Below are 144,179 nucleotides of genomic sequence, written 5' to 3' on the forward strand. Positions count from 1 at the left end.
TCTTTCAGATGGCTTGTCAAGATCTATTGATTGCACACACGCACAAATCGATTTGACAAATCGAGAATTGAAGGTTCTTCTTGTGAAAGGAGAGCGGATTTATTGAGAGATGTTTTATTTTGTAATTCAAAAATGTTGAAATTAATGTAAACGTATTTGTTCCTAAACAAAGATATGCATTTTTATTTATATTAAGCTTATATATCTTAAAAAATACAAATTTATACAATAACAGAAATAGATTTTAGCAAGATAAATACACCTCGTATATAAAATTTTATCGTATTATTAATATCGTATTATTTACTATGAATTTAAATGAAGATTGATATTAATGTTTTGAATAAAAATGTATAGGTATTTTTGTTCAGGAACTAGTAAGTTTATACATTCGATATATGCCACCTTAGTGCTGGTATATATAGAATTATTTTTATAAAAATTATTAAGTATTTAATTTTAATTTTAATTTATATTATATTAATATGAAATAATATTAATAATTTAATTAATAAAATTAAAGTGTATGTCTAGTTGTTTTGGTCTAGTTTACAATAAATTATTCATGACAGAGAAAAAGTTTGCTTCTCTGACATTCATTTTGATGTAGCTATAGATTTATTTGAAAAAACTGCTTCATTTTCTGTGCATTTAGATAATTTACAACTAAATCAACAGATAACTATAAAACTTATTTAACTCATGGTATTAACTACATTTTATTATATTTTTGCATCTAGAACAGATAATTATTCTTCCTGAACGATGAAAGAAAATAGAAATAAATTTACAAATTAATGCAGTATTATTACAGAACTGAGAAAATACATACCTTATTGATTTAGTCACTCTTTATTACGATTTTTTTTGGAGAGAATCCTTGATAGAATCTTAATTATCTTATTGAAATTTCTTTTTTACCAAATATATTTCCATCGTTGCAAAAAAAAAATTCGTAACTTTGAAGGCGATTGACATCGATAAATTTTTTAATTATATCGTAATCTATACTCAAGATTAAATTATCCAGATTAAGCGAAATAAGCGATATCAATCGGGAATAATAATTAAGAGAAGACGTGTGAACAGAATGAAAAATGTTTAGCGAAGAAATGGAACACATTTTAGTCAATATAGTTGGCTATCACGATAAAGTCGTATTTCAGATGTCTCATGAAAATCTGTTGATTGCACACACGCATAAATTGATTTGACAAATCGACAATTTTGATGGTTCTTCTCGTGAAAGAAAAGCGTCAGATTTATTGGGTTGTAAATTTCTTTTTATTTTAATTATAAAAATTTTTGAAATTAAAAATACATATAAACATATGGATTCCTGAAGAAAAATACGCATTTTTTATTAAACTTTTATCTTAAAAATACAAATTTATACAATGTCTTAAGTATGTCAAACTGATTATTATAACAGCACAATGTAACTGTAAAATTAATAATAATCGTACATATTTGCAAAATGTAATTTAAAAAAAATTCTATTTATTTTGCGTTGCAATTTTTTGAGAAGCTTGCACAAACGCACATACACAAATATACACATGTACACACATATATTTACGTATGCACAATGGGGAGTACATAATAAAATTTATATTATTAATTTTTAGATATTGTTGGCGGTTACAGCAGCATCATGAGGGTAAACCCTTGCCAGTGTTTTATTTGGTTCGTAATGCGTGCCATCAAAGTTAGAAAAATAGCGACCTATTTCGCTATTATTGATCCATTTGGGCGTTGTTAAAGATATAGTGTCTGAAATAAAAATGCAAATAAAAAATTAATTTATTTATAATAACTAAAATAAACGAAATATAAAATAAAATAAGATAATAAAATAAAAATAAAATAAATGAAAAAAACTATATTAAAAAGAAAAACAAAATAAAATGCAAATATATAACTAATATATAACAAAGTAAGAAATATATAGAACAAAGTAAAATATTAATTTATATTGTGTACGGAAAGATGAGCTCGCAGAATAAACAAATATAATTTTAAATAAAGACTTAATGATATTCATACCTTCTGGCACATAACACATTGCATTATTTTCAACAAGAATTATGTAATTTGTTTGTCGCTTTGTAAAACTTTCATTACAACAGTGAATTAACGGCATTGCACATGTGTCTATATGTGTAAGATGTAATTTATCATAGCTCAAGCTCTCTGTGAAGAAGCGACATTTAATATATTTATCTCCTGGTCGACACCATCCAACAATCACACCGGTACAACTATTTTTACGTTCATCGCTATGTTCTACGATCATTCCTACCGCAAATTTTACATTCTTCGGTCTTATATTTAACTGTTCTGTTTTTTTGAAGCAAAGATGGACCTGGAAAGTGTAAGATTAGATTTTAAATAATTTTTCTTGTCAATTAATTTCTCAATAGATTCTTATAGCACATTAAATTACAGTATTATAATTTTTATGTAATTGTACATGTTATCATAGAAATTACTATTATTACTATTAAACTTAAGAGAAATTACTATTATTATTATATATTAATATGCAGCATATATACTGCTAACTATATATATAGTACATACTCTTCTTATTGGCCATCTATAGCCAATGTTATGCGGATTAAGTCTAGAAAGCTTATTATAGTATATCACACTACAAAATATGTCTATCAATGTTGTCCATATCTGAAAAAAAGGATTAAACATGAGCAAATATTAAACGTGAACAAAGCTTTAACTACAAACAAAAACGATAGATTGTATAATTCTTTAAGCCTATATACATATAGAGCATGTTTCGTTGACTCATATCGTTCCCTTTATCCTTACAAGCATATTAATTAGTGCGTTAAAATTAATAGAAATCATATATGAGTAATTGCCTACCTGATTGGCAGTTACTATATCGTTAGAGTAAATTGACCCTTTGTTATTTAATTTTATTAGAGTTAATTTAGGTATTTTAATCAATATATCCAATCTTTTAAAAGTTTCGTCAAAACATCTCATATTTTGTGAACGAAAGTCACTGTGAACAATAAGAAATTATGTATTTAAGCGTGTATATGATAAGAATAATACCGAAAGGTTTATATATATATATATATATATATATATATATATATATAAATAAGACCAAATGTAATATTACACTTACTAATTCGATTTCCAACATATATTAAATTTATTTATGTTGCCCCGACATTGCAATATAACGCAACGTAAACCAAGTCTCCTGGCCACGCTGTGAAATATTATTACTAAAATTATTCCATAACCATATTTATTTTTCAAGACCTATATCAGAAATTACAATATAGAAATTAATTATAGAAAATATTTTTAAGATCTAATAAACATATAGGCATGCTCACAGTTTATAATTTGCCATAATTATAATATATTTATATAATAACTCACATAATCTATACACATGTATTCCAAATTATTGTCCAAATTATTTGATTCGCATGATTTAAAGTTTAAGTTTAATATATATTTCTGAAGTATATCCATAATCTGTGTTCCTTCTGTTTCGTCCCAATAATTTTCATCGAAATTGTTGTTTTCCCAATAGGAAAAAGTTTCAGCAGATGTCGAGAATATCGAATGATCGGGATGTTTTTTTTTAAGACAATTTAATACCCCTTGTGCGATATTATTTAATGACGCTTGTACGGACGAGTAAAAAACATTCTTTTCGGGTTGAATCCATTGCGCCATAATAGTAGCAATCCTTTCAAAAAGCTGTTCTTCACAAGGCAGTTTTTCATAGCTTATCCATTTCCTTCTCACCAAAGATTTCCTTATAAAGTAAAGTAATTTTGTAATGCAATGTCTCTCGTATAGATCGAACTGATTTATTCTGAAAAATTACATATTAACTGTGTAATAAGTACATAATTCTATGAAGTTTTTATCACTATAATTTATATTAGTTGCGAGAATCTTACCGTGGAATTTGTGCAAGCAAGTTTCTAAGCTCGTCAATAAGAAATAAATTTATTATAATATTTTCAGATTTATTTATTTGATGAAAGAATAAATTATCATTTATATCATATATGGATGGCAATTGTATATAATTATCAATTAAATTACTGTAATATTGATCATCAGGATGATTAATATTATGACTCGGCTCATAAGGTCTATCAATTAATTGAGACACTAATTTTGGTAATTGTACCGCATATAGTTTGCCTGTTTTTATAAAATTTAAGTCTTTTTTATCTTTCTGTTCGTTTTCTTCAGATACTTTTTGTTTATTTTCTTTAAACTGCTTGTCGTAAAATTTTTTCGCAGATGACCATCTAAAATTGGATCAAAAAATTTTTTATTAAACTTTTGAAAATTGTATTAAACAGTGCTGTTGCAACAATGAATTACCAATAAATTTTTCGAAATGCTTAATATTTTCAAAATATTCGTCATAATATCAATTTTTATATTTTTAGATAGAAAATATAAAATATATTATCTCTTAAATTTTTAATTCTACACTAAGAATATACAATAGTAAATACAATGGACAAAGCAGTATTTACGTTACCTTATTATATAACTATAACATTATTTTATTATTAGATTTTATTTATAAAAGAGTATGTTTGTGGTTTACCAAATTAATTAAAAGTAAAAGTAAAGTAAAATAAATAAGTAAAATGAGTAAGTAAAATAAAATAATAAAATAAAAATAATAAAATAGTCAAATAAAGTAATTAAATTAATGCAATAAAAATGCAAATTTGCTCATTTTTAAAACATTAGAACAACACAACAACAATCACAAAGAACAAATGCGCGCTATCCTTCGGTTTTATATTAAAAAGAATGATGTTATTAAAAAAATAACATTTTTTGACAGAATCAGTTGATAACTGTCAAAAAATGTTAATCGAGTTTAAAGTACCATAACATATTATTTATAACATATTATTATTTTAATTTTTAAAATATATTATTATTTAAAAATTTAATTAGCAAATTAACGCTTTAATTAGCTGATATATGTCAAAAAATATTATTAAATCATTAATTTGCTAATTAAATTTCAAAGTAATAACATATTATAAAAATTAAAATAGTAATATGTTGTAAATAATATCTTATAATACTTTATTCTTGAATAATATTTTTTGACAGAAATCACCTGATAACTGGTCAAAAATACTAACGGAGTTTAAAGTAGCTAATTTCTATCAAAAAATATTAATATATGATTTCGTCAATAAAATCGAATTAGTTTCGATGTTGTGATTATCTCGATTATCAAAAGATTCTTGTAGAAAATACTATTTTTTTGTTTGCACTTTCTGTTTTAGATTTCAATATTAAATTTTTATGCATTGCATAATTAATTAATATATTTTTTTATGCATTGATTGCCATGCAAGCATAAAAATATGTGAATTAATTATGCAATGCATAAAAATTCCATATTTAAATCTTTAACAGAGAACGAAAAAATAGAATTTTCTACAAGAATCTTTCGATCAAAATATTTGCGCTTTTAATAGATTCGTGCGTCTGTACAAAACTGACCGCAAGACTCTGACTCTGAGCAGCGGTACTGCCAAACGCAGCCCACACGTCCGCCATGCTGCGCGCCCCGCGCGAGACTGACGGTAAATCTCGCAATCGCAATGTCTCGCGAGAATCGAGAATCAGTCTCGCGCGATACGCGCAGCATGGCGGACGTGTGGGATGCGTTTGGCGATACCGCTACTCAGAGTCTTGCGGTCAATCTCGAGCGAGATGTGTAGAAACGCGCGATTCTAATAGAAGCGCAGATATTTTGATACAAAGATTTTTGTAGAAAATTCTATTTTTGTGTTCTCTGTTAAAGATTTAAATAATAAATTTTTATGCATTGTGCATAATTATTTCACATATTTTTATGCATGCATTGCAATCAGTGCATAAAAAAATATATATTAATTAATTATGCAATGCATAAAAATTCAGTATTTAAATCTAAGACAAAAAGTGCGAACAAAAAAATAGAATTTTCTATAAGAATCTTTTGAATATCGAGATAATTGTGATTATCTAACAACATCGAGATTAATTATGACTTTTTGACGAAAAGATTTTTATTAATATTTTTTGATAGAATTTAGTTACTTTAATCTCGGTTAATATCTTTGACAGTTATCAGGTGATTTCTATCAAAAAATATTAATCAAGGATAAAGTATTATAACATATTATTTACATGTTACTATTGTAATTTTTATAACATATTATTACTTTGAAATTTAATTAGCAAATTATCGCTTTAGTAACATTTTTTGACAGAAATTAGCTAATTAAAGAATTTATTTGCTAATTTATTTTTAAAATAAAAATATATGTTGTAAAAATTAAATTAATAATATGTTTTAAATAAAATATGTTATAATTCCTTAAACCACTCGATTAATATTTTTGACAGTTATTAGCTGATTTCTGATATTCTTATAAAATATTAATCGCAGATAAGATATTATTTACAATATATTGCTACTTTAATTTTTATAACCTATTATTATTTTAAAATTTAATTAGCAAATTAACATTTTATTAATACTTTTGACAAAAATAGTTTAGACATACTTTATATAAGAATATCGTATTTTTTTATATAAAATCGAAGAATCGCGCACGTTTGTTTTGTTCTTAGTATTTAATAAAAATAAATAATTTATATAGAAATTATGTATATATACAAGATATATGGTAATAATCGCTCACTCATTGTACAGAGGTGGAATGAGATAAACCGAGTGAGAAAGAGCTCTATATTGTTTTGCGATCTTCGCAATAAATAATGAAAAATTAATTAAACTTATCAGCGCGCGGATTAATATTATTATATGTCAAATTATAACGCTATTTCATTGTTGAAAATTCAAAAAGGACTTAAATGATGAATACACATTTATTTTTCTTATTTTCTTTTAAATTCACACACTCGTAGAAAATGTTCGGAATTACACATTATAATCGCGTGCGTAACTAAAGAATGAAATAAATGTGTGTGTGTATGTAAAGCCGAACAATGCTCATTCAAGCGTGCCTTTCAAAAAACAGTAGAGATAAAGCGAGGACGCGAAGAAAAAAAAAAAAAAAAAAGATATGAGTAGAAAGCCTTTTCTATATATTCTTCTCTTTATTTCTCCTCTTTGCATCTCTTTCTCGCTTTATTTTCAAAAAGCATGCTCGAGCGAACACCGCTCGACCGATTGTGGTAACATATTACATGTCCGAGTCGCCGACTTTCTTATCGCGATATATGTATGTAACTCCATTTTCTTATACAAATGTATTTCATTCAAATTTACTCACATACGCGATTATAACATGTAGTTTCGAGCATTGTCTTTCTTCTCGTATCTTTTTTTAAATTTTCTTCGCGCTCTCCTCACTTTATTGATAGTTTGTTTAAAAGGTTTCTAAAAAAAGGCATGTTAAGTTGATTTTCGAAAGTCTCGAAGTATTGTTGTCTCTTTTCCGCAATAGTGATTGGCTGTCTTAATTCGCCTTGTGCGTTATATTCGTAGCATCGAGATTATCAGCTAATAACTGCGTCAAATAAAATATTAACCGAGTTTTAAATATTGTGTAACATATTATTTAAAATATATTATTATTTTATTTTATTTTATTTTGGACTAACTGTCAAACTGCTAACTCTCGCGATGACAACCTCTCGATGCTATGAATATAACGTATGTACAACGCAAATCAAGGCAGCTAATCAACATCACGAAAACAATTTTATAATATATATATATATATAATTTATATATATATATATATATATATATTTATATGTCATATTAAATTTATATATTTTATATTATATTTTGTTATATTTTATTTTTGTATATATTATAAAAATAGATAAAAAATAAACTAATGAGATCCAGAGCGTAAAAACGTTACGTTGGAGTTACTTAAAAAATAATCTTTAATTATTAAAAAGAATTAATTTGACTAAATTTAATTCTATTAGTTAAAGTGAATTTGAAATTGAACAATTAAAGAAAGTGTTTATAACTGCTCGCTCTTTCTTTTTTATGCGTTTTGTCTTTTTTATTTCTTTTAGTCCGTTTTTCTACTCGTTTTTATATTGATCATTAGAATTTTTGTATCTATTTGTTTTATATTATATTTTATTTTTAATATTTTTTATTTATTTTAATTTTATAATATGTTATAGTACTTTAAACTCAATTAATATTTTTTGACAGTTATCAGCTAATTTCTATCAAAAAACATTAATCGAGGATAAAGTATGATAACATATTATTTACAACATATTATCCATTTTTGCAGAAGTGATATATTGCGCGTGATGGATTAATGAAAAAAAAATTGCAAAATATTTACAAGCAAAGAGAGAGTTACCTCTGAGCGAACTTTATTTCTTCATGCTTATGATATTTGGCTGCCTCTCGGAATTGCTTGCACACGCATCTGAAATTAATGATGTCCTCAATGGTGATATCACTGTAGCTAAGAATAATGTTTATCATTTCGTTAGGCAAGTCCATTATCGTAGTCATTTTTAAAAATGGAAAAAAAGTCAAATGTAAAAAAAAATTAAATTAAGTCGATCACATCAAACTATTCGCGTATAATTAATTTTCTGTTTCTAGAAACACAATCTACTGCAATACTATTATTATGTGCTCTGTTCTTATATGCCGATTGCAGAGAGCACAAAAATAACATGTGCTTTATGCACAAACGTTTTCCAAACTCTGTCCAGCCAGAAATTCTTAAAACCTGTAGACCAAAAAGATCTTTCCTCCACTATACAGTTGTTGTCACATGACGAGTATGGGAACAAAAGAAAAGAAACTCAGAAAACTAGGATATTTCTATTGTATTGTTATACATCCAGATCTGTGGAGGGGGAGATCGTAAAAATGTCGTAAAGGACCTTGCTCAAAATAACAGGCCATAGAAACAGGAAATAACAAATATCCATCAATCACACAGAGAGAATTTTCTCTTAAAGAATAAGAATTTTTTTTGATTAATATTTATCACAATAAAAATAATAATATCTATTACAATGAAATATAAAATATGTTTGATTAATTTTACTATGCAGTTTAAAAGTAAAATTAATCAAACGTGTTTTATATTTTATTGTGATAGATATTATTATTTTCATTGTAATAAATATTATATGATCAGAGAAATTCTCATAAAATTCTTTCCACACCATATTTTCCCACGATTACCATGATTTTCAGGATAAATTCTAAGAGAAAATTTTCTCAGTATAAAAAAAGGGAATAAATATTTTTTCTTGGGAATAGATGTTTTTTATTTTATTTATTTATTATATTTTATTTTGTAGTTTATATTATATTTATTCATTATATTTTTATTTTTTATTTCCTGATGGAATTTGAGTCGAACTCTCAGGCCTGAAAACAGGACAACAATCAGAAGGGTCGCTTTTGTCTGGTTTGTTTCCGACGTTCGCTCGGTGGTCCTTTTTAAGGAAACTTAATCCCTTTTACGTGGAAACCGAATTTTGTGAAATCTCAAGAGAAAGGAAGTGAGAGGAGTTAATAAGTGATTATAATTGATAATTGACTTTTTTCTCTTATACAAGTTTTCTATTTACTTCCTAATTAAATCCTATAATAATTGTTTCTGTTTACTTTCTAATATTTGGCATAAATCCAACAAGAAATTTTGAATTTTGAACTGATTGATATCGACAGAATTAGCGGATTATTCGTTAGCTGTTTATTTAAAGCTTAAAGTAGAAATTTAATTTCTATTTTATTATATCTATAATAATTATATTTTGGGTTTTATAAATAAAATTTAATAGGTAGAAAGGAGAGAGACCAAAAATCTGCAGGAGATCAGCGTGAAGAAAGAAGAGGGAAGAAAGGAGAAGGAGTGGAAAGAGGGGGACCGTGAGTAGTGGAGAGTCGGAGGATAGTGAAGAAGAATGATGGAAGGTGAGAGAAGAAGAGAGAAGGGACAGTAGAGAAGGAGAAGACTATGGGGAGAAAGGAAGAGAAAAAGAAAGTGAAGAGAAGACAGGGTGGAGGGAAACGGAGAAGAGGTAGGAAGGTTAGGAAAGGAAGGCGAAGAGAGGGAAGAGGAAGGAGGAAAGAAGAAAAGAGAAGAAAAGAAAGAAGAGTTAGCAAAGGTGGGAACAGAAGAACAAAGAAGGATAGAGGACAAGGAAGGAGAGAAGGAAAGAAAAGAAGTGTGGAGGAGGTTAGAAAAGAGAGAAGAGAAAGTGAGAAAAGAGAAGGAGAGAAGGGAACGAGAGAGGAGGGAGAGAGAGAAGAAGGAAGAACAGGAGAGAAGAAGGAGAAGAAGGAAGAATGTAATATGGAGGGGAATAGAGGGAGATGGGAGGTTAGAAAGGAAAAGGTTTATGGAGGGAATAGTGGATAGAGTGTTAGGGAGGGAGTTTGAGATAAAAGGGGTGAAGGAAAGAGAAGGGGAAGCAGGTTCTTGGGTGTTGATAGTGGTGATGGGGGAAGAGGAGGATAAAAAAGAGCTGATAGAGAAAGGGTGGGAAATTAGAAGAAAATGGGGAGTAGGGATAGATGAAGATTTAACGATGGAGGAGAGGAGGGAAAGGTGGAGGATAGTGGAGAAGGCAAGAAAGGAGAGGGCAAAAGAGAGAAGCGTGGTAGCGACGAACAGAAGGGTTTGGATAGAGGGGAGGGAATGGTTATGGGATAATGGAAGGGGTGGCTGGTACAAAAGGGAGGAAAGAGGAAAATGTGAGAAGGAAGGGAAGGAGACGGGACACGGAGAGGACAAAACGGAGGTAGAGGCGTAAGAGCGGAATCGGAGGAAGCAGAAGGTTAAAAGGGAGAAGAGGTGAAAGGGGGGAGGTTTTAAGGGTAAGAGGGCATGGGAAAATGAAGGGGGGAAAGGGAAGGAAGACGGGAAAGGGGGGTAGGGAAAAGTGGAGTAGAATGATTGTAAGGTCGCCTAAGGCCAGGATACAGGGGAATGATGTATTTATGTGTGTGTTTGTCCGAAGAAGTTTCTGTTTAGATGAGAGATGCAATGGAAGGAGGGAGAGGAAGGGACGCAGGAGAGGAGACAAGACAGGCCGAGGGTGAAAGGACAAAAAGAGATGGGAAGTTGAAAAGGAGGAATAGGAGACAAGGGAGAAGGAAGAGAACGAAGAAGGGAGGAACGAGTGTGAGATAGTTAAAATATGGATGGTATTTTGTAATGAAGGAAATTGTTTAGGAGGAAGGAAGAAAGGAGATTGTAATGGGTTGGAGCTACCCTAAAGCTCCTAGGCAGACCCTTAGGGGACGCCGAATAAAGATACATACATACATACATACATACATAAAATTTAATAATTTCTAGAATTTATTTTAAAACTTTTTATTTAATTAAGTTGAACCAATCACGTGTGTTATGTAGACTGTAAGATATATATATCTATGATGTAATATATGTTATATAAAATTACCATTGTCACAAGTCAATCCTATGAGCCATTTTTGTTCCAGACTCAAATTTCGATAATACACGTATCATAGGCAATAGAATTTTGTACAAATTTAAATGGTGCGCACTTTGAGAACTTTATCATTAGTTTATATGATTATTAGCACTTTTTTCATTACTTTTCATCAATATAATAAACTGGTATCTCTCTTAAATACACCATGTAATGTAACATATATTACATCATAGTTATATAACATATAACTATGATGTAATATATGTTACATTACATGGTGTATTTAAGAGAGGAAAGTAACATATACAGGGTGTCCCATAGAAAATTGCTGAAACTAATCAGCTGTCATTTTTTAACACATACACAAATACACAAATATACACACATGCACACACATATACACTCGATATATAGTTATCCGACCGTTGGACCGCTATAATTTAATTATGTTAACTTATAATTAATAGTATTTAATATTATATAGTTTTGCGTTGTTTGAATTACTGAAGAAGACTGAGTATAGTCAAAACGTATTATTTGCACATGATTAAAATTAATAATAAATTCAAATACATAAAACAACCTATAATTGTTTACTCGTATAGTTGGCTTATTAGTTTCTTCATTAATATTGTTATATTATTAATTTTTAGATATTGTTGGCAGTTACAGCAGCATCATAAGGGTAAACCCTTGTCAGTATATTATTTGGTACGTAATGCGTGCCTTCAAATTTACAAAAATACCGACCTATTTCGCTATTATTGATCCATTTGGGCGTTGTTAAAGATATAGTGTCTGAAATAATAATAATAAAATAAAAATAAAATAAATGAAAAAAACTAAATTAAAAAGGAAAACAAAATAAAATGCAAATATATAACTAATATATAACAAAGTAAGAAATACATAGAACAAAGTAAAATATTAATTTATATTGTGTACGGAAAGATTAGCTCGTAGAATAAACAAATATAATTTTAAATAAAGACTTAATGATATTCATACCTTCTGGCACATAACACATTTCATTATTTTCGGTAAGAATTACGTAATTTGTTTGTCGCTTTGTAAAACTTTCATTACAACAGTGAATTAACGGCATTGCAGGTGTGTCTATATTTGTAAGATGTAATTTATCATAGCTCAAGCTCTCTGTGAAGAAGCGACATTTAATATATTTATCTCCTGGTCGACACCATCCAACAATCACACCGGTACAACTATTTTTACGTTCATTGCTATGTTCTACGATCATTCCTGCCGCAAATTTTACATTCATCGGTCTTATATTTAACTGTTCTGTTTTTTTGAAGCAAAGATGGAACTGAAAAGTGTAAGATTAGATTTTAAAGAATTTTTCTTGTCAATTAATTTCTCAATAGATTCTTATAGCACATTAAATTACAGTATTATAATTTATATGTAATGGTACGTGTTATCATAAAAATTACTATTATTACTATTAAACCTAAGAAAAATTACTATTATTAGTATACATTAATATATGTGCAGCATATATACTGCTAACTATATATATATAGGACATACTCTTCTTATTGGCCATCTATAGCCAATGTTATGCGGATTAAGTCTAGAAAACTTATTATGGTATATCACACTACTAAATATGTCTATCAATGTTGTCCATACCTGAAGGATTAAACATGAGCAAATATTAAACGTGAACAGAGCTTTAACTACAAACAAAAAACGATAGATTGTATAATTCTTTAAGCCTATATATAAAGCATGTTTCGTTGACTCATATCTTTGCTTTTATCTTTACAAACATATTAATTAGTGCGTTAAAATTAATAGAAATCATATATGAGTAATTGTCTACCTCACGAGCAGTTACGTTATATGACAGTTTTTTAATCAAATTATCGGATTTTTTTAAAGTTTCGTCAAAATATCTCACATTTTTTGGATAAAATAAGGCACACTGTGAATAAGGCTTACTGTGAACAATAAGAAATTATGTATGTAAGCGTGTATATGATAAGAATAATACCGAAAGGTTTATATATATATATAATATAAATAAGACGAAATGTAATATTACACTTACTAATTCGATTTCCAACATATATTAAATTTATTTATGTCGCCCCGACATGGCAGTTGCAATATAAAGCAACGTAAACCAAGTCTCCTGGCCACGCTGTGAAATATTATTACTAAAATTATTCCATAACCATGTTTATTTTTCAAGACCTATATCAGAAATTACAATATAGAAATTAATTATAGAAAATATTTTTAAGATCTAATAAACATATAGGCATGCTCACAGTTTATAATTTGCCATAATTATAATATATTTATATAATAACTCACATAATCTATACACATGTATTCCAAATTATTGTCCAAATTATTTGATTCGCATGATTTAAAGTTTAAGTTTAATATATATTTCTGAAGTGTATCCATAATCTGTGTTCCTTCTGTTTCGTCCCAATAATTTTCGTCGAAATTGTTGTTTTCCCAATAGGAAAAAGTTTCAGCAGATGTCCAGAATATCGAATGATCGGGATGTTTTTCTTTAAGACAATTTAATACCCCTTGTGCGATACTATTTAATGATGCTTGTACGGACGAATAAAAAACATGCTTTTCGGGTTGAATCCATTGCGCCATAATAGTAGCAATCCTTTCAAAAAGCTGTTCTTTCCAAGGCAGTTTTTCATAGCTTATCCATTCCTTTTTCACCAAAGATTGCCTCATAAAGTGAAGTAATTTTGTATCGCAATGTCTTTTGGTTAGATCGAACCCAGTTCTTCTGAAAAATTACATATTAACTGTGTAATACATAATTCTATAAAGTTTTCATCACTATAATTTATATTAGTTGCGAGAATCTTACCGTGGAGATTGTGCAAGCAAATTTTTAAGCTCGTCAATAACAAGAGAATTTATTATAAAATTTTCAGGGTTATATATTTCACGAAAGAAATAATATTCATTTATATCATATATGTATGGCAATTGTATATAATTATCAATCAAATTACTGTAATATTGATCATCAGGATGATTAATATTATGACTCGGCTCATAAGGTCTATCAATTAATTGAGACACTAATTTTGGTAATTGTATAGCTATCTCTTTGCCTGCTTTTATAAAATTTAAGTCTTTTTTATCTTTCTGTTCATTTTCTTTAGATTCTTTTTGTTTATTTTCTCCAAACAGCTTATCGAACATTTTTTTCGCGTATGACCATCTAAAATTGGATCAAAAAAATTTTTTATTAAACTTTTGAAAATTGTATTAAACAGTGCTGTTGCAACAATGAATTATCAATAAATTTTTCGAAATGCTTAATATTTTCAAAATATTCGTCATAATATCAATTTTTGTATTTTTAGATAGAAAATATAAAATATATTATCTCTTGAATTTCAAATTCTACACTAAGAATATACAATAATAAATACAATGGACAAAGCAGTATTTACGTTACCTTATTATATAACTATAACATTATTTTATTATTAAATTTTATTTATAAAAGAGTATGTTTGTAGTTTACCAAATTAATTAAAAAGTAAAAATAAAGTAAAATAAATAAGTAAAATGAGTAAGTAAAATAAAATAATAAAATAAAAATAATAAAATAGTCAAATAAAGTAATTAAATTAATGCAATAAAAATGCAAATTTGCTCATTTTTAAAACATTAGAACAACACAACAACAATCACAAAGAACAAATGCGCGCTATCCTTCGGTTTTATATTAAAAAGAATGATGTTATTAAAAAAATAACATTTTTTGACAGAATCAGTTGATAACTGTCAAAAAATATAAATCGAGTTTAAAGTACCATAACATATTATTTATAACATATTATTATTTTAATTTTTAAAATATATTATTATTTAAAAATTTAATTAGCAAATTGACGCTTTAATTAATTGATATATGTCAAAAAATATTATTAAAGCGTTAATTTGCTAATTAAATTTCAAAGTAATAACATATTATAAAAATTAAAATAGTAATATGTTGTAAATAATATCTTATAATACTTTATTCTTGAATAATATTTTTTGACAGAAATCACCTGATAACTGTCAAAAATATTAACCGAGTTTAAAATATCTAATTTCTATCAAAAAATATTAATAATTGTTTTCGTCAATAAAATTGTAATTAGTCTCGATGTTGTGATTATCTCGATTATCAAAAGATTCTTGTAGAAAATACTATTTTTTTTGTTTTTACTTTCTGTTTTAGATTTCAATATTAAATTTTTATGCATTGCATAATTAATAAATATATTTTTTTATGCGTTGATTGCAATGCATGCATAAAATAATGTGAATTAATTATGCAATGCATAAAAATTCATTATTTAAATCTTTAACAGAGAACGAAAAAATAGAATTTTCTACAAGAATCTTTCGATCAAAATATTTGCGCTTCTATTATATGTCGTAGCATCGAGATTATCAGCTAATAACTGTCAAATAAAATATTAACCGAGTTTTAAAAATTGTGTAACATATTATTTAAAATATATTATTATTTTATTTTATTTTATTTTGGACTAACTGTCAAACTGTTAACTCTCGCGATGACAACCTCTCGATGCTATAAATATAACGTGTTTACAACGCAAATCAAGGCAGCTATAATCAACATCACGAGAACAATTTTATAATATATATATATAATATATATATATATATTGATATGTTATATTAAATTTATATATTTTATATTATATTTTGTTATATTTTATTTTTGTATATATTATAAAAATAGATAAAAAATAGGCTAATGAGATCCAAAGCGTAGAAAATATTCTTTAATTATTAAAAAAAATTAATTTGACTAAATTTAATTGTATTAGTAAAGTGAATTTGAAATTGAACAATTAAAGGAAATGTTTATAACTGCTCGCTCTTTCTTTTTTATGCGTTTTGTCTTTTGTTATTTCCAATAGTCCGTTTTCCTACTCGTTTTTATATTGATCATTAGAATTTTTGTATCTATTTGTTTTATATTATATTTTATTTTTACTATTTTTTATTCATTTTAATTTTATAATATGTTATAGTAATTTAAACTTGATTAATATTTTTTAACAGTTGTTAGCTAATTTCTATCAAAAAATATTAATCGAGGATAAAGTATAACATATTATTTACAACATATTCTCCATTTTTGCAGAAGTGATATATTGCGCGTGATAGATTAATGAAAAAAAAATTGCAAAATATTTACAAGCAAAGAGAGAGTTACCTCTGAACGAACTTTATTTCTTCATGCTTATGATATTTGGCTGCCTCTCGGAATTGCTTGCACACGCATCTGAAATTAATGATATCCTCAATGGTGATATCACTGTAGCTAAGAATAATGTTTGTCACTTTATTAGGCAAGTCCATTATCGTAGCCATTTTGAAAAATGGAAAAAAATAGTAAAATATAAACAAAAAAAAATTAAGTTGATCACATCAAACTATTCGCGTATAATTAATTTTCTGCTTCTAGAAGCACAGTCTACTGCAATACTATTATTATGTGCTCTGTTCTTATATGCCGATTGTAGAGAGCACATGTGCATCACGACAAAGGTTTTCCATAGACTGTACTGAAATCCTTAGAAGATCCTCTAAAGATCTTTTGCTTACTATATACACAGGGCCGTTTCAAGGGCTTATTGCGCCTGGGCGCAGAGTGTTTCACCGCCGCCCTTTTTTAATTGACAGAAGTGTTTCTCAAATATAAAATGTGCGTAGAATAAAATTTCAATTGTTTTTTATTTATTACAGGGAACATTGAACGTTAATATACTAATACAATAGTTTAAAAACATATTAATTTAGAAATATATTATTTAATATATTACATTAATGAAATAGTTATAAAATTTGAATATTTTAATTCTTAATCTCTAGATTTTTTTTAAGTTTGTTGTTTTGGTCGTTTAAATTAAAAAAAATTTTTTTAATTTTATTTTAGTTGATTATTTGTAAATGCACGTCGACGATCATCGGTCGCCCCAAAGGGGATGGGGTGCATTGCACCCCGGTTTGAAACGGCCCTATACAGTTGTCACGTGACGAGTATGGATACAAAAGAAAAGAAACCCAGAAGACGAGAATATTTCTATTGTATTGTTACATTCCAATTAAGTAGGGATATACCGTAGGAAGGTCGTAAAGGACCTTGCTACAAAGTAACAGGCAATAGAAACAAGAAATAAAAAATATCGACCAATCACACAGAGAGAATTTTCTGTTACAATTTACTCTGAAAATCATGATAATCGTGGGACAATATAGTAAGGAATAAAGAATTTTATGAGAATTTCTTTGATTAATATTTATCACAATATAAATAATAATATCTATTACAATGAAATATAAAATATGTTTGATTAATTTTACTATGCAGTTTAAAAGTAAAATTAATCAAACGTGTTTTATATTTTATTGTGATAGATATTATTATTTTCATTGTAATAAATATTATATGATCAGAGAAATTCTCATAAAATTCTTTTCACACCATATTTTCCCACGATTACCATGATTTTCAGGATAAATTCTAAGAGAAAATTTTCTTAGTGTAGGAAACGGGAATAAATATTTTTTCCTGGGAATAGATGTATTTTATTTTATTTTGCAGTTTATTATATTTATTCATTATATTTTTATTTTTTATATATTTCCTGATGGAATTTGGGTCGAACTTTCAGGCCTGAAAACAGGTCAACAATCAGAAGGGTCGCTTTTGTCCGGTTTGTTTCCGACGTTTGCTCGATGGTCCTTTTTAAGGAAACTTAATCCGTTTTATGCGGGAACAGGATTTTGTGAAATCTCAAGAGAAAGGAAGTGAGAGAAGTTAATAAGTGATTATAATTGTCCGACTTTTTTCTCTTATACAGGTTTTCTATTTACTTCCTAATTAAATCGTATAATAATTGTTTCTGTTTACTTTCTAATATTTTGTATAAATCCAACAAGAAATTTAGAATATTGAACTGATTGATATCGGCAGAATTAACGGATTATTCGTTTGCTGTTTATTTAAAGCCTAAAGTAGAAATTTAATTTCTATATTATATATCTATAATAATTATATTTTGGGTTTTATAAATAAAATTTAATAATTTCTAGAATTTATTTAAAAACTTTTTATTTAATTAAATTGAAACAATCGCGTGTATTATGTAGAATGTAGACTATAACTATGATGTAATATATGTTACATTACATGGTGTATTTAAGAGAGGAAAGTAACATATACAGGGTGTCCCATAGAAAATTGCTGAAACTAATCAGCTGTCATTTTTTAATGCATGCAGTTATTGAGAAAACAAAAATTGTGTTGAAAAGAGGAAAGTCTGCAGTTTTTAATGGATATAAATAAAATGTTTGTATACCAGTTTATTTTATTGATGAAAAGTAATGAAAAAAGTGCTAATATAATCATATAAACAAATGATAAATATTTTCGAAGTGCGCACCATCTAAATTTGTACAAAATTCTATTCTAAAAAGATCGTCAATAACATTAAAAATGACATGTTATAAAAAGTTTTTACGAATTTTCGTAAAAGCATAGAATTTTGTACAAATTTAGATGTGCGCACTTCGAAAATATTTATCATTATCAGTTTATGTGATTATTAGCACTTTTTTCATTACTTTTCGTCATTATAATAAACTGATATACAAACCTTTTATTTATATCCGTCAAAACTGCAGACTTTCCTATTTTCAACACAATTTTTGTTTTCTCAATAACAACATGCATTAAAAAATGACAGCTGATTAGTTTCAGTAATTTCCTATGGGATACCCTGTACATATAGAATAAATACATATAAATATATACAATTAATTATTCATCTTTGCTTATGCACAAGTAATATTTAATTTTTAGTTTTTATTGCACTTAAATAATATTAATATAACAATGTTTACTAAAATCAAATCAGATATTAAGAATTTTCTAATTAAAAAAAATATTAATTACTATTCTATTTAAATAACTAGGAGATTTTGCTCGATTTTTGTTGCCAATCTATTGACATATTGCGCGTATTTGCTTACTGAGTCCACATTTTTTTCATTGTTAATCTATTATACATTCAAATTTTTTAATATGTATATAAATCTTTTTTTGTCTATAACGTTTATTAAATAATTAGTGATGGTTAAATATCGTTTTGAAGATTATTCAGCGTGATTTTGACAATACACAAGATATCCTGTAATAATCGCAGGATCTCTCGTGCGTGCAGATTAAGTGGGTTAAATCGAATAGAAAATCCCGTATTGTTTTGCGATCTTCGGAATAATTAATTAAAAAAGATTAGTCAATCCAGCAATTATTATCGAACACTCGATACCAAGATTAAGGTCATTGGAGATGGGTAAAACAACAACAGGCTTTTTAGAGAATTATCCCTCTGATATTCTAAATAAATTATAAGTTAAATTAAAAAAAAATAGATTTAATATAATAATAATAAGAAATAATAATAATAAAAAATAATAATAATAGTAAAGAATATAAAGATTGCCAAAAGTCGCGAATAGCATCGAATTAGCATCAAATTAGCTGCAAATTTATATTCTTTAAATTATTTCCTAATTGAGCATCATATATTAATAAATGTCTTTATCTAGATATCTGTCATTTTTTATGTATTTTATATAACATATCTTGTATAACCTATAATTATATAATAATTCTACAGATATCCATCATTTGTTTATGTATTTTATATTTTGTATAATCTATAATTATATATATTTAAATATATATATACAAATATAATATGTATATATAGCGTGAAATGATTTTATAACTGTATCAAATTATCTGCAAACATATATTTTGTTAACTATTTTTTAATTAAGCATCACTACACATTAAAAAATGCCTCTTATCTAGATATTCATTATTTTTTATATATTTTATGTAAGATATTTTATATAACATATTTTATGTATTTTATTATGTAACATATATTTATATTTTATATAACATAACATATTTTGTATAACATATTTATAACATACTTTATATAAATATTTATGTTCATTATATAACATATCTTATATAATTTATAATTATATATTCTACAGAGAAATAATTTTAACAAAATGTACTAATATTGTAATATATATATATATCAATGTAAAAATATCAATCAAATGTGTCAGAATAAAACATAAAATATCTTGTAAATCATTCATTTTTATACTATTTTACTCTAACAATTTTTTACGCCAAATATTACGAGAAATTGATTTATGTAAAAAAATTATGATGGTTTCATTTAAAAATTAATAATGACCACGAATTTTATTCTCAGAAATGTATTCACCAACAGAAAAATTATTATTACTTATATAAATTAATAATTATGTATATGTATACTTGATTCGTCCTTAACGAATTTATAGACGCAGATTATATATATTTTTTTGTCACCTCCAAAATGTTATATTTTGAACGTATGATGATAAATAATAAGGAAATTCGAGACATTAAACATATTTAAACTGTGTATATTTGTCATTTCTAACCGAAACATACATCTATTCGCGATCTTCTCCATTTATTTAGTTAGAATCACTTCTCGCGCGATTGGAAACATCTTCTCTTCGTAAAACACGATCGGTGGTAGTAAAGAAGATATATCGACGATGGCACAAAAAGCCTGGATAATGAAACATTTTACAATGGATTATGTACGTGCAAATTGCTGCTATTGTCCTATGAAAATAAAATTATTTGGATGGTTAGAACATTTGTTTGAACACATGATTAAGTGTCATCAACATTACTGGAAACAACAAGATGACTGGAAGAAGTTGCTGTGGCACTTCTTCTACATAACAGAAGAAGATACAAAGTGCCGTTTATGTACTCGCGCATATAAAGTATATAAAACTGAGTTGATAAAAATGAAATATCATCTTATTAAGCATGTGGAATACAGCCCGAGTAATTCTCTTGTCATGAAGTGGCTAAAGGAAAACTTTGTACCATTTTCATTTGACAGCCATAATAGGCCAAGGCAGAAAAAATGCAAACATGGCGAAGAAGAATATTATGCAACCACCCAGCGTTCAATATTATTTGAGCATTTGATCCTTAAGCATAATGACATTGTTCGGCCTCCAGCAAAATTGAGATTTTTAAGAACAGACGATATTATAGTGTGATGGTAAATTTATGCAGTAAATTTTATGATTGATAAAATATTTTTTTTTTTATATCTCTTCTCAATTACTTGCATGCACTTTTATAAACAATGAGCACCTTAAATTTATAGCAATTTTATCAGAAATATTATAAATATTTGAATCAGCTATATATAGCATGCATTTGAGTTTTAAAAGCATTATATGTATAAATGTTTAAATACCAACCTTGTTTAGCTAATATTATATTTAAATATTATATTTAAATGATAAATGTCGATATAAAATTTAAATATAATCACTAATTTGAAAATGTATATATATTTATATAAGTAAGGATCTTTTTGCATCTGGAAAATACAATTCAAACTTGTATTTTCGAAATCTTTCGAATAATGAATTATAAGATAAAGTTTAATAGTAACAATTTAAACCTTTGTTAATTAAATAACGCACATAATTAAAGAAGAGCTTTGTAGTATTGATTATTCCAAATGTTTTTACTAATTTAATTATTCTGTATATAAATGTAGGTTAACAAGTCGTCAAGTTAAAGGAGTTCGACAACATGGACGCAGGTTTCGAAGAGGAAATACTGAGGATAATGAATTACCATGGACATTAACAATTATAACAGCATTTTTGTTTTAATGACTTAAATCGTCTTTCAAACGGAAGAAGATTGATAAAATAAGACAAAAACTGGCATACTTGACAAATTTATCGCTCTATATCTTTATAATATATAGCATAAATAATGTTATAAAATTATATCAAATTAACTGCAAACTTATATATATTTTTAAATTATTTCTTAATTAAGCATCGTCACACTAAAAAATGTCTTTATCTAGATATCAATTATTTTTTTATGTACATATTTTGTATAATATATTTGTATAACAATCTATAATTATATATTCTACAGATATTCATAATTATTCGATGTATTGTATATCTTGTATAATCTATAATTTTATATTCAAATATATATACAAATATAATATATGTATATAATGTGAAATTATCTTATAATTATATCAAATTATCTGTAAACATATATTTTGTTAACTATTTTTTAATTAACTATTGCCACTTTAAAAAATGTCTTTTATCTAGATATTCATCATTTTTTATGTAATTTATATAGCATATTTATATTTTATATAACATATACCATAATTTATATAACATATTTATAACATATATTATATAAATATTTATGTATATTATACAACATATCTTATATAATCTATAATTATATATTCTACACAGAAATAATTTTAACAAAATGTACTAAGATTTTAAAAAATATCAATGTAAAAATATCAACCAAATGTGTTAGAATAAAACATAAAATATCTTGTAAATTATTCCTTTTTTACTATTCTACTCTAATGCTACGAATACACGGAGACACCTAGAGCGGACACTTGTGTCTAGAACAGTGTCTTTATTGTCCACATGTATTGCAATTTTTGAGATAGAGTAATGAAACACTGCAACTCGATCTGACGACACAGCTCTCAGCGCTGTACACATGTCGACACTTAGTGTATACGTTCGATCTAGACATAATAGTGTCGCCGTGTATTCGTAGGATAATCATTTTTTACAAGTATTACGAGAAATTGATTTAAAAAAAAAATGATGATGGTTCCATTTAAAAAATTAATGATACCTACGAATTTTCTCAGAAATGTCTCCACCCACAGAAATATTAGTCATATAGCTAAATAAAAAAAAGATTGCGAGTAGATGTATGTTTTTGTTGAAAATGACAAATATATATATATATATATATACAGTTTTAATTTGTTCAATGTCTTGAATTTCTTTATTGATTTTCATATTTTTATACACACATACATGTACATATTAGACATATAGTTATATATGTACTTATTGATTTGTCCTTAACGAATTTGTAGACGCAGATTATATACATATTTTTGTCACCTCCAAAATTATTGTGAACATATGATGAAAAATAATAAGGAAATTCGAGACATTAAACAGATTTAGACTGTGTATATTCATTTTCAACAAAAACATACATCTATTCGCGATCTTATCCCTTTATTTAGTTAGAATCACTTCTCGCGCGCGCGAGATTGAAACACATCTTCTCTTCGTAAAACACGATCAGTGATAGTAAGGTGACATCATATCGACGATGGCAAAAGAGGCCTGGATAATGAAACATTTTACAATGGAATCTGTACATGCAAATTGCTGCTATTGTCCTATGAAAATAAAATTATTTGGATGGTTAGGACATTTGATTGGACACATAATTAAGCGTCATATACATTACTGGCAACAACAAAATGACTGGAAAAAGTTGCTGTGGCAATTCTTCTACATAACAGAAGAAGATACAAGGTGCCGTTTATGTACTCACGCATATAAAGTATATAAAACTGAGTTGATAAAAATGAAATATCATCTTATTAAGCATGTGGAATACAACACGAACAATCGTGGTGTCATCAAGTGGCTAAAGGAAAACTATGTACCAATTTCATTTGACAGCCGTAATAGGTCAAGGATGAAAAAATGCAAACATTGCGAAGAAAAATATTGTGGAAGCACTTTGCGTTCAAAATTATTTGAGCATTTGATCTTTAAGCATAATGACATTGTTCCTCCAGCACAATTAAGATTTTTTAGAAATAGAGATATAGTAGTGTGATGGTAAATTTAAGCAGTAAGTTTTATGATTGATAAAATATTATTGCTTTTTTATATCTTTTTAATTACTTGCATGCATTTTTATGAACGATAAGCACATTGAATTTATAACACTTTTATCATAAATATTATAAATATTTGAATTAGCTATATATAGCATACATTTGAATTTTAAAAGCATTATGTATAAATATCAACCTTGTTTAGCTAATATTATATTTAAATATGATAATTGTCGATGTATAATTCAAATATAATCACCAATTTGAAAATGTATATATTTATAAAAGTAAGGATTTTTTTGGAACCGGAAAATACAATTTAAACTTGTATTTTCGAAATCTTTTGAATAATGAATTATAAGATAAAGTTTAATAATAACAATTTGAACCTCTGTTAATTAAACAACGCACATAATTAAAAAAGAGTTTTGTATTATTGATTATTTCAAATTCTTTTACTAATTTAATTATTTTGTATGTAAATGTAGATTAACAAGTCGTAAAGTTAAAGGAGTTCGACAACATGGACGCAGGTTTCGAAGAGGAAATACTGAGAATAATGAATTACCATGGACATTAACAATTATAACAGCATTTTTGTTTTAATGACCTAAATCGTTTTCCAAACGGAAGATTGATAAAATAAGACAAAATCTGGCATCCTCGACACATTTATCGCTTTATCTTTATAAAATATAACTTAAATAATGTCATAAAATTATATCAAATTAACTGCAAACTTATATATATTCTAATTATTTCTTAATTAAGCATTGTCACACGAAAAAATGTCTTTACCTAGATATCAATCATTTTTTAATGTATTTTGTATAACATATTTGTATAACGATCTATAATTATATATTCTCCAGATATCAATAATTTTTCAATGTATTTTATATCTTGTATAATTATATATTCTATAATTATATATTCACAAATATATATACAAATATAATATATATATATATATATATATATATATATATATATAATGTGAAATGATCCTATAATTATATTAAATTATTTATATACATATATTGTGTTAACTATTTTCTAATTATCTATCGCCACATTAAAAAATGTATTTTATCTAGATATTCATCATTTTTTATGTATTTTATATAGCATATTTATAGTTTATATAATATACATTTTATATAACACATACCATAATTTATATAATATATTTATAACATATTTTATATAAATATTTATGTACATTATATAACATATCTTATATAATCTATAATTATATATATTTTACAGATAAATAATTTTAACAAAATGTACTAATATTGTAAAAAATATCAATGTAAAAATATCAACCAAATGTGTCAGAATAAAACATTACATATCTTGTAAATCATTCCTTTTTTACTATTCTACTCTAATAATTTTTTACGCCAAATATTACGAGAAATTGATTTATGTAAAAAATTATGATGGTTCCATTTAAAAAATTAATGATGACTACGAATTTTATTCTCAGAAATGTCTCCACCCACAGAAAAATTATTATTACTTATATAAATTAATAATTATATATATACATGATTCGTCCTTAACGAATGTATAGACGCAGATTATATACATATTTTTGTCACCTCCAAAATGTTATATTTTAAACATATGATGAAAAATAATAAGGAAATTCGAGACATTAAACAGATTTAGACTGTGTATATTCATTTTCAACAGAAACATACATCTATTCGCGATCTTCTCCCTTCATTTAGTTAGAATCACTTATCGCGCGATTGGAAAAGCATCTTCTCTTTGTAAAACACGATCAGTGATAGTAAGAAGACATCATATCGACGATGGCACAAGAGGCCTGGATAATGAAACATTTTACAATGGAATTTAAACAAGCAAATTGCTGCTATTGTCCTATGAAAATAAAATTATTTGGATGGTTAGGACATTTGTTTGAACACATGATTAAGTGTCATCAACATTACTGGAAACAACAAGATGACTGGAAAAAGTTGCTGTGGCAATTCTTCTACATAACAGAAGAAGATACAAGGTGCCGTTTATGTACTCGCGCATTTAAAGTATATAAAACTGAGTTGGTAAAAATGAAATATCATCTTGTTAGGCATGTAGAACGCAGCCCGAAAAATCTTCTTGTCATCGAGTGGATAAAGGAAAACTATATACCAATTTTATTTGACAGCCCTAATATTAGGCCGAAGAGAAAATGCAAACATTGCGAAGAACAATATAGTGCAACCATCCGGCGTTCAATGTTATTTGAGCATTTGATCCTTAAGCATAATGACATTGTTCGGCCTCCACCCACATTAAAATTTTCGAGAAGTGAAGATGTCATAGTGTGATGGGGTGAATTTAAGCAGTAAATTTTATGATTGATAAATTGTTATTTTTATTTATCTCTTCTCAGTTACTTGCATTCACTTTTATAAACAATGAGCACATTAATTTATAGCAATTTTATCAGAAATATTATAAATATTTGAATCAGCTATATATAGCATGCATTTGAGTTTTAAAAGCATTATATGTATAAATGGTTAAATATTAACCTTGTTTAGCTAATATTATATTTAAATATTATATTTAAATGATAAATGTCGATATATAATTCAAATATAATCACCAATTTGAAAATGTATATATTTATATAAGTGAGGATCTTTTTGGATCCAGAGAGAGAAAATACAATTGAAACTTGTATTTTCGAAATCTTTTGAATAATGAATTATAAGATAAAGTTTAATAGTAACAATTTGAACCTTTGTTAATTAAACAACGCACAAAATTAAAGAAGAGCTTTGTAATATTGATTATTCCAAATGTTTTTACTAATTTAGTTATTCTGTATGTAATTATAGGTTAACAAGTCGTCAAGTTACATAAGGAGTTCGACAACATGGACGCAGGTTTCGAATACTGAGGATAATAAATTACCATGGATATTAACAATTATAACAGCATTTTTGTTTTAATGACTTATTAAATCGTTTTCCAAACGGAAAAAGATTGATAAAATAAGACAAAAACTGGCATCTTTGACAAATTAATCGCTGTGTCTTTATAATATTTAGCTTAAATAATGTTATAAAATTATATCAAATTAACTGCAAACTTATATATATTTTTAAATTATTTCTTAATTAAGCATCGTCACACTAAAAAATGTCTTTATCTAGATATCAATTATTTTTTTATGTACATATTTTGTATAATATATTTGTATAACAAACTATAATTATATATTCTACAGATATTCATAATTTTTCGATGTATTGTATACCTTGTATAATCTATAATTTTATATTCAAATATATATACAAATATAATATATGTATATAATGTGAAATTATCTTATAATTATATCAAATTATCTGTAAACATATATTTTGTTAACTATTTTTTAATTAACTATATCTTCACTTTACAAAATCTCTTTTATCTAGATATTCATCATTTTTTATGTATTTTATATAGCATATTTATATTTTATATAATATATATTTTATATAACATATGCCATAATTTATATAACATATTTATAATTTTATATAAATATTTATATATATTATATATAACATATCTATTATATAATTTATAATTATATATTCTACAGAAATAATTTTAACAAAATGTATTAAAAACAATGTATATATAAGTTTTTTTCAAATAAAATCTTAATTTTTTTAAATAAAATATATATTCTTATAAGATGCTATAAATGTAAGAAGAAAAATATAAAGTTGGTAAATTATAATTAATAAAATGATATTTTACATAAGCATATAGTAATGTTTTTTAAACAAACTTATTTTAATTTTTTCAAAACAAAAATCTAATATAATGTAAGATTTTATTATTCTACCTTTAATATTCGATCCACAATTCGTTCTCTTTATATTTTATAATTCACTTTGATCCAACCGCCTGAAAAGATTTTTCCTATTTTAAGGATACTGTTAACTATTGCAGCCGCTAATATTTCCTATCATATCGTAATATTAACAATTATATTTAAAAATTTATAACTTAAACTCTCTCTTTCAAATCTGTAAATTATATTTTTGTAAAGCCACTTGAAATAACGATACATTCTCACATAAACAAAAACGAACAAACAAATTTCTAATTGCAACTATTTTAATTCTCATCTATAAAAAACATCAAACATACGTCTTCCTCACAAAAATTAGTTTTCATTAAAAATTAATTTTTGCCAACCAAGGAAATGAGTGGGATACTTTAGTATGGCAGTTCTTTTACATATAGCCATAAAAGATAAAGCAAAATGTTTATATTGTTATATCATATATGTTGTGCCAACATCTGCTTTGAATGAAATAAATCATTTGATGCATGAGCATGTAAATGTACAGAATCGAGGTGTCATCGAGTGGTTGCAGCAACATTGTCAACAATATTATATTAACAACATATAGAAAATGCAAATATTGCAATAGAGTATATCATCGCAGACGTGATGCAATTTTACTTGCGCATTTGACTTTTGATCACAACTTAGTTCTTCCGATAATAGTAGAATATCATATTTAAAAATAAAAGGAGTATATGCCATTAGAACAGAATCTTTCATTTCTCTGTCACTGCATCAGAAGAAAAATTCGATGAAAAATAGGAAAAATGTGAAATGGTTTATTAATTTTACACGTAATCTAATAAGACGAGGAAAAATATAATTTTTCATAAAAATCAGACAAAAATAAAAAATATGCAGAGTATTTCTACACTGGCGATAAAGATTTCAATGTTACAAATTTTTTGTAACATTTTTTCAAGACGAAAATTTTAATACGAAATAATTGTCGAGGCTACAATATTTTTCAAATATTCAATTTTTGTTGAAATTTCAAGTTAGAGATAGTAATAAAATATGCGAAATATAAAATCAATAATATATAATAACTGTTTCTAAGTGCTTACTTTCTAATATCTTGTATAATCCAACAAGAAATTTAGAATATTGAACTGATTGATATCGGTAGGATGAAGGGATTATTCGTTTGCGTTATTTAAAGCATACAGTAGGAATTCAATTATATCTACAATAATTATATTACGAGTTTTATAAATTAAATTTAATAATTTCTAGAATATTTTAATACTTTTTAGACTATAACTATGATGTACCTATATAACATATGTTAAATTACATGTCATATTTATGAAAGGAAAGTAACATACGCATATATAAACACATATATAATAAATAAATAGTACAATCGGTTTTATTCATCGATAACGCTTATGCACAAGTAATATTTCATTTTTATTTTTTATTGCACTTATATAACATAACATTAACGTAACAATATTTACTGAAATCAAATCAAATATTAAGAATTTTCTAATTAAAAAAAAATATTAATTACTATTCTATTTAAATAGTTAGGAGCTAGGAGATTTTGCTCGTTTTTTGTTGCCAATCTGTTGATATATTGCGCGTATTTGCTTACTGGGTTCACATTTTTTCATTATTGATCTACATTTGAACCTCTTGATTTGTATATAAATCTTCTTTTTTATCAAGAACGTTTATTAAACAGTTAGTGACAGTCGAATCTTTTTGAAGATTACTCAGGATCGTGATTTTGATGATATACAGGATATCCGGTAATAATCGCAGGATCTCTTTGTGTAGATAAAATGGGTTAAGTCGAATAGGAAAGTCCTATATAGTTTTGCGATCTTCACAATAATTAATTAAAAATTCATTAATTAATTAATAATTAATTAAAAAAGATTGGCCAATCCGGCAATTATTATAGGCTCTGTATCAAAATTAAAGTCATTGGAGGTGAATAAACTAATAATTGACTAGAAAATTACCCTTCTGATATTCTGAATAAATTATAAGTTGAATTAAAAAAAAAATTTAATAATAATAATAATAAGGAATAATAATAATAGTAAAGAATAAAGATAGCCAAGAGTCGCGAATAGCATCGATTTTATTCCAAAGCAAATGCTATAAATTGTATACTAACTAGTTCTTTTACATGTATAGATACTGAATACAATACTCATCTCTTGTATTGCACGTGAAATTAAACGAAATCGCAGAAGAGTTTTTAACACTTTCTCTTTTTCTCTTTCTCTCTTTCTCTCTCTCTCTCTCTCTATCTTAACACGAAGGTATTTACAAAGAAAAGAAGAATTGTCGTACGATTTTTTACGAAAAGATCTTGCTGAATATTCAATTCATATTATCAGTTGTCAGCGCAAGGGTCGTCAGCACCGATCGTCGATTTGGATTCACTCCCAAATTTTCCCAATTTATCCAAGACAAGCGTGCTGTCAGATCTGCAACAATTATCGCAATAATTAACATCTTGAGAAATCATAATATAATATTATGCGATTTATAAGTTAACACGTTACGAGATTAATATATTATTATGTCCTATTTAAATTAATGTATTATATATTAATATATTTTATATATTAAATATATTTTATAATTATAGGTATTAAGATTAAAGTTATAAAGAATATAAAAAAGTATATAATAGATTTATATTATAAAATATTATATTTAATATATTAATATATTTTATATATTAAATATATTAATGTAATTAAAATATATTAATAAATAATAATATATTCAGATTGATTTTATAAACAAATGCACGTTGTAATTCTTTTTCGATAAATTTGTACAAAAACTTACATAGAGGGTTCAATCCTGAGTAACAAATGCTCGAAATTAGGCTGCGCTCTCTTATAATTCTTGAGATATTTTAAATTAAAGATGTTATAGCTAAAACTAATATCGAGAATTGTAGATAATGTCTTAGAATATACAAGTTATGTTATGTTATACAAGTTTCAGAAATAGGTGACCAAAGTTTAAGAACATATTTTATTCATCGTAAAAATGATAAAAAATCATATAAACAGTGGATGCAGATAAACGCTTTTTCTCCAAATTATAAATAACTCTTTGTTTATAATAGACGCATCGGTGCGAGACATAAATTAATGCGAAAAAAAATCATTTCCAACAATTTTCTTCTAAAGTGTTCCTATCAAAGTTTGTTGTAAATAAAAAATAATTATAATTTGTATTATAATTATATATTTTTGTAATATAATATTTGTTAATTTATAAGCACTAAATTATTGTTTATATATTTATTATAAAATATATGCATGATCGGAAGAGGGATTTTTATCCCTCTTTCTGCATCGCCACCTCGAAAAAATTTTAACATAACTCAAATTTACTTTTGATTTGAAATTAAAATTAGATTTGGATTAAATTAAATTTTTTTTAGATTGAAAAAGCAGGAAGATTCTTCCCTGCCTACGTATTAATTTAAATATGCAAATGTGCGACTTATATAGAGTTTATGTTCGATCAATCAAAATTAACTTTGAACACTCCTCTTTTATATCATCGACTTTATTCATTAATAAATTAATTTTTGTTACTAAATAATTTTTTAATAAATAATAAGCAACGGCTAAAAATTGTTTTGTTAAAAGTTATTCAGAATTATCTTACTCAAGAATGAACCCTTTATTATATATGTCAAGGTCAAGATAATTTTTGCTCCGCAAGTTTTTTGTAAAATTTATCATTTTTCGATTCAGCGATTTCACTCTGATATTTTTCTCGTCTACGCTTCTTTAGAGGGTCAGGAAAATTTAGTAAAATAAAAATCTCGAATTAAAATTTATTTTAATTACAAAGCAAAAGTGCACACACAATTAATGAGTTTGAATTGATTAATTAATTTTCCTTGAAACGTACTACTTTCTGGCTCTTCTAACTTGTTGAAATTCCAATTTGTTTGTTGAAATTCAAATTTTTAAAAGAATTACAAATCTAAACAAAATTTTTAAAATAATATTGTTCTTTTTGAAATAATTTTCTAAAAAATAATTAGCAGTAAAATATGTAGTTTTCAAGATAGCTTCTTTTACAGATGAAAACACACATTTAGTTTCCTCGTTTCATTCAATATTAAATAAAGAATCTTTTATAAATATTTATTTGTTGTGACAATGATTAATTTGCAACAAGAATTTTTATATTAATGTGAGAAATAGGATGCATTAATATTGTTAATTTAACATTAAACTTTATAAATGCAGAACAATAGTGGAATATTTTATCTTTAATTGAAAAAGATTATAGTAACTTTTTGGCATAATTTACATGTGTAATTATTCATTTGATACTATTTTGATAGTTTCTTGAAGAATTTACACAGCGCGATATTATGTGTGTGATTTTATATGTTATATGTATGCAATAGAAAAAAGTATGCTAAATCGTACTCTCTAAATATTAAAATTACAATAAAATTATTAAAGAAATGACAAAATTTTTTTTATTCATTTAAAACTATAGTTCTTTGTAAACGATATACGCTAAACATTAGCACAAATTTATCATTGCTTCATATTGTAAATTAAAAATTTTTTTAAGTGGCATTTGGTACGATTTACAATACCGGTTTGCTAAAAATTGTATCCATGAGTTTTTAAATTGTATCTCTTAAATCGTAATCTCTAACAATAAAATTAAAAAAATTGTAACAAAAATAAAATTTTATTTTCTACAAAAGTTCTTAGTCTGCAATAAAACATATCTATAAGAATGTCTCATATTTATAATTATAAATTCTCTTCAAAAATTTAACAAAAATACTTTTTGTATCAAAAATATAAATAAATATTACAAAAATATAAATAAATATTACAAAAATATAAATAAGTATTATCTCAATATAATTATAAAATTTGATAATATTTTCTTCGATTGTTCATCTAAATATAAACTAACTATGTTTAAGTAAAAAAATTAATTTAGTAAATCATACCAATATGATATAGAAAAAAGTTACGTTTTACCGAACTTTTATTGCTTTGTCAAATTTGTGAATAAAAAAATAATCTCAAAACATTTTGCAATTTTTTTCAATGCTTCCATATACAGGATTAAATAAGATGAAAAAATACTTTAATAATAAGTTTAATTTTATATCTTTCTCAATGTGATAGCTTAGGCCCGGAGTGCCGAAAATTACACGAAAATCACACAAAATAAATTTATCAATGTCACTCATCAACAGATCGCTCGAGAAGGAAAACAAATATTGTGATATTCGAGTGAGACTAACTGTGATATAACAGCGTCAAACCTTAAAATATTTTGACTCTGTTTAAGAAATACAATAGAGGCACGATTTAACGAACGGTACGATTTAGCATACTTTTTTCTACTGTTTTTTTTTTTTTTTTCAATACTTATGCAATTAAAACTGAGCATATACCGCTTGTGTTCCATTCGGCGCGCTCGCCGTTTATCTCACCCCTAAGGCACCTCTCGACGTACGTCAAAGGATCGAGTCTGGCCGCTAAGACCTCGCGCAGGAGTGCGATATACGCGATAGCCAGGCGTAAGGTATCGATTTTCGACAATCTCTTTTCGTAGGGAAACGTCGGCACATGGACCCGGAGCTCGTCGAAAGCCGAGTTGATGCTGCTAAAAATTGCAATCACACTGACAATCCGCTCGTAAAGAAACATAAAGAAAAATATAAAACCGTAAGTGTAATATATGTCGCACATTGTGAATCAATTTATTATTAATGCAAAATATTAATGTTATAAGAGAGGTAATACAAATTATATATAAAATATGACAATGTATTCACTTTATTTGAAAAATAGACAATTATATGCATGATCCAAAAATAATATAACACGAATCTAAAAATTTCTTGGAACTAGTAATAAGATAAAATTAATAAGCTATAATTACAAATTTTTATATAATAAAGCCTGCGATACATTGCCATATTTTATAATTTGTATATATACTACAAATCATAGAATTTTTAATTTTATCTTAAAATAAATAACGTTTTGCGCATATATTATTATAAATTGATTATGCACATATTCATAAATTATATATTTTAGTTAAATTGAAAGAAGATTAATTTTTTTTATTTTATAGAAAATTTCTTACCTGAGCATACGTTTTCTTTCACGAATATTAGCGGCATGTCGTTGAATTCTGTAAGGGCTACCATTTGGATAATAACCTTCTTCTACACCATTCATTTCCGTGTCATTATGATCTGAAAAAAATTTATATAATATAGTACTTAAATAATGAATTTTTATTATAATTATTTAATGTTTAATACCTGGCGTTGAAACTGGCATATGGTAGTGTAAGGGAGAATGTGTATGTGGTGATGTGTGGGTGACATGCTGCGTGGATCTTCCTGCATAAACACATGAAGGTAATTCGGCCAAATCTTCCTCAGTAATATCATTACTGGGTCCCACGAAATATTGAGTACTGCAAAATTACAATAACGTACAATTAATTTTATTAAAATAGAATATATATTTATCTTAAATTTTTATTGCAATAAAAAAAGAGTTGAGTATGTGTGTAAAATATCATATACTTTAATTTGTTAATTTGTATACTATTCAAAAATTTAAATGCGTAAAAAATTGATTAAAAAAATTGCATAGAATTTAGAGAAATTTATGTAATCATTAAAACCGACACACATGTTGTATTTATAAAATATACATATATTGTTACATTCTATTATATTTTCTGATTTAAATAATTTGTTAAAAATAAATATTATTTTATCAGAATTTATTATAATTTGGAATATTTATAAAGATATAATATATTAAAAAATGTATTAATTGAATAAGTTTTATGCACACAACAGTTAGTGAAACCGAATATTCTTTTTTATAAGATATATGGATGGATTTGTTTAGATTAATATTAACTAAAATATTATATAGCTTCAAAATTATATGACATATTTTACTCGTATCATATACACTTCAAATTCTATTATTTCTATTATTTATTTTGCTGCACTAATTCGCTTTGAAAAGTAAATTTTTTAAATATATACGACCTTTACTTTTGTTTATTATTAATATAAATGATCCATTATAATATTCTATTATTTAATTTTAAATTTATTTTTAATAATTTAGTAATTATATTTTATATTTAATAATTTAATATCTCATGTTTTTAATAATTTGTTAAATAATTTTAATAACTAGTCCAAATTATTTTCTTCATATTGTTTACTCAGCAATTGTAGCATAGTACATTTGTTTATTATCATTGCGACAAATAATGGTGCAACAAAAATTTTCTTTTTACTTCAAATAAAACTAACAATGTCTGAATGTGTGTAATTAACATTAAGTAAAGTATATAAATATATAAAGCAGTAATATATATTATATATATATATATATATATATATATATATATGGTATATATATATATATAATATTTTTAACATATTTTCCAAAAAAAATAAAAATCTTGTATTATTAAACTCTCATTAATTTTTAATTACTAAAGTGTTAGCAGAGACAGGGATGATGCACTAATGATGTTATTATTGTAAATATTCTACTTTAACTACAAATTCAACGCTTTACATTCTATATTTATTCGTGTATTATTTTTAAGTCTATATCATTAAAATTTAATTTGACCTTTATAAATTCTTTTGATTATTACAATAAAAATTATAAATTGAGAGAATATCAGAATATATCAGAATAAATTATCAGGGATATAAAATATCAAAATATAAAATATAAAATATCAAAGTTTATACTCACACTTACGCATATACAGACATATCCACACAAACACGCGCACATTCATCACATTTATGTGTACACACTTTGTTGAGATTAATTATATGAAAATCAATGTTCTTTTAATGTAATTTTATATTGCAAGATTAATTTTATATATTATATATATTATATATTATATAATTTTATATTAAATAAATATAAATAAAGATTAAAAATAAGCTTCTTTTTTAAATTTAACACTTGTCAACACGCGTCTATATAATTATCCGAAGAAAGGGGTGAAGATTTAGTACCTGGTGCATGGCACAGTGGAATCTGCGATTCTCGACGTGGTGCCGACCCGATGGCGGATCCTTTGGCTCTTATCCTCGAAATCGTACGCGGGATGATGGTTCGCCATATTACACGTCTTCACAATCTCATTCGTCGTCGGTATTCCCGCAAATTGGGAATATCACGAATCAACGAAGCAGTTTCACTGAATTATAAAATTCTATTTTTGTCAATTTTTTTCTTTCTTAGAAAATTGCAATTTTTTCACAAACGCTGCGATTCGCGCCAAATTCTTTCTTCAGGATCTTGATTTCCTCCGTCGATCGATAGTTCGAATCGGGGATATCAATACGGAGAAATACACGGATTTGGACTGCCGGTGGTGTCCCTGGGGAGGCCGCTTTATATATGAAAAGCACCCGGGCTAGCACGAGGGATGATCGATACCAACCCCTGGGCGGGTTTTCGGCCAATGGGGAGCCGGAACGTATGTTAAACGCAATTATCAAACGCGCACCGGATTGGTGGTTGGATCCTCCAGCGAGGATTTTATCGGCCGAGATGATGGAGCGCAACCCCCGTAGAAAATTTTATTCGTTCCCACCCACCATTGCTCGTCGTCACCTCGACGGTGGACGCGGGGGTGAATTTATTCGCGGGGGGAGGGAGGGGGGGGGCAATTTTTCAATTTCGCCAAACACGGATAAAATATTGCGCGAACGTTTCTTTGATTTAAAAACGATTTTCTTTGATTGTTTTTTGATCCAGAGACTCTTTTCTTTCTTATTTTTTTATCTAATATAAAAATCTACGTTATAATAGTCTTTTTCAATCTATCGAGGATCGTGAGTATCTAACAAATTGTTTAACTTGGTTTACTTAAAAACAAAACTTCCTATTAACAAATTTATTCTATGTTCTCGAATTATTTTTGCATGTAAAAGAAACTTTCTTTTTCCTTGTTCCAATTTTTTTTATTGTAGAAGGTAACTATATAAAACCACCATGGATTTTTTAAATCGATATATCCCTGTTACATGCTGCATTTTAGTTGATGTAAACTTGATTCGCTTAATTAAAACTTATCAGTTTTTTTGTGTACTTTTGTTGCTTGTTGTTTATATGCTAAAATAATTTATATCAAGATTTTTTTAAATACAAAAAATTCTCTTCTGTATTTTTCTTTGTCAAATTATATAATATAAATAATGATTAGAACGAATATATATAAATATTTTCTTTGATAAATAATATTATATTAAATTGTTCTATATACATATTTATAGACTTCTAAATCTGTATTATTTTCATTTTTTCTTCTTATTTTAGTTATTCTTTTTATCATAATATTTACAATATTTTTAATAGTATTTAGTACGTTGAGACTTTTAATCTGTCAATTTTGGAGACCACTTGTTCAGGTTTCAACTTTCATTGTTTTTATAAAGAGTCATTTGCTCAAGAAAATCTGAAATAATATATAAAAAGTATTGTATTTAATAGAAAACTATTGTAATCTAATAGAAAGAATTAGAGTATGATATTATTTAATAGAAGGAAGATCAATTAATTTTATGTAATAATTAATTCTTTTTCGCAAAATTATTATATACAGTTTATATCTTTAAATAAAATAAAGATATAATTATAAAAATAAAAATGTTATCTAAATGAAAAGTAATATTAAATAATTTTTAATAACATTTCAGGTTAATCTGTCTTGATTTATTCTTATTGAAATGTATATAATACTTGAATGTATTTTCTTTTATCTCATACAAAATCATTGCTGCATGTATGTATATTGTTTGTATATGTGCATGCGCACGCGTGAAAAGTTTATTGATTTTTTAACTTCTACTTTATTATAAAGGATTAGAGATATTTGTGATATATTTTTGATGTATGGAATATTATATACACTCATATTTTTGTATATACACACACAATATTATGTGTAAAATCTATTTTCTCTTTCTCTTTCTCTCTCTCTTTCTCTCTCAATAAATGAGGATGTTAAATAAATTATATAGTGAATATATAATAAAAAATGTGAAGCTAATAATTAATATATATTAAGATATATAATATGGTGCATATGTTAATTTATATCTTATGTTCTATCTTATATTCTATCTTGATGCATTTAAGGGGATATTATCTCAGAGCGCTTTATATAATATCTCAAATATTATTCTTATTATAAATGTAAATTTATTTTTCTTTCACACAATGAAAACTTTATTATTGTTATATCTTTTTTAATTAAAACAAACCTAAGATAATTCAACTATTTTTTCTTAAAATATTGACAATTACAATAAATTTTTATTAATTTTAATTAGAAAAACTGCGTTTAGCTATCGAAAAAAAATGTTATAGAAAATGTTAGAAAGATTTAGCACTATCTTTTTATCGAGGTCGGATTCTATACCACAAATAAACTGTACATGCATAGAGAATCAACCCTATACAAATGTTTTGTGTTAACTAAATGCGTCTGAAATCGAGCTAATATCGGCAATCTCGTGATTTACACTAGCAAAACTGTTTATTTTTACATATTATTATTATAATAATATATAAAATTATATTAGTATATTATTATCTTTTATCATGATAAATATTAATCAGAGAAATTCTCATAAAATTCTTTCCATACCATATTGTCCCACGATTTTCAGGATAAATTCTAAGAGAAAATTCTCTCATATAGGGGGTCCACACATAAGATGACATCCCGAGAATAGCTAGCCAAAATTGATCAGCGACGGCGGTGTCTCTTTTAAGGGTGCGATTATTAGCCTTCCCAATGATATGAATGGGCCAATATTCAAATGAGCCGTGTTTAGTGCACGCGCGACGAGAGAAACGCGGCGGTGCAATTATGCGAGGTGTTAATACGATCACAATGGTGGTTGTACGCCGGGGTTGTACCTATCTATACTACACGTAGAAACCGGACAAAGTTTTGTCCCCGTTGAAACGAGTTTGGAGCGAAGGAGGAAGAGAGAGAGAACGAGCTATTCGCGGTTGATCCTCGCCGAAGGCATCGAATTATTATTGGCTGACCTATACAGAGCGATATGCATATATAATTAGGCCTTCGAACCTGTGAGAACACAGTCCGGATCCTCTGAGTTTGCAACCCTTCACCGCGAGAAAGATTGATCCTTCGATAGTCAATCTGTAATTTCGATACTATCTCACGGTGGAAAAATCCATTCGGAATTAATAGGAGAATTACTTGAGAAGAGAGAGGGGAAATCGAGAGATATAGATATTACTAAAGTCATTTTAGGCGCAAACAGGAAATAGATTATCCTTTTATCATTTCTAAAAGTAAAATAAAAATATGATAAAATAAAATGTTTGGCAACATAGATCAACTATTTTCAATTCTCTTCTTTAATTTTAATGTATATAAACTTGTTGACAAATATGATCTGTAATTTCGATCTCACAGTAAAAAATTCCATTCGGAATTAATATAAGAAGGAGAGAAGAAGAGCGAGGAGAAAAATAGAGACAATAATATAGATATTAATAAAATTATTTTAGATGCAAAAAAGAAGATCATCCTTTTCTATCACTTCTAAATAAAATATTTGACGATAGAAGTGACAAATAAATTAACTATTTTCAATTCTTTTCTTTAATTTTAACGTAACATAAACTTGTTAACAACGAGATTGCTTTCAAACACCTTTTATATTGTTTATAAATTTTGAAAAAATTTAAATTAGGTCTACAAACATTGAAGATGTATTGAATTCTAATGAAATATTTTTTCCTCGTATATTTCGCCAAATTATTTGCCTCATATATGTAACAAACCAGATGTAATTCGAGTGTGTATCGTTTCATTCGCGCAATTGATCCACAATTACTTGGGAGCGTGCCGTTTCGAGTATAGCACCATGACAAATTTCAAGTGAGCTTTGTATCCTCACACAAACCATTATTTATCTCAATTTGTCGCGTCTGTTTAAGGGAGAGCTTCGAGATTCGCTGCGAATATCTCTTTCTCTTTTTTTTTCTCTCTTTCTCTGCGCTATTTTTCTCCCTTCATAACATTCGCACGCAATATATTGTACGCAATATCGATTTGATGCAAATCGCAATGTAATTTTTTGATATAAATTTTTGTCAAATCAAACTTATATAAAATACTAATAAGTGCATATGTTTTCATATTTATATATATATATTAAACTTTACTTTATTGTTTTTATATATATATTTTTTTAATGTAATCTATTATTTACATTTTACTGAATATATGTTTTATATTTACAAAATACTTGTATAAATTATAATAAATGTTTTTATATTTATATCAAATGTGCTGAATGAGCTTTTAAAAGATTATAACGAAAGAAAGCTGTAAATATCTGAGCATTTTCATTTTTCAAAAGATTTTATCTTTAAATTGATAAAATGTTTCACAAATGAAAGAAGTAACGCGATAGTCTTCGTATTTCTTATTTTTACCGTAAACTCGTCAAACAACAGCATTAATCGAATGATTTTTATTTAATAATTTCTCTAATGATTCAGGACTTTTCCACATTTTTCATTTAGAAATAGCGCTAATATGTAATTCGTGAAGGCAAATTATGATACATCCTGTATATAATAAAACCTATACTTTTTTTAATTATATAAAATAATATAGTTATATTTTTTCTTCAATAATATACATAATACTATATCATAGTAGCATAAATCGCGAAAAAATAAATATATATATAATTTATTTAGCTTTATAATATATTGCAAAGATATTAATATGAAAAAATTATATTTTTTAATAAATTTTATTAAATTTACAGACTATTTAATCATGTATTTTTATATAAATTTATTTATTCGATGATAGCAGAGAGTCGAAAATACACAATAGCGCGAAATCAAGTAAATTAGTAAATTAATAAAAATAAATTATAATTAATGATAAAACATTACGATTTACTTATTTATTATTTGACAATAAGTGCATATCACGAGGAACAGAAATCTCTAAGTCGTCGAAGCATAAATCACGAAAAAATAATTATAATATATTATAATTTATTTAGCTTTACAATAAAGATATTAATTTAAAAAAAATTTCTTTTAATAATTTTTTATTAAATTTATAAACTATTTAATCGTGTATTTTTATATAAATTTATTTATTCGATGATAGCAGAGAGTCGAAAATACACGATAGAGCGAAATCAAGTAAATTAATAAATTAATAAAAATAAATTATAATCAATGATAAAACATTCCGATTTACCTATTAATTATTCGACAATAATCGCGAGGAACAGAAATCCCTAAGTCGTCGAAAATCGTATAGATGTTGGAGTCAAATCCACTTCCGATTGGATTTCCTTAAACGGAGAAGTCCCGCTGGAGAGATCGTCGATATCCGAGCAAACATTTAATTCGCGATTACATTATTTTCGAGGGGCGAGGACCGGCCGATTACCCCTTGTCAGCACCAGTGCATCCCCCTTGGCGCACACATACACATATATGCATGCATGTCCACCGAACAGTTCTGAACGCGCTCGAATCACTCCGACCCCCCCGGAATAATAGAGATTTCACGCCGCGGGGCCCACTTTGGTTCTCACAGTAGGGGTCTCCAACTGTCGAACGGCTTCCTGTTGTCCGACAGTTCAATCTACACTCTCGCTTGTGGCGAGACATTTAATTCGCCGGCTCGCGAGAGCGCGTGCCTCTAAGTATCTGTTTATAGTCTCTGGGGATCAATTTGTTTGCGAAATTATTTATTGGTCAAACGGGTAGACAAGAGAGAGAGCGGCGCCTCATGCCGCGAATCTGTTTGATCTGCGATTCGAAACGCGGTTTGGGAAAAATAAACACTACGTTTTATACATCGAGATTCTATGTTTTTAGCCCTTATTGAATCGCCATGTCGATTTCTCGAGAGAGAATCGCGGTCTTCGAAAAATCAGGGTATTCTGAATCTAGATACTACGTAAGTACAAGAAAAAGGTTGATTAATTACAAAAAAAGTATTGGCAAGAATTAATTTTACGAATAAAATCTTAGAAATCGAAAATTGGCTTTATTCCTTCTTATTGAAACTTTTTTTCTATTTTGTTTAGTAAAAATAAATAAATAAATTATAATAAAATGTAAGGAATTAATGTTGCACAATATTGTGCAAATTTTTAATTTTTTTATTTCTTTGAATTAATTTTGAAATTATTAAAATCTCTCTCTTTCTCTCTCACTCTGAATGTCTCCTTTATTTCTTTTATTTTTTACAAAAAAAGAGAGCTCAAATAAATGCTATTGCATATTTAGCATTTAGTTAGATTGTTAAATAATGGCATACTATATTATATAGTCTTTTCAAAAAATATCTATAATTTGATTCTTAGAAATTAAATATTTAATTTCATCGAAATATATTCCTTTTAAGTTTATTGAAATTCCATTGAAATAAAACTTATTTGATTGAACTAACAAAATAATGATTAAAAAAGAAGAATTCTATTTTTTTAGTCTTTCCAATCTTTCTGTTAATTTAAGACTCGAAAGCTGAAAAAAAATATTTGATATCAGATTAATTAATATTATTTTTCATGCGTAAAAGATGATAAAAATTTATTCACAACATAATTTTTAATCTAATATTATCTAATGTTCTATGACGTCATCTATTATTTTACAACATCTATCGATTCATTCGCAAACAATCAATTAAAATCGTATAGTGTGTTAATATGAAATTTAATTGCACATTAAACTTTAGGATTAGTATTAATGCAAAACAGTAGTGCATTTCTAAAATAAGCTAAAATCTTATAGAATTGCTATTAGTGTATATATCAAAGTATAAAATTTTGAAAAAAATTTTTTCTTCCATATTATATATATACTTTTAATTGGACTTATGAATTTGACTAATATAATATAATGTAAAATCTGACTCTAATATTTTGTTACGTGTTATTTATAATATAAATGATATAACTCATTAAATAAATAATTTAATAGAAACAGTTTTGAGATAATTTTATTACGTATAATATAGGATATCTCTCATTAAATGTATTTTCTTTAAAATGTGTGTGTGTGTGAATTTCTTTATTAATTTTTCTTCAGTGAAAAACTGAAGTGATGAAGAAAGTCATTATTTAACACAATTTTCCAATTTTAACTAAAGTTTTTCAAGCTCACGTGAAGGTCAATACAATTTCTTTTTAAATGGAACCACTCCATTTTTTTTATACAAATCGATTTCTCGCAATATCGGCGTAAAAAGTCATAAAAGTAGGATGGCCAAAAATTGAATAGTTTGCGAGATATTTGTTTCATTTAATCTTCAAGAAATTTTCTTATTTTTCAATCTTTCTATTAATTCTACTAATAACGAAAAGACTCTAAAATTAAAAATACTTAAATATTTTTGTAAAAAAATATAATCAGGTTAAAATTAAATGGAGCAAAAAGAATTCAGTTTGAAAGAAAAAGGATTTAGAGTAAGCGTGAGAAAGACATTATAATATTAAAACAAATATATAATATTATTTTTGCTATCGGAGACTAAAATATCGTAATTATTCGTAATGAATATACCAGATACCCATCCAAATTTATGTTCTTGAGTCTTTTTCTCGCCTAACATCCTTAAAAATTCACCTTTTGAAGAAAAAATCTGCACTCTTCCATTTCCAGCATCACCGACGATGATATTTTCTTTCTTGTCGATTCTCAATACCTCGGGTGATCTACGAGAATTAAGAGTAATTTAGTATTTCTAGCAGAAATCTCTTTAAGTTAGTAAAGTAACAATCTTATATTAACCTAAACAAACCCTTTGCTGTACCAACGCCGCCGATTGTTTGAAGAATTTGTCCCTCATGATTAAATATCTATATAATATCCAAAAAATAATATTTTATTTACTATAAAATATTTATTTATTTTATAATAACATTCGTAATTATGATAATAATCAAAGGATATTTATAATGTGTTGACTTTTACAGGCATTAATCACTTATCATATATCTTTTTAAATATTTATTTTTAAATTGCATGCTTTATGAATACTATCAAAGATTTATTATGTTTAGAAAAAGCGTAAAATAATATAAAATAAAAGATATTTCTTTTTATGCGCAAAACTATTATTTTAATTTCAAGATTAAATTTTTTACCAGATTAGAATATTTTATTTTCTTTAATATATTTTCTATATCACATACACAGCATAGACAATATTAATTAAATTTTCAATCTCTAAAATTTAAGGAAGAACATAATTTATTTAGGAAAAATACAGAAAAAAACTCGGAAATGTTCGAATTAAATAATTAGGTGCGTATTCTACTCAAATCTATCAAAATGAGCAAACAGATTCATAAATAAATATATTTCCAAAAATGATTTTTTAATTAGCCCCTTCGTCTTGTCAGGACACTTGACAGCTGCTACTTACAGACAATTTTTGATAAACAGTTTGCTTAAGACTGAATTATTTTGAGATATGAGAACGATTTTCTACTGTTTTATAATTGGAAAAAAATAATACGATATAATAATATCTTATATATAAATATATAAGATTTTTTATATATAATATCTCACATTTTAATATCTTAATACAGATATAATATCTTCTAAACAAATTTATCTCAAGTTTCAACCCAAACACGACTGTAAAGTGAAAATGACGCACTTTTGCACCTCTGTTTTATGACACATCCTAAATAAACAACACAATCACACAAACGAGGGCGCATTTTACCTTGACAGTATGACTGCCAGAATCGGCGACGACGATACGCGATTTCGTGACAGCTACGTCTGTCGGTTGATTAAGTTGGCTCGCCGTCGGGCCGGTCCTGCGGAATCTGACGGTGCCCTTCGCGTGTTTACCTTTAGGTCCGATGCTGTCCAAATACGCGCCGTTCCTCTCGAGGACCTGGACACGATTGTTTCCGGTATCGGCGACGAAAAGTACGTCTCGTTCCGGATAAAACGTGATTCCCTCCGGCGAAAGCAGCTCCGACTCTCCGTAGCCCTTGTTGCACATCCGACGAACGAGCTCGCCCTTGTGATCGAACACGAATATGCAGTGCTTCCACTTGTCTGCGAAAGATTAAATTAATAATATATAGTATATTAATTAAATTAATAATATATACAAAGTTTGATAAATAGATATAAATAAGATTTCTTATTCAATTTATTATTATTTCATTTCATTAGCTTCTTACAATTGTTAATATTAACTTTATTAACAAGATAAGGTAAATTAAAAATGGGTAAATTAAATGATAATTTAAATGAATTCCCTCAAAGATTATTTGCTTAAAGATTTCTATATTAAGTATAAATATATAATTTTAATATAATAAATATATAATATAAAATATATAATTAAAATAAGAAGAAACATGATAGATATAAAATGAATTCCCTCAAAGATTATTTGCTTAAAGATTTCTATATTAAGTATAAATATATAATTTTAATATAATAAATATATAATATAAAATATATAACTAAAATAAGAAGAAACATGACAGATTCTTGAGATCATTTGGAGATGATTTTTCCTCAGCAAAAATGTCGAGGAAGATAATTTTTTGCAAGTTTTCAATTTTTGCCGTCATATATCTTTGTAAGCCTTAAATAAAAATTTTATTCAAGTAAACTCTATTTGAAATAAATTGAATGTAGGAGTTTTAGTAATCTTTTAACTTCATAAGGTTTGATTTGTAAAAAGCCTTCTTTTTGAATCGCTTATAGATCGAAAATTATCGATGCTTAGATATTTTCGCAAAGGAAAAATTGTCTTTAAATGATCTCAAGAATTAGCAGGTGATGATGGGTTGGAAAGAAAGAAGGTATATAGTAATCATTAAATTGAATAAACAATGTTTTGAGTAATCAAAACAGTTAAAAATTGATCTTTAAACTGAATTATAAACTGATATCTTTCTCTAAGTTCGAGAAATTCATATTTTTTGTTACATTAAAATAAATAATATTTATTTATAAACGTCATTTTTTTTAAGATAATGCAAAAGTAACTTACATCACTGCGACTTTATATTAAATATTATAATAAATTATAAAGAATTATATTAATTTTATGAAACTTGTCACGAAATTTACTATATAAATAAAATTATTAAATAAAATCAGTTTGTATTAAACTCCTGAATTTTTATTGAAATTTTAATAAAACTAACACAAGCTAACAAAAAGTTTTAATTATGAGAGATTTCAGTATGTGTGATTCTCAGTACTCTATTTCAGTATAATTTCATTCTAATTTCCGTAAAATATTTCCGTCAGGAGAAGAATTTAAAAATGACTTTATGGAGTTTCAAGATATACTCTGAATAAAATCAGAATACATCTACTAATGAAAACAGTTTATATTACAATTTTGATATTCATAATTTACGCTAAATGTCTCTTCTTATTTAAAAATTAAATGTCAAAACCTGTCACGTATATCTCATCGTGTTCTTGCAGGAAAGCGAGTCCTTGAGGCGCCATCATCTCTTGGTGACGAATCCTCCGCACAACTTTGTACCTGCTGTTTAGAATGACAACCTGTCCTGATCCCGGACAGGTCGTGATAATGTTATCCCTCCAGGAATCAACAGCGAGCGCCGACGGCCGCTGCACCACGTCACGAGTCGCGATAATTTTCGATGCGAATGTTCTCCGTCTGAGTGACGTTTTAATTTTTATTTTACAACCTCACACCGTGCAATGTAATTTAATAGAGAAATTATTTGCACAAATATTAGCATAATTTTTAAATAATGCATTTTTCGCGAGACTTGACAAAATAATATTCATTTAAATTATAAAAAATTAAAAATTTTGATAAACAAGAGACTTCTTGCAAAAGCAATTGTATATAATATATTAAGAATCTTTCGACATTTTTCGATATTTTTATATTTTGATAGATTGACACTTTAATCATACATGTAATGTATAGTTCCTAGAATCAATTTTTTTAATTAAGCTTTTTTGTAATTATATTATAGTTATATTATATAATCATAATATATAATAAATTATATTATATTATGATTATATTATAACAAAAAAATCTATACTAGAGAAATAATATATATATATATATATTATTTCTCTAGTATAGATTTTTTTGTTATAATATAATCATAATATAATATAATTTATTATATATTATGATTATATAATATATATATATATTATTTCTCTAGTATAGATTTTTTTGTTATAATATAATCATAATATAATATAATTTATTATATATTATGATTATATAATATAACTATAATATAATTACAAAAAAGCTTAATTAAAAAAATTGATTCTAGGAACTATACATTACATGTATGATTAAAGTGTCAATCTATCAAAATATAAAAATATCGAAAAATGTCGAAAGATTCTTAATATATTATATACAATTGCTTTTGCAAGAAGTCTCTTGTTTATCAATATATATATATTTAAAAATTGATATTAAATCAAAAATTTTTGTTTACTTGTACAGAGGACCCACATTTTTCTTGACAAACAATTTTTCCTTTTCATTAACTTTCTTAAATCTTATTTCTATATCATTCAATTCTGATTCCCAAATGGTAATTGCTGCCGTAACTTCTGCGGCTTTTTGTTGTAAATCTAGAAATGTGTTCACCTGAAACAAATACAATTTAACGCAAAGTATATTAAAAATGGATAAAATTAACATAAAGCATTATCATAGATTAGTGTTGAATAATATTTTTGTTTTATTTGCATTTAAAGTGAGAGAGAGAGAATATTTGATATAATTGGAACATAACTAATGAGTAAAGAATTTGATCAAGACTGAAAAAGAAAAAAATAAGCAATGAAATTCATTACAGTACATCGCTGATTTTCAATAAAATAATTTCGCCGATTAATTAAGATTAATAAAAATAAAATCATTCTAGTTTAATATGAGTGTTGAATCAAACATTATTATTATTTTTTTTTTTTATTTGAAAGTGGAAAAATGCAATGAAATATATATACCAAATTAAAATAATAAAAAATTATATAAAAAGATGTATGTATATATGTGTGACATCCTTTCTTATTTTATATAGTTCATATATATAATTAAAATTAATTAAATCATGATGTAATGATAAATTATAATTCAAATAAATATATAATTTGCATTCTTTCTCAATTTGCTTATAATAATGCTATATCATTATATTATATGTATAATAATTATATAGAAAAATAATTAGAAAACTATTAATATAACTCAATTTTATTACAAATCCTTTATTATAAATTTTATTATATATTTTAATTGTAAAACATTGCCTACATCTTAGACACACACACACACACACATGTATTTGCAATGTTGTGCTTAGATGATTTTAAAATTAGCTAGATAAAGATGAGATGAAAATATATAAATTCATCTTAGATAAGATAAAGATGATTTTGTTTTAAATGTATCTAGATAAAAGATAAAATTATATGGCGATTCATCTAGATAACTTCCAGATAATATTATTTTTAAGACCGCTTGTGTAAACACAGTTATAAAAAAAAACTGTAAATTATAAAAGGGATATAAAAATATATTCATACTTTTATTTATAAGTTTCTATCGCTTACTGCTTAAGTTCTACTACTTATAAGTATTTTTATGTGCTATGACTCTAAACCAAATTATCTGAACACATTATTCAAGATAATTTAGTAAAGATAACACTTTTTTTCATCTAAGATGCAGATATAGATAATACATATTTTTATTATCTATATAAATAAGATAAGATGACGCCAAAATTTTATCTAGAGATGATCATCTATATAATTTTATTTAGATAACAGCAAACACTGTTTATTTGGGATACATTCTTTGTGTACATTGCGAAATGACCTGGGTTGTTCGAGTTTGAAGGCTACGAAAATGACGAACATTTCTTCTATATGCACTTCCTTGCTGATAAATTGGCCACCGAAGAAAAATGAAATATGCAGAGCGATGCAGTTGACGTTCTCTGCCGCAAATCCCGCACAGTGTGCAACGACGCGTCGCTAAATTGCGGCCAATCGTCGGCATAAAGAGGGATGAAAGGAGAGAGACAGAGAGAGGGAGGGATGAGAGAGAGAGAGAGAGAGAGAGAGAGCTACAGAGAGGAAGATAGAGAGAAAGTTGAAGCTTTGTGCTTTCTGGCACTTACGGTACCCCAAAGTCGTACCACTGGCAGTCACGTGGCGAAGCGTGCGGGCCCTTTGTATTTATCTCGGCCCCCCTTTTCTCTCTCTCGCTCGCCCAGACTGTTTGATCGTCATGAGGATCGCCGCGATTCAACGTGCGAGGACACGTGTACCAAATAGGCTTGGTGGCCTAAAGCCTGTTTGCGTTGGCGATGGACCTCCGAGGCCGCGATGGTTCGCCAACGCCAATATTATATGTGACGAGGAATTTTTACGGAATCGATTCTTAGGATCTTGATAAAATTAAGAGATACGTAAGTAAATGAAAAATAGTTTTCGGCATGCTTTCTGTGCTGTTGGCATTCTTAGGCAGTGTTTGCTGTTATCCAAATAAAATTATATAGATGATCATCTAGATGAAATTTTGGCGTCATCTTATCTTTATATAGATAATAAAAATATGTACTATCTATATCTGCATCTTAGATGGAAAAAAGTGTTATCTTTATTAAATTATATCTAGAATAATGTTCAGATAATTTGGTTTAGAGTTTCATAGCATAAAAGTACTTAAGTAGTAGAACTTAAGCAGTAAGCGATAAAAATCTTATAAATAAAAGTATAATATATATTTTTATATCTCTTTTATAATTTACATTTTTTTATAACTGCGTTTACATAAGCAGTTTTAAAAATATTATTATCTGGAAGTTATCTAGATGAATCGCTATATAATTTTATCTTTATCTAGATATGTTTAAAACAATCATTTTTATCTTATCTAAGATAAATTTACATATTTTTATCTCATCTTTATCTAACTAATTTTAAAATTATCTAAGCACAACACTAGTCTTAGGACACATAATCCTTTTTCAAGATTGCACTTGAGGATGTTTATCCCAAATCATCAAAAAGATAAAATAATCTTTTTTTATATATACTTTATAAGTTTTATATAATTGTTCATTATATATAATCATTGCGTATCTAAGGTTTAGCCATTATCATGAAAATATCTATGCGATAAGTTTCGAAAAAAATTATACAATAATATGTATCACTTCAGTTAACATTTCTAAAAACAGTACGATCCGACAAAATATTTATCAACAACGCCAATTTAAACATTTAATGATCAATGAGTTTAAAATACAATGGATCTTTGCTAAGAAGGATTTTTTAATATGACAAATAATGATTTGTTGCATGTAATTATTTCACTTGTATTTTTAAACTAAAATAAAATATAGGAGAAAAATTTATCGCCACTTGTATCAATTTTTTTTAATTTTTGCGTATAATTCTAAATAGTAATGTTTTTTTTTTTAAATATTTAAGTAAAGGCGATATTCTCAGAATTATTTTGATTAGAATTTATTCATGAATTTGTTAGCTATTTAAAACATCATCTGAAAGAATTAAAGACGTTTCTTTACTTACATCTGAATTATTTTTATGTTGCAGAAATCTTTAACGGATTTTATGAATTAATGTTTTTATAATATTGTACAATAAATATTTTCTATTTGGATATAATTTTATTGCTGCAACATAATCACGATTAATGTCTAAAGCATTTATTTATCAGCCAACGCGATATAGAATATTTAAACTCAAAAATAAAATCAAGTCATATAATATGGTTAAAATCCTTTTTTTATTTTACTCATTAACAAATTTATAAAATTCATTAATAAATTTATAATATTACAAGTCACTGAATTTCACTAACCCTTATAGTAGTGGATATATAATTGAATATAAGGTATTTAAAAAAATGTAAAAGAGACTTTCAGGATGAATAGTGACAACTGGTTTAAATAAAAAATATTTAATTGAAAAAACAGATTGAAATTAATTAGATTGAAAAATTAATAGTTGTCAAAATTAGAAGCATTTTTTGATTGTAATAATGCAAGTGATAATTGCTTGCTTCTGTTTATAGGATGTCCTGTATAAGCAGAGAGAGAATTAGATTTATCATATTGTATTGAACAAACTATTAAAAACATTACTTGTCATCATTTTGACGAACATTGCCTTAATTTCTCGTTCAAATCTCTTAATAAAAAAATTACAAATGTAATTCCTGCACGATGGATTAGTTCATTTTACAGTAAGAGAAAAATTAAATAGAATTTTCGGTGAAAAATTAATATAAAGTAGACCAATTACATTTTCTCAATTATTTGATTTAAATTCGCTGAATTTATTTTATGATGATGTTTTAAAAACTTGGCATATTTTTCGATAATGATATGCCACAGAATTATATCAACGAATCCAAAGCTTTAAAGAAGAGATACGAAGAAAAATAAATATAAACAATAGCAAGCAAACTTGCATTATTATAAAAGCGAAATTTTTAACTCTGACAATGTTAATTTTTCGATTCATGCTCACTAACTATTTTTTACTCAATTTAGCGAATTATTATTTACTCTGTAAATCTTGAATCCTCTTTTTACATTCTAAAAAAAAATTTATAATTTGAAAAAATCGCGCTAATCTTGAAATCTTTGAGTCTATTAATTGAATTGTTTATATAATATTGTAAATTATTTATATAATATTGTAAATTGGAACGTGTCCCTCTTTGATTTTGACCTGAATATATTCAATTTTTTTAATTTAAATTTTTTTTCAGTTATTTAAAACAACTGTAAATATAAAATAACTGAAAAAATATAAGTTAAAAAAATTTAACGCACTGGTTAAATGAGAGATCGTGAGGAATATTGAAAAAATATTGTAAAACAAAATCTGACAAGTAGTGTCGCCTCAGAGATGGCTATACAACTGTACGCGTTTTTATAACAGAAAATATTTAAAAATATATAAAAGAAAATTTATATATATATATATATATATATATATAATTAAAGAGAAATTTTAAAACAATTTTGTTGCGCCTAATATCTGCGCCTGGCTTTTATTGGCCCTCTTTATATCTGATTTTGCATCAAAGCTTTTTCAATTTATTATTTTAAAGAATTTTTATTTGCTGAAATACACATGTTTCAGTTTTTATTCCGATTGATACAGATTTTTGTGGCATTTATTTTCGTGCTACGTGCATTTGTCTCGAGGAGAAAAAAATCGTTAAAAATATTTCTACGTTAACTTCAAAGTGCGGGTGAAAAGCCTTTGTTATCGTTTTTTCGCGACACTTTAGATACGCCAATCAGATAGACAGGGACATAACGCATGCCGATAAAATGGTTACCCAAGAATCGACATCTCTGTCCGACAATGCGGTATTTTCTCTGCAAGAGCGAACAACAATGTAAATCGTAAATTGCACGAACCATCTCTAGTGAGATGAGGAAGAAGGGAAAGGCAATGATGAAAAACGATGCATTTAAGAGATTTTTGATGAGTCACATATTCGAAAATAATGGCATTGATCGAGCAATCTTGCATAAAGTGATTTTGTTAATGTAGAGATTGGTAACATTATAAATAAATATAATAACGCGTTAATAGTTCTCTCTTATTATAATATATAATTACATGCAAATAATGTCTAAATATGTCTAAATATACGTATATATTAGGTTGATGCATATTAAATGTGTGTGTGTCGAATTTTTTCAATGAAAATAAAAGAATAATAATTTTTGAAAAGAAATATTTAATAAAAATCGCCATTATACTTTTGCCAATTTTTTTTTATTGATATAAGTAAGGAATATTCTTTTTTTTTTAATTTACAATTCTTGAATTGATAAATTCGATAATTGCATTTTTTACCGATATTTTATTTTGCAATATTTATTTATTAATTATTTAAATGTTTGGGAAAATAAATATCAATTGAAGATAAGTCTTGCGAATATAAAGAATGCTGTAAGATCTCATATTTCAATTTGTTTAATTTTCCGATAATTGTTCTTGAAGTGTGGTATTAAGACTGATTGACCCGCGTCTATTAATCAATGCTGGTTATTGGATCTTTAATTTTCCATACATTTCTTAGTTATTCGTTGACAATATGTTTCCGCTGTGATTGGAATTTCCCGATAAAGAAAAATAATGTATCACATCCTTCCAACAAATTGTTACAAATTAATTTAAAAATAAATAAATTATTTAATCATAAATTTAAAGATAAATTTCATATACTTTTTTATCACATATATAATTTTAAAGATATTAATTATTAATGATTAACCAAAGTTTCTAATATTTTAAAAGATAAGATTCTATTAAAATTTATTCCTGACTTAATAAAAATAAATAATACAACTAAATTACGATAAAATTAATAGTCTTTATGTTGTTTAAACTGATAACAATTCAATTCAAATTATATTCAATTATTATGTAAAATAGCAAACAAAGATTCAGAAAAAGTGAAAACAACCTGTTAATAAATAATTACGCGTTATTATTAAACTGAACGCATATTTGTGGAAAAGTGTGCCTATATTGAACTTGTTTGCGATACCATATATATGATTTCTGTTTATATAATGAATAATTTGCGCAGCGACACCGCTTTCTAGCGATTCCCAATTGCATAAATGAGCCAGTTCAAAAATCTGGGGCCCCCTCCCCCTGAATGCCCCCCTCCCCCGCTTGCTTTTTAACCAGTGCGATATAAACATACACGTTTGGAATTAATGATACACCGTTTAGTTACGCGTCAGTTGATTTTCCCAGGACGGCGGCTTTGTGCGTTTTAAGGGCGGAGTGGGGGGCAGAGAGAGAAAAGAGGACCGTGTCTTAGGGGGTTCGACACGCGCTCTTCAATATGTCACTGTGGCTAATTTTAGGGGCCAACTACCGGCCACTAGCAATTCGGGGCGCCCTGATCTCCAAAAGTGAAAGGGACATATCGTATGCTCTGTAACTAACCATGACTGATCCCGCTGATTTTCCATTGCATTAGGAACGTTATCAGTTCACAAAAACATTGGTGTCATACTGTTTTCTTGTATCAGTTATAATAAGATGTATAATAAGAAAACTAAGAAGAGAAAGAGAGAGAGAGAGAACTCATTTTTTAAATTATTGTTTTAGATTATGTAAAAAGGGATTAAAATTCTGAACTAAATTGTCAGATATAGTCCTATTAGAAAAAAAAAGTATTAAAAATATTTTATAGTGAGAGCTAAAATTAAAAATAAAAAGAGAGAGAGAGAAATTATTTTTTAAATTATTATTTTGGATTATATAGAGAGGGATTAAAATTCTAAGCAAAATTTTCAGATATAGTCAAATCAGATAAAAATGCAAAATATAATATTTTATCAACAGGGTAGTTAAATTAATCGACCAAAACTAGCCAATAAATTTGTCTAAGTTACGACTTTTTCGACCATATGGTTGTGGTCCTTTTAAAGTATAACTGAAATATTAATTAAATTTATATAAATAATATTTTATAGTAAGTCTATAATTAAAAAAATATAATAAATTGTTTTTTGACATATCTATAATAATTGACTCTATTAAATTGCTTTTTTACATATTTAATGACTCTATTATGCATATCAGATTATGGATATTTATAATATACATATGCTTACTATGTATAATCATGTTCATAAATGTAGAAAATCTTTGTTATAACTTTGTTCTGTTTTTAACAATTGTCCGTAAAAAAGAAACAGAAATAAGAACTGATAACAATATTAATGGCTATTATATATTCAACAATTTTTCGAAGTTTAATTGCACAAATATATATTTTTGATTTCTTATATTAATTCAGAATATATAGAGATAGAATGAGAATTAGATAAATATTAAATAATTTATTTTGATGTATTTTAGAATCGATCGATTATTCATAATTTCTTTATTCAAAAGTTTTGACAATTAAAAATAAAATAAGAAAATATTACTTTTATGTCAATTCAAAAAACAGTAACATCTCAGTTCCAAAATAGTTTTTTGCGGATTAATTACTTTGCTAATAAAATGTAATTCTTATTAATTAATCATATATTAGTTATGCAGAATAAAATGCCAAAAAATTTTAGAATTTAGATATTGAAAAATCTTGCCAAATATCAGACAATCATTACATATGTCAGAGAAACAATTATTATATTTTTAATTATATATTCTCTATCATTAGCGGATCCTGAAGTCGACAATAGGGAGGGGGTTCTACAAAATTATTTGGTTTAATAGTAAAAATATTTTCGCAAATCGAATTGCAATTATTTCTTTTAATTTAGAAGGAGGGAATTTAACTCTAAAACCACCCCCTAAAATCCACCAGTGCTCTCTATCATAAGATTTTATTTCTAACGTTCCAAAATAACTGTATTCAAAGATTTATTTTCGAATTCTAATTCCTTTCCCATATAATTATATTCCATTAATGGAATACTGAAAATCACTGCATCATTGCTGTTTATCGTGTTGCAGCGGGCGAGTCATCGCGAATGATTCGGATGGCGCGTTACATAATTGTCAGGGCTAGTCAGTCATCGGGCGAATTTTCCAGGCACGGCTAAATTTCGTGCTAACAGGCGCGGCAATAAATTATAAAAGATGATCGGTAATTAACAGTAACTGCAACTGGATAGCGTTTATGCCGCTGTTATGGAATATACCGCCCGATGCCTGTAGCTGACTCTTTATGGTAGGGTGTGCTTATGACGTGAATTATTAGCCCTTGGGTCCTGCAGTGCCTTTGGGCTATGTGTATACACGTATATATGCTCGTGTATGTTGTGTTTCACCCTTGTGTATGTGAATGCGGGCGTGGCCTGACGAGGGTGTCGGGCGTGGCTACGAACCAACTCCGAAAAAGCCATCGTAGAGAGAGAGAGAGGGTGAGGAAGAGGGTGAGGAAAGGGACAGGGAGGGTAAGAGAGAGAGAGAGGAAGAGAAAAGATTGAATATACATTGTGAATTGATTCAGGATGGATCCCATTTTGTCCATGTGAGTGTACAATCTGCAAAATCTTTTCTTCCTAAGCAAGACGCTCTTTGAACAACCCCTTTCTTTTACAGACTATCTTTACATGATCCAGATTGATTTATGTTAGAAAATAAATTAATTTTTAGGAACGTCTAAACATACCTGAATAAGTGTAATAAAAACAGTGAAATTAACATGTAATAAATTTTATTATATATAATATACAAGGTGTCTCAAAAGTCCTGCAACAGTCAAATATCTCGAAAACAAAGGCTTTTTGAAAAAATGATTCAAATAAAAATTGTAGGGCTTTAAGTAGCGCATTAAATAATAATGTTAATGTGATATAAATAGTATTGTAAGGCCATGTAAAATTTACTTTGAAATTTTTTTAATGGAAACCCTTATTTTTGATTATACATTCTTGTAGCTTATCTCGAGAGCTTCTCAAAACACTATAATGAAGTATTTTTTCATTCAGTGCTTTTCGAATTATAATGCTTGAAGTTTATAGTATTTTGATATAAAATACAAAATATCTTGTAAAATATTACTATTTAGTTTTCGATAATCTTACCTTAATATTTTTATACATAAAATAATTAGACAAATCAATTGATGTAAAGAAAACGCATAGTTATTTTTAAGAAAATGTATACAATTTGCAACATATTTTTTCTTAAAAACAATTATACGTTTTCTTTATACCAATTGATTAGTCTCATTATTCTGTGCATAAAAGTATTAAGGTAAGATTACAAAAACAGAAGATATTTTATGTCAAAATACTGTATCTTTCAATACATAACTCGAAAAATACTTAACAGAAAAAAACTTTATTATAGTGTTGAAAAGCTCTTAAGAAAAGATAAATATGTAATTAAAAAGGGGTTTCCATTTAAAAATTTCAAAGTGAATTTTACAAAGCCTTAACAAGGCTATTTATAGTGACACTAATATTACTATTTAATACGCCACTTAAAGCCCTGTAATTTTTATTTGAAACATTTTTCTCAAAAAGTCTTTGTTTTCGAGATATTTAACTGCAGAACTTTTTGAGCATCCTGTATATATTTATGTATATAAAATAAAAAATAAGAAGCGAAAAAATGTGTACATCATGACGACAGCTATTTTGTACATCGCTAAAGTCATGACGTTCTAATTTTTCCTTAGTACTCCTTGTTTCTCATTTAATTTTTGATTACTTTGAAAGGATGAAGATCAAGACACATGAACTTTTTTTATCACCAAACGATCTGCTGAAGATGGTCCAAAAGAATGATCGAAATGTCAATTAAAGAAGATTTTGTTATATCTACTTCTTTAGCCCGACCTATTTTTTTTTAAAGAATCAATTTGTAATTAGAAAAATAAATGGATATATATTTGACAAATAAATATTTTGCGGAAATGTCTAAAATTCCGTACTTTTGTGATAGAATATACGGTGGCGACGAATTCGCGAGTGTATCTCATTATTTGGTTTACTTCTTCGCGGAGTGAAGATCTTCGATATCTTGGGGATGATGGGGTGGTGGAATGAAGGATAGAAGAGGAGAAGAAACTACGCGAGAGGAGAGATGAGAAAGAGAGAAAGAGAGGTGAGGGAGGAACAGATGAAGAGGAGGAAAAGGAAGGAGGTGGAGGAGGAAAGCCACGTTGCGGAGAAAGAGACAGGATTCGGAAAAGCCTTCACCATCGTACCAGACCGCCGTGTCTGCGTTTATACAGTGGTAATGGGCTGTCAGTAGCAGACGTTCGTTGCTCGTGCCTTATACACCAAACCATTATTCTCCTGCTATCCCGGGTTAGGTTCTATCGGTTCACAAACCCTCTCTCATCCCATCCCTCTATCTCTTTCCCGGCTTTCGCAGCGCATTTCTCGTCGTTAGTTTTTTCTTTTTTTTTCTCTCTCTTTTACTCGATTTAATGCCCGCATTCTTTTGCATACAAATGCGATTTTTTAACATTTTAAATCACTCTCCGAAGTTCTCTATAACATTTATCTGCTTCTCAGACTCCGTTCATCTTCTCGTCCGAGTCCATTTTTGGAGATCACAGCGTTATTTATTTTTCTGATAATTATTATTTATAATATTCTCACCAACGCACATAATATACGATATTGTACAACAAAATACAACACACAACGCAACAATTGCACAATACAAATTCAAAGTGAAAATAGGTTTCTTTTAAAACTTTATGAGAGATATAATATGTCGCGAAGTAGGCAAAGTTGGATTTTAAATTTTGACAATTAAACTTTAAATTAAATTTTTTTGAAAATAAAGTTCTAAAATGTGTAAAGTTTCATTATAAAAATCTAAATGATAAGTTTTTTATTTAATTTCCGAAGACTAATTTTATATCAACTATCGTTATTAATACGTCGATTCTTTTTCCCTTTTAGAATAAAAATTAGAAGAAAACAGATATAAATTAAATTACTTTTCAAATTAGTCAATATATTATTAAAATTAATAAGAGAGCTATTTTTCATTATGTTAAAAATTCGATAAAAATAATTAAAAATATTTTTACATGCATGGAAAATAATATAAACTCTCTTTTTATTTATTCGTAGATGTTATTGAAAGTGAATCTCTCTGTGATAGATTTTTCGCAGATAATCATGACAACGATTTAATTTTTTCACAAAAACTTTTTTAACTACTTATTTCTATCGGCAATCAGTTTAATGCACCTCCTTGCTTATCATATTTTTTTTGTATTAGATTTAACGGAATATTAATTGCAATATTTGTTTATGTGTCGTATTTTGCCATATTTTTCGGCAATACATTTTTTCGATTTTTCGTGGCTATTGTGATGTTTTCGTTATCGTCAGTATTTTTTCGTTTCGAGTTCTCTTTTCGTCTATCTTATTGCCTTTGCAGAAAACGATGAAAATTCAGACCAACCCCGTCACCGATTCTTTCGCCTCGGCCATATATTCGCCAACTATTCCCCCTCCTTCTACATACCTTCCTCCTCTCAAGTAATCAATACTATGAGGCATCCTGCACAAGACAGGTACAGCACTGATCCAGATTTTATAACCAGAGAAAAGACCGGAGACCGGGCACAACACATAGTATCAGAAATGCAAAAAAAAACTCTGTTTATATTATCTTAAAAGAAAGTTATTTGAAAACGTGTGTGCATGTATATGGATTATATTTGACACATAATTTAATTTTCTATTTTATATTATTATGCCAAAGTAAAATTAATGTAATGTATATAAGTATATGTCAATTCATCAAACTTTTTTTACGCGTGATTTTTTTTATTCTCTATAATTTAATTCAATATTACGTAATATAAGTCGCAAATTAATTGTTTAACATTAAATTAATATTTTGAAATTTCTCTATTAAAAAGTAAGATAAATAAGACAAACATAATGAATAATAAAGAAATAAAAAATAATTTTTTTATGTATTGTTATATAAGTCTAGAGATATTAATATAATACTCAAAAATGTGTGTTAAAGTGTATTCTCAATTTCATAATTTAAATTCTTTTATATAATTTTAAACATATAGTTGTCGCATTATACGATTGATCGGTTTTTTGTTCATTGCAATGTTTAAAACATATATATATATATATATATATATATATATATATTGAAAATAAATTTTATATAATTAAAAATTATAAAATTAAATAATAAAATAAAAATTATAAAATAAAAGTTTAAAATGTATTTATCGTACCTTTTCCTCATTATCGAGCAGCGCATCGTATGAAACTTCCTTCTGTTCCCTTAGCTCCAGCTGAGCTTTGTGCATCCTTTGTCTAATATCCTCCACTGACGTTTCACCTGTAGCAACTATACGTTCGATCTTCTTAATCCGACTTTCTCTCTTTTTTTGAAGCTCAATTATCTTGCCTTCTATGTCCCTGTTGATGAACTCTCGCATCTCGTTTGCTTTACTCTACGGCAAAGGAAATTAATCAACCCCCATCGTATTTGTAGACAAGTGATTTAACAATAAAAAAACCATCATGTTTAAAAGACGTTCTTCAGATAATAATAGATGCTCTTTAAACATATTTTTTATTATGATGAATAAACAACAATTACCTGGAAATTGCTGATTTTATCTTCAAACCTCATCGCCGATGTTTCAAGATCTTCATTTATGTCACCTAATTCTTCTTTCAAATCATTAACATGACTTGTCCAGCAGACGTCGCAGTATCTCTGTGAGAATATAAAAATATAAACTAAAAATATTGAAAATCTGATAGTAGATATATATATTTAATATAATTATTATTAGCTTTCCATTATTATCTTCACTTTATAAATATAGTTGATTTTCTAATAATTTTACAATCAGAGCTTTAATGGTAATAGAATAGGGTAATAAATTATTGTAATTTAAATTTATTGCAATTGATATAAAAAATCTCGGCAAATATTGTGTAAATTAAAATAGTGTAAAACTAATAAACATATTTCGTATATATGTATTTATTAGCTCTCTATTATTCTCTTTATTTCATAAATACAGATTTTCTAATAATTACAATCAGAATTTACTGGTAATAGATTATAGTAATAGATATATAATTGTGATTTAATTTTATTGCAATTAGTACGAAAGATGAAGAGTGAAGATAAAGAGTGAAGAAATAAAACTCGTGAAGAGATTTATAAAAATAGAATTCTCAATTGCAAAATGCAGAATCATTGATTATGTTAATAGATAATAATATATATAATATAATATTATGTTAATAGATAATAATAGATAACAGATATAATTGTGATGCAATTTTGCAATTGGTATGAAAGATGAAGAGTGAAGAAAAGAGACTCGTGAAGAGATTGATAGAAATAGGGTTCTCTGATTGCAAAATGCAGAATTACTTTAATTGTGTTAACTTCAAAATATCCAAAAACTAAATTACTTACGCGTTTACAGTGCTTACACTTAATCTCGCAAATTTCACGGCAGGTACGACATTTTTTTTCTTGAATTTTTGGCGGTAAGGGCGCGAAACTCACAGAACTCTTCGATTCTCTCTTATCTATTGCATGGGCGATTACTACTACATTGCAAACCGGACAAATAGTACTGCCATCTAAAATAAATAAATACGCTATTAATTATACAGCAAAAACATTTCAGCTGACGTTTGCTCAAAAGTATAGAGAACGAAATATTATTCGAATTTATGTATTATTATTATTATTATTATTATTATTATTATTATTATTATTATTTTTAAAAATGATTTTTTACTATTTAATTATATCGTAACTTTTTGAATTTATAGCAATTAAATAAGTCTGCAATAATTATGAGTACATATAATAAATAACTTTTTAGCAGTAAAACATAAATATTTTATTATACATGTTATAAATGTTTTATTATACATACATATATATGTATATGTATATATAACATTATTTAATTTATTTAAACAATGAGATAATTCAAAAATGCATATTGAAAGATATGTCATAAGAGATAAACAGCAAACTTTTTACGCTGATGATGCACTTGTTGACTCTAGTTTTAATATTGCCTTATAGTAATATAATTTCAAAAATTAAAAAGTTAAAAGACAACTGTCGGTGCGATTTAATAATAACAAAGTAACATAATGTAAAATTTAACGCTAATTATAAAATTAAATTAAATATTAAATTAAATTAAATCAAAAACATTAAATTTAAAAAAGTATTGTACAAAAATAATCAAGTGCATTCAACCAAAAATAAATCAAATATATAATCTAACACTTACAAAAATCTTTATAAATATTTTAAATTCTAAGACTATACACTATTTTATGAAATCAAATTAAATATTATAAAAAAAGATTTTTACTAAAAAGTTTTTCGTAATTATCAACCGGCTTTTGATTCTGTGTGAGTGACAGAAAAAAAGAATTATTTATGTAAAAATAATATTTTAAATATTTATCATACCTTCTTTATATGATATCTTAATTCGATTTTTAAAACATTCCATGCAGAAAGTGTGGCGACATTTCATCGTTTGGAGTGATTTTACTTTGCTCTTGCATACAACGCATTGCGATGCATCAATAGCTCCGAGCGAAGCTGTCCTATTATGAAATAAATTAATAAAAATTAAAGATACACAATAATTGATAATTTTGGACGATGATTCTAAGAAAATGCAAACAATAATTAATATTATACACTTGTTGCACGAGAAAAGAACAATAGCATATTTATGTTATCGTTGCAAATTTGATAAATTTGGTCAATTTTTTTTATATATATAAACAGCTTATTAATATATTTATTATAAGAATGTCAATTCTATTTGCTGAAAATAGTTTTGCCGAATTTATAAATTACTTTTCTTTATAAACTCTCTCTAATTTCGCCAAAATTCGCAAACATTCCACATATGACTTTATTACACGCACATATATACAGATTGCACACATGACTGTATTGCATATTTAAAATAAAGAAATCGTTGATGATTTATTTTTTCATGTAGAATCTTCCCGATTATATCACCAGAGTTATAAAACATTTCATTTCTTAATGGAATAAAATATTGATAAGCAAACCTGCGATGACGCATATTTTGTTTTCTTGATGAAAGATTCTTAGATCCTGTCGATTTCCTGTTAAAAGAAGCAGACAAGATCCTCGGTATTTGTCGCATCCCTTTTTTTGAGTTCGACGCGGTAGCATTTTCCAAATTCGAGTTTAATGGATGTGGCAATTGTCGCTTGACCATTGTTTTTTCTTGTACTTCAAAATTATGTCCTAATTTAGAATGTTTGAATTTATATATAATATATATTCTTAATTTTATATATATTATTATTTTATATACAATATATTATATACAATATATTATATATATATATATATTAATTATATATATTATAATATATTTATATATTATTATAATTAATTATTATTATAATTTAATTATTATTATATATATATATATATACACATGTATAAAATAAGAATTTTGACACACTCTCACTTATTCATATATTTTCAGGCTTTTTATATAGGTGTATTTAAATAATTTAATCTCATAAAAGAATACTCTTTATTTATTAATTAACATTATCGACTAGTCGAATATATCATCATAATCGTGTTGAATATAGTTTTCCATTTTCGAAATTTTATGTTCTAAATCTTTATTATAAATTTTATTATATAAAGAAATTTTCATAATAATTTTCAATTTTTATTACACAAAGATGACATAGTTCTATCTTTGTGAACAATAAATAAATGTAATTTTAGAAATATGATTCTTTTTGCATTATAAAGATAATTTACACTTTATTATACATATAATTATATTCACTTTAAATTTTTTCACATTAATAGGTATACCAGTTTACAGTAGAAAATCGCAATAAATTACACAAATTTGATTATTATTAACCGGGTTTTTTTACGTTACTTTTTATGAAAACTAAATATTATAGTACCGTCTTGCAGAATATCCTGATAGAAACTGATATAAAATATTTCAGCGATTTATGTCATCGCGACCATCAGGTAACAGTGAATCACGATAAGATAAAAGTTATCACGGAAATCGCTTATTCGATTTCTATTATTCGAAGCTTGCAGTTATGAAACTTATTGATAAATATATTAGAATAAAGAGTAAACATTCACATACACACACACAACATTAATTTTATGCGTACTATTCTTTGTTTTTTTTTTTTTTTTTTTTTTATACATTTTATGTATTTTGAGGAATAGCATAAATTTTCTTTAAAAAAAAAAAATGTCATTTATCTTGCATATTCTGTTTCTGATTTAATTTTTTAATAATATATAATACTAATATTTATAAAATATATTTTTATTAATAAAATAATAATTTTATGCTTTAGTATTTATAAGTAATATATGTCTTTCTTTTTGTTATTTTTATTAAAGATTTTAATAAATTATAAATTTTATATATAACATTTTGTAATATGTTATTATGTGTTGCTTTATAAATGTACAAGGAAAGACCATAAAAATAGTAGTTTTAATAATAGTTTTAAAAGAGTAGTTTTAATATTTATATACATTGATGAAATATTAAAGATAGTCAATCATGGAAATAATAATTTCCCTAATTATTATCAAAATGGCCCATAATAGATTCGAAGATTGAAGATGAGTGATACTATCGATAACTGTGTGTGTTTTAAAGATAAATATACTTATAAAAATATTTTATTATAAATGTTTATAATAAATTATAAATAAAATGTTATAACTTCATATAATTTAAGTTTACACGATAAGAAATTACACCATATAATATCTCATTTTCATAAAAAAGAATAACGTAATAATTATAAGCATTAAATAGAATAAAAAAAATATAGCATAAAAGTTTAAATATAAATTTAAATCGTATATATTATACATATATAGACATAGAAGATGATTATTGTGAAACAATAAATATTCTCTAATTGTAATATATTATAAGGGATTATTTTTGCAAAAAATAATAACGCAATGACCCGGTAAAAATTTTTTTATATATATAATTATATATAACAACATAAAATTATATTAAAAATATATAAAATTTTATATAATAAGTTATGTATAATTATATATAATTTTATATGACTTACTAATATATATATATATATATATATATATATATATATATATATAATTACACATAATAACTTATATAGTATTTTTTATATTGTTATATATATATATATATAATTATATATAAAATTCTATATAAGTTATGTATGTAATAATTATACATATATAATTTATATGACTTATTATATATAATATTATATATAATTATATAATAAGTCATAAAATATATATATATATATATATATATATATATATATATATATATAATTATATACTTATATAGAATTTTATATATATATATATATTTCAATATAATTTTATATTGTTATATATATATTATAATTATATATACCAGGTGTCCCATTTTAAAGGACCCACTCAAATATCTCATTGTCAGAAACACTGCGTTAAATCGAAAAATGTTTCCTACAAAAGTTGTAGGGTTTCGAGGGGGACATAACATAGTAATATTCATTTGACCTTGGGCGGCGTCACCAAGGTTAGTGAAGGTTAACCTTAAGTGAAGGTGAGAATGAATTTTGAAGAAAATAAAAAAATGCTTCGGATAAAAGTTGTTCAAATTAATTAGTAGAAAAAGATGTTATAATAAAAAATATGGGTTTCCATTTAAAAAATTTATTCTCACCTTCACTTGACCTTGGAGACGCCGCCCAAGGTCATATGAATATTACTATATGTTATGTCCCCCTCGAAACCCTACAACTTTTGTAGGAAACATTTTTCGATTTAACGCAGTGTTTCTGAGATATTTGAATGAGTCCTTTAAAATGGGACACCCGTATATTAGATTGTGGCAAAAATAATAATAAAAGTGACTGTTTGTAAATTTTGAATTTCAGCTTTCTTTTAGTGTACAAAACTAAAATCTACTTATTTATTATAATTAAAATATATAAATCTTCACTTACTGCAATACACTTTTCCAATATGCGATATACAATAAAAATATATTGTTGCGTTTTTTTTATTCTGTCAATTATTCGATATCCATAACATTTAGATATATATGTTATCTAAAACGTTTTCTTTCATCGACGTCGTCGTGGAATTTCTTTTCCTTTATAATACTCGCGATATGCCGTAGCAAGCTATTCTTCCTTCGACCCCAAAACGCGCAATGAAGTTTTCAAAGGTTCTATTTGAAAATACGCGTCCGTTCGAGAAAATAAAACTAGATCGCTGTGATTGGTCAGCTACAGATAGGGAAAAATCCAACGCAGCGGAAATTCCCTATTGCCTATTCTATGGTGAATTCCGCAAGAGAAGAAAATACACAGCAACAATATATTTTGATCGATGAAAAACTTTAAACAGATGATTTATAGGACAATGCGGTAGCAAAAAATCGACGAATCATGTTCACGTAAATATAAATTTTTTCTAATTTTAAAATTAAATTAATAACATCTCGTCTGTTGGAGAAAATTAACCAAGTAATTTAGGTTATGTCTCATTAAGATTGAATCAAACCGATTAATTAAAATAACTTACTAAATGAATGAATTATGAAATTAATTAGAATATAAAATTAATTTATTATTTATTTTCGGAAATATTTTTTATATTTTGAGAATTTCTTTTTTTTTTTTAATTTTTAATAAATTTGTTAAAGCTTGTTTTTGTTCTTTTAGGTTAAGAAAATAAGGAATACGGGTTAAATGCCCTTGTTACGCAAGTTGTTACTGAAGCTGACGATCCTTGTGTTAATTCTGGTAGCCCTCTACTGCTATCAGACGTCCAATGGTGGCCACTGGATTGTATCTAATCTGCGAATGCGAAATGCAAGCCTGGCGAATCTTACAACCACCCTAGTGGTAGCCAATTACTCCATCGAGATTGTTCAAGACAATTATTTGTCATCGACAGCGAGCTCTCCGCCACACAATTGGACAAATTATTACAACGTTTGGTGCATCTTTACCAAAGTTGCTTCAAACTCGCCCATGAGACAAAAGTTCCACTTATTTGTAAATTCTTTACTCAAATTCGCCTCTGTAAATATTGCTTTCCATGTGATAAGCGATGATGAAAGTCAAAGTCTAGCGCAAATTGTTATACAAAATGTTATGGTTAAGACTGGAAAGTTTATGAAGGTTATTTCCATATTATTCTTTTCTATCTATGTTTAATTCATGTGAATTGTGTCAATAGAGTACAAATAATATGTTTATTGTAGTATTGTATTTTTCATAGGACAGAGATCTAAATCTTTATTATCTTGTTTTTGGCATATTTAGACATAAATTCACTTTTCACATTTCGATAACTTGTGACTATTTTCTTCATTTTTTGTTTTTTTAATTCAAATGTTTATCTTATATGAATGTCTAGAGTACAAATAGTATCATTTAAATTTATATTTTATACGATCATATAAATAAGTACCTTTTCTTTGTTTATTTTCAGGTATTTTATTACGATGTACACAAACTGGCCGCACAAATAGAGGATATTGTGTCAGTTATGTCCCCACATTTCAGTAGTAAACCAGGGACATATTATTCCGATGCATTATTCTTTCTCTCGCTGGGTATGCATAAGATTGCACCCAGCCACCAGAGATTCGCCGCAATGTTCGATGCGGACACAAAATTTCGGAGAGACGTGAAGGATTTATTTGAAGAGTTTAAGAATTTTGGAAAGGAGGCTCTGTTTGGTTTGGCTCCAGAGCTCACCCCTGTTTATCGACACGTTTTATATTCGTATCGTACTAAACATCCGACGACGATGTTTGGCGAACCTCGACATAAAGGCGGATATCCTGGCTACAATAGTGGAATGGTGCTTTTTAATTTAGAAAGATTACGAGAGTCACGTAAATACAATGAGATTATTACTAAGGACAGTGTGGATAGAATAACAGAGAAATATCATTTTAAAGTAAGTTTTTTAACAAAGAGTTATATATAATGTATAATACAATAATCTTTTATTTATAAAAAAAAAAGAACACTAAATAATTCTCTTCTATCTTTTTAATAAATTTATGTATTAAATTTAAAATTAAAATTAGCTTAAAAATTTATATATATATAAAATTATTAAATTATAATGTCTATTTGAAATTAACAAAATAGAGAATGCAGCTTTATTATTTATTTTCTGAAGTTTAATTTTCATAAAAATATTTATTTTCAATCAGTTATATCAAACTTATAGAAGACTCTCTGAAGTCTTCAGAGAAATGTTAACCGAGATTTCTGTAAAAAAAATTGTTTGAAGTTTAGCTAAAAAATTTACTGCATTTAGCATGAGAGATATCAAATATATAGGTAGAACATATTTTATTAATTTATTTATCGAACGTAATCACTTGTCTTATTGCAGGGTCATTTAGGTGATCAAGATTTCTACACACTTCTAGGCATGGAAAGACCAGAACTTATCCACACAGTTGATTGCGGCTGGAATAGGCAACTTTGTACCTGGTGGCGTGATCGTGGTTATGCGGATATATTTGCTAATTATTCAGAATGCCAATCAGAGACCAAACTGTGGCATGGAAATTGCAATACTCCCATACCTGCTAATTAATGATTTATGAGATTTTTATTGAAATTTATTCATATGTAATATGCATGTGTATGTACAGTAAATATTAAATATTCAAGATGCTTCCAATTTTTACTTTTAAGGACAATACTGTTAAAAAGTGAGAATGTTAAAATTTATAAATAGAACAACAATGCTTATTTATGTTAATTAATAAAAGAAATTTTATCTGCTTTAGAGTTATTGATTAAAAAAGAAAAATATATGTTTGTTTTCTTTTGGAATTAAATACTTATTAAAAGAGTGAATTTTTACTGATTATGGACTTCATATAGTTAATAAAGAAAGGCATAGAGTTTAAGTTTAAAAAATACATTGTGCAAGAGTTCATACATTAACATTTGACGGTGCTTACAAGATTTGTTTTTTATAGTTGTAATTTTTTCGTTATATGCACAATATGCGCTTCCATGTTTCCTATTCAGTGGCAATATATATTTTATATTAATTATTAATGTAGTTGATTATAATAAATTTATAAGTTAGTTATAATTAATTACACTTAATTGATTTATGATATATGATTTCTACGAATTTTAAGTTCATTACTTTATATGTTTGTATTTTGAGTAATATTATTAGAAAATTATATAGAATATATTACAATTAGTGATTGTAGAATATATTACGATCGTGATTATATATATTATAAATCAATATTATAAGTTCATATAAGGCAATTATATTGGAATGTATGTGCATATTTATGTTAAAAATTACATTCTATTTAAGGAGAGTAAACTTGAACCTATTTGAGATAATCTATAATTCACACAAAATTCATCTTTTACAATTACAAAATTTATTTGTATGAGCAGATATTTGTTTTGTTATAATAGATATTCGTTTTGGATATTACTTGAAATCGAGTTTGTGTTACAATTACAGAATTGTGTTTGTAAACACAAGCACATAACAATACATTTTTATCATATTTTCATATATTTTAATAATCTTATATTAATAAATTATGATTATAGATCTGAAAATACAGAAAAAAAAATCGATCACAAATTGCACTCCTATATATGTATGTGTATGTATGTGTGTAAAACATATTTATTTTAAAAATCTTTTATAGTAATTGTTAAAAGAACAATATCTTTTGAATTTATATCCATAGATAAGGAAAGCTATGTTAAGTTATTTCACTTACATGTTATGAAGTGAAATATTATAGATTTGTTTTTTTTAGCTGAACTAGAACAGAATAAAATGAGATAGAATATATTTAGAAATTAAAGAGAAAAAGAAGACAACAAAACAGGCAAGAAATTCAACTAAGAACAAACTTATGTATTATGTATACGTATAATATGAAAATGCGCAATCTTACCTAATGAATAATATATGTAAAAATACATAATATTTTACAAATATTATTTATATATTAAACGAATTTGATACAGTTGATATTATAAAACATGTGACAATTGCCAAATTAAATTTGTCGCAGTTATAGCCTCTGTTAATAACCGACAATAAATCACTATAACATTAATGTAACTAAAAACAGGAACTGTATATATCAGATTACAAATAATCAATTTGAAGCTATTGTATGCGTTTTTATTGCCAATCAGTCACATTATATGTTATGTTTATTGTATCTTATGTTGTATATCATATAACTTAATATGATTAGTACGCACTTCTTTTAAGAAATAATATTATAGGCTTTTTAGATAATTCATATATATATGATTCTTCAGTAGAATTATATTCAATTATATGTTGTAAAAGTAAAAAATCATATGAATTTTTTTTAAATATGAAATATGTCAGAATATAAAAAAAAAAATTTTATGTCACCGTTTAAGTTTGATATAAGTTGGTAATATATAAATTTTCTTTTTGATACGTGAATTAAATAGTTCTAATTAATTATACCTACATCCATTAATAGAGATAAAAAGAAAACATTTTTAAAAATAAGTTTGTGCGTATTTAAAAAAAATTCATATGACTTATTGTTTTTGATGTCGTAATTATAATTTAATATTACAGTAATAAAAACAGAAGGAAGTTATTTTTTTATAAATTATCTTACATAAATTAAAGTGGATATAAAAGTCTGTAAACTTCTCGCACATTTAAGGCTAATTCTGACTTCATCCGATCCTCATTTCAAATTTATAGCATTAAACATGCAGGAAGAATAACAGATTACATAGAAAATATAAATGTTTTAAATTGTAAAAACAAAAACTCGATCGAACACACAATTCGAAAAATATTTTATACCTACTCAAACTTATTATATACATGTATTTTACTTTACAAAAATCTTTTTTTCCTTATATAAATGACATGATATTTCATATGTTCAAAAATTTTGTCTTTCAATTTGAAAATGAAATAAAACATATAAGAGTAGGTTTTTTTTATAATAAAAACCGTCTCTCATATATTAATTTGATTTAATTTAATCAAAATTTATAATACTTGACAAATATATACGCTGCTTTAAATTGGCAATTTTATAACAGTTTGATAATTGTTTGGTCTTTTAAAATAAAATAAAATATAAAGTCAACAGAACATAACTTTTCTCATCTTACTTTGGTAATAATATTGCCAATTTTTTTCAGTCATGATGATTTAGATACAATGTCTGACTTAAAAGTGCCGAATTTGGAAGTGAAGATATTCCGATTCCTTCTGTATAAATATAGATTACAAATGCCTTATTTTAAGCGATGCTTTTATGCAGATATTAAAAAGAGAGCGTGCAATGCTTTCTCCAGTCTTTATTTCTCTTTAATTGTTATATTAGAAAAAAAAACAATACTCATCACAAAGCTTTCTAAGATGTGAGTTATTTAATTGGAATGCGCAGTCTTTATATTTTTATTACGTCTGATTTATATTCACAACAAAAGTTCAACAAACAATAACTTTTTTCCGAACACAAGAAAAAGAATAAAATCTTGTTTCTTTTTTTATATATATAAAAATACGTTTCCAGCTTACAAATTGCTCCATTTAGTTCTGAAAACTTTGTGATTAAAATTGCAAAAAACTTAATATATGTATATTTTATGATATTGTAGCTACATATGGCTAATGACCTGTTGTAAAAGTTTTGTTCTAATAAAAGTTATAAATATGTCGTTAAGGCTTTCAAGTTTTTTAAAAGGAATTTGTTTAGTTGACAAAATCTTCATAGTTATATAAGATTTAATGCAAAAAAGTAAGTCATTCATCTACCAAATAGTTTTCAATTATCGAAACTTAAGGAATACTAATTTGGTGTCAAAATAAATTTAATTTATATATATATATATATATATATATATAAATTTCTGCATATTTAAAATATGTATATATAAATTCCTGTATAGGGGGAAAAAAGGGAAATAAGACGACGAGCTTAAAATTTGTCTATTTTTCCTAATTTCTATGATGATGTAAAAATAATGATTTTTATAAAATTTAGTAAAGTTTTACTTATCATCTGTAAACATTGGAAAATGAGTAAAAAAATTACAATTTTAAAAAATTTTGGTTTTTTAAATACATGTCAATTTCGTCATTTTATCTTCATATATAGGCAAGATGACTTTTAGTAATGAATAAGACGACAAAAGGTCAAGTTAGATTAAAAATGGATTTTTCTTATAGATAAAAAGTTTTTCGTAATAAAAACTTTTTATATTATTTTGAACGCACAAGTAAATGAAAAATAAAAATGTAGAACAAAAAATATTATTTATATAACTTGAAGAAATAAAAATTACTAAAACATTAAAATAAAAGCTCTATTGAAAGTATATAATTTAAAATTAAATTAAATTAACACAACAAGAATAATCATTAATTATACTTAGGAACATTTACTAAAATGAAACTGAAATGAATAAAATCAAATAAAACCCAATAAAATCAAACATTACATTGAAAGATATGTACATAGTTTTCATATGACACGATTTATTCGTCATCTTACGCTTCTTTCCCTTAAATACATTTTTGCAAAAATTGGACATTTTCAATTTCATATTAACTTTTTGCTATTTTGTAAAATTTTGAAAAAGTTCTCTTATAACTATAAGTCATAAATTGCGACTTTGTTTCATTTTTTTTTCAATCCTTATATATGTCACATTCAGTTTTTACATTTACATAGATTAATATAAAAAGAGTCACTACAATTATTCGTTGTATATTGTAGATCTTCTTTAAAACACACTAGAATGTTTAGCTGGACATACAAAAGATACAATTTGATTAATATTATAATCCGATAATAATTCTTTGTGTAAAAATTAAGATATAATATCGAACAAATGTGACAAAGTAACTTTTATAAATGAATATTAACTCTTATTAGAATTATAAAACGTAACATACAGCAAGTCAGTAATCTAGATTCTTCTTCCTAATTTGACTTATGTTGCTTTATGAATTTTATAAATATTATTGAGCAGTATATATGTTTCCAAATGTATAAATATTATAAAATGATTGTCTTGTATACAATACTTAATTACGTATTAAATGTGTATGTATGTATACATACATATATGTACGCATACATACATATATGTTGTGTTTATGTGTTTGAAAAATAATGTGCGTTTTCGAAACAACATAGATACACGAAAAAAAGAGATCTAAATCTATATCTTATAAATTATAATAAATTTACAGGTATAAAGCATCATTCAGATCTGTAAAAATGTATGGTCATAGCCCCAAACTTCACCATATTATATATATAATACTTTTAGTTTTACAAACATTTTCACGTAAAAAATTGTATCGATTACTTCTTTTGTCATTTAATTATTAAGATTTTGGATCCTTATTGTGCAAATTATCACATTGCATTTACGTGTAAAAAAGATACAAACGACAGATTGCTTTACTTATCCAAGGAACTAGTTCGTCTTGTTAATCTTTTTAAAGTTGTATTAATACTAATTATTATTTAATCTTGCGAGCTTACTAGATATAAAGCATATATCAAAAACACACACCCGTTTACTTCATCTACACTTCTCTACGTAAAGAAAATTGTATAAATATTTGTCAAGGATCTCTCTTCATTTCTCCTTTCATTTTCTCTCCTTTTCTCACTCTCTTTGTTTCTCTTTATGTGTTAATTGCCTGTTAAGAAAATATATGAAAAATGTATATGACTCAATTCAACTTGACATTTTCCTTTTAGTTCTTTCTTCAGTCAAATTTAGAGCTCATACTAAATGTTCCTACATTATATAAACAATTTAAATGATTTTTTTCTAAATATATTTCTATTTATAGCCAGGTTTGTCAAGAACAGATTTCCATCGATAAAATCAATTAAAAAATTGATATTTTTCTTAAACATGAAGATTAACTTAAAAGTTTTAAGTTTATACCTGTTATATAAAATTAAGAAGTTTTAATACACTCTCTCTTCTTTTCCATATTTTCATTAAATAGATAAATAGATAGGCGGCTAAATAGATAGGCAGATAAATAAATAGATAGACTTTTACTGACAGATAGTCTTCTTGAGTTAAAAACAAAAATTAATTCAAAGCAAAGGTATAGAATGTATAATAATAGATTGAATTTTTTACTACTACTATCTATCGCACTTTCTAATTGATCTGCTCTATCTCTGTTGCTTATTGCTAGATATTAAAATGTAATATTAAATCTGCATAACGACATATAACAATAGCGATTGTCGTTAAAAAAATCACTGGAAACAAGTATACAAACAAACGACTCAAAAATAAATAAATTTTACAGATAGATATAATTTTATCTGTAAAATTTATAATCATACTATATCATATTAGTTAACAATATATATTCCCAGCTATTAGTCAGTCAGCCAGGTGTTAGCAATAATTGAAATATAGAAAAAGATGTCTTATTAATACTATAATTAATATAATCTATATGTTCGTAAAAAAATTAATACTAGTAATTAAAGAACAAAGATTTTTTAAAATCAATATTAATTAATATTAATTAATAATTAAATATTTTATATTAATTAAATAATAATTAATATTAAAATTAATATTAATTATTAATTCTAATATTAGCGTAGAAATAAAAGTATATATTTTTTGAAGCGCCATGCGAGATTGCAAAAGAAGAGATTTTGAAAAAACAAGAATGTTTCCATAAAATAGAATCATGAAGAATAAAAAAATTCGAAGCGACAGGTATAATCTCAAGACTTCAATCAATCTTCATCCTCTATATATAAATAATCGCTCTTTACGACAATCGTGATCACGAAATCGCCCTAAACCGCGGTGGTGTCTTCCGTGCTGCGCAAAAGCGCGGCCGCTTTGACGACGTCGCCGCCGCACTGGTTCAGCATCATCTTGCAGTCCTCGAGGCTAACGAAATTATTCTCCTTCTTCAGAAGACCCTGAAGCCGCTCCAGCTTGATCGCCGCCAGGACGTCCCACTCGGTGACGTTCAACGCGGCGATGCAGGACTCCGGGGTCGACTGTTCGTGCAGGACTTTCAGCATGATCCTTACCTCGTCGGACTGTTCCCCGTTGTGGGGTCCGCGGGTTCTTCGCGTGTTCGGCCCGTCGCAAGCGAACTCCAGCAGATCCTCGCAGGAGACGTGGTCCGACTGTCGCGACAGGTCGCTCGACGACTTCTCGTTGGACAAGAGATAGACCTTCGGGAGGGGGGTCGAGTGAAAATCGTCGTTCGAACTGATGTATATCAACGGTTCCTCGCACTGGACAGTCTCGAACTTGGACTTGGAGACTTCCTCTGCGTAGGCGCGATTCGTTTGCGACGTGTTGTAGTTCAGCAAAGCGTGCTGATTCATTCCGGGAAGCTTCACCGCGGGTGAAAATTGCGTTCTGGTCGTCAACGGATCCATTTTACCCCAGTCCTTCGATCTCGCGGAATTAGACGACGTTGGATTTCGATTTAAATCCGTTTCCACGTTCTCCTGTTGTACCTTAGACGCGGAACCCTTCGCGGACTTCGTCGACTCGACGCCAACCTTTTTGCGTAAACCGTCGATCAGCGAATTGTTACTCGTCGATTGCTCGTCGTTGTTGCTCGTCGTTTCGCTCGGGACAGTTTGAATTTGTTGCAGATCCGACTCGTCGTCGCAGTCGATTAAGTTGTCCGAGAATTCCAAGAGATCCTCCGAGATCATGCTACATCGAAATCGGTTTTCCTCGGTGGGCAAAGAATCCAGCGCCGACAGCTCAAAGTCTATGCGTTGTTCGAATTCCTCTGGGCTGAAAGAATTTGATATGTCCAAGTTACATATACAGGATATCCCATTTTAATCGATCACAAAAGTTGTTTCATTTAAAGAGGGACAGAAGATGATGTTATTGACTTTTTTCTAAAGGGCACTTTTCAAGGTCATTTAAAGGTCATTTTTTTTTAATGGAACCACCATATTTTTTTATATAAAATCAATTCTCTGCAATTTTTGGCATAAAAAGTTATAAGTGTAAGATGGCCAAAAAATGAATAGTTTACGAGATATTTTATATTTAAATTTGACATAATTTTACATAAACTATAAAATATCTCGTAAAATATTTATTTTTCGACGATCTTTACCTCAATACTTTTATGCATAAAATAATGAAAGGAATCAGTCGGTGTAAAAAAAACTAGTTGTTTGTAAGAAAAAATATGTATAGCTGCTAGTTATAATTTACATACTTTTTTTTTTAAACAACTATGTGTTTTCTTTACACCAATTGATTCTTCTCGCTATTTTGTGTGTCAAACTTATAAAATATCTTTCATTTTTTGGCTATAATTTTTTGTAGTAAATATTGCAAGGAATCAATTTATATAAAAAAAATATAGTGGTTCCATTTAAAAAAATATAATTGACCTTCAAATGACCTTGAAAAACGATTTTTAGGAAAAAGACAGTAGCGCTATCTTCTTCGTCCCCGTTTAAGTCAAACAACAACTTTTATTTGAAACATTTTGTTGTAAGATCAAAAATAAAAGTTTTGGGAATAATCGATTAAAATGGAACATCCTGTATACAAATGAAAATAATTAATTTCCACAGTCCAAAAGACACAAACTTAGACACTGTATTTGAGAGAATCAGCGAGACTCACCCGTTAATAGAGGCTTCCAGGGAATAATTATCCTGCGACGAGGTCCCGGCAATCGGCGAATTGGCGTTTTGCAGCATAAAGTGCCCGTCCACCTGGTCCTCCACCGTCGACGCGTTCACCGCCATCTTAGCCAGAGTCCTGGTGATGACGCCGCCTCCGGGGATGATGAGGGGATGCTTGCGCTGATGTCGCGGCAAGCTGGACTTGGGCTGGAGCGTCTTGGAGCGATCCCTGGGCGGCAGAGGTATCGGGTTCTCGTCGACGACGTTGCTCTGATTCTGGTTGTTCTCTATCTCCAGGCTGGAGTGATGTCTCTCGAGGATGCGCGACTGCGGCAGAGGCAGGATCGCGTGAAGGGGAGGCGAGGCGCGAACCTTGGGGAGGGTCTTCGCGCCGCTGTGGTGCATCTCGATGTGGAAGACGGGCTCGCTGGACGCGCTTTCCGACGACGACGTCGGATGAGCCAGAGTGGCATGCTTGTTCCCCCGAATTCTGGGCCTCACTATGGGCAACCCGGAGCGCAACATGCGCAAGGGGTTGGTGTCACCGGGACTCTCCATAGTCGGGGTCTCCACCAGGCTGTTGTACACCTCCTTGGCCTCCTCCGACAGGGTAGCCTGAACAGGTCGCGGGATGGGATAGATAGGAGGAGAGAAGAAATCAAATTATAACGAAAATAAGAGAATCGAAAAACTATGGACACATGGAATGCTAAATAAATTCTCTCTCTCTCTCTCTCTCTCTCTCTCTCTCTCTCTTGTGAGAACATGCACGCACATTTGCATCCCTTCTTTAGCTTTTGGTGTCTCTTTTTCTCTTCTTTTTGTCTTAGATAAGACTCTGTTTTTAGTGCGATAAAAATTACATTTGATGACTTATTTTTTGCATAAAACGCTGTTATTTTAAAATTTATCTTTATGAAGAAATAAGCAGAATTATCCTCCTTTTGAAAAAAAAATTATAATAATTTTAAATTGTTTTTTAAAATTATTTTGATTTTTCAAATTAATATAAAATAATCAAAATACAGTCAAATTTGTGTATTATTATATTTTTGACAGAGTGTTTCTGAATTAGATGGCCAAACTTTAGAGAGACATTGTACTCATCATAAGGGTGAAAAAGAATTGTATGAACATAGAGGTCTAAAAATGATTCCTTTTCATTCTTATGTTAGATACAATATGCTTTTACCACTTCTATAGAAACACTCTGTTCATTTTCTTTCATCATTTTTTCTGCTACTTCACATTCACCACTTGATTAAGTATACATCTATTCGGAATAATAATACACACAACATTATATTATTATTATACACACGACATTTTGTTTCTATATATACATTAAATAACAAATATAAAGCAACGGAAAAGTAATATAAAGCAAAACGATTAAAAAAAAAATTCCATACATAAATAAATACGGAAGTGCGACTATTATTTAAAAATTACATATTATAATTCTCAGACATTCAATAATTCAAGAAAACATAATTATTCTTTTAACTGTACACTGTCATTTTCACATAAAAAAATATATATTTATAAAATATAAAAAAATTTGTGATTATCTTATTGTTTTTACCTTTTATTTTATTTTTATTTAAATCTAAATAAAACTTAATAAAACAAGTAGCTTATTGATGATATATGTATCTTCGTTTGAGAACTCTATTTTTTTTATGTGTGTATAAAATGTACAAATTTTATTTGTGTAAAAATTAATAGTATAGTCAATCAATCTTGTATATACTACAACTTTGTATCTTCAAATACAATTGCTAGAAATGTGTAAAGGCATCCAAAGTTCCAGTATATGTTAATATTCAATTCAATGATTAGTATGACATGCAAGCATGCGTATGTGAAATGCAAGGTTGAGAAAGTATAAAAGTATTTCTTTTTTTTTTTATATATATAAAAGTCATTCATTACCGTTTACTTGTTATCGATTTAAAAAAGTAACTCGTTACTGTAAAAAAATAACGAGTCGTTATTATATTCACGTTACGTTTAATGCTATTAAAAGGCCAAATTCCATATAAAACGTACATATATAAAAAAATTACATTTATTGAAGAGAGATTTTGTTTATATAAAAATATAACAATAAGCTGATACTAATTGTGAATGTTAATATTTCTGTATCAGAAAAAATTTATTGCAAAAAACGTTGCAAAAAAATTTTTTTCACAACATCTGTAAATGTAAATAAAAAATGTATATTTTCTTAGTTTTTTTTTTCTAATATATTTATTATTATCAAAATCGCCTTTTTGCGTCTTTAATATTAATATACAATTTCGAAATCCTGACGTGATAGGCTTATTTACGAGTCAAATTCATTTTTTTAATCTGCAAAAGTTTATAAAAATTATATAATTTGATTTAATAAAAATCATTAAATCTTATCGAGATCGTACATTAAGAGAATTTAATTCTTTTTATGTGTGTTCGTTTGTGTGGAAATAATTTCGAATATAATAAAATTAAAATTTTTATTCGTTACTAAAAAAAAAATGTTTTAGATAAAAATTGCTTAGTTTCGTGAACATCTTGATATATGTATATGCATAAATAGAAAAAGATATATAAAAAAAAGATTTTTTAAATGTAAAGATATATCTAAAATAAAATGAAACTTTTTCGAGATTTTGTTTTCGACAAAATTCACTTTAAAAATTGAAAAACTGATAAAATATTTACACATTTTTAAGCTTGAAACATCTATAACAATATTGTGTTACATACTTATCAAATTTGTATCAAATAAGTTATCTCGACAATGGCTATTAAAATATTGTATACGAGTATAAAAAGATATAAAATTAATTCTATTGAACAAATCAAATTTATCTTGCTATTTTATACATATTTCTCTCTCTCTCTCTTCTTTTCTTTAGTAATTTATATTGTTTTATTTAAATAAACTAATATACACTTTCTTCTATTTGTGCATTAGATTGTTTAAAAAATTTATAGATTTTTTTTATAAAATATATATAAAATTTCTTTATACAAATTATTGTGTATAATATATAAAAGTATAAAATATACAAAAATAATTTGAAAAACTTTCTATATAATCTAATGTTAATAATAGTTACTATTAAGATGATATACAATAATATATATGATACAAACTAAATATTGTTTAAGGTTAAAAAAAGTATAAATATTTTATTAATTTTTCGATAAATCTCTATATTAGTAGAGATCTCTTAACTCTAATTGCTAAAATCAATTTGTATTTATTGTATATAGTATTCATTTAATCTGTGTGTGTGTGTGTGTGTATGTTGTATCTAAGAAATATAAATATTATATTCAGGAATGAAATTGTTTATACTGAATTTTGAGAAGAAATAAAATTTTGCTTCGGTTTTTTTTTACCATCACAGTAAAACTTTACTCAAGAAATTCTGAGTAAAATAATAAAAATGCGTGTATGTGTGTGTATATGTAAATTTAGATATTTTATATAATTTTTTAATATTCTATTATATTATATTATAGATATAATAAATATTTATTGATATTAATATCGGACAATAATAAAGTTATTTACTATATTTTACTTTTATGAATGTTTTGTGTATCAAATATACATTATTTTATTTTTATAATCGTATACGATAATATAAATATAGAAAAAAATTAATAAAAATCTTTTAAAAATTGTAAATATTAATTATAGAAATTTTATCAAATTATATCAAATTATTAAATAATAAATAATAAGACTGATTTCCATTCTTAAAAAGACAATAATTTGTTGTAATAAAAATAATTTTACTTTATTCAAAATACATACCTCTTTAGCATCGATATAAACGAGTGTGATTTTATTTTGACAAAAGAAGCTTCACAGTCTTTTGTAGATCTTTAATATCTGTCGAAAATGTTTCTTTTAATAGTATGTTATTATTTTTTTACACTCGTTGCATCGATATGTTGGAGGGATGTATTTTAAAAAAATAAAACAATTTTTACACACAAAAAAAAAAGATTATAATATTTTTTAAATAAAATCAGTCTAGTTTAACCAAATTTTTGATTCATAAGTTAATATAAATTAGTATATACGTTCGTCACACATAATCTCTCTTTCTCTCTCTAACCACTCTATAAAATTATACATAAAATATCAAGGCTTGATACATAAAAAAGCTATATCCAATACGATTAAGGCTGAAGCATAAAATTGCCCTTCGAACTTTTAAGGAGCTGGGGAGGGAGGGAATGTCAGAACGTCGTTCGTGAACTCCGGATACTCGGAGCTGGTATCAGAGTCAAAATCGGAGTTGCTGGTGAACGTGAGACTCGAGCTCGGCGCGCTTTCCGGCCAGGAGAGCAGATTGTTCTTCGAAGAAAAAGGTGGCGAGAGCGAATTTAGGAAGCTCGTCGACGGCGGCGGCGATTTTCCGCAAAGCTCGACCGAGGAGAGACCCTTGGCGGAGTCCGGATGCAGAAAGGGGGCCTTGTATTTGAAGTTCAAGCGCAGATTGTGCGGGACTCCCCTCTTGTGTCGACGTTTATATCGCAGACGACTCCTGATGTCCATCTCCGAGTGCGAGACCGAGTCCGAGTCCTCGCTGGAGTCGTTTCTGGAGTGGAAGGACCTGCGGATATTCTTCACCGGCTTCCTGTTCTCCGACAGCGACGACGTTCGGTGCCGATAGGCGTTGACGGCGCTGGAAAGCTTCTCCGGGAGCATGTCCAGTTTGGGTAACTCCTTCCTGGGGACGGGATCGTTCTGGTACAACTTCGGCGGCTCCAGAATGTGCTGGTGGATAGTGGGACTCGTCGGCAGATTCGTCTTCTGCATCAGCTTCGCGTTGATCGACGTCGGTTGACTCTGCAACGGTATGTTCAGGTCCAGGTGTTTGGGTTTCTGGATCGGTATGTTTAAGCTACGCAAGGATGAATGGGATGACAGATCTAGGTTTCTCATGTTGGAGACCAGCGACCTCGGCGCGGTGGTTTCCAGATTCCTCGAGTTCTGCGAGTTCTTGCCCAACTGCATCATGTTCTGCGTCAGCTTGCCCAGACCCAAGTTCAAGCTCTGGACCTTCTTGAAGTCCAAGTAATTCTTGACGCTCTCTTGATACTTCTCCGCTAAAAGCTTGCTATTTAATTCCACCTGACTGGCCTCGGCGTCGGATTTCCGTCGGAGACGCTGGAAATTCACTCGCAGACTCTCGGAACTGCTGTATATGGGAGACTCCTTCTTCTCCGACTCGGCGATGAACAGAGGATTGTTGGATATGACGAACGGGAAACCTTCATGACCATTCTGATTCTGCTCGATCTTGCGGAAACTCTGTATATTTATCTTCATCCCCTCTATATTGGATCCCCTTGGACTATCCAAGCCGTCCGGTTTCGCACCTGTCTTAATATTGTCCGAAGAACCATACGTAGTCGCGTCCTGACTCGTGTTTCTAGGTATAAAGGGCTTCTTCGCGTTCTTAGACTTGGGAAAGTCGATCTTCTTGAACTCCGTGATGTTCATCTTCGTGGACTCGGTGAAGGTGACCGGGATCTTCGGTCGCGTGCCGAGATCGAAGTTCGTCGTCTTATCCTTCACCCCGTCAAACTTATTCGGCTTGTTACGAGGGGACTCGGACAAGTTCGCCATCTTTTCCTTCAAGATATCGAAGTTCTCGTTAGGCCACGAGGTCTCGAGATGCGCGATGTTATTATTCTTCACTTGTTGTTGTTGCTCGCAATTGTTCAGCTTGCTCTGCAAGGTCGCCTGATTCAATCTACCGCCGATCGACGAGTTCTGTTCCAGGGCGTTCATGTAATACCTGCTATTAGGCTGCTCCAGGTTATTAAGCTCGTACTTGTCCAATCCTTTCTCTCCTCCAAAGTGCACCTTCTCGTTGGCGCAACCTAGGATAGCCTCGTCGTCGCAATATTTAGGTAGTTCAAAGTAACGTTCGACGTAGCTGGTGGAGACTCTCTTTATCTCGCTCGGCAAATCGTACATCGAGTTCTCCATGTTGAAGATCTTGCCGTTCTGATGATGTCGAACGTTCTTGGACTTGGCTTCCGAAGCTTCAGCCGCGTTCTCGTAATTCTCGTAATTCAAGTGATTCTTCTTGTTCTCGCTCTTCAAGAACTCGGTAGATTTCACCAGATTCTGCCTCTGCATCTGATTATCCAATAAGTGCGCGTCGAAGTCGATGTCCATGTATGAAGTCCAGGCGCTCGGTTTTGTCAAGAGCTCCCGCGATTTCGCGAAACAAAATTCCGCCGACGCTTTGTCCCACAAGGGAAGTTTCAAGGTCGACGGTGCACCGAGGGATTCTATGCTAGATACCGTGGACGAAAGCGATTGCAGGCTCGAGCATAGCCACTTTACACGCAGCAACACGCAAAAAAAAAAGAGAAAACAACATGCGGGGAAATAGATAAAAAATAAAAACGAAAATATTTCAACAAAATCAAGTGCATGCAGATGTTATCGCATTTACAAGACATGAGGTTATATATACAGTTGGCAGAAAATGTTTTGGAGAGAGTTTGCATTTATCGCCAAAAATAAATAAAATATGATTTTTGATGATGGAATTAAAAATTACATGTTAAATTATACAGTAAAACATAGAGAAATAAATGAGAAGTAATGAGAGGGGAAAAGGATATTAGAGAAAAATCGATATTAGTTATGTTATAAGTGAATAAGCAGTAGATTAAGAAACTTAAAGATACAATTAATCAACTCTTCAAAGTAAATGTATAGTTTGATTATAAATATATACCTATACCTATTTTTTATCTCATGTGACAGCAGGAATTAACCTTTGTTCCATAACAGTATTAAAGTTGTTTTAAATAATATTAAAATATATATGTGTATATATATACAAGATATCTTGTAACTAATAGTACAATCAAAAAAGAAAATCGACATGAAAAAATAAGTCAAAAATGAAGAATACAATATTTTCATACAAAACTTTATTTTCGACAAAATTCAAAATTTAAAGAATCAATAACATCTACGTTTTTTTAAAAATAAATTTGATAAATTTAATGTATAACACAAAGTTGTTGATTATTTAAGTTTAAAAAAACATAACACATATGCTATCAATATTTCAATTTTTAAAGTCAAATTTATCGAAAACGAAATTTCGTATAAAAAAATTTATTCTGAATTTTTTGACTGTTTTTTTTTATGTAGAATTATATTACCTTCCTAATTGTACTATTAATTATATAAATGTCTGTATATGTATGTGTATTATTCAATTGTATTGTACTCCTATCAAATTGAAAATATAATAGTCATCATATGTATCTTTGTATAAATATTTGATTGTCAGAGTTATTTTTCGTACGATTTTATGTATTAAATTATGTAAAAAAGTGTAATGACGTGTATATAACATCTTATTGCTGCAGTATGTTAAATATTAATTAACAAAAAACAAAGGAAAAGATTTCTAATTGTCTAGCTTGAGAAAACAACTATAATCTATAATGCAAACAATAAATCTAAAAATATCTTTCGTTGCTCCATTGCAACATTTCTATGCTTTAGCATATTATTAATCTATACTCTAGAAATATCAAGAATTTTCAATGATTTTATAAATCATAATAAAAAATTTTGTTATTAAATAAGGATAATGAAGACATCTTTTTCCACGTGTCTTCCTTTGTTGCGGATTTTCCAATTTGCGAATTTTTTAATATATTTCTGTGACAAAAAAGAACAAAAACCTGTTTTATACCTGTATGTCAGGTATACTGGCAGCTTCTTCCGAAAAATGCCGTCTATCTGGTTTAGGACTGTATTGATGTGGCAACTTAAAAGAGAATTTTCTGCGTCTTGAAGGACTGGCAGGTGTGTGAGGAGACTCCGGTGGATGTTCAAGATCTGTCATGGAACGTGCTGTCAATTCCTGTGCCATAGCAATGGCTGAGTAGAGAGTTTTCTGATCGGCAGCTGAGATAGGTTTCACCTAGATACACAAGAGAAATGTTTACCCTCTCCGTCGTAGATCAACGGTAGATCAACATTTCTGTGTGTGCAATTTCCTCTCTTTATATTATCTTATAAATACAAATTTTTAACGTTGAGAATTTAAAGGCTCTCTACATATTAAATATATAATAAACAAATTTTAAAACTTTTTATTATATTAAATACAGATGAAGAAAAATAGTGTGCGATAGAAACTTGATTGAACTGCATTAAACTCGAATCATGAATTCTACGTAAGAGTTCTAATCAAATTTATTTTTTATCTTTTAACTTAATAATAGATAACTGTATAAATATAATATAAATATAAACATAAAAATAAAAATAATATTTTAAGATTGCAAATAATAGATAAGAAACAAGTAACGCTGAATAATAACGTTAAATACACTGAATATATATAAACCATATTATAATCAAAAAAATAATAAAAGATTACTGTACATTTATTGGACTCACGGTGGCTTGTTTCTTCTTGCTACAATGTTTCGCTTGAATTTCCCTCAATTCGTTTCTCACGTTGCTCGATTCGTGTTCGGTGGGTAAAGGATGACCTGGCGGTGGAGGAGGAGGGGAAGAACCTATACAATAAAACATAATAACGTGTCAGAAATATTTTTTGTGCATCTTACATAAAAAAAAATATTTATATTTGACATTTTTCAACATTCTTTTACCTAATGATCGGAACATTTGATCCATTTCTGCCAAAAGGCTCGGACCAAAATCAAAATTCAACGCCTTATCGAATCTTAATGGACTTTCTTGATTTTCTTCATCGCTAATTTCATGATACTCGTGATCAGCTTCGAGAGTATCAGTGTTACTGCCTACGTTAGATACAGATTGCTTCTTCGCATTACTTTCTGCACTCACTGGACATATCTCCGAACTCGTATCAGACCATAAGCTCTCTATATAAACATATAAGATAATGTTATATTTTCAAAGCACAAAGTTCTTAAACAAAGGTCTTACAAAATTCAAGATATTATTGATATTCGATTAATATTTTATTTTGTACAAAATTTCCTAACTCATATATAATTAAATCATGTCTAATGAAATTATATGATCATAAATAAATTGATGACGACACCGAAAATATCAGTACCATGTTTGCTTTGAGTTTCCTGTTGTATACTTCTGCTATCTCTCGCCGATTCTCTATTCGCGTCGACGCTCCTCGCATCCTGATTCAAACTCTGAGAATTATCAGTCGCGTCCTCTTGCGGTTTGTACGGCGTTACGACTTGACGAGGCAAGTGCGGATACTTTCCACCTAGGAAGCTGATGTCGCCGAAGTAGGCCCCGTCCAGGCCCACGTGACCGGTATGCTTGAGATCGCCCTGCGGCGAGGATATCATGTCCGTGCGAATCTTTCTACGCTGCGACGAGAAGGCATTTTTACCGTCTCCTCGCGTGAATTCGCCCGGTTTATTGCTAGGCAGATTGGAACCCAGATACGCGATCGTGTGAGCCGGATTGAAGAGACCCGTTTTGCCATTATTCAAAACACCCTTCCACAAGGCGTTGCCGCTGCCCTTGTCCAGGACCGTGATTATATCGCTCTGTCTGTAAACCAGCTGACTCGGCTCGGTGCTATCCTGGACCGCTTGAACTTGCTCCGGCTTCAAATCGGGCAGCAAATTGATCAGTTCGGAGAACTTGGGTCTCTTCTGAGACTCGTGTTGCCAGCATTGCTGCATGAGGGAGAAGTAGTCCTTCGGACAGCACTCCGGTTGCTCGAGCCTCTGGAAATTAGGCTCGTCTATCGCCTCGAGAATCTGATGGCCGGTCAACGCGGCCCAGGGTTGAAAGCCATAGCTGAAAATCTCCCACAAAGTCACCCCGTACGCCCAGACGTCGCTCGCCGACGTGAACTTCAGGTAGGATATGCATTCAGGCGCGCACCAGGCGATGGGCAGCTTCAGGTTGACGTTGAAATTCGTCTGATAGTAATCCTTGCCGACTCCCAGGGCGCGCGACAGTCCGAAATCCGATATCTTGACCTTGTTCTTGGAGAAGACGAGGATATTCCGGGCAGCGAGGTCGCGATGTATCAGTCTCTTCGCCTCCAGGTACTGCATCCCGTCGGCGATCTGCACGGCGAAGTCGCAGAGCGACAGGACCGGGAAACTCGAGCGCAGACTGGGCTCCTTAAGGCACTCCAGCAACGAGCGCAAAGGCGCCAGCTCCGTCACGAGCATCAGCGAGTTCGTGTCGAGGACGACGCCGTAGAGTCGCACGATGTGCTCGTGATCGATCGCGTGCATGATCGCGGCCTCCTTCAGGAACTCTATAGGGTTGTTCTGCATCCTCTCGCGGGACAGGCACTTGATCGCCACCTGGATTCTCTCGCCGTCGTTCGTCCACACGCCCTGCTGGACGACCCCGAACTCTCCGGTGCCCAGTTCCTTGTTCACGATGATCGCGTCGGCCGGAATCATGTGCTTGTTGGGGACGCGAATCGACGGTCTGTCCTGCCTCTCCTCCGGCAGCATGTTTAGGGCGCCGGGTGTCTGCTCCTCGCGCTTCGGCAGCAGCATCTTCTTGAACTTGGAGAGGTAGTTCTGCGGGAAGTGCTTCTGGAAGTATTTCTTCAAGCGGCGCATCTCCGGCTTGCTCATCCCTATCGCGTTCAGATCCTCCTCCGTTACATACTTTAGTTGTGCCGTTGTTTGCACCTTCAAGTCACCTAATAAATGAGGTATAATATAATATAAATAACTTATATTAATATAAATAAACTTATTATTACTATAAATAAACTTATATTAATATAAATAATTAATATAAATTTATGTTAATATAAATAAAATATAATATAAACTTTCTTTTAATAAGTAATAATTATGATTTTAAAAATATAATATTATTTAATGGAAATTCATACAAACAGCGAAATTAATTAATGGTTAGTTTAAAATTTAATTTATATATATATATATATATATATATATATATGAGAAATTCACTGGCTCTCTATTCAATTTTTCCCACAAAAAAAATTATTGGTTAAACGAAATAAGTGCAAATTTTTTTTTATGAATTTTTATGAATTTAATTTTTTTATAAATTCATAAAAAAAAATTTGCACTTATTTCGTTTAACCAATAATTTTTTTTGTGGGAGAATTGAATAGAAAGCCAGTGAATTTCTCTAACATATTACATATATGTATTTTTTGTAAAACAAATATCGAATTTGTACGTTTTATGAGCTTTTATATCAAAATAATTTTGATGTTTGCACTAGATCGTAAAAAAACTGTTCTCTTGAAGCTAAGAGTGATATTATAATTCTCATTTAAAATTGTGAAATTAGTTAATTATACATGATATATCTTTAATTTGCACTATTATTTAAAAAAAAAAAAAAAAAAATTAAGCTTAAAAATATTATTCTTTATTCTAACAATAAGAGAAAAGTTTATTAGAAAAAGTACAACACAAAAATCGAAATTATCTGAAAATAATAGCATCAAAATATATATTGTGTATAATTAAAGTATTAATCTTGGAATTTTAAGTGAATTTTAAAACAATATCATCCATTGTTCCAAGAAGTCTCTTAAAAAACGAAGCACAAAAATTTGAAAATAGTAATGTTTAAATCGAAAATGTATATTATAGTTAATTTATTGTAATTTTTGTGTGTGACGAGTTATAAAAGAAAATATCATTCCTTCCTCTCTAAAAGAGAGTTCTTTTAGGTAATGCAACGCAAATTAATATTACTTTGATATAAAAATGCACAAATCCTATATATGTATTTATTTTTTATAATTTTTGAATAATTTATTATTAATATGAAAGGCTTTTTATTTTTTTATTAATATGAATAATTTATTATTAATATAAAAGGCTTTGCCTGTATATCTGATTCAGCCTTTCACTAAACAAATTTTTGTATGAGTTAAACGAAATAAGCGCAAAATTATTTTATGGATTTTAAAAGCATAAATAGTGCATGATTGTATAATTTTTTCATTTAATTTTAAACTAGATGAAGAGGGAAGAGATGATTAAACAGATGTCATTTTTTTCGTAAATTTTTCTTTCTTAATATTTGATTTTTTTTCTTAATATTAAATTTTAATTAGGAGTTTAATTACAGACATCTCTTAAAATTAATATATACCCTATTATTATTTTTAAAAATATAACAAAATGTGAGTAAAACAAATAAAACTACCTCGAATGCCGGGATAATATTGCTGTAATTCGGCTTCCATAAGGAACTCATAAAGACCAGGTCCATTGTTGCGAGACATTTCTACTTGTGTATCTAGAATCAAATTAAATTTACGATTATTGCCTATATAAAAAAAAATATTATTGATAATCATTCTCAATAGATTTAGCATATTATGAAACTATTGGATATACTATCAAAGAATATCATAGGCAGAATACGTTGAAAATAAAAGATAATATTTCTATCAAATAGACACGAATAATTCTGTTTATTGATTAGCTAATTGATCGTCAAAAAACAAGACTGTTTTACAGAATATTATTCTTAAAATTTTATTTAACTGTGTAGTGCTTAAGATTCTGAAAAAAGATTAAGAAAAAAATATTTTAACCCCCAAAAAACAATTCCTTCAAATTCAAATAAAAATTAATATCATACTACTTTAACATGAAATAATTTTGAACCTACTATTTAAAAAATTTAAAGTAATCTTGAATCTAATATTTAATGTTCACTTTAATATTATCACTAAAATTCTACACAATAATGAGCTTTACTTGGAGCTTTATTTGTTGATTATTTTGATTCTTCTATAGACATTATCTCCACGAAAAAAATTAAAATTCTTTAATATATCTTTCTGATAATTATTAATATAAAAATGATTATTATCATATATTCAGTTATTTTCAATTGTTGCAGTTTATATATTTTGTAAAATGGGGAACAACAAGAATGACTACAAAAAATATAGTAAAATGAATGTCTTGAGAATAAAAATTTGTGTATAGAACACATATTATCAATATTATATAAATCCAGATATAAAAATAGAATTTTTGTCTTATTAATGCCGAGTTCTTAACAAGGAAAATCAAAAACCAAAATTCTGTATCGGATAATTTTGTATATATCCTTGAATTATAACTCGTCGTAAGAAAGATTAGAAATGTATGTGTTTAAAAGACAATAATTTCATTTAAAAAATGACAAAATCTTTCGTATAATCTTTTTGGCACTTCTATTCATGCTCATTTTTACTAATATAATTTAAACTTAATTTAATTAATTGATTAACTTACAGAATAACAATATCAAAATTTCTACAATAAAATTATCGTATATAATAATAAATTATAAAATTAATAACGATATAATAATTAATTACGATTTGATAATAAATTATATCGTAAATAATAATTATATATATTAATTTTTGGTGTTATTTTATGTTATATGTTAATCAATGATTAAGTTTAAATAACATTAATAGAAATGAGCATTAGGGAAATTTTTTTTAAATAAAAACATGTTCCTGTCAAAACTGTATGAATAAAAATCGCATTTTCCTATCTCGCTTAATTTCGGAAAATTATATATCAATTAAAATAAAAGGCCCTATATATCCAGATAGCAAAATGCTAGCAGTTTCAAATCAGCAAATTCAATCATGATTTTTTCAGAAATTTCGGGAAACTACTTCGTTTAAACTCAGTTTCTGACACGACTTGTCAATATGGTATGACGATATATAAATACAACAAAAATCGTGCATCGTCTGCTATCACGTAATAAATATGTAATAAATATCAAGCAGGATTTGCGATATTAGCGACAGTACAATTTTTACATCGTGACAAGAAAAACGTGGCAAGGATACTAATACATATATCAAATTAAGGCTCCTGGGTGCTCACCGCGGCCATATTGGAATTATGACGTCAGAAGCGAGAAATAACACGTTGAGATGTTTTAGATGCCATATTTCTAAATAAAAACATATTTGCATAAAATAATACGTAAGATCTCTTTAATACACTTCTAAAAAACGCCGAAAACTATTCTTTTCCCTTGACAGTCAATTAACAACCGTAAAATGATCGAGATATCAGACTTTGACATGCGGAATGACTGCGCATGTGCAAAGACCAGACTGGGCCTCGTAATATTACTTTTTACAGCTGTTGATTGATTATAAAGGGAAAAGGATAGTTTTCGGCGTTTTTTAAAAGTGTATTAAAGAGATCTTAAGTGTCATTTTATGCAAATATGTTTTTATTTAGAAATGGCATCTAAGAAATCTCAACATGTTATTTCTCGCCTCTGACGTCACGATTCCGACATGGTCGGCGAGGTAGGAGCCTTAAAGGATAAATTAATATATTAAATACTGACAGCAGAAATGCAGCAAAAATCGAGCAGAGCCAGCGGGGCAAAAATAGAGAACACGCTTGGTAAACACAATTATATTAATTATTATCTAACTAAAATGGGAAATGGACTATTAAAAGTGTTAGCGAAGCGCAGATTCTTTTCTTCTAATCTGTTGATTAATTTTATAAATATTTCAGTTCCTGGATTGGAACTTCGATGAAATTTAAATATAATAAATAAATTTTCAATTTTTTTATGAAAAAATCTATCGCACATCTACTATTTTCTTTTCACTTCATGAAACAAATTAGCTTAGATAAAAATAACTTCTTATTTTTAGTCACTGTATAATAATGATGAAATAAAATTAACTTAAGTTAATTCTTACAATTTAAATTGTGATGAATTTTGATTGGTTTAGGACTGAGTGCTTCTAATGTTAGTTATATCTTTTTTCTTTATATTATAGGTGTAAAATTATAATTAAAAAAAAATAATTACTACATCTGTGTTGGCAATCAATGATTTCCCTCTAAAATATAGCGCTATTTATAAAGAAAAAAAATTGCAATTAACATCCATTTTTAACACACCAAATTTATCAGCGCAACCTGTCCTAAATCAAAATCAAAATCTGATACCATAAACATATAACTTGACAATTTTCTCACCCATTCTACGCTATCGTAGGGAGATATAAGGCGATTTCTCTTCCCCTTGACATGAAATACGACGAAATGTTGCTCTCCTATCCTATCAGGACATGATTCGTTTCGGTTTCCTTCTCACTTCATCATTTTACCTTGAATAATTTATATCGTACATTTATTACATGACTTCCTGTATATGCGATAATGTACACCCCAGATAATTTACTCAAGAAAAAGTAAAATTTTAATTAAAAAAAAAATAAAACCTTAATTTATCAAAAGATTTCTGTAGTATCATTTAAAAATAAAAATAAAAAAGAAAATATACAAAATATGAAGTTATATAAATTATTTATAATTTATATATATATAATAAATATTTATAATTTATATATATAATAAATATTTATAATTTATATTTATAATTTATAATTTATATATATAATAAATATTTATAAATTTATGATAAAAAAAAATTTTTTTCTTATAGCATTAAATTCGCTTGTATGAACATTTATATTTACATAATTTTTTAACATTATTTTAGCTATTTTTATATGTTCCCTTGGCTTGGCTATATTAATGATTCGTGGGAAAGGTAAAAATAAGTTAGAATTAGGTCAGATCACGTTAAGATTAGATCTAGCATGCGCTTTGTTAGTGACAAAAGTGTTTCTATATTGCATTTTCTCTTATTTTTTTTGCCAGATGTTTTTAAGAATACATGCATACACTTTTAGACGCTGAGCCACTTTAAAAAACATTTATAGATGCTAAGGCACTTTAAGAAACATTTATAGACATCGTTTATTTCGTTTGTCTTTGACTCTGGAAATTGCTTAAACTTATTAGTTAGATAAGCATTAACGATATATCACGTGTTACGTCATAAATATTGTTGTTTTTATCGGGACACCGAAAATGTGAGCGTTAAATATAGTTTTTTTATGAATAAAGAGAAGACTGTGACGACATAGGTAGATTATATAAATAGATTGATAGCTTCCACTTCCGGTGGAAGCTTAAAATTAATTAAAGAGCAATAAAAATTAATAAAAGAGGATAATAGAGAGTAAAATGCTTTCCTTGTTCGATTGTGCGGTTGGTGAAAGGAAAGAGAGGAGAAGCACAGCCTCACATTCTATTTTCCCTACATGACCCCTTTCCGGAGCATCAAAGCATCTTATCTCGCATATATCTGTCTTTCGAATTTATGCTGTTGTATAAATATCTATTACATAGGGCTATGCGTGAAAAAGACGCAAAACTTTACAAAATGGCTCTAAAAAGTACTCATTTCTTCACAAAAAAGTCTAGTAAATAATTAAATTATAATTAAATTAAGTAAATAAAAATTAAATTATAATTAAATTAAGTAAATAAAAATTAAATTATAACTAAATTAAGTAAATAAAAATTAAATTATATATTTTATGTTTTTACTAGCCAAATACAATAATAGCATTATTATTTTGTCTAAAGTGATAGAAAAATGATCAAAATTTATTTCAAAAGTACTAAAATAAATTTGTTTCATAATATACAACAATTTTTTTCAATTATTTATATTATAGTTTATTCTTATAACATTTTTTCATTAAAAATTATAAGAACATTTTTCTTGAATAATTCTGAAATGCTAAATAAAACATAATAAAATAAATATGACAAATATAAATTAATAAAAACGATAAAAACAGTCAATTTTCTGATTAAGAATCTCATACAGGAATTATTTAGGATTTTGTGATAACTGTTAAATGAGATACGAGAAAAATGTAACGAGACTTTATTTATTGTATGTTTTGCATAGAATCTAATAATAAAAAAAATTTATTTTTTTCAAAACTATGAAAGTTTTTTTAAATAAAACAATATATAAAAAGACAAATTCAACAAAAACATTTTAAATAAAGCAATCTAATGTCACAGATATGAAAAAATTGCCAAAACAGATAAAAATCAAGATCTCTATTCCATAATATTTATTTAATTCTGTATATAAGCAAAGAATGATATCACCAAATGTGTAATTCTTAATCAAATTTTCTTCAATGACGAAAGAATTTTTAAAGATGATAACAGCATCAACTGTTGTAATATTATTGAGATAAAAGTAATCTACTGGACGAGACAAATAGATTATTAATTTGGAGTCTTAATATCTGGTGTAGAATTCTAAACAATGAATCATCGGTCCATATCTTTTTGATGATATTAAGGCTCCTGGGTGCTCACCGCGGCCATATTGGATTGTGACGTCAGAGGCGAGAAAATTCTTAGATGCCATTTTTTAATAAAAAGATATTTCGATTAAACAGCACTTCAGATGGCTTTAGCACACTCTTAAAAACCCCCGAAAACTATCCTTTTCCCTTTATAATCAATCAACATCTGTAAAATGATCGAGATGTCAGACTTTGACATGCGGAATGACTGCGCATGTGCAAAGACCAGACGGACTGGGCTTCATAATATTACATTTTACAGCTGTTGATTGATTATAAAGGGAAAAGGATAGTTTTCGGGGTTTTTTAAGAGTGTGCTAAAGCCATCTGAAGTGTTGTTTCATCGAAATATTTTTTTACTTCGAAATGTCATCTCAGAAATTTTAGCGTGTGTTTTCTCGCCTCTGACGTCACGATTTCGACATGGTCGGAAAGGAGCCAGGAGCCTTAAATGCATAAATAAACACAATATATCTTCAAAAGAAAATATTACATTTTCTCAGAAGAAATAAGTATATAAATAGATTGTTTATTTTAGCTTATCTCCAAGAAAGGAAATAAATATTCCACAAACTTTACAATGTGGATATTTCTAAGTATATATTTAAATAAATAATTTTAACATCATCATGTTAAAATCATTTATTTTAATATACTTTATCACTTGCATTAATAACAAGGAAACAACTTGATAATATGTTTCCAAATTAACAGTTTAAACATAGTGAATTAATAAATTAACTTGCTGGTTTATTGCATTTAAAAGTATTAGGCTAATTTTTGTGGGAATATATAAAAATATCATTTATCAGCTGCATTCATGACTAAAATAATCATTTGTTTTGATTGTACAGCTTATTTGAAGAGAATTATTGCTGTCAAAACAAATGATTACTTCTGCAATCCATTATTCATCTCGTAACAATGTTTAAGAGCTGGAAATTCCTTCACTTCTGTGACTTCAGATTGTTTCAAGATCATTTCAAATATGTCTTGACTTTGTCTCTTTCTGTTCTTTTATGCTATCTATACAAAAATATATAATTTTATTTAAAAAAACAAAATAATTTAAATATAATCTTGAAAAATTAAAAAAATTTATGTTATTGGATTTTATATACAAAATAATGAAGAAAAAGTTTTCTCTTATATATATCTCACATCTTCTATTATATATATTTAACAATTATTTCAAATGATATTTATCTAGAAACTATATAAATCCTATCAAATGTATTTAGGATAGGACTTTTTATATAGTATTCATTGTTTAGTTATAAAAATGTTAAAATAACTAATAATAAACTTTTACTTTAATGAAAGTTTTTAATAATAATAAGGTTATATAAGTTATATAGCAATCTTTTTCTAATGTTTTATTTAATTATTTGCTCCACTATAGTTTACTCTTATAATCTCTTTTCGTTAAAAACTGAAAAAAACATCTTAAAATTAAAATTTCAATAATATTAAATCTAACATAAAACAAAACTTTCCAATAAAATAGATAAAAATTAAAAAATATAGTAAATATTTTCTTTAGGAGCATCTTAAGTTTTCTCTAGACTGCACATAAATTATAAGAATTTGAAAATAATAAATTTCATTTTCAAAATATGTTCTTATAGTAAATCTTTGTTTTTCTATTATTCAGAAATAATTTTAAAAAATTAGAGAAGTTATTATTTAAAAAAACTGATACTTATAAGATAAATTTTGTCTGTTTCCATCATTTTAAAAGAATAAAAATGCTATCATTGTATTTGGTAATTCAAAAACCATAAAATTATATATATAATTTATATTACACTTTATAAGCACAAAAATCGCCTCTTTTTTCTCTCTCTGATTGTCCTTTGATAAAATAATTTTAACTTGAAGACAGCATTCAACAATGAACAGAACAACTGAAAATAGCACTTGTAAATATAAACGCTCGAAACATATATGATGAACTCATCCAAAATAAACTCTTAAATATTTATCAATATCAAATCCGAATTTTGTTATTTCGCGAATAAAATAGATTTTTTTTAAATTAATAAAAAACTTTTTAAATTAATAAAAGAACAATTGACTCTTCTCCATTTTCTACATTTTTTACTTGATAAAAAAATATATCCAAGAAAACCACATTATAGATAAGTATAATAAGAGACCGCGTTTAAAAAAAAACTTGAAACTCATATTTGCATATTTTAAAAGAAACATATTATAGGAAAATACAGAAAATATTATTAAAAAGTGCAGAGACACAATAATATCGCCCATTTCTACCGATACGCACCTTTTATCGTTCTTTCTTCCGTCGTCGAGACTCTGAAATCACAGCACTTCTAAATTTCTTTTCTCTCTCTTTTTTTCCCCTTTTTTTTGCATGCATGCGTTAAATGATCGGCAACAGCAGCTGCGTCTTCGTCTTTCCCTGCCCGAGTCTCCTTCTCGCTCTCTCTCTCTCTCTCTCTCTTCTTTTTCCTCACTTCCGCACTTTAACGAATTTAATCCCTGCCCGTTCGAGGCTCACATTTTTCACGTCCTCGCCAACAATTTCGAGCGATCACGCCTGAAAAGTCCCTCTCGTCCGCGCACTTGAAATAACTCGCTGCTCTTTATTCCATTTGCATATTTGCATCGTATTTACCGAAAGGGACTGTGCCTTCCTCGCCGTTCGCCGTAACTCCGTCGCGAACGCAGCGCGAGACGCAGAGAGACTGACGGGTTTGACAGGTCGACGGTGGCGCCGCCTCGCGGCGCACGCGCGAAGCTCCAGCTGTCAAACGCGATTGGCTGCCGAATAGGGAGTTTCTCGAGCTCCCGAGAATTTTTCTATCTGACAGCCAATCGCGTTTGACATTTTCCTCTCTCACTCTCTCTCACTCTCTCTCACTCTTGGATTCGGAGCCACGATTTTATTTATGTTCAACGAACGGGGGAGTCGCGAGGTTTCCGTAGTCGGTTACGGGACGGATAAAGGGTGATGATGATGAACGACGACCTTGGGAAATTGTGGAATTGACGAGGCGAGGGAATAGAAGATGAAGAAGTGCTTTTTCGTACCTTTGTATTTACCTGGGTGAAGGTTTGACGTTTCGCGTGTGCGTATGTGTGTTTGCATTTCGACAAAGAGTCTAGTTGAGGCTACTTGACAGGTGGTTTTTACTCGTACACCTGTTTTATATACCTTAGCGTGTTTTTAACCCCGCGCGATTTTAACCCTCCCCCCTGTTCTCTCGCTTTTTAATTATGTTCACCACCTTGAAGAACAAGATACGCGAGGAAATCGGCAGTGACGTGTCCTCCGTTATCAGGAATGCCGGGACTATACGCGCCATAAATTCTAAACATGTGTCTCAGGTAAACATGGTGTCCGGTATTTTGTCATCCCAAGAGCTTCAGAGCTTTCAAGGATCGATTTTGTATCTCAAATTTAGATTCTGTTTGATTAATTTTCTCTCAGATAATTTAGATTTAATTTAAATTGAATGAATTTAGCTTTAGAATTTTTATGATTCAGTCTGGAATAAAAATTATATATTTTATTAAATATTTTTTCTTTACCTTTATACTTACATAAATAATATATATTTATATATAATCAAATGTCAAGTATTGGCACTTCATATTTTGAACTTTAGAGCTTTTAAGAATTGATTGCATCTCGTCAAATTCAGATTTCATTCGATTAATTTCTTACAGAAAATTTAGATTTAATTTAAATTGAATTTGAAGTTAGTTTTAGAATTTTTATGATTCAGCTTTGAAAAACTGTATTATTAAATATTTTTCTTTATCTTTGTACTTACACAAATAATATATATAATCAAATGTCAGGTATCGCCACTTCATATTTTGAACTTTAGAGCTTTTAAGAATTGATTGCATCTCGTCAAATTCAGATTCTATTCGATTAATTTCTTACAGAAAATTTAGATTTAATTTAAATTAAATTTGAATTTAGTTTTAGAATTTTCATGACTCAGCTTTGAGTAAAAACTGTATTAAATATTTTTCTTTACACAAATAAAATCAAATGTCAAGTATTGTCACCTCACGTTTCGAGCTTTGAAACTTTTAAGAATTAATTGTACATCGTCAAGTTCAGATTCTGTTTAATTAATTTTCTCTCAGAAAATTTAGATTTAATTTAAATTGAATTTAAATTTAGTTTTAGAATTTTCATGACTCAGCTTTGAAAAACTGTATTATTAAATATTTTTCTTTATCTTTGTACTTACACAAATAATATATATAATCAAATGTCAGGTATCGTCACTTCATATTTTGAACTTTAGAGCTTTTAAGAATTGATTGCATCTCGTCAAATTCAGATTCTATTCGATTAATTTCTTACAGAAAATTTAGATTTAATTTAAATTAAAATTAAATTAAAATTTAGTTTTAGAATTTTCATGACTCAGCTTTGAAAAACTGTATTATTAAATATTTTTCTTTATCTTTATACAAATATAATCAAATGTCAGATATTGTCACCTCACGTTTCGAGCTTTGAAACTTTTAAGAATTAATTGTATACCGTCAAGTTCAGATTCTGTTTGATTAATTTCTTTCAGAAAATTTAGATTTAATTCAATTGAAATTAAATTTAAATTTAGTTAAATTTTTAGATTTTTCTTCATGATTTAGCTTTGAGTAAAAACTGTGTTGCTAAATATTTTTTCAGTATAACTTTTGATTAAATCTTTTTGTTATGAGAATGTGTAAAATTATTATATAACTTTATTATGCTTCTTTAGTGTTGATTACATTATTTTTATTACAGACAGGTTCTACAAGTAGTGTTAGTGGTTCTCAGATATCATTAGATGGATTGAGGGACGAGAATACATCTCCATTACCATCAGTTTCATCAAAAGGAGAGAATAATGTTGAATTCAAGCCTAATGACGGAATACAGTTAACTGTAAAAGACATAAAAAAGTTTGAAAATAGGGAGGAGGAATGGAGAAAGCGTTTAATGAAAAAGGAGGCAGAAATATTGAAACGTATGGAAAAACAAGAGGAAGAATGGAAAGTCAGGCTTCTTGAAAAAGAGAAAGAGTGGAAAAAGATTATAGAAAAGCAGGAGAAAGAAAAACAAAAATTAGAAGAAGAGATAAAAAAGATAGAAATAGCGAAACAATCTTTAGAATATGCTCTTAAAGATGCAGAAGGTATTTATAAATAATCGAATTATTAAGATATTTTGATTTTTGTATTTATAGAGTGTTTCATAACAATTATATCTCTCTAAAAAATATAATACTGTTATGTTTGCTTCTGTATATATCTTTGATACTAAAATATTCTACACGTAATGTACTTTCAAAATATGTAAGAAACCGAGTTTGCTGCTTGTTTTAAAATGTGACGAAGCAATACTTTATTGTCATAGATCTTACATAACATATAATATTCTGTAAGTTAACTGAATACTAAAAATTAAAAATAATGAAATACTAACAAAATTTTTGCGCTTATGTTTTAGGTTTATATTTGAGTTATTATATGTATATAACATCTTATGCCTTAAATTATATAATTTTTAAAATGTATAAAAAAGGATATAAAATACATAAAATTTGTCGTTTGCTCCAAAATAATCAAAGAGATGATTTTATCTTTAAGCAACTAGATGGGCTGCTATTTAACATTAGATGTTTCTTATAAAGCTTTTAATTCAATTCAAAAGAACATTTTGTTTTATAAATTTTTGTATATTAGAAATATTTTCATTTTAAAAATTAAAGGTCATCTTCAAATCTTCGAAACGTCTCCACATGGAAAGATTTGATTTGATTTTATAACCCATTAAAATTATTTAATTTTAATTTAACCTAATTTTTTCTACAGATAATAACATTCAACATAACATTGATAATAACATCGTAAATCAAAGTAGTAATTTCAAATGCTCCACCTTGTATATAATGTATATAATTCGAAGTCACTAGTTTGGAAGATGCTTACTCACTTGAAGACATACAAAGTTCTAATAATTATAGAATTAAGAATGCATTGTTTCATTTCTTTAAAAAAGTTTTTAAATTAATAATCTTTATATTCAATTAGCTAACAAAACAAGCCGATGTAAATAATCAGTTAATAAAATTAGAAATCTGTCAGTTAAGGAACGCCCATAAAAATTTCAAAGTAAATGCTTGAAATGATTTGAATATTTATGTTTGTCAGTGTAATTTTGAAACAATACATTTTTAATATTACATTTACTATTATGTTAAATTAAAAATTTTTTTTTATATCTTGAAAAAATGAGTTACTTTCCTTTGGTGACTTCTATTTCGAGCACATCCTGTATATATATTATCATTTTTCATTATGTTTTAGAATATAAAAAGAAGTTGTATAGCTTTCAAGAAGATGCAGAACAACTGGAAGGTTTTCAAACACAGGAGATGGCAAAAGTTAAACATCTTGTACGTGTTATTAAAAATAATAATAATGTATATAGAAAGGATTGGTTTTATATATATATATATATATATATATATATATAAAACTCTATTTTTATTCTATATATAAATGTACATATATTGTTAACAGAATTCTGTACATTGTTGTAAAAAAAATTGAGGTATTATTAGGATAGTGTGAAATCATGTTAAAATATCTCTTATGACATTTTCTTTTATTGAATAATTATCGAAATATCGAGATTTATTAATCCAGATGAGATACACAAAGATATTATTATTACTTTTTGAAAAAACTAAAAAAAAAAAAAAAAAAAAAAAACGCCAAGTCCATATATTTGTTTAAAAAGTTGTACAAAAACATGTTACTTTAATGTATATCGCATTGTTTATATTTAACTGTTTGTTTAAAAACGTAACGAATTAAGTCAAATTATAAAACTAAATCTTATATGGAAATTATAAAACTTTAATTTTTCTATTATTGTATTTTACTTAAGATTGTATTTTAACATTATTTTGATATTTTTGTTAACTCTATGTAATATATTAAGTATGTAATAATAATTTTTTTGCAGTTGTTGGCAAAAGAGCAGGAAGTGGACGAAAAGACGTGTCATTTGAAAGCTGCTACAGCGGAAATAGAAAGCCTGAAGACAGAAGTTTCCCGTCTCAGACGATATGAAGACGAATTAAATGACATACAAGTAAGTTGATTGTAATAATTTTGAAGCTTTTTATTTATTCTTTTATTTATTCACTTATTAATTATTATTTACGTAAACGGTTTGTTAATTTTTTTCAATAAAAATTTCAATAATTATATCTTACATACACATTTTAATATTTTTAATATTATTTAAATATAATTTAAATTATGTGGCATTTTTTGTGGGATAATATATTATTCTACAAAGTATTTAAACTAAAAAAATTGCGAGTTTTTTGTTACGAAAATTAAATAGCACTTTGTTTTGGAAAATAAATTGTATGCTTTTTTATTTTTCAATACAGATAGTGTATTTGATGTTATTTTTTAAAATGCGATATGGCACAACACTGAGCATTGAAATAATTAAAACTATAATTAATTTTGAATCTTGGAATTTTGTAAACACAAGAAGATGTATATATAAGATTCGATCCGTTTGCGTATATGTATAATAAAGTATAGTGGCTTTCGATTATAAGATCGAATTCGATTATAATATCGTCAAGCAAGTGAAAAAAGTTAATCAAAGCTTGTAGGATTTTTATTTTTCTGGTAATACAAGAATTTTTTTGAAATAAAAAAAAAATAATTCGAAATTATAATAATAGTTCTACATGATTTGGAAGACTTGTAATAACAATTTGAAACTTTTATTTTTATTTAAAATTAAACTTAAATTTGTTCTATTATATAACATAGTTAAATAAATTTTCATTTATCTCACGATTATTCAATTTATTGAACGGAGTAAGTTATATTGAATGGAATCTTATGTTGTTTTGTTGTGTTGGCAAAATTCTTAAATTTAAATCTATTAATTACTCATTAAGAGAAATGTCCAATTGGCACATGAAGTTTTTCATTATTTTTCTGAGAAGTCACTTATAATTTTATATAGATATGCGTGTACACTATACACATATAGTCATAAATTTGGAGTCATTAAGTACTTGTAAAAATGACAAATCACGGAGTGACGAATCTGATTTCTATTCACACATACACGCATATGCACACGTATATTTGAATTACAGACATTAGACGGAAATCAGATTCATCATTCCATGATTTGTCACTTCTACAGTATGTAATAATTCTAAACTTGCGAGAGACCACTCTCTACCTGTGTTTTTTGTGTGCCACACATGCGCATACCTGCACAGAAGCAAATATAGCTGTAAAATTTTTCCATGGTACATATAGAGTCGCTGGCAATCACTGTAACATGTAACACTTCCATGTACTTAACATTAATTCAAAAAGTTTTTGACATGAAGAAAGAATTTAATATTATATTTATTATAGAATTTATTATATCAGTTTGAAACAATTTTTTTGACATTGGTTGCAAGAATTTGTAATAAAAATGTGAATTTTATTAAAATTTTTTAAAATAATATATATATACATTATTTTATATATATTATCTTATATACATTAAGTTGATTTTATATAGATAGATAAAGGTTATTTTAAAAATATTTAATAAAATTCACATTTTTATTACAAATTATATATATATTATATAATTATATACATATACAAATACACACAATTATTATTATTTTTTTTTTTTTTTCAAACTATAAAACAAAATATTTTTAAAAACATATTTTTAACAGTGCTTTATTTTCGAAATTTTTAGCTTAATCAATTAAATGAATCATTCTATGTATACATTATGTACGTGTATGTATACGCGTGTGTGGGGGAGAGGGGAAATTTGCAACTCTCGCATTTCTTTTTTGCCGTATTATGTTTGGCCACATAACATTGAACATCGCTTGACTTGATACCATAGATTTTTATACAGGGTGTCCGGTAATAATCCTGCCAAACCTCTCGTGTGCAAATAGACGGATTAAACCGAGTAGAAAAGTCCTCTATACTTTTGCGATCTTTGCAATAATTAATGAGAAATTAATTATAAAAGATAGGCCAATCCGTGCGAAAAGAGACTTCCCAAAGTTACGCGGAAGCTTTGAGATTAATAATCAAATTTAATTATGTATGCGTCTAGCAACCGCGTAACTTTGGAATGTCTTTACTCGCTGCGATCTTTTTTAATTAATTTCTCATTAATTATTGCGAAGATCGCAAAAGGTAGAGGACTTTCCTACTTGATTTAACCAGCTCTATTTGCACATGAAAGGTTTGGTGATTATTATTGGACATCCTATATATATATCGTACTAGACTGTTAACAGCTAAAAGTGACGCAAATGCGGCTCTATTTAATTAAGCAGACTATTAGTTAAACAGCCAAGTATACAAGTTACTGACATATTTTTTATTTTTATATGTGCACTTGATAGTTTTCATTGTTTTATTTTTATTTTAATTGCAGAATGTATGTTTAACTATCACGTCTTATGAAGAGACACAGCATATCGAATTCTGCCCAATATTAGATATGATTGCTTTTGCATCACATTTCACCATATGAGCCTTATATGTGTTATACCGGTCTAGTATTATATATAGAAATCTTAATATATTCAAATTAGACATTACTCACAATCAGTTGGACACGGAGTTATTGGACATCATTTGATCGGTACGATATGAATACCGCAAGATTGGACACCGATTGACAATTTAGGATTAGAAAAGGATTAGGATTAAATTAGATGTAGATTAGATAGAGGTTTTTTTTTAAGTAAGGATGCATGGAAAAAAGTTCTGCTTCTTCCACCCCTAGATCTGTGCATTTACTTCCTATTTACACGAATTTTGATTGAAGTTAAACGTATTGATTGCATGATGCGTCGGATCAATCGTGCGGTGTCCAATCATGCAGTGTTTGTAGTGTCCAATCCTCCCAATGTGATTCTTTACAAAGACTTACACTTAGCATGGATCATCTTGATCTTGACATATTAAAGTGATGCATGTTGTGTAAGTTTTTTTGTAAAAATTTATTGTCCAGTCTGAACATGTTTTAATTGAGGGGTGGGATTGTTGTGATCGTTACATGGTTGAAGGGGTATCATCCTTAGGAAGGTAGGTAAATACATAGACAAGTAGATGATGCACAAATATAGGTATGTGTACAGGTCAGATACTCACGCACACAAAAAACACACAAATACACACCTATAACTCTAGTACACAAAACTGATAATACGACAAGTATGTTTGAAACGATAACGAAAAGATAAAATGGAAGAAGAGACATGAAATATTAGTTTCAGCAATTTCCTAATTACTGCAAATTATTTCGACGTATAATGTAAGAATGTAATTACAATTTTTGTTTTAGTGAAAAAAACTTGCTTTTCTATAAATATAGAATTTTATGAATATAAAAAAATATTTAAACTCTATACAAATTATGTGAATATTATTCTTATATTGTACTTCGAAAAATAAAATACTTTATATATAAGTAAAATAATACATAAAAATACACATAATATTGTTTTATGAATAATATTGTTTTGTGTGTGTGTGTGTGTGTGTGTAAATGATATAAAAACTTTTATAAAAGATATAAAAATTGCATCACAAAAATGTTAATATATAATATAATATATAATATAATATATATTATATAATATATATAATATATAATATAATATATATTATATAATATATATAATATATAATATAATATAATATATTATATATTATATATTAACATATAATTATAAACTTAATTATGTTGTATATTAGAATTAAAAAAGCGTAATATACTGTTGAAAAATTACCTGTTCAAAAGAAGGTAAAAAAAATGTTTAAAAAATAATTCTATAAAAAATGTTGCTTTAATGTATATAGTTTATTACTCTAATTTTTTTTTTTTTTTTTTTTTTTTTACAAAGATCAGAAAAAAAATTTTAATTATATTATATTATTTTAATTCAATTTTACAGTGTATATATAATTTTTATTCCCAATTGGTGCATTTTTCTGATATCCCCATTTTTATATAAAAATAAAAAAAGATTTAAGCAATAAAATATACATGAAAATGTACAAACAGCAATACTTGTTTATACAATTATATATTTTTTGGAGTGGCGTGTAAAAATATATTGACGAGGGCATAGATTTGGCGCCATTTTCTATTTTATTATTATTATTATTTTTAAGATTAACTTTTAACATACACTGATGGGCAACTTAACAAATATTTTTCTTGATGTTTCGCGCGAAAACACGCGCAGTACTTAATAATTTAATTTAAAATATAATATATACTAATTTAAAATATAATCCTCTTTAATTTTTTCGCATTTAATTAAATTGAATATTTATACGCAATTATGTAAATTGAATATGAGTAAAATGTACATAAAATTGTTGATAAAAATTAGCACATTTTTGAAGCACGCTTATTTTTGTGAAAGGAGATTTTATATTTAGGATAAGAGAGAGAAAGAAGGGATTTTATATTTATATATTACGCATTATTAATATACTTTGTATTTGTATTTATGTTTTTTGAGTATTACATCGCTTTTTGTTTCGTCACAGTTGCTACTACGTTTCTCTGCACTTTTTATTATTGACATGTCGCTCAAACATGAACTCATATATATATATACTACATGTGTCTCTTGCTGTAGTAAGACTACGTGAGTTCCATAACTCTTAGATGTATAAATATCGCATGACATTTTTATTATCTCTTAATATTTTGTTTTTTTTTTCTTTTTGCTATTTCTGTGCTATTTAATCTCTTAAAACTTTCGAAATTTTATTAATAAATTTATTATAGTTATTGGTGTGTGTCCCCAAAAAAATAAATTGCAAATTGTAAATTAAGAAGAGGAGTGATATTACTTTTTCTTTTTAGTTTAAAAATAATAATCGTTCCTTTGCATGAATAATTTTTGAATCTCATTTTTGAGATTTGTGAATATACGTAATATCTTTCATACAAATTTGCGTGATATGTCGCCGGATACAAGAGATGGAAGAGAATTTTCTTTGAGTTATGGAACATTAACGTTGTTAAAAGTGATACCAAAAGTTCTGTGAATACCACGCATGAAGATTGGAAAACTTTGGTAAACGAGAGCATCGAAGATCAAAGTTAGGCGGTTATTTCCGCTAATTCTCGGTGCCGCTAAAATCGCTGATGCTAGAGGTACGTTTAATTAAGGCTTCGCCCTGCTATTCTGTTATGCTAGAACGATCATGCAGTAGCCTCTTTGCTTTTATGCCTGCTTCAACTGTATTCGGAATATAAATTCTTAATTATTGAATAATGACCGAAATAAACTCTCTATCTCTGATGATAATAAAATAATGCATGTTTGTATTACACACTCGATTTTGGCATCATTTCAGATACGAGACAATAAAGTTTTCTCCTCTTTTTATTATTTTATTTTATTATTTTTGTTATTTAATTCGTTTTATCGTTTTGCGCAAAAAATGCAGAAAGGAATTATGTTTTTGATATATACTTGAATTATTTTAATCATGTATATATTTTATATTTTATTTTAATTATTTTAATAAATTATTCTAGTTGAATAAACTAGAATGAATATATTCTCTTATTTTTGGTTTGATGAAATTTATAATTCGCATATTGTATCGCTTTGATAAAATTTGCCAGGGAGGTTTCATGAGAAATAAAGAAGAAAATAAAGCTAAATATAATTCTAGTAAAACGAACTAGATCAAACGATGTTTAGTAACCATGTATTCACTTTCAGGATGAAATGGAGACGATGCGTCATTCTACCCAGCGAGAGAGAGTCCAGCTTTCATCTCAATTAGCCCAGACGGAGGAGCAAGTACGTCATCTGAAGGACAAGGTGTTCGTGCTGGAACAAAGGATCGCCCTGGAGACGAACGATCAGGTGACGGTAGACGAGAGAGTAGCCGATCTGATGCGCGAGAGAACGTTGCTGGAGAGGAAGCTGGAGGAGGCGCATCTTCATCTCTCCGATATAAAGACCAGCTGGTCCGGCAAGATCTCCAGTCTCGAGACGCAAGTCGGTAGACTTAGCAGACAAGCGGGCGAGGAGGGTTTGGAACGGAGACAGGTCGAGCAAGAGAAGGAGAGGCTGAAACAGAGAATCAAGGAGCTAGAGGCCGAGATAGAGGTGAACAATATTGTTATAGCGACGAAAGACGCTAAGCTTTTACGCATGACAGAGGACATCGACGAGATGGCTACGGAACTGAAAGAGCTCCGGGCCAGCGTCGATGACGAGGTGGAAGAGTTTAAACGGCAAATTGTGAGTTACCGCGATATGTAGCGATGAAAAGAGTGCATGGGCTTAGATTGTCCTTAGGAAGATTTTTTTTTTCCCACACAAACTCAGATACAAAGATCATCTCCGACAGATTTTGTGTTACAAGCAATCGTAATGCTCTGATTTATTTGTAATATACAAAATTCGTTGTTACCTATGTTAAACTTCTTTTTATCAATTATTATTATTGCGAGAATGCAATAATTTTATTAGGTATAATATACTATTTTCTGTTATTTTTATTAAAGACTATATTCCATTAAAGATCCTTAGTCTAATATCTTTTTGTCTTGTTAATGCATTAGAAGGAAGAGAGACATAGTCATTATTTGTATTTTCAATATTTTGTCGACAATGAATCTTCTTGGCAGCTTTAATGGCTTTCGATTTCATTTCAAGATCATTTTAATTGTAAGATTATTGGAGGCATTTTCAGAAGAAATGTTTGAGACGAAAGTTTCTTATTTTTTTTGCATATAATCCGAATTTAAAATTACCATGTTGCATTTAAAAAATTCGACTTCCGGTTTGGATAGCTTATTTTCGATTAATACCGGAAGTTGAAAATATCATAATTCAATAAAATGTACCCGATGTACTTATAAAAATATTTTGAGAATTTTTGATAAAAACCACTTTCCTACGTTTTAGAAGAAGTGGTCTCAAACTTCCCTATATGTGTGTCTGTCTATGTGTGTGTGTGTGTGTTAATAAAAATTTTAATAGAAGAAACTAACTTTATAATTATCAATTTTTATTTTGATATCAATTTTTATATCAAATAAATTCATAGAATGTCAAGCAAAGGTAAATATTTAATTAATGATATTTATATCGTTATATCGAATTGTTTTTATTATCTTGTGATATATCAAGTTACATATCGTCGGAAAGAAACAAAATCTTATACAGTTTATAGTGAAGATTATTATTACGTGATTTTATTAATAATTACATTTGAATATTTTATGTATCTGTAATGTTTGCGATTATATATGGGAATCGTAATAAAAAATACACATAATTTTAATATGTAAAATATATAGTGGGTGTCCCGAAATTCGCGAATCAAAATATAGGAAACTTTTCGAAAAATTAATAATAAATACCTGCACTTTTTTATTTTAAGAGTAATAGTGTTTGTGATATAAAAAACAATTTAACGTGATTGAATCACAGGATACATTTAAACAGTCGCCTATTTGCAAATTATACTAATACTAGCGCACATATGACTCAAAAATTACTGCTTGGAATAAAAAATATTATTATTAAAAAATATTATTAATTTTTCGAAAATTTTCCTGTAGTATTTTGTTATAGTATTTTGATTTTTTGATGAATTTTACCCCCTATGGATGTTTATGTGTATGTGTGCGCTTGTAAATTATGTAAATCGGTAATATTGTTGCATGTTATTCAGAAGCTTGATGCACATTTTATTTTATTTTTAATCTCAATATACGTGCACGTGCCTTAGAAATTCTTTATTTTCATTTTTAACGATATTGTTATTATTATTTAAAGCATTAAGTTAGTTAAGCATGTTATAGTCAAGAACGTTTTGAGAAAATCGATCGATTTCAAAGAAATACATAAGAGTCTTGATTATGCAATATTCACTTACTTATATTGAAAATAGTATATTTTTCTTTATGTGAACATTATCTTTGTACATTAATTTTTTAGATATTAGTACGCTGAAATAATAATACACACACATTTTTATGTATGATTGCACTTTCTGTACATTTTATTTGTGGAATAAAAGCGGAAAAACAAGTATATGTAATCTTTTATTTTTTACCTATTTTTAATTATTTTTAATTCCCGAACAATTTATCGATATTTTATCACAATTCTGTAATAGAATCTAGAAGAATTTTATTTCAGAATTATCCTGTGTATGCTATACAATTTTAAGATAAGCTTTTAAGACGAAATTATTCTTTTATATAAATTATACAATAATTATATTTATTTAGATTTAGTTTTCTGTGCTGACTTCCTGCTGATATTTAATATCATATATAGATTTATACTTTTGTGCTAGAAATATTGAAAAAAAAATATATTTTATTTATAAATTAGCAGAAGAGAAATATTTGTAAATTCAAAGAATCTATAAATAAAATATGTATAGCAAAGTAGTTATAAGATATTTTCTCTATACATTTATTTAATTGTATGCTATCGTGAACAATATGATATTTGGAAAATGATGAATTATTGTAAAGCGTTAGTTGCGCAAAATTATAACAATGCAAAGGAAATATATTTTATTTTATTTATATTTACTTTTATTTATTTTGTTTTATATGATTTTTTTAGCTCTTATTTTAAGAATAATTTTATTTATTTCAGAGTTTTTATCCCTCATATTTTCCTATAATTACATGAAACTGCATGAAAGAAAACAATGAAAATAATCAGTAAAACAAGGAGTTTTAAAGATTTAAACTACACGACAATATATTAAATTGTTTAATAAAAAAAAATTCTAAATAATAAATTTTAATTTTTTGAAATAAAATTTCGATATATACAATTGTAAAATGTTTTCTCATACCATGAGGCATTTGCTTCATTATTAAAGAATATTACAAATAAAAACACATTTATTTCAAAAAATTAAAATATACATTAAAAAAAAAAAGAGTAACATCACCATGTCGTCAAATAAAATTGTATATATATAAATGTCAATTCATGTGAATTCGTATTTGTTGCTTTTAGGAATCTTCCTCGAAAGAGATCACCCAGGTGAAATCGGAACTCGAGACTACGACGAGCAAACTCAGTACAGTTACTAACGAGTTAGCGAATCTTCGATTGACCTTAGAGAGGGAACAATCGAATAATTCTTCTTTGCGTCTAGAACTGGCGTATCTGCAAGAGATTCTCGAATCCGAGCGAGCAACCGCAGCGGAACTGCGAAGTTCCTTCGAGAAGGAGAAGGACGAGAAGGACGCCGCTCTGTTGAGGAACGCTCAGGTGTCTCAGGACATAGAGATCGTGAAGCAGAAGAATCGGCAGCAGGAGATCGAGAATATGGAGCTGCAGAGCAGAGTGGAGAACCTGGAGGATCATCTGGCTGGTAAAGGGAAGGAAGCGGAGCAAGCAGTGACCACTTTGAAACAATGTGAGCTGAAAGTCGCGAAATTGGAAGAGGCGGAACGTAACAGGGAGAAGATAGAGAGGAACGAGAGAATACTTAAGAGCAATTTGTTAGATCTGGAAGAACAATTGAGCGAGAAAAATAAGGTAGATTAACTTCGATTTAATCTTTAAAAGGCAGAATGCAATTATTGAACGAGATAATTATTCTGAAAACTACTTGCGATTCTGCGTTAATATTTATTATATTTATTTATTTATTATACAGGATGTCCCATTTTAAATGAGCCAGGCAAATATCTTAAAAAATATAAAAAAATACGGAAGAGCTCTTCTTTCTATCTTAAGAGCTTTTCAAAACACTATAATAAAGTTTTTTTCTGTTAAGTATTTTTAGAGTTATGAGGCTTGAAAGATATAGTATTTTTTGTATAAAATACAAAATATCTTGTAAAACATTCAGTTTTCGGTAATCTTACTTTAATACTTTTATGCACAGAATAATGAGACCAATCAATTTATGTAAAAAAACGCATAATTATTTTTAAGAAAAAATATGTTGCAAATTGTATACATTTTCTTAAAAATAACTATGCGTCTTCTTTACACCAATTGATTTGTCTAATTATTTTATGCCTAAAAGTATTAAGGTATAAGATTATCGAAAACTAAATATTTTACAAGATATTTTGTATTTTACGTCAAAAGATACTATAATCTTTAAGCATTATAATTCGAAAAGCACCTGAATGAAAAAATACTTTATTATAGTGTTTTGAAAAAGCTCTCGAGATATAAGAATATGCATTGAAAAATAGGGAAAAATAGTTTCCATTTAAGAAATTGAAGGTGACCTTCACGTGACCTTCAAACGACTATCCAAGGTCACATCAATAGCACCATCCAATGCACGAACCAAACAACTTTTGTCTGAAACGTTTTTTCGTATCTTTCATATTTTTTGAGATATTTGCCTGGCTCATTTAAAATAGGACACCCTGTATATTTATTACATTTACTTTATTCATGCGCGCGTATATATCTGAAAAATATTTGTCAATTATCTGAATAAATTATATAATTTAATTTTTAATTTTTTCTACTTTTTTCAGACAATCAAAGTTTTGCAGCAACGGTTAACCGATATGAAGAAGACACTTCAACGCGAGCTGAAAATTCCGTCCTCGTCGTTGGATAATGATGCCGAAGCCGCCTCTGCCGCTATTCTTAATCCGAGTTCATCCAAAACCGTCACTGCCAAGCATAATAATTCGAGGGAGGACGACGTTAACTTTAAATACCTCAAACATGTTCTCATCAAATTTCTCACCAGCAGAGAATACGAGGTGCATAATTAATTATTTTTTTTTCTATTTAATTTATTATTCTAATTTTTATATATATTTTTTTTAAGGCTCTTCACTTAACGAGGGCAGTGGCGACGTTGCTGCACTTTTCGCCGGAGGAGGAACGTCTACTTCAGGAGACTCTAGAATGGAAAATGTCGTGGTTCGGTACCAGGCCTAACTTAGGATTCGGACAAACTGCCAAAGCGATACCACCCAGCTGATAATTACAAAATGTTTCGTATTTAACGAAACGTGCTAGAGCGAACGTAAATTATTCTTGTTCGAAGTGATCTCAATATGTAAATCACACTTCAATTTGAAGTAATTACATATTGAAGCACCGACTAATATAAAGGGTATAAAACGAAAATAGCAGTTATAAAGTGTCATAAATAGTGATTTTACAAAGTTGAATATGCGCGTTAAACATTTGTGCAAGTAATATAATAATAAGCAAGCTGCGATAAATGGCTATGTATGGAACTTCATCGCATTATGATAAAAGGTGGCTTTGTGAAATTTGATAAGATTTTGTGAATACATTATTATTTATTGATTTATTTCATGAATTTATTATCATACGCAACATTGAAGTGCAATTTTGATACCTTGTGCACGTATAAATTATGATACAAACGCAGTTCTGATGTGAGATTGATTAATTGGCAGCGTAATATGTTTCGTTGAAGTGAAATTTCTTATGTGCACGATATTGATCGCAACAGCAGTATAAGAAAAAACATTTCCCATTTTCATGCACGTTTTTCGGACTATTAGCGAACAGAGCAACAAAGCATATCTTAAATTAAAAGACTATTCTAGAACAGAGTTGGAATTTAATTGTAACTTTGGGTATAATTTCATCGTAGACTGCCTTTTCATCGTTGACTGCCTCTCTCTTGCTTTTCATATATTAGCAACGAATTAATATAACGATAATAATTTAAAAATTCTTATAATACTTTATTCGAAGTGTCTGACTCGATACTGAAAAAATACAGGAGTAAATTACTGATTAAAATAGCACCAATGCCTAGTAATGCCTAATAATGTTTAATCATTTTTAGATGTAATTTTTCATAATATCCACTAGTAAAAAAGAAAACTAAAAAAAATACCATCTCATTACTTGTAGAACAAAAAAAGGAAATATTAAAAAATTTGCTGTTTTTTTTATTTGCAACTTTGGCCAAATTTCACATTCTATTATATTATTGCAAAAATGTTATACTGTGGGTTGTTGCATCAATATTGTGACTATTATCTAATATCTTGGCCGTGTGAAATACTGTGTGTCTATTTTATTTATATTTAGAAAGATTTGATGAGAGCGAAAAAAATATCATCTGGAACGCGATAATCATTTTCTTATTCTAGTCAGGTATTTCAAACTTGAATGAGTAGACATTTGTTAATAATTTATTAATGTCTCTTAATAAAATGGTATATACGATTTGTTTGCGTTTGCAGATAGTCCAAAATGGGCAATGTCCTTTGATCATTACTTGCTATTATTTTTACAATCGAACATCACAGCGGATATCTTATAGTGCAATAGATAAATTTAATATATGGCTATATCTTTGTATCAATAAAAGTTTCTCATTACAAACTCCTCGAAATGTTTTTGCACTTGAAATATTTTTGCATACGATCGATTTTCTCTTTATTCTAAAATTATATATATCGGAAGAAATTATTAAAAAATTTTTTTCTTGATAAATATTTCGATTATCGGAGCCAGCTCTAATCTTTCAAAATGCAAAATGAGATTTATAATATATATATATATATATTGAAAAAAAATATTGAAAAATGAAAGTGTCATGCTGAAAGAAATGCATTTGTGAAAGAAAATTCGAGAAAAAAAATTTTAATTATTTTTTAATTCATAAAATATCACAAATTCCTCATTCATATTTAATATAAATGTTAAATATAATTTATTTATATCACACATTAATTATAAAAAATATATATTTTTTTAAATTATATATTATTTAATATAAATAATTAAATAATATTTACACAAAGTTCTTTGATATTCGATTTCTTTTTATCTTTTTTGAATTTTAAATATATTTTTAATGTGACGTCATAAAAAAAGAAACGATACAGTCGCCATCTGAGCGAATACCAACATGAACTAATACGGTTTACATTTTCTTATAAAAGTTTCCCTTCTTCTTCTGGCTGGCCCTTAGTATAGTCAAGGCCCATAAATTGTAAAGGAATGGAGGGTTACTTTCCATTTACAAACTTTGAAGTACAGAAAATGAATGGGAAACAAATCTATTTTTTTATTACATGATGAATTTAGCAATCATTAATAATCAAGCCATTGAAAGCTATTTTTATTTTCTTGCGTGGTCATGTGCTATTTTTTATTCTGCATATGAGCTATATTTATCCCACAATTGTAAGGATATATGTGTAAAAAAAGTCAAGAAATAAAGAATTAAAATGCTGATGTTTTTTTAGAGTCATTAAATAATTTTGTACTTTCAGATTTTGATGACTATTACGATGCATATAATGATTTTGACGTAGGGTGGTCTTGGATTGGAAAGAAGCGAGATATATCTGATCAAGAGTGGCGTGTATGGCTTGCGTTAGTGAACAAATTAATACCATGCATTTTTATACATCATTTAGTCAGCCAGATTATTAAAGCCTTCCAAAACAATGTGGTAATACATTTACATATATAATATGTTTACAAAATGTCTTATAAAAAGAAATGCATAATTTAAAGAAGTAATGTATGCAAATTTTTCAGATATTATGCTGTTGGTACATCTTGTCGTCTACAGCGTTTCTGTATTATTATATTGGTCCATTAGGTGCATTATGTGCACTATTACAACCTAGTCTTTTACATGTAATAACATATACATGGAGCAAGGATGTTGCTTGGTTGATACATGTTTTATTTTTATTTGTAATACATGTATTAAAGATACCGGATGGTACATTCCAAAACTGGCTGGGATTTGATGACGAGCAGCATTATATTTTGACCCTCACAATGTGTTGGATACATTTAAGGAGTATCAGTCACAATATGGACAGTATTAATGATCAACTGCTCAATTCGAATAGTTTTATCCAGAAATTAGCATATTGTTTATACTTGCCCACGATATTTTTAGGGCCACTTATTTTGTATCACGAGTTTGTTGAATCTGTAAGTATGATTCACATTTATATATTACATATGTTGAATTTCATAAAATAATGTTACTGAAAATATTATTGATAAAAAATGTTCACACAAAATAATGAATGTTTTAGATTAATCAACCACGCCAATATTGGAACTGGCAAAAATTACAAACTTTTGTGTTAAATTTAATTAGATACATGTTCTGGTTACATTTCACTGAATTTTTGCTACACTTTATTTATGTAAATGCTATACAATACCATCCTCAGGTAATAATTTATTCATATATGTATAAATATTACATTTACATAAGTGTATATATATATATATTTTTTTTTGTTTCTCTTATAGTTTGTACAACATTTAAATCCTTGGGCGCTGTATGGTTTAGGATATTGCATGGGACAATTCTTTCTGAACAAATACGTTGTAATCTATGGGATTTGTAATACTTTATGTAATTTAGATAATGTAAAAGCACCACCACCACCTAAATGTATAGCTAGAATTCATTTATATTCCGACATGTGGAAACATTTTGATAGAGGATTATATAAATTTCTTATAAGGTGAATATAATTAAAATCTTGTGGTTAATTTTTTCGTTAAATATACTTAATTTTATTAATAATAAGATCTATTTTATATATTCTATCTTATATATCTATTTTATAGGAATTTTTTATTATAATAAATTAATCTTTTATTTTTTTACAGATATATTTACATGCCTACACGAAAATCAAATGGAAAACTGTTGGCATCATTTTTATGTTTTGGTTTTGTTTTTGTATGGCATGGAATACAAATGAATATATTAATTTGGTCAATGTTAAATTTTATAGGAGTAACAATCGAAAATATAGGAATTTTAATTGGCAAAAGCAAAGAATATCATAAAATACAGTCTATGTATTTATCCTCAACAAATATTAAAAGATTTCATTGTATATTAGCAAGCCCTCTTTTAGTTATGTCAGCTATATCTAATTTTTATTTTTTTGGAGGCCAATCAATTGGTAATATTTTTATATATAACATAATATATGGTAAGTTTTTTATATATTTTTAGTTTTCATATTCCGTATATTTTATTTTGCTTAATATATAGAAACTATTACATTTTATATAAGTATAAATAATTGCCAATATTTATTGCTTAAATATAAATATTTTATTTTATTAACAATTTAACAATTTCACAAATAACTATATATTAACTTAAACAAAATAAATAAAAATAAAAATTAACGTATTAATTTCTATTTACAGGATCCTGGAAAACTTTATTTATTTTGTTTTTCTTTCTTTATTGCTGTTGTCAAGTTTCTGTGGATGTGAAAAATTGGGAATTGTCATGGAAATTATTAAAGGATAATGTAAAAATTACACATTAAATATACATCTACAAAAATTAATACAAGATTGGCACGGATTTAGATCTTTTTTTAGTTATAATAAGTTGCGGACAATTAGTTCCTGTGTCGCAAAACCTTATTGATTAAAGAAAGAGATTACTTAAGAAGCTACACAATCGCGAATATTATAATAAGCACGAATATTAAAATCTAATAATTTCCGTAGAGTATTTTGTATTTCTGAATTATTTTCTAAGATTAGTTCTGTCAAAAACATTTTGGAATTGATGGAAACATGTATATGTGTCTGTACAAATAGGACAAATTAAATACACACTAATTATTTGTATATATTGCGTGTTTCTATTTAATAGAAAATAACATTTTTGAATAATTATTTGTTTTTTTATTATTTGTGTTATATAAATAAATAATATTTTATTTATTTTTATCATTTTATATTATTTATATTATAAGCATCCGTTTCAGGTTTCTTTCAATTTTAACGTCGCTAATTGTCTTGTGTTTACTTTTATTTTTAATTTAACAGTAGTTTGCTTCTAAGATAGGCGACACTCATTCTGAAAAATGATATGTTTAAGTAAATTTTTGAGCAGTGATGCGCATTTTTGACTGAAAATACATTATATATTTATTGTACTAGAACAACACAAGCGCGCGCTACGCGCGCGCCATTCTTCGGTTTTATGTTAAAAAAAATATTTTTTTTTAAATAATTAAAATTTGTTTAAACTCGAATAATAGTTTTTCATAGAAATCAGCTGATTAAAGCGTTAATTTATTAATTAAATTTTTAAATAATATGATAAAAAATTAAAATAGTAATATGTTGTAAATAATATGTTATAATATCTTATTCTCGAATAATATTTTTTGATAGAAATCAGCTGATAACTTTCAAAAATATTAATCAAGTTTAAAGTATTATAACATATTATTAAAAATATATTAAAAGACATCAGGACTCTTTCTTGCGCTTATCAGTGGCAGAATCTGCGAGAAAAATCAGTTTTCATATATTTTTGTTATTAATTTACAGATAATTATTAATGCAATTAACGTGCAATAATACGAGTCTTTTAATATCTTCGATAATTCATCTAAATTAATAGATTATATTTTGCGAAGAGATTTAACGAGCAATAATATATGTCTTATTGCGCTCGAAAAATCGTCTGAGTTAATAGGGGAACATATTTTGCGAAGAGGTGTAGTGTAGCAATATGTCTTTTCAGGTCCGAAAAATCGTCTGAGTTAATAGGAATACATATTATGCAAAGAGGTAGATCGAAGTAACGTTGGTAATAAAGGTTGCTAATTTATCGATAATAACGTCGATAATTTACCAACCTTCATAACCGACATTCTTCATTACCGACGTTACTTCGAACAACCTCTTTGCATAACATGTATTCCTATTAACTCAGACGATTTTTCGGACATATTAAAAGATATTTATTGCCGCACTATCGACACTACCTCTTTGCAAATTATATTCTCCTATTAACGCAGATGATTTTTCGAATATATTTATTGCTGCACTATCGACACTACCTCTTTGCAAATTATATTCCCCTATTAACTGAGACGATTTTTCGGACATAAATGACACATATTATTGCAGAGATAGTGCAGTCTGTTCTATAGTTATATATATATATATTTTTTTTTTACATTATTACTTTATATTATTTGTTATATATTTTACATTATTATTATTTTATATATTTTATGCATTATTTAAACAGATAAAAATAAGAATAATAATTAAAATAATTAAAAAATAATGTAAAGAATAATTATATTATTTTTTTCGAAAAAGTAAAAGTTTGCGCAATTAAGTTATAGAACATTCTATATATAATCATAAAGTTTTTAACAAGATGATCTTGGAAATAATATGATTGATATGCTTAAAATAATCTAAATACAAATGCAATAATAATATAAATGTGTACATAAATGTATATATATATAAATGTGTACATAAATTAAAAAGTTAAATGTAAAACGGTGACATAAAATAATGTAGTAAATGTAAGTAGTATAGGTCAATAAAAGTAGTATAAATCAATAAAATATTAAAAGTTAATATTTATAATAATAAATAATAACCAAAATTAATTAATTTGAAACATTATAATTAAGGGATTAAATGCAAAACAGTGATATAAAATAATGATGTAATAAAAATAAGTGGTATAGATCCATGAAAGTAGTGTAGATCAATGAAAGTAACATAAGTTAATAAAAACACTATCAATCAATACATATAACAATAAATAATAAGCAATATTAATTAATTTTGACATCATAAATTAAAAAGTTAAATGCAAAATAGTGACATAAAATAATGTAATAAATGTAAGTAGTAAGTTTAATCATTCTAATTACTTAATGGAAAGACATTGAATGCATTTTCATTAAGAATTTGACTATTCTTTCATTATTTAATAATTTCATTTTTACGATAGTGGTCCCATTTCAATATTTATATAATTTGAGTAAATTAGATGAGTGATAAGTTTAATCATTCTAATTACTTATTGGAAAGACATTGAATGCATTTTCATCAAGAATTTGACTCGTGCTTCATTATGTAATAAATTCATTTTTACGATATTGGTTCCATTTAAATATTTATATAATTAAATTAAATTAGATGTGTGATAAGTTTAATCATTCTAATTACTTATTTGATAGATATTGAATGCATTTTCATTAAGAATTAGACTATTGCTCCATTATGTAATAATTTCATTTTTACGATATTGGTCCCATTTAAATATTTATATAATTTAATTAAATTAGATGTGTGATAAGTTTAATCATTCTAATTACTTTTTGAAAGACATTGAATGCATTTTCATTAAGAATTTGACTCGTGCTTCATTATGTAATAATTTCCTTTTTACGATAGTGGTCCCATTTAAATATTTATATAATTAAATTAAATTAGATGTGTGATAAGTTTAATCATTTTAATTACTTATTTGAAAGACATTGAATGCATTTTCATTAAGAATTTGACTCTTCTTTCACTATTTAATAATTTCATTTTTACGATAGTGGTCCCATTTAAATATTTATATAATTAAATTAAATTAGATGTGTGATAAGAATAATCATTCTAATTACTTATTTGAAAGACATTGAATGCATTTTCATGATGAATTTGACTCGTGCTTCATTATGTAATAATTTTATTTTTACGATATTGTCCCATTTAAATATTTATATAATTAAATTAAATTAGATGAGTGATAAATTTAACCATTTTAATTATTTATTTGTAAGACATTGAATGCATTTACAGCGAGAATTTGACTCGTGCTTCATTATGTAATAATTTCCTTTTTACGATAGTGGTCCCATTTAAATATTTATATAATTTAATTAAATTAGATGTGTGATAAGTTTAATCATTTTAATTACTTATTTGAAAGACATTGAATGCATTTTCATTAAGAATTTGACTCTTCTTTTATTATATAATAATTTCATTTTTACGATAGTGGTCCCATTTATACATTTGTACAATTTAAATAACTGAGATCTAAGATCATTTCAATCATTTTAATTACTTATTTGAAAGACATTGAATGCATTTTCATTAAGAATTTAACTCTTGCTTCATTATGTAATAATTTCCTTTTTACGATAGTGGTCCCATTTATATAATTAAATTAAATTAGATGAGTGATAAATTTAATCATTCTAATTACTTATTTGAAAGACATTGAATGCATTTTCATTAAGAATTTAACTCTTGCTTCATTATGTAATAATTTCCTTTTTACGATAGTGGTCCCATTTAAATATTTATATAATTAAATTAAATTAGATGAGTGATAAGTTTAATCATTTTAATTACTTATTTGAAAGACATTGAATGCATTTTCATCAAGAATTTGACTCTTCCTTTATTATATAATAATTTCATTTTTACGATAGTGGTCCCATTTAAATATTTATATAATTAAATTAAATTAGAGATGTGATAAGTTTAATCATTCTAATTACTTATTTGAAAGACACTGAATGCATTTTCATTAGGAATTAGACTATTGCTTCATTATGTAATAATTTCATTTTTACGATATTTGTCCCTTTTAAATATTTATATAATTAAATTAAATTAGATGTGTGATAAGTTTAATCATTTTAATTAATTATTTGAAAGACATTGAATGCATTTCCTTTAAGAAATTGACTCTTGCTTTATTATGTAATAATTTCATTTTTACGATAATGGTCCCATTTAAATATTTATATAATTTAAATAACTGGGATTTATGATTATTTCAATCATTTTAATTACTTATTTGAAAGACATTGAATGCATTTTTATTAAAAATTTGACTCTAACTTTATTATATAATAATTTCATTTTAACGATAGTGGTCCCATTTAGATATTTATATAATTTAATTAAATTAGATGTGTGATAAGTTTAATCGTTCTAATTACTTATTTGGAAGACATTGAATGCATTTTCATCATGAATTTGACTCTTGCTTCATTATGTAATAATTTCATTTTTACGATATTGGTCCCATTTAAATATTTATATAATTTTACACATTTAATTAAATTAAATGTGTGATAAGTTTAATCATTTTAATTACTTATTTGAAAGACATTGAATGCATTTTCATCAAGAATATAGCTCGTGCTTCATTATGTAATAATTTCATTTTTGATACAATATACTTAATATAATTGTGCGCCGTATGAGATTCGCGGCTTAAAAGTTTTAATTTTCAATATTTCAAGACGCGCCAAAAATTATTCTTTCATATATTTTAACAGTACATTGTCTACACATTATGATGGTACCATCAGAATACCAGCCTACAAATATTTTTGATATAATATGCGTAATATAATTGTTAGCCGTATGGGATCCGCAGCTTAAAAATTTTAATTTTCAATATTATAAAACAAGCCATAAATAAATTTATTATATATTTCAACAGTACATTATCTGCACAATATGATGGTACCATCAGGATACCAGCGTACAAACTTTTTGTTCTAATATACGTAAAATGAATCCGCGTATGGGGTCCGCGGTATATAAATTTTAATTTTCAATAATTTTAAAACGAGCCATAAATTATTCTTTTATATATTTCAACAGTACATTATCTGCACAATATGATGGTACCATCAGCATACCAGCCTACAAACTTCTTGATCTAATATACATAAAATGAATTCGCGCCGTATGGTGTCCGCGGTTTAAAAATTTCAGATTTCAATATTTTAAAACGAGTCAAAAATTATTCTTTTATATATTTCAACAGTACATTATCTGCACAATATGATGGTACCAAGCAGACACCAGCGTACAAATTTTTTAATTTGATATTCATAAAATAAGGATGCGTCGCATAGGATTAGCGGCAAAAAAGTATCAATTTCTAATATTTTAAGACGAGCCAAAAATTCATCGATTATACATTTTAATAATACATTGATTACAGAATCTTTTGATACCATGCAGACACCAGCGTACAAATTTTTTAATACGATAAACATAAAATAAGTATGCGTCGCACAGTGTCCGCGTCAAAAAATTATCGATTTCTAATATTTTAAGACGAGCCAAAAATTATTCGATTATACATTTTAATAGTATATTAATTAAAGAATCTTTTGGTACCAAGCAGACACCAGCGTACTAATTTTTTAATACGATAAACATATAATAAGTATGCGTAGCACAGGGTCCGCGTCAAAAAAGTATCGATTTCTAATATTTTAAGACGAGCCAAAAATTCATCGATTATACATTTTAATAGTATATTAATTACAGAATCTTTTGGTACCAAGCAGACAACAGCGTACAAACATTTTCATTTGCTATACATAAATTAAGGATGCGTCGCACAGGGTCCGCGTCAAAAAAGTATCGATTTCTAATATTTTAAGACGAGCCAAAAATTAATCGATTATACATTTTAATAGGACATTGATTACAGAATCATTTGGTACCAAACAGACACCAGCGTACTAATTTTTTAATACGATAAACATAAAATAAGGATGCGTCGCACAGGGTCCGCGTCAAAAAAGTATCAATTTCTAATATTTTAAGACGAGCCAAAAATTCATCGTTTATAAATTTTAATAGTACATTTATTACAGAATCATTTGGTACCAAACAGACACCAGCGTACTAATTTTTTAATACGATAAACATATAATAAGTATGCGTCGCACAGGGTCCGCGTCAAAAAAGTATCGATTTCTAATATTTTAAGACGAGCCAAAAATTCATCGATTATACATTTTAATAGGACATTGATTACAGAATCATTTGGTACCAAACAGACACCAGCGTACTAATTTTTTAATACGATAAACATATAATAAGTATGCGTCACACAGGGTCCGCGTAAAAAAAGTATCGATTTCTAATATTTTAAGACGAGCCAAAAATTCATCGATTATACATTTTAATAGGACATTGTTTACAGAATCATTCGGCACCAAACAGACACCAGCGTACTAATTTTTTAATACGATAAACATATAATAAGTATGCGTCGCACAGGGTCCGCGTCAAAAAAGTATCGATTTCTAATATTTTAAGACGAGCCAAAAATTCATCGATTATACATTTTAATAGTATATTAATTACAGAATCTTTTGGTACCAAGCAGACAACAGCGTACAAACTTTTTCATTTGCTATACATAAATTAAGGATGCGTCGCACAGGGTCCGCGTCAAAAAAGTATCAATTTCTAATATTTTAAGACGAGCCAAAAATTCATCGATTATACATTTTAATAGTACATTGATTACAGAATCATTTGGTACCAAACAGACACCAGCGTACTAATTTTTTAATACGATAAACATATAATAAGTATGCGTCGCACAGGGTCCGCGTCAAAAAAGTATCGATTTCTAATATTTTAAGACGAGCCAAAAATTCATCGATTATACATTTTAATAGTATATTAATTACAGAATCTTTTGGTACCAAGCAGACAACAGCGTACAAACTTTTTCATTTGCTATACATAAATTAAGGATGCGTCGCACAGGGTCCGCGTCAAAAAAGTATCGATTTCTAATATTTTAAGACGAGCCAAAAATTCATCGATTATACATTTTAATAGGACATTGTTTACAGAATCATTCGGCACCAAACAGACACCAGCGTACAAATTTTTTAATACGATAAACATAAAATAAGTATGCGTCGCACAGGGTCCGCGTCAAAAAAGTATCAATTTCTAATATTTTAAGACGAGCCAAAAATTCATCGATTATACATTTTAATAGTACATTGATTACAGAATCATTTGGTACCAAACAGACACCAGCGTACTAATTTTTTAATACGATAAACATATAATAAGTATGCGTCGCACAGGGTCCGCGTCAAAAAAGTATCGATTTCTAATATTTTAAGACGAGCCAAAAATTCATCGATTATACATTTTAATAGTACATTGATTACAGAATCTTTTGGTACCAAGCAGACAACAGCTTACAAACTTTTTCATTTGCTATACATAAATTAAGGATGCGTCGCACAGGGTCCGCGTCAAAAAAGTATCAATTTCTAATATTTTAAGACGAGCCAAAAATTCATCGATTATACATTTTAATAGTATATTAATTACAGAATCTTTTGGTACCAAGCAGACAACAGCGTACAAACTTTTTCATTTGCTATACATAAATTAAGGATGCGTCGCACAGGGTCCGCGTCAAAAAAGTATCGATTTCTAATATTTTAAGACGAGCCAAAAATTCATCGATTATACATTTTAATAGTACGTTGATTACAGAATCTTTTGGTACTATGCAGACACCAGCGTACAAATTTTTTAATACGATAAACATATAATAAGTATGCGTCGCACAGGGTCCGCGTCAAAAAAGTATCGATTTCTAATATTTTAAGACGAGCCAAAAATTCATCGATTATACATTTTAATAGTACATTGATTACAGAATCTTTTGGTACCAAGCAGACAACAGCGTACAAACTTTTTCATTTGCTATACATAAATTAAGGATGCGTCGCACAGGGTCCGCGTCAAAAAAGTATCCATTTCTAATCTTTTAAGACGAGCCAAAAATTCATCGATTATACATTTTAATAGTACGTTGATTACAGAATCTTTTGTTACTATGCAGACACCAGCGTACAAATTTTTTAATACGATAAACATATAATAAGTATGCGTCGCACAGGGTCCGCGTCAAAAAAGTATCGATTTCTAATATTTTAAGACGAGCCAAAAATTCATCGATTATACATTTTAATAGTACATTGATTACAGAATCTTTTGGTACCAAGCAGACAACAGCGTACAAACTTTTTCATTTGCTATACATAAATTAAGGATGCGTCGCACAGGGTCCGCGTCAAAAAAGTATCCATTTCTAATATTTTAAGACGAGCCAAAAATTCATCGATTATACATTTTAATAGTACGTTGATTACAGAATCTTTTGGTACTATGCAGACACCAGCGTACAAATTTTTTAATACGATAAACATATAATAAGTATGCGTCGCACAGGGTCCGCGTCAAAAAAGTATCGATTTCTAATATTTTAAGACGAGCCAAAAATTCATCGATTATACATTTTAATAGTACATTGATTACAGAATCTTTTGGTACTATGCAGACACCAGCGTACAAATTTTTTAATACGATAAACATATAATAAGTATGCGTCGCACAGGGTCCGCGTCAAAAAAGTATCGATTTCTAATATTTTAAGACGAGCCAAAAATTCATCGATTATACATTTTAATAGTACATTGATTACAGAATCTTTTGGTACCAAGCAGACAACAGCGTACAAACTTTTTCATTTGCTATACATAAATTAAGGATGCGTCGCACAGGGTCCGCGTCAAAAAAGTATCAATTTCTAATATTTTAAGACGAGCCAAAAATTCATCGATTATACATTTTAATAGTATATTGATTACAGAATCTTTTGGTACCAAGCAGACAACAGCGTACAAACTTTTTCATTTGCTATACATAAATTAAGGATGCGTCGCACAGGGTCCGCGTCAAAAAAGTATCCATTTCTAATATTTTAAGACGAGCCAAAAATTCATCGATTATACATTTTAATAGTACGTTGATTACAGAATCTTTTGGTACTATGCAGACACCAGCGTACAAATTTTTTAATACGATAAACATATAATAAGTATGCGTCGCACAGGGTCCGCGTCAAAAAAGTATCGATTTCTAATATTTTAAGACGAGCCAAAAATTCATCGATTATACATTTTAATAGTACATTGATTACAGAATCTTTTGGTACCAAGCAGACAACAGCGTACAAACTTTTTCATTTGCTATACATAAATTAAGGATGCGTCGCACAGGGTCCGCGTCAAAAAAGTATCCATTTCTAATATTTTAAGACGAGCCAAAAATTCATCGATTATACATTTTAATAGTACGTTGATTACAGAATCTTTTGGTACTATGCAGACACCAGCGTACAAATTTTTTAATACGATAAACATATAATAAGTATGCGTCGCACAGGGTCCGCGTCAAAAAAGTATCGATTTCTAATATTTTAAGACGAGCCAAAAATTCATCGATTATACATTTTAATAGTACATTGATTACAGAATCTTTTGGTACCAAGCAGACAACAGCGTACAAACTTTTTCATTTGCTATACATAAATTAAGGATGCGTCGCACAGGGTCCGCGTCAAAAAAGTATCAATTTCTAATATTTTAAGACGAGCCAAAAATTCATCGATTATACATTTTAATAGTATATTGATTACAGAATCTTTTGGTACCAAGCAGACAACAGCGTACAAACTTTTTCATTTGCTATACATAAATTAAGGATGCGTCGCACAGGGTCCGCGTCAAAAAAGTATCCATTTCTAATATTTTAAGACGAGCCAAAAATTCATCGATTATACATTTTAATAGTACGTTGATTACAGAATCTTTTGGTACTATGCAGACACCAGCGTACAAATTTTTTAATACGATAAACATATAATAAGTATGCGTCGCACAGGGTCCGCGTCAAAAAAGTATCGATTTCTAATATTTTAAGACGAGCCAAAAATTCATCGATTATACATTTTAATAGTACATTGATTACAGAATCTTTTGGTACCAAGCAGACAACAGCGTACAAACTTTTTCATTTGCTATACATAAATTAAGGATGCGTCGCACAGGGTCCGCGTCAAAAAAGTATCAATTTCTAATATTTTAAGACGAGCCAAAAATTCATCGATTATACATTTTAATAGTATATTGATTACAGAATCTTTTGGTACCAAGCAGACAACAGCGTACAAACTTTTTCATTTGCTATACATAAATTAAGGATGCGTCGCACAGGGTCCGCGTCAAAAAAGTATCCATTTCTAATATTTTAAGACGAGCCAAAAATTCATCGATTATACATTTTAATAGTACGTTGATTACAGAATCTTTTGGTACTATGCAGACACCAGCGTACAAATTTTTTAATACGATAAACATATAATAAGTATGCGTCGCACAGGGTCCGCGTCAAAAAAGTATCGATTTCTAATATTTTAAGACGAGCCAAAAATCATCGATTATACATTTTAATAGTACATTGATTACAGAATCTTTTGGTACCAAGCAGACAACAGCGTACAAACTTTTTCATTTGCTATACATAAATTAAGGATGCGTCGCACAGGGTCCGCGTCAAAAAAGTATCAATTTCTAATATTTTAAGACGAGCCAAAAATTCATCGATTATACATTTTAATAGTATATTGATTACAGAATCTTTTGGTACCAAGCAGACAACAGCGTACAAACTTTTTCATTTGCTATACATAAATTAAGGATGCGTCGCACAGGGTCCGCGTCAAAAAAGTATCAATTTCTAATATTTTAAGACGAGCCAAAAATTCATCGATTATACATTTTAATAGTATATTGATTACAGAATCTTTTGGTACCAAGCAGACAACAGCGTACAAACTTTTTCATTTGCTATACATAAATTAAGGATGCGTCGCACAGGGTCCGCGTCAAAAAAGTATCCATTTCTAATATTTTAAGACGAGCCAAAAATTCATCGATTATACATTTTAATAGTACGTTGATTACAGAATCTTTTGGTACTATGCAGACACCAGCGTACAAATTTTTTAATACGATAAACATATAATAAGTATGCGTCGCACAGGGTCCGCGTCAAAAAAGTATCGATTTCTAATATTTTAAGACGAGCCAAAAATTCATCGATTATACATTTTAATAGTACATTGATTACAGAATCTTTTGGTACCAAGCAGACAACAGCGTACAAACTTTTTCATTTGCTATACATAAATTAAGGATGCGTCGCACAGGGTCCGCGTCAAAAAAGTATCAATTTCTAATATTTTAAGACGAGCCAAAAATTCATCGATTATACATTTTAATAGTATATTGATTACAGAATCTTTTGGTACCAAGCAGACAACAGCGTACAAACTTTTTCATTTGCTATACATAAATTAAGGATGCGTCGCACAGGGTCCGCGTCAAAAAAGTATCCATTTCTAATATTTTAAGACGAGCCAAAAATTCATCGATTATACATTTTAATAGTACGTTGATTACAGAATCTTTTGGTACTATGCAGACACCAGCGTACAAATTTTTTAATACGATAAACATATAATAAGTATGCGTCGCACAGGGTCCGCGTCAAAAAAGTATCGATTTCTAATATTTTAAGACGAGCCAAAAATTCATCGATTATACATTTTAATAGTACATTGATTACAGAATCTTTTGGTACTATGCAGACACCAGCGTACAAATTTTTTAATACGATAAACATATAATAAGTATGCGTCGCACAGGGTCCGCGTCAAAAAAGTATCCATTTCTAATATTTTAAGACGAGCCAAAAATTCATCGATTATACATTTTAATAGTACGTTGATTACAGAATCTTTTGGTACTATGCAGACACCAGCGTACAAATTTTTTAATACGATAAACATATAATAAGTATGCGTCGCACAGGGTCCGCGTCAAAAAAGTATCGATTTCTAATATTTTAAGACGAGCCAAAAATTCATCGATTATACATTTTAATAGTACATTGATTACAGAATCTTTTGGTACCATGCAGACACCAGCGTACAAATTTTTTAATACGATAAACATATAATAAGTATGCGTCGCACAGGGTCCGCGTCAAAAAAGTATCGATTTCTAATATTTTAAGACGAGCCAAAAATTCATCGATTATACATTTTAATAGTACATTGATTACAGAATCTTTTGGTACCAAGCAGACAACAGCGTACAAACTTTTTCATTTGCTATACATAAATTAAGGATGCGTCGCACAGGGTCCGCGTCAAAAAAGTATCAATTTCTAATATTTTAAGACGAGCCAAAAATTCATCGATTATACATTTTAATAGTATATTGATTACAGAATCTTTTGGTACCAAGCAGACAACAGCGTACAAACTTTTTCATTTGCTATACATAAATTAAGGATGCGTCGCACAGGGTCCGCGTCAAAAAAGTATCCATTTCTAATATTTTAAGACGAGCCAAAAATTCATCGATTATACATTTTAATAGTACGTTGATTACAGAATCTTTTGGTACTATGCAGACACCAGCGTACAAATTTTTTAATACGATAAACATATAATAAGTATGCGTCGCACAGGGTCCGCGTCAAAAAAGTATCGATTTCTAATATTTTAAGACGAGCCAAAAATTCATCGATTATACATTTTAATAGTACATTGATTACAGAATCTTTTGGTACCAAGCAGACAACAGCGTACAAACTTTTTCATTTGCTATACATAAATTAAGGATGCGTCGCACAGGGTCCGCGTCAAAAAAGTATCAATTTCTAATATTATAAGACGAGCCAAAAATTCATCGATTATACATTTTAATAGTATATTGATTACAGAATCTTTTGGTACCAAGCAGACAACAGCGTACAAACTTTTTCATTTGCTATACATAAATTAAGGATGCGTCGCACAGGGTCCGCGTCAAAAAAGTATCCATTTCTAATATTTTAAGACGAGCCAAAAATTCATCGATTATACATTTTAATAGTACGTTGATTACAGAATCTTTTGGTACTATGCAGACACCAGCGTACAAATTTTTTAATACGATAAACATATAATAAGTATGCGTCGCACAGGGTCCGCGTCAAAAAAGTATCGATTTCTAATATTTTAAGACGAGCCAAAAATTCATCGATTATACATTTTAATAGTACATTGATTACAGAATCTTTTGGTACCAAGCAGACAACAGCGTACAAACTTTTTCATTTGCTATACATAAATTAAGGATGCGTCGCACAGGGTCCGCGTCAAAAAAGTATCAATTTCTAATATTTTAAGACGAGCCAAAAATTCATCGATTATACATTTTAATAGTATATTGATTACAGAATCTTTTGGTACCAAGCAGACAACAGCGTACAAACTTTTTCATTTGCTATACATAAATTAAGGATGCGTCGCACAGGGTCCGCGTCAAAAAAGTATCCATTTCTAATATTTTAAGACGAGCCAAAAATTCATCGATTATACATTTTAATAGTACGTTGATTACAGAATCTTTTGGTACTATGCAGACACCAGCGTACAAATTTTTTAATACGATAAACGTATAATAAGTATGCGTCGCACAGGGTCCGCGTCAAAAAAGTATCGATTTCTAATATTTTAAGACGAGCCAAAAATTCATCGATTATACATTTTAATAGTACATTGATTACAGAATCTTTTGGTACCAAGCAGACAACAGCGTACAAACTTTTTCATTTGCTATACATAAATTAAGGATGCGTCGCACAGGGTCCGCGTCAAAAAAGTATCAATTTCTAATATTTTAAGACGAGCCAAAAATTCATCGATTATACATTTTAATAGTATATTGATTACAGAATCTTTTGGTACCAAGCAGACAACAGCGTACAAACTTTTTCATTTGCTATACATAAATTAAGGATGCGTCGCACAGGGTCCGCGTCAAAAAAGTATCCATTTCTAATATTTTAAGACGAGCCAAAAATTCATCGATTATACATTTTAATAGTAAGTTGATTACAGAATCTTTTGGTACTATGCAGACACCAGCGTACAAATTTTTTAATACGATAAACATATAATAAGTATGCGTCGCACAGGGTCCGCGTCAAAAAAGTATCGATTTCTAATATTTTAAGACGAGCCAAAAATTCATCGATTATACATTTTAATAGTACATTGATTACAGAATCTTTTGGTACCAAGCAGACAACAGCGTACAAACTTTTTCATTTGCTATACATAAATTAAGGATGCGTCGCACAGGGTCCGCGTCAAAAAAGTATCAATTTCTAATATTTTAAGACGAGCCAAAAATTCATCGATTATACATTTTAATAGTATATTGATTACAGAATCTTTTGGTACCAAGCAGACAACAGCGTACAAACTTTTTCATTTGCTATACATAAATTAAGGATGCGTCGCACAGGGTCCGCGTCAAAAAAGTATCAATTTCTAATATTTTAAGACGAGCCAAAAATTCATCGATTATACATTTTAATAGTATATTGATTACAGAATCTTTTGGTACCAAGCAGACAACAGCGTACAAACTTTTTCATTTGCTATACATAAATTAAGGATGCGTCGCACAGGGTCCGCGTCAAAAAAGTATCCATTTCTAATATTTTAAGACGAGCCAAAAATTCATCGATTATACATTTTAATAGTACGTTGATTACAGAATCTTTTGGTACTATGCAGACACCAGCGTACAAATTTTTTAATACGATAAACATATAATAAGTATGCGTCGCACAGGGTCCGCGTCAAAAAAGTATCGATTTCTAATATTTTAAGACGAGCCAAAAATTCATCGATTATACATTTTAATAGTACATTGATTACAGAATCTTTTGGTACCAAGCAGACAACAGCGTACAAACTTTTTCATTTGCTATACATAAATTAAGGATGCGTCGCACAGGGTCCGCGTCAAAAAAGTATCAATTTCTAATATTTTAAGACGAGCCAAAAATTCATCGATTATACATTTTAATAGTATATTGATTACAGAATCTTTTGGTACCAAGCAGACAACAGCGTACAAACTTTTTCATTTGCTATACATAAATTAAGGATGCGTCGCACAGGGTCCGCGTCAAAAAAGTATCCATTTCTAATATTTTAAGACGAGCCAAAAATTCATCGATTATACATTTTAATAGTACGTTGATTACAGAATCTTTTGGTACTATGCAGACACCAGCGTACAAATTTTTTAATACGATAAACATATAATAAGTATGCGTCGCACAGGGTCCGCGTCAAAAAAGTATCGATTTCTAATATTTTAAGACGAGCCAAAAATTCATCGATTATACATTTTAATAGTACATTGATTACAGAATCTTTTGGTACTATGCAGACACCAGCGTACAAATTTTTTAATACGATAAACATATAATAAGTATGCGTCGCACAGGGTCCGCGTCAAAAAAGTATCGATTTCTAATATTTTAAGACGAGCCAAAAATTCATCGATTATACATTTTAATAGTACATTGATTACAGAATCTTTTGGTACCAAGCAGACAACAGCGTACAAACTTTTTCATTTGCTATACATAAATTAAGGATGCGTCGCACAGGGTCCGCGTCAAAAAAGTATCAATTTCTAATATTTTAAGACGAGCCAAAAATTCATCGATTATACATTTTAATAGGACATTGATTACAGAATCATTTGGTACCAAACAGACACCAGCGTACTAATTTTTTAATATGATAAACATAAAATAAGGATGCGTCGCTCAGGGTCCGCGTCAAAAAAGTATCAATTTCTAATATTTTAAGACGAGCCAAAAATTCATCGATTATACATTTTAATAGTACATTGATTACAGAATCATTTGGTACCAAACAGACACCAGCGTACTAATTTTTTAATACGATAAACATAAAATAAGTATGCGTCGCACAGGGTCCGCGTCAAAAAAGTATCGATTTCTAATATTTTAAGACGAGCCAAAAATTCATCGATTATACATTTTAATAGTATATTGATTACAGAATCTTTTGGTACCAAGCAGACAACAGCGTACAAACTTTTTCATTTGCTATACATAAATTAAGGATGCGTCGCACAGGGTCCGCGTCAAAAAAGTATCAATTTCTAATATTTTAAGACGAGCCAAAAATTCATCGATTATACATTTTAATAGGACATTGATTACAGAATCATTTGGCACCAAACAGACACCAGCGTACAAATTTTTTAATACGATAAACATATAATAAGTATGCGTCGCACAGGGTCCGCGTCAAAAAAGTATCGATTTCTAATATTTTAAGACGAGCCAAAAATTCATCGATTATACATTTTAATAGGACATTGTTTACAGAATCATTCGGCACCAAACAGACACCAGCGTACAAATTTTTTAATACGATAAACATAAAATAAGTATGCGTCGCACAGGGTCCGCGTCAAATAATTATCGATTTCTAATATTTTAAGACAAGCCAAAAATTCATCGATTATACATTTTAATAGTACATTGATTACAGAATCTTTTGGTACCAAGCAGACAACAGCGTACAAACTTTTTCATTTGCTATACATAAATTAAGGATGCGTCGCACAAGGTCCGCGTCAAAAAAGTATCGATTTCTAATATTTTAAGACGAGCCAAAAATTCATCGATTATACATTTTAATAGTACATTGATTACAGAATCTTTTGGTACCATGCAGACACCAGCGTACAAATTTTTTAATATGATAAACATGAAATAAGATTGCGTCGCATGGGATCAGCGGTAAAAAAGTATCGATTTCTAATATTTTAAAACGAGTCAAAAATTCATCGTATATATATTTCAACAATACATTATCTGCACAATATGATGGTACCATCAGCATACCAGCGTACAAACTTTTTGATCTCATATACATAAAATGAATTCGCGCCGTATGGGGTCCGCGGTTTAAAAATTTCAGATTTCAATATTTTGAAACGAGCCAAAAATTATTCTTTTATATATTTCAACAGTACATTATCTGCACAATATGATGGTACCATCAGCATACCAGCCTACAAATATTTTTGATATAATATGCGTAATATAATTGTTAGCCGTATGGGATCCGCAGCTTAAAAATTTTAATTTTCAATATTATAAAACAAGCCATAAATAAATTTATTATATATTTCAACAGTACATTATCTGCACAATATGATGGTACCATCAGGATACCAGCGTACAAACTTTTTGTTCTAATATACGTAAAATGAATCCGCGTATGGGGTCCGCGGTATATAAATTTTAATTTTCAATAATTTTAGAACGAGCCATAAATTATTCTTTTATATATTTCAACAGTACATTATCTGCACAATATGATGGTACCATCAGCATACCAGCCTACAAACTTCTTGATCTAATATACATAAAATGAATTCGCGCCGTATGGTGTCCGCGGTTTAAAAATTTCAGATTTCAATATTTTAAAACGAGCCAAAAATTATTCTTTTATATATTTCAACAGTACATTATCTGCACAATATGATGGTACCATCAGCATACCAGCCTACAAACTTTTTGATCTAATATACATAAAATGAATTCGCGCCGTATGGGGTCCGCGGTTTAAAAATTTTAATTTTCAATATTATAAAACAAGCCATAAATTAATTTATTATATATTTCAACATTACATTATCTGCACAATATGATGGTACCAAGCAGACACCAGCGTACAAACTTTTTCATTTGCTATACATAAATTAAGGATGCGTCGCACAGGGTCCGCGTCAAAAAAGTATCAATTTCTAATATTTTAAGACGAGCCAAAAATTCATCGATTATACATTTTAATAGTACATTTATTACAGAGTCATTTGGTACAAAACAGACACCAGCGTACAAATTTTTTAATTTGAGAAACATAAAATAAGGATGCGTCGCACAGGGTCCGCGTCAAAAAATTATCGATTTCTAATATTTTAAGACGAGCCAAAAATTATTCGATTATACATTTTAATAGGACATTGATTACAGAATCATTTGGTACCAAACAGACAACAGCGTACAAATTTTATAATACGATAAACATAAAATAAGTATGCGTCGCACAGGGTCCGCGTCAAAAAATTATCGATTTCTAATATTTTAAGACGAGCCAAAAATTCATCGATTATACATTTTAATAGTATATTGATTACAGAATCTTTTGGTACCAAGCAGACAACAGCGTACAAACTTTTTCATTTGCTATACATAAATTAAGGATGCGTCGCACAGGGTCCGCGTCAAAAAAGTATCAATTTCTAATATTTTAAGACGAGCCAAAAATTCATCGATTATACATTTTAATAGTACATTGATTACAGAATCTTTTGGTACCAAACAGACACCAGCGTACTAATTTTTTAATACGATAATCATATAATAAGTATGCGTCGCACAGGGTCCGCGTCAAAAAAGTATCGATTTCTAATATTTTAAGACGAGCCAAAAATTCATCGATTATACATTTTAATAGGACATTGTTTACAGAATCATTCGGCACCAAACAGACACCAGCGTACAAATTTTTTAATACGATAAACATAAAATAAGTATGCGTCGCACAGGGTCCGCGTCAAATAATTATCGATTTCTAATATTTTAAGACAAGCCAAAAATTCATCGATTATACATTTTAATAGTACATTGATTACAGAATCTTTTGGTACCAAGCAGACAACAGCGTACAAACTTTTTCATTTGCTATACATAAATTAAGGATGCGTCGCACAAGGTCCGCGTCAAAAAAGTATCGATTTCTAATATTTTAAGACGAGCCAAAAATTCATCGATTATACATTTTAATAGTACATTGATTACAGAATCTTTTGGTACCATGCAGACACCAGCGTACAAATTTTTTAATATGATAAACATGAAATAAGATTGCGTCGCATGGGATCAGCGGTAAAAAAGTATCGATTTCTAATATTTTAAAACGAGTCAAAAATTCATCGTATATATATTTCAACAATACATTATCTGCACAATATGATGGTACCATCAGCATAACAGCGTACAAACTTTTTGATCTCATATACATAAAATGAATTCGCGCCGTATGGGGTCCGCGGTTTAAAAATTTCAGATTTCAATATTTTGAAACGAGCCAAAAATTATTCTTTTATATATTTCAACAGTACATTATCTGCACAATATGATGGTACCATCAGCATACCAGCCTACAAACTTTTTGATCTAATATACATAAAATGAATTCGCGCCGTATGGGGTCCGCGGTTTAAAAATTTCAGATTTCAATATTTTAAAACGAGCCAAAAATTATTCTTTTATATATTTCAACAGTACATTATCTGCACAATATGATGGTACCATCATCATACCAGCCTACAAATTAGATATTAATTATAAGTACAATCTGTTTAATTGATAACGAGCATGATACATTACGATATTCACAATTGCATGAAATATTGATGGACGATCATTGGAATTTTACTTAATACATTCAATTGCGATTAATATCTTTAATCAGTTTTTCGAAATTTGAAATTAATATGTATGAATGTCAGGTTCCGTACACACACATATAAGTGACACACTTGAAATTACAATCGCCGTGATTACGAAATCGAAATATTGAATCGTATATAATATAAATTTAAATACACAGTAATAATTTAGACGATGGTTCAAGTACTATAGTTACAGCCTATAATGGTTTTTGAATTTGGCGCGCGGCGCGCTGAGTGTCGACATACGTAGTTACTACGTCACGTCCTTCGTCCCTCGCGTCCTCGCGCTAGTCACGGTATCGCGCTCAATCGGCTCCGCATTTTTCACGCGTTTTTCCCGTTAAGAATGAATTCCGCGTACAAACGAATGTTGGGAGTATTGAATCGTGCCACGGGCAATTAGCAGGAAGTATTAATTAACTCGTGCGATCACGGTTAATCAACCTACGACAGTCTGCATCCGCCGGGCTACGCCGCTTAGCCGCTTTTTCTCCGAATCGATCGATCTCATTGAACATTCTATTTATTAAGAGGTATGTATCATTTGGCGTCATTTATTTGTACGAATCGCATCGCGTTCAAGCTTTTGTGCTTTGGGAAAACTATATTTTGGATGTGAGATATTTAATCAATACATAATTTATCGTTTTCAGATGATTGTGTCGCGCGCGAACCGCGTGAAGTTCGCGCCGCACAAAGTGTTGCACTACGTCACGATGTACTACGTCACAGCGTACTACTTCACTACATATCGCGAATATCGAAAGTGGCGGATGGTTATATATCGTCGTTATTTATCCGTTGTTATTTATGCAATCCGGTGCGTAGTGCGTGCAATCGGTGTCGAGAATGCCGTACAAAGTAACGGGTGATCGTTCTATCGTATTATTTAATGCGGGAAATCGAAATCTGTAATGCCTGGTCGATGGAAATGCATCTCGGCGAACGATTTCCGAAACGACGCAACAATCAACGAGAATATGGCAGCGTTTCAACGACTGGTGAGCAAATTGACTTTATTTACCTGATTATATCATTGTCATTTACCTGAAATATATAGCTAGCATATGAAAATCGCTCATATAATAATAATATAATATTATTTATAGGAACGACTTTCCGAAGCGACGCAACAATCAACGAAAATATAACCGCGTTTCAACGACCGGTGAGTAAATTGATTTTATTTAACTAATTATACCTATCATCGAATTTATATCATCGCCATTTATTTGAAATATATATTAGCCAGCACATAAAAACCGCTAATATAATAATAACATAATATTGTTTAGGATATAAATTGATTTTTGAGATTAGCTCAGAAATAAATTTACATTATACATATATACATATATTTAAATTTATAATATTTTCGATAAGCACTCGCATTAAAAATTTCATAAATATCTTAAAGTTATTCTTTTTTTTTTTTTTTTTTTTTTTTTTCAAAAAACGCAATAATATAACATTGGTTAAAAAAATCTATTTTTTAAATTAGCTCAGAAAGAAATTTAAATTATGCATTATATATATTTTCAATAAGCATTCGTATTAACAATCTCATGAATATTTTAATGACTTCTAAAAAGTCTCTAATGAAAACGATTCTATGGAATTTAATTAAATGAGATGTGTGATAAGTTTAATCATTTTAATTACTTATTTGAAAGACATTAAATGCATTTTCATTAAGAATTTGACTCTTACTTCATTATGTAATAATTTCATTTTTACGATATTGGTCCCACATGAATATTTATATAATTTAATTAAATTAGATATTTGATCAATTTAATCATTTTAATTATATATTTGAAAGACATTGAATGCATTTTCATTTAGAATTTAACTCGTGCTTTATTATGTAATAAATTCATTTTTACGATATTGGTTCTATTTAAATATTTATATAATTTAATTAACTGAGATCTAAGATTATTTCAATCATCTTAATTACTTATTTGAAAGACATTGAATGCATTTTTATTAATAATTTGACTCTTGCTTCATTATGTAATAATTTCATTTTTACTATATTGGTCCCATCTGAATATTTATATAATTTAATTAAATTAGATGTTTGATCAATTTAATCATTTTAATTATATATTTGAAAGACATTGAATGCATTTTTATTTAGAATTTAACTCGTGCTTTATTATGTAATAAATTCATTTTTACGATATTGGTTCTATTTAAATATTTATATAATTTAATTAACTGAGATCTAAGATTATTTCAATCATCTTAATTACTTATTTGAAAGACATTGAATGCATTTTTATTAAGAATTTGACTCTTGCTTCATTATGTAATAATTTCATTTTTACTATATTGGTCCCATCTGAATATTTATATAATTTAATTAAATTAGATGTTTGATAAATTTAATCATTTTAATTACTTATTTGAATAACATTGAATGCATTTTCATTCAGAATTTGACACTTGCTTCATTATGTAATAAAATCATATTTACGATATTGGTCCCATCTGAATATTTATATATTTTGTGTGCTGCTACAATTTGAATTTTATTTATATGTTACAGATCAACATAACTGACTGTCTTGAAAATCTGAGAGGAGGAGGTCTGGGAGACATTGGGCACCAGTCGAACAATCATGGAGTGAGTATTTATTTAGTTTATTAAGACTTTATTTAGTTCAATTACTAAATAAAAATTTATAAAATAAAATAAAATAAAATAATAAAATTATTATAAATCAAATAAAAAATAATTATAAATTAAATAAAAATTTAATAATTGTAAATTAAATAAAAATTATAAATTAAATAAAAATTAAAAAATTATTCAACTATATTTCTACTTGCTCTCTATTGTAGGCATGGAAAATAAAATCCAATGCGTACAGTAATAATTTTCTAAAATATTAATTATTTTTGTCGCTACTACAATTTGAATTTTAATTGTATGTTACAGATCAACGTAACTGACGACTGATGATCTTGACAATCTGAGAGGAGGAGGAGGTCTGGGAAAGACGTCGGGCACCAGCGGAGCAACTATTGTGTAAGTATTTATTATTAATTCAATTATTATTAAATAAAAATTTATAAATTTTTTTAATTATATTGCTGTTTATTATTTGTATGCATCGAATATAAAATTTAATGCATACAAAATAATAATTTTTTTAAGTATTAATTATTTTGAGCAGTTCTATAATTTGAATTTTATTTATATGTTACAGATCAACGTAGCTTCAATGCAGTTAACTCCGCTATTGTGCATCGACCGGTGAGTGAAAAATTATTTTATTACAAAAGGTAACGGTTTTGTAGAGATTAGATTGTGTGGAAATGTGTAGATTTAGATTGTAGCTTGTGTATAGACTGTAGATTTTGTAGATAGTTCCGTTACCTTAAAATGAATGGGTTATTAAAGATTAAAAGTATAATAAAGATTATGAATACAGTTTAAGAATTACAGTTTAAGAAAAGGAAAAGGAACATTTTATATAGTAATACATAATATATTCAATCTAATTTATTTTAAAAGAACATACTAACAATTATATTAATTGTATGTGTGATTATAAATTTTAAATGATTAAATAATTATAATTACTTATTATTATAATGTACAGATTTTATATTATATATTTTGTAATCCATTCATTTATGTTGATTGATCATTTGAGTTTACATTAGTTAAAATAAAGTTATATTTTAAAATATATCACATATCAGATATTTTGCGGATATTTTGAGAATATATAATAATTTTGGACTAAAAGAAAAAGTAATAGTGATATAAAATTTGCAGAAAAATTCATGATAATATCTTAAAATTTTTAGTACGAATTATGTTATTTTATTTTATTTCTTTTTACTTTTGTGATTCATCGATTGCGCTATCGTGTAATTCGGAAATAAACTGCAAACCGCGAATATATTAAAATTGATTATCGAATTTTCGCGGATTCATAACAAAGAACGTACAAAAATTCCTTTTATATATAATATTAATTTATTATAATTTTCATTAAAGGGGGGTGTTATCGATATTATAGAATAGTAATTATTAAGAAATGACAGTTATTACTAATGAAGCACATATGGTGTGCTTGACATCGCCATAAAATTGAGCGATATGATCGGCAACACGACCGTCTAACAATAAGACACAATCGGACGATAGTGTCGCGCGTTCAAGTGCGGGAGTGTCGTTCAAAGTATCGCGCGTTTAAGTGCGGGAGTGTCGTTCAAAGTATCGCGCGTTATCATCAATCAGCAGACTTTGACTTGAATTATTGGACAATCCTGATCAATCTGACCTGAGAGGAGGAGCAGGACTAGGAGGCATCAGGCACCGGCGGAGCAACTTTGTGGTGAGTGTTTATTATTTATATGATATTTATATAATATGATGTATATGTATAATATTTGACTTGTTATAAATCACGTATTTTTTTACGCATAGATATTATATAATTCTATTTATATATTGAATAATTTAAATAAAGGAAAATTAGAGAGAAATAACTCTATATGTATAAATATTATAAAAGTTTTTTATATTTAAAAAAATAATCTTTACAAAATTTATAAAATTATTCAATTATATATACCTATCTACTGATATTGTACGCGTCGAATATAAAATTTAATGTGTAAAATACTAATTAGATATTAAAATACTAATTAGATAATAATTATTTAAAACGCTGTTATAATTTATATTCTATTTGTATGTTACAGATCAACGTAGCTTCGATGCAGTTATCTCCTCTGCTGTTGAACATCGATTGGTAAGTGATAAACTCTTATTTTATTACGAGGTAACGGTTTCATAAATATTTGATTGTAGAGATGTAGATTTAGAATGTAGATTGTAGACTGTAGATTGTAGATAGTTACTATCCGTTACCTCAAAATGAATAAACACACAATTAATTAGGATGAATATTTCAATTTAAAAAAAAAAAGATAATTTATATAGTCTTTTTTAAATATTTTCTATTATCGAAGTGAGAATTATTTTATTCATGTTTTCTCATATATTTAAATGCGCTCTTTCTTTCTTCATCTTTTTTAACAAGTTTTAATTATTAGGTGCAATGATTAATTTTTTTGATTGTTTAATGTCGCGATTTAATTATCATAACTTCAAGTTATGACACGTCTTTTTTTAAACACCGGAAAAAAACAAGTGCGCGCTACGCGCATTCTTCGATTTTATATACTAGTTACTAGAACAACACAATCGCGCGCTACGCGCGCGCCATTCTTCGATTTTTTGTTAAAAAGAATATTTAAAAAAAAATAAAATAAAGTTTGTATAAACTTGATTAATATTTTTTCACAGAAATCAGCTGATTAAAGCATTAATTTGATAATTAAATTTTAAAATAATAATATGGTAAAAATAGTAATATATTTAATAGTAATATAATTAACATAGTATTATGTTGTAAATAATATGTTATAATACCTTCTTCTTGATTAATATTTTTTTTTGATAGAAATCAGCTGATAACTGTCAAAAATATTATAACATATTATTTAAAACATATTATTTAAAAAATTAATAAACAAATTAACACTTTAATCAGCTGATTTCTATCAAAAAATATTAATTAAGCAAAATTTGTTAATTAAATTTTAAAATAATATGTTATAAAAATTCAAATAATAATATGTATTAAATAATATAATATAATACTTAAAATTCGATTGTTATTTTTGAAAACTATCAGCTGATTTCTGTCAAAAAATATTAACAGCAGCTAAGGCACTATAAAATATTATTTACAACATATATTACTATTTTAATTTTTATAACATAATATTATTTTAAATTTTAATTAGCAAATTAACGATTTATTTAAATTTTAAACTAATAATATGTTAAAAAAATTAAAATAATAATATATGTTTTAAATAATGTCATAATTATTTTTGACAGTTATCAGCTGATTTCTGTCATAAAATATTCGAGTTTAAAATATTATAACATATTATTTACATCATATTATCACATTTTTATGAAATTAATTTTATCTAATATAAATATTTAAAAAAAGAACTTTGTACATTTTTTTTTATAACGATAATTTTTTCACATTAAATTCAACAATAATATTCAATGAAATTATAATAAATTTTTTTTCGATGTAACACTTAGTAAAATAGATTAAAGTATACCTAAATGATAACAATATATATAATTATTATATTATATTTGTATAACTATATAAAACTAATGAAAAACTAAAAAAATATGAATTAAAATTATTCAAATATATATACAATCGCATTTTTAAGAGCAGATGTTCAGGTCATTTTAATTACTTATTTGAAAAACATTGAATGCATTTTCATTTTGAATTTGACTCGTGCTTTATTATGTAATAACTTTATTTTTACGATATTGGTTCCATTTATATATTTATAAATTTAAATAACTGAGATCTAAGATCATTTCAATCATTTTAATTACTTATTTGAAAGACATTGAATGCATTTTCATTAAGAATTTGACTCTTCCTTTATTATGTAATAATTTCATTTTTACGATATTGGTCCCATTCAAATATTTATATAATTTAATTAAATTAGAAGTGTGACAAGTTTAATCATTTTAATTATATATTTGAAAGATATTGAATGCATTTTCATTTAGAATTTAACTCGTGCTTCATTATGTAATAAATTCATTTTTACGATATTGGTTCTATTTAAATATTTATATAATTAAATTAACTGAGATCTAAGTTTATTCAACCATTTTAATTACTTATTTGAAAGACATTGAATGCATTTTTATTAAAAATTTGACTCTTCCTTTATTATATAATAATTTCATTTTAACGATAGTGGTCCCATTTAGATATTTATAAAATTTAATTAAATTAGATGTGTGATAAGTTTAATCATTCTAATTATTTATTTGAAAGATATTGAATGCATTTTCATTAAGAATTTGACTCGTGCTTCATTATGTAATAATTTCATTTTTACGATATTGGTCCCATTTAAATATTTATATAATTTTACACATTTAATTAAATTAGATGTGTTATAAGTTTCATCATTCTAATTACTTATTTGAAAGACATTGAATGCATTTTCATCAAGAATTTGACTCTTCTCTTATTATATAATAATTTCATTTTTACGATAGTGGTCCAATTTAAATATTTATATAATTTAATTAAATTAGATGTGTGATAAGTTTAATCATTTTATTAGTTCTTTGAAAGACATTGAATGCATTTTCATGAAGAATTTAACTCTTGCTTCATTATGTAATAAATTAATTTTTACGATATTGGTTCCATTTATACATTTATACAATTTTAATAACTGAGATTTAAGATCATTTCAATCATTTTAATTACTTATTGGAAAGACATTGAATGCATTTTCATTAAGAATTTGACTCGTGCTTCATTATGTAATACATTCATTTTTACGATATTGGTCCCATTTAAATATTTATATAATTTTACACATTTAATTAAATTAAATGTGTGATAAGTTTAATTATTTTAATTACTTATTTGAAAGACATTGAATGCCTTTTCAGCGAGAATTTGTGTTTCATTATGTAATAATTTCCTTTTTACGATAGTGGTCCCATATAAATATTTATATAATTTAATTAAATTAGATGTGTGATAAGTTTAAACATTTTAATTACTTATTTGAAAGACATTGAATGCATTTCCTTTAAGAATTTGACTCTTGCTTTATTATGTAATAAATTCATTTTTACGATATTGGTCCCATTTAAATATTTATATAATTTTACACATTTAATTAAATTAAATGTGTGATAAGTTTAATCATTTTAATTACTTATTTGAAAGACATTGAATGCATTTTCATCAAGAATTTGACTCGTTCTTCATTATGTAATACATTCATTTTTACGATATTGGTCCCATTTAAATATTTATATAATTTTACTCATTTAATTAAAATAAATGTGTGATAAGTTTAATCATTGTAAATAATTATTTGAAAGATATTGAATGCATTTTCATTAAGAATTTGACTCTTGCTTCATTATTGCTTCATTAATAAATTCATTTTTACGATATTGGTCCCATTTAAATATTTATATAATTTTACACATTTAATTAAATTAAACGTGTGATAAGTTTAATCATTTTAATTAATTATTTGAAAGACATTGAATGCATTTTCATTAAGAATTTGACTCGTGCTTCATTATGTCATAAATTCATTTTTACTATATTGGTTCCATTAAAATATTTATATAATTTAATAAAATTAGATGTGTGATAAGTTTAATCATTTTAATTACTTATTTGAAAGACATTGAATGCATTTTCATCAAGAATTTGACT

General features: G+C 27.6%; 10 protein-coding genes and 1 long non-coding RNA gene across 20 annotated transcripts; 4 read left to right on the forward strand and 7 right to left on the reverse strand.

The window, feature by feature from the left end:
* Positions 1 to 1,478: 1,478 nt before the first annotated feature.
* LOC145935423 (uncharacterized) lies at positions 1,479 to 2,346 on the reverse strand. The gene is made up of 2 exons (XM_083036760.1): positions 2,047 to 2,346; positions 1,479 to 1,773 (listed from the first exon to the last, which is right to left on the reverse strand). Exons 1-2 carry the CDS (start codon positions 2,294 to 2,296, stop codon positions 1,625 to 1,627), a joined length of 399 nt encoding a protein of 132 aa, XP_082892886.1. The 5' UTR covers positions 2,297 to 2,346; the 3' UTR covers positions 1,479 to 1,624.
* Positions 2,347 to 12,076: 9,730 nt separating this feature from the next.
* Positions 12,077 to 12,787, reverse strand: LOC145934740 (F-box only protein 21-like). Its single transcript, XM_083035460.1, has 2 exons — positions 12,475 to 12,787; positions 12,077 to 12,264 (listed from the first exon to the last, which is right to left on the reverse strand). Exons 1-2 carry the CDS (start codon positions 12,746 to 12,748, stop codon positions 12,116 to 12,118), a joined length of 423 nt encoding a protein of 140 aa, XP_082891586.1. The 5' UTR covers positions 12,749 to 12,787; the 3' UTR covers positions 12,077 to 12,115.
* A 209-nt stretch (positions 12,788 to 12,996) lies between these two features.
* LOC145935210 (uncharacterized) lies at positions 12,997 to 16,881 on the reverse strand. Its single transcript, XM_083036331.1, has 6 exons — positions 16,724 to 16,881; positions 14,339 to 14,698; positions 13,810 to 14,254; positions 13,541 to 13,686; positions 13,313 to 13,430; positions 12,997 to 13,119 (listed from the first exon to the last, which is right to left on the reverse strand). The coding sequence occupies exons 1-6, from the start codon at positions 16,879 to 16,881 to the stop codon at positions 12,997 to 12,999; spliced, it is 1,350 nt and encodes a 449-aa protein (XP_082892457.1).
* Positions 16,882 to 29,615: 12,734 nt separating this feature from the next.
* On the reverse strand, positions 29,616 to 36,662 carry LOC145934807 (uncharacterized). 3 transcript variants are annotated; one of them, XR_014425110.1, is made up of 6 exons: positions 36,290 to 36,662; positions 34,535 to 34,692; positions 34,354 to 34,465; positions 33,653 to 33,864; positions 31,039 to 31,134; positions 30,544 to 30,668 (listed from the first exon to the last, which is right to left on the reverse strand). XR_014425110.1 is itself a non-coding variant. In XM_083035570.1 (5 exons), exons 1-5 carry the CDS (start codon positions 36,394 to 36,396, stop codon positions 30,562 to 30,564), a joined length of 693 nt encoding a protein of 230 aa, XP_082891696.1. In that variant the 5' UTR covers positions 36,397 to 36,662; the 3' UTR covers positions 29,616 to 30,561. The 3 variants fall into 3 exon arrangements, 2 of the variants coding, with proteins under 2 accessions (XP_082891696.1, XP_082891695.1); XM_083035570.1 differs by lacking the exon at positions 31,039 to 31,134 and having other exon boundaries at positions 29,616 to 30,668; positions 33,653 to 33,861; XM_083035569.1 differs by lacking the exon at positions 31,039 to 31,134 and having other exon boundaries at positions 29,619 to 30,668; positions 36,290 to 36,661.
* A 7,058-nt stretch (positions 36,663 to 43,720) lies between these two features.
* Positions 43,721 to 63,862, reverse strand: LOC145935170 (uncharacterized). Of its 3 annotated transcripts, none has more exons than XM_083036286.1 (11): positions 63,842 to 63,848; positions 62,948 to 63,134; positions 62,328 to 62,467; positions 61,302 to 61,471; positions 60,465 to 60,584; positions 60,094 to 60,315; positions 47,807 to 47,961; positions 46,760 to 46,989; positions 45,049 to 45,392; positions 44,103 to 44,170; positions 43,721 to 44,026 (listed from the first exon to the last, which is right to left on the reverse strand). In XM_083036286.1, exons 2-11 carry the CDS (start codon positions 63,118 to 63,120, stop codon positions 43,804 to 43,806), a joined length of 1,845 nt encoding a protein of 614 aa, XP_082892412.1. In that variant the 5' UTR covers positions 63,121 to 63,134; positions 63,842 to 63,848; the 3' UTR covers positions 43,721 to 43,803. The 3 variants fall into 3 exon arrangements, with proteins under 3 accessions (XP_082892412.1, XP_082892411.1, XP_082892410.1); XM_083036285.1 differs by lacking the exon at positions 63,842 to 63,848 and adding an exon at positions 63,744 to 63,760; XM_083036284.1 differs by having other exon boundaries at positions 43,722 to 44,026; positions 62,948 to 63,149; positions 63,842 to 63,862.
* A 2,365-nt stretch (positions 63,863 to 66,227) lies between these two features.
* Xxylt (Xyloside xylosyltransferase) lies at positions 66,228 to 68,984 on the forward strand. Its single transcript, XM_083035231.1, has 4 exons — positions 66,228 to 66,372; positions 66,641 to 67,102; positions 67,416 to 67,889; positions 68,337 to 68,984. The coding sequence occupies exons 2-4, from the start codon at positions 66,668 to 66,670 to the stop codon at positions 68,541 to 68,543; spliced, it is 1,116 nt and encodes a 371-aa protein (XP_082891357.1). The 5' UTR covers positions 66,228 to 66,372; positions 66,641 to 66,667; the 3' UTR covers positions 68,544 to 68,984.
* A 2,355-nt stretch (positions 68,985 to 71,339) lies between these two features.
* On the reverse strand, positions 71,340 to 78,151 carry LOC145934637 (activated Cdc42 kinase-like). The gene is made up of 2 exons (XM_083035230.1): positions 76,640 to 78,151; positions 71,340 to 75,784 (listed from the first exon to the last, which is right to left on the reverse strand). Exons 1-2 carry the CDS (start codon positions 77,197 to 77,199, stop codon positions 74,815 to 74,817), a joined length of 1,530 nt encoding a protein of 509 aa, XP_082891356.1. The 5' UTR covers positions 77,200 to 78,151; the 3' UTR covers positions 71,340 to 74,814.
* A 2,238-nt stretch (positions 78,152 to 80,389) lies between these two features.
* Positions 80,390 to 96,573, reverse strand: Ack-like (activated Cdc42 kinase-like). Of its 5 annotated transcripts, none has more exons than XM_083035225.1 (8): positions 96,163 to 96,573; positions 91,669 to 91,799; positions 88,841 to 88,933; positions 85,758 to 87,341; positions 85,321 to 85,557; positions 85,103 to 85,224; positions 84,390 to 84,620; positions 80,391 to 83,005 (listed from the first exon to the last, which is right to left on the reverse strand). In XM_083035225.1, exons 2-8 carry the CDS (start codon positions 91,670 to 91,672, stop codon positions 80,861 to 80,863), a joined length of 4,416 nt encoding a protein of 1,471 aa, XP_082891351.1. In that variant the 5' UTR covers positions 91,673 to 91,799; positions 96,163 to 96,573; the 3' UTR covers positions 80,391 to 80,860. The 5 variants fall into 5 exon arrangements, with proteins under 5 accessions (XP_082891353.1, XP_082891355.1, XP_082891354.1 ...); XM_083035224.1 differs by having other exon boundaries at positions 85,088 to 85,224; XM_083035227.1 differs by lacking the exon at positions 91,669 to 91,799 and having other exon boundaries at positions 80,390 to 83,005; positions 85,088 to 85,224.
* Positions 96,574 to 96,775: 202 nt separating this feature from the next.
* LOC145934855 (uncharacterized) lies at positions 96,776 to 113,324 on the forward strand. Its single transcript, XM_083035659.1, has 8 exons — positions 96,776 to 97,229; positions 98,656 to 99,046; positions 100,221 to 100,309; positions 100,885 to 101,013; positions 106,691 to 107,218; positions 109,973 to 110,500; positions 111,466 to 111,699; positions 111,768 to 113,324. The coding sequence occupies exons 1-8, from the start codon at positions 97,119 to 97,121 to the stop codon at positions 111,921 to 111,923; spliced, it is 2,166 nt and encodes a 721-aa protein (XP_082891785.1). The 5' UTR covers positions 96,776 to 97,118; the 3' UTR covers positions 111,924 to 113,324.
* A 522-nt stretch (positions 113,325 to 113,846) lies between these two features.
* Rasp (protein-cysteine N-palmitoyltransferase Rasp) lies at positions 113,847 to 116,675 on the forward strand. 2 transcript variants are annotated; one of them, XM_083035600.1, is made up of 7 exons: positions 113,847 to 114,121; positions 114,211 to 114,389; positions 114,482 to 114,889; positions 114,997 to 115,137; positions 115,220 to 115,437; positions 115,586 to 115,917; positions 116,141 to 116,675. In XM_083035600.1, exons 1-7 carry the CDS (start codon positions 114,010 to 114,012, stop codon positions 116,263 to 116,265), a joined length of 1,515 nt encoding a protein of 504 aa, XP_082891726.1. In that variant the 5' UTR covers positions 113,847 to 114,009; the 3' UTR covers positions 116,266 to 116,675. The 2 variants fall into 2 exon arrangements, with proteins under 2 accessions (XP_082891726.1, XP_082891725.1); XM_083035599.1 differs by having other exon boundaries at positions 113,852 to 114,121; positions 114,211 to 114,392.
* A 19,727-nt stretch (positions 116,676 to 136,402) lies between these two features.
* Positions 136,403 to 140,619, forward strand: LOC145935056 (uncharacterized). Its single transcript, XR_014425153.1, has 7 exons — positions 136,403 to 136,835; positions 136,944 to 137,002; positions 138,389 to 138,466; positions 138,782 to 138,871; positions 139,053 to 139,099; positions 139,853 to 140,192; positions 140,563 to 140,619. It is a non-coding gene; the product is annotated as an uncharacterized LOC145935056 (long non-coding RNA).
* Positions 140,620 to 144,179: the final 3,560 nt, after the last annotated feature.

This window comes from Prenolepis imparis, unplaced genomic scaffold (genome assembly GCF_030444845.1).
Source record: "Prenolepis imparis isolate NDT839.2.m4 unplaced genomic scaffold, iyPreImpa1.0 SCAF_4, whole genome shotgun sequence".
Taxonomy (NCBI): Eukaryota; Metazoa; Arthropoda; class Insecta; order Hymenoptera; family Formicidae; genus Prenolepis; species Prenolepis imparis.

Bases quoted from the DNA above. Each gene is read 5' to 3' on its own strand.
- Xxylt (XM_083035231.1), top strand. From the start codon at position 66,668: ATGCCCTTGTTACGCAAGTTGTTACTGAAGCTGACGATCCTTGTGTTA. The intron at 67,103-67,415 runs GTTATTTCCATA...GTTTATTTTCAG, and splicing joins AGACTGGAAAGTTTATGAAG to GTATTTTATTACGATGTACA. The intron at 67,890-68,336 runs GTAAGTTTTTTA...GTCTTATTGCAG, and splicing joins CAGAGAAATATCATTTTAAA to GGTCATTTAGGTGATCAAGA.
- LOC145934807 (XM_083035569.1), bottom strand. From the start codon at position 36,396: ATGGCGAACCATCATCCCGCGTACGATTTCGAGGATAAGAGCCAAAGG. The intron at 34,693-36,289 runs GTACTAAATCTT...GTAATTTTGCAG, and splicing joins TCCACTGTGCCATGCACCAG to TACTCAATATTTCGTGGGAC. The intron at 30,669-33,652 runs GTATATGCTCAG...TAATTGTTGCAG, and splicing joins CGCCGAATGGAACACAAGCG to ATCTGACAGCACGCTTGTCT.
- LOC145935210 (XM_083036331.1), bottom strand. From the start codon at position 16,881: ATGGCTACGATAATGGACTTGCCTAATAAAGTGACAAACATTATTCTT. The intron at 13,687-13,809 runs GTGAGTTATTAT...TTTCTGATATAG, and splicing joins AATACATGTGTATAGATTAT to GTCTTGAAAAATAAACATGG. The intron at 13,120-13,312 runs GTAGACAATTAC...TTAATCCTTCAG, and splicing joins ATAACGTAACTGCTCGTGAG to GTATGGACAACATTGATAGA.
- Ack-like (XM_083035224.1), bottom strand. The intron at 84,621-85,087 runs GTACAGTAATCT...TTGTGTATCTAG, and splicing joins CCACCGTGAGTCCAATAAAT to GTGAAACCTATCTCAGCTGC. The intron at 83,006-84,389 runs GTATAAAACAGG...CTGCGTGTAAAG, and splicing joins CCAGTATACCTGACATACAG to TGGCTATGCTCGAGCCTGCA.
- LOC145935423 (XM_083036760.1), bottom strand. From the start codon at position 2,296: ATGATCGTAGAACATAGCGATGAACGTAAAAATAGTTGTACCGGTGTG. The intron at 1,774-2,046 runs GTATGAATATCA...TTTTTATTTCAG, and splicing joins AATGTGTTATGTGCCAGAAG to ACACTATATCTTTAACAACG.
- LOC145935170 (XM_083036286.1), bottom strand. From the start codon at position 63,120: ATGGTCAAGCGACAATTGCCACATCCATTAAACTCGAATTTGGAAAAT. The intron at 62,468-62,947 runs GTTTGCTTATCA...ATTTCATAATAG, and splicing joins CAAAATATGCGTCATCGCAG to GACAGCTTCGCTCGGAGCTA. The intron at 47,962-60,093 runs GTACGATAAATA...TATTTGTTTCAG, and splicing joins TGCTCGATAATGAGGAAAAG to GTGAACACATTTCTAGATTT.
- LOC145934855 (XM_083035659.1), top strand. From the start codon at position 97,119: ATGTTCACCACCTTGAAGAACAAGATACGCGAGGAAATCGGCAGTGAC. The intron at 107,219-109,972 runs GTGAGTTACCGC...TGTTGCTTTTAG, and splicing joins AAGAGTTTAAACGGCAAATT to GAATCTTCCTCGAAAGAGAT. The intron at 110,501-111,465 runs GTAGATTAACTT...TACTTTTTTCAG, and splicing joins AATTGAGCGAGAAAAATAAG to ACAATCAAAGTTTTGCAGCA.
- LOC145934740 (XM_083035460.1), bottom strand. From the start codon at position 12,748: ATGAATGTAAAATTTGCGGCAGGAATGATCGTAGAACATAGCAATGAA. The intron at 12,265-12,474 runs GTATGAATATCA...TTATTATTTCAG, and splicing joins AATGTGTTATGTGCCAGAAG to ACACTATATCTTTAACAACG.
- LOC145934637 (XM_083035230.1), bottom strand. From the start codon at position 77,199: ATGGAGAGTCCCGGTGACACCAACCCCTTGCGCATGTTGCGCTCCGGG. The intron at 75,785-76,639 runs GTGAGTCTCGCT...AAATTCTTTCAG, and splicing joins CTGGAAGCCTCTATTAACGG to CCCAGAGGAATTCGAACAAC.
- Rasp (XM_083035599.1), top strand. From the start codon at position 114,010: ATGATGAATTTAGCAATCATTAATAATCAAGCCATTGAAAGCTATTTT. The intron at 114,122-114,210 runs GTAAGGATATAT...TTGTACTTTCAG, and splicing joins GCTATATTTATCCCACAATT to ATTTTGATGACTATTACGAT. The intron at 114,890-114,996 runs GTAAGTATGATT...TGAATGTTTTAG, and splicing joins ATCACGAGTTTGTTGAATCT to ATTAATCAACCACGCCAATA.